The following is a 121,896-nucleotide window of genomic DNA, read 5'->3' on the forward strand; positions in this document are numbered from 1 at the left end:
ACTGTCTCCGTCTGGGCTATGATAGCACAAACAAACCTCAGCCAGATATGCCTCATTTTCAGTACACATTTCACACTGTCAGTGATTTCCTACATTTGTTAATGGAATACTGTCAGCAAGAATACCAGAGATTAGGACAACTGAAACATCAGCCTCTTGAAATAAATTATTATGCTTCTAGGGTTAGATGGCGTTCTTTGTGATTCTGATCAATTGATATGTGTTTTCCAAGCACTGTGCTTCCTTCAGGGATTATGTTCTCCATGCGCTTTTTGGATAAAGCAGTTTTTATGACAACAGCATGAAACAGCATTACCTTCGACAGGGGAACATTATGGACTTCCATTACACAAGATGTGGTTTTATTCTGCAAGTTTAGGAGACTATTCACAATCAGAATGACCACTCAACCACTCAATTCCATTAAAGAAGAATGTCATCGTCAAAGCTGATTTTTTTTAACAACAGGGTTCTTTATAATGGAAAATTAATTCTGAAAGCAATGTTATAAACAGCCCATTAGGCCTGGCAGAATTTAAAGTCTACATTGATTAAACATTCTCCTTTGGAGCTAATGGTTCTTAAGTAATATATGCATTTTACATATGGTTAAAGAATGTTTAAATTATGCTAATACAATGACTTCAGTGGTCCAGTTCCAATGTCACAAATCTCTAAATCAGTTTGGGGATCAGAACATGCCATGGCATGCACCTCCCTTCTTTACACTTTTTCCCTTCATGCATTAGATTTCCTGCTCCCTTCAGTGCCATTGCTAGAAAAGTACAGGGGCACAGGCCAAAGATACATATTTGCATGTGCTGATGTATAGATGGCACTGGAAAATTAAGGTGGTGGGTGGATGGAGTCTTTCCAGCACTGTGCTTTGCAGCACACTCAGACACCTTATATAAACTTAAGAATGGCCTGTGATCCCGGCCCCACGTCTGAAGATCTGGGGATTGGGCACCATGGTCCACCCCCAACAGTGCCTTAGCTCCCTTCCATAGTCCTTTATTAATTGCCCCATTTGGCTGATACATCTGCATCAGAGCTATGGCCAGCACTAACATTGACTCCAAACTATGATTTGAAACCATGGTTCGGAGTAAACTTGCAAGCCATCATGGGTATTGGACAACCCCGATTAGTACTAACCACAGTTTGCTCTTGATTCAGACGTAACAGCTGAGTATACTACAGTTAAAGCAAACTATGAAAAGAAAGGAGGATCCATGAGAGAAAGCACAGGGAAAGACAGTACAAGCCCCCAGAGTTCCCAAATAATGGACTGGAGTAGGGATGGAAAGATCTGTCAATTTCGGTTCTCTCTGTTTCTCATTTTTCCAATCTTAAATTCAGTTCTCTGCATTTCTGCAGCAATTTGTGAATTTTAAAAAAAATCCTCATGAAAATTCATCATTTTAGTGTGAATGTCTCCTAATAAACACAATTTTGTAGACAGCTTTGACAAATGTACACATTTTTGTAAGCAATTTCTCATCATATAATGCATTTCTGTATGATATCTACACTCATATATTCAATTGTACACACTTTCCTCTAACATACTCATTTTTGTAAATATTGTTTGGTTGGTGAACTGCATTGCAAAATTCAAACAAGTGTGAATTTCAAAGGATGGCTGTGTTTTGGTTCTCATATTGTTTAGGAAAGTGGGAATTTGATAGATTTGGCTAGAAATGTGAACTGAATTGAATTTCTCCCTCATCAAGTTTGAAGGCTTGGGGATGTGGCATCTGAACTTAGTCAAGGCAAAAAAGGAGAAGGGGGAAGAAGAGGAGGAGGAGGAGGTATATCAGCATGATGTGATGTTCCTGGGAGCTTTTGAGGAGTGTTCTAGCCCTCTCGTACCCAAATAACCAAGGGATTACTAGTAAATGAGGATTAGAACATGATGTCTAGTTGTATCAGTTTTGGAGAGATGATGTTGGGAAAGGTTCACATAAGATGAGAATTCAGTGTGCAGAACCTTTATGTAGTATGGAAATGGATTGCACTCTGCCTGAGTAATTCACCCACACAAACCAGCTCTAGCAGATAGCCACACACTGGATTTGCCAAGAACCTACATGTAAAGTCCAATGTTTGTAGGCCTGAGTATCCTGCTTGTATCCTAGATTTTTTTTTATTTGATTTTTAGGGTTTCCCCCCCATTATTCCAAGCCTGGCCACACACACGCCTTACCAAATTCAAAATCAGAGGCGGCAGGCAAAAGATAAACATTTATTTTTGTTATTCTTTATCAGTATTACATTTATATCCATCCCACCATTACTCCAAGGAGCTCAAGGTGGCATTCAAGGGTCTCCTTTTCATGTTATCCTCACAACAACCCTGTGAAGTAGGTTAGGCTGAGAGACAGTGACTGGCCCAAGATCAGACAGTGAGCTTCATGGCTAAGTGGTGATTTTAACCCTGGTCTCCCAAGAACTAGTCCACTTAATATCCCTCCACCTTATTCCTCCTTCTGGAAGGACGACGTAGAAGTGAATAAGCTAGTGGGAGGGGAATCGTTCTTTTCCATAGGCCTGGAAATTAATGGCCTCCTTGTTAACAGTCCCCTGTGGCACCTTTAAGACTAACCAATTTAGGCTGCAATCCCATGCATACTTCTCAGGGATTCAGTGCAAATTACTTTTTAGCAATGTACTGTTGTTTTGGCTCCAGGGGCCAGATTTTTATCTGACCCCACATTACAATGGGTGTTGCCAGCCCTATGCTTTGGAAGCCTCCCTGCACTTCTCCTTTCCATCTCCGATGTCTGAGGTGGAGAGGAGCCACACAGGGCAGCGTCAAAAAGCAGTGCTGGGAGAGAGAAGCAGTTTCCAATGAATGGAAACCACTTTCCCCTCCTTGAGCTGATGGGTATTTGGGAATGAGATTTGCCCTAACAAAGGGACAGTTGGAAGTCCACTTTACAAATTGGAAGCCCCTTTGTTCGACTCCTTTTGAAGGCCTACTCATATATGATTCACATACATGACATCAGGAGTGGGGTGGTTGGGTATGACTTTCCAGAAATTTTATTTTATCAAGTTGCTTTGAGACTTTTAAAAATTGTATAATAAATTGTACGTAAGTGACTGATAACAGCAGCAACAACAACAATGATTTGTGGCCCAAATGGGGAGGCCTGGCAGGCCAATTTTGGCCTGCAGGCTGGATGTACACACTGATCAAGAAGCAATCCCCATGTAATTGTGGGGTTTACTTCTGAGTAATGTACAATTATTGTAACATATACCCACACTAGAAAATTGTGACAGCAGGCACACCTGAATGAAGGTTGTTGTTGTTATGTGCCTTCAAGTCGATTACGACTTATGGCGACCCTATGAATCAGCGACCTCCAATAGCAGCTGTCATGAATCACCCTGTTCAGATCTTGTAAGTTCAGGTCTGTGGCTGCCTTTATGGAATCAATCTATCTCTTGTTTGGCCTTCCTCTTTTTCTACTCCCTTCTGTTTTTCCCAGAATTATTGTCTTTTCTAGTGAATCATGTCTTCTCATGATGTGTCCAAAATATGATAACCTCAGTTTCATCATTTTAGCTTCTAGTGACAGTTCTGGTTTAATTTGTTCTAACACCAAATTATTTGTCTTTTTTGCAGTCCATGGTATGTGTAAAGCTCTCCTGCAACACCACATTTCAAATGAGTTGATTTTTCTCTTATCTGCTTTTTTCTCTGTCCAACTTTCACATCTATATGTAGAGATCGGGAATACTATGGTCTGAATGATCCTGACTTTAGTGTTCAGTGATACATCTTTGCACCTTTTCTAGTTCTCTTATAGCTGCCCTCCCCAGTCCTAGCCTTCTTCTGATTTCTTGACTATTGTCTCTGTTTTGGTTAATGACTGTGCCAAGGTATTGATAGTCCTTGACAAGTTCAAGGTAGTTAGGTACTAAAATTAGCACGTAATTTAGCCAGGTGCCAAATATTTGTACAATGGCAATGTTTATGTATCCACTCTTTCTTTGCGCAGGTAGACGATAAGGAGAGAATCAAAACAGACAACTTTTATCTCATCAATTAAGCGACTATGACATCAGGGACCCTTCTGAAGGTAACATGCTTTTCAGTTTAGTTAGGTACTAAGTATTTGTACAACAGCAGTTCTTAAATGTCCACAATATCTTTGCTAGGAAGGAGAATGGGGAGAAAGCCGGGTTATACCTCTATGTCTTTTTTGGCCATGTCTCCGTGAACTCTTTGGCTGCCAAGCAGCCCCAGGTCCGGTGTTCATCAGCTGCCACTGCACCCCTATTACTGTCAAACCTTGTATTGAACTTGGGGCCTTCTGCATGCAAAAAATATTATGTGATACTTATAATGTCAAAGGCAGGGGATGGGAAACATCCCATGGGGATATTAAGCTTCATAATGCATATAATGTGTAGCCTAGCTCTAAGTGCATGGACAAAAGCTCCAAGAACTCCAAGGTGTTTTGCTGATGCCCCATTATCTGTTTCTGCCCACTTTCATCCAAGCCCAAGCCATTTTATTCAGATGTCATTAAGGAATTTCAGATAATGTGGCCCGCTGTTTTCAGCACTACATCCTAACTCTCTTTTAGACACTGCTCCACCACAAAGGACTTAAGCCATTTGAAGCATCTCATATGCAACAATAAGCTCCAATCTATATTTTTACCATACTGGTTGGTAGTGGCCACATGCTATACTAATCAAAGAGTTGGTTGTTATTTCTTAAAAGAATGTACGTTGTCGGATTTTTACTGTTGACATAACAACTGCACTTAGTTCAAGAGACTGGAGAAGAAAGTTTGAACAATACTGTATAAACACAGTCTAATCCAGGCTTCAGGGGGTAAAATCAGGATACAAGGCAGTTTGTTAAGCCAGCCCATATCCATAACTATTGTCATCATTGTAGGAAACTTAAATCCAGTTTCACATTAACTCTCCTCACCCTTTATTTCTATTGGAAGCAATTAGTGAGCTGATATAGATAGAAAGATACCTAATGTGGAAGGTAAGGTCATGAATACTTAAAGTATCTGATGAAAGGCAATTCAGAATGTCTAGAAAAAGCTGTCTGCTTACATCCTCAAAGATGATAAAATCTAAAATAGCATCATGAATAAGGACACAGTTATTTCTACTTTGGATTTAAGCACTAAAATAATTATAAATAGCGAATCTAATATATAGGCCAGTGGTTCCTAACCTTTATGAGTATGGGACCCCCTTCATAAGCTCAAAAAGTCGTGATCCCCCCTGCCTAATTGTAATTTTAGCTTCTGTTAAATGAAAAAATGGTGCGTGGCAAAATCACATCTCATCCCTTTCCATAGAAAGTCTCTGCAGACAGGGAGGTGTTACTTTCTTTTCTTAATGCAAAGGTTCATCAAATTGGTATCTCCCTCCCGCCACATAATCTGAAGATGTACAGTCCTGTCTGCCAACACCAGTGGCTTACAGTGTTGGACTAAGATCCAGGTTCAAATCCCCACCCAGCCATGAAGCCCACTGGGTGACCTTGGACTAGACACAGTCTCTCAGCCTGACCTATCTCACAGGGTTGGTGTAAGGATAAAATGGAAAGAGGGGGACCATGTGCACCACCTTGAGCAACTTGGAGGAAATTTGGGATACAAATGTAATAATAATAATAAAATAAATACATTTCAGCTGCAATATATGGACCTAGCCTCAGCCTGAACTTTTTATTATAAGCATTATGTATTAGCATAATAATAATAATAATAATAATAAAGCAACAATGTGGTAGTGGTAGGGATGCTAAAGGATGAAGACAAAAGGGTGGATAGATTGAGTAAGGGTGTTAGTGCTTTTAGGCCTTGGGGTGATCATCAGAACTGATGACTTGGTTAGCGTGCACTTAGAGCAGAAGACAGATCAGCGTGCACAAACACACACACCTGCCCCTCCTTCAAGCATCCGCAGGTGTGCATGTATTTGGGCATGGGGGAGGGGAAAACAGCATCTTGGAGAGATTGCGGGGGTGGATTGTAGGTGGAAGAAAGGTGGAAGAAAGGTGGAAGAAAGCAACCTTTCCTTGCTTCTCTTCGCTTCATGAAAAATCCTCTCCTCTCGTTCAGACTAAGGGTGTCATCTGCAGGGGCAGTGCAAAGAGATGGGAGTCAGCGATAGTAATTGCCTCTTCTTCCTGGTAGCTCCACCCTCAGCCTCCTTTGGCGTCTGCCACGTGTTTCATAGGCAGATGCCTGCCCTTGGCGCCTGAAAGATGCTCTGGCACTTCAGCAAAAGGCCTCCCCTCTGGTTTGGAGCAAGGGGGAGGTGTCATGTGCAGTTGCAGTGGGGAGCAGACAACGTCCAGGGAGTGAAGACTTTAATTTTTTTTTTAACAAATTCATTTCTTTACTGTTCCTGGCCCCCTCTGGATTACATCCCGGGGCCCCGTTTGGGAACCACTGATATAGGCCATAAATCAGGAGTGGGTAATCTCAGACTCTCAGGTGCTGAATGTTGCCCTCCAAGCCTCTCTGTCTGGCCCCAGGAATTAGGTCACATTCCACTTAGGCCATATTCCTCAGTAGTTTACTCCAGTAGTTTATTATTATTATTTAGGAGTGCTTTTTCCTACCTGGACTGTGTCCTTAAGCTATGAAAATGCATTTGTGTGGCTAGAATGTAGCATACTGTACAAGGTAAGATCACATTCGTTGCTCCACCCACTTTTGCCTCTGACCCCACCCACCACTGTCATGTGGCCCCTGGAAGGTTCCCTACAAAGGATGCAACCCTTAGTCTGAAAAATGTATCCTACCCCTGCTACAGATCACACTTCAACCTACAGCAAATAAATAAATAACATGAAGGAGTGTTCTAAGACTGAAAAAGAAAATCCATCATGTACAAACTACATCAGAACTGGTAAGAGGTTATGAAGAATAGAGAATCCCTATGTAGGTTTTGCTTCCAAGCCAGTCATTGGCTAATGGGCTGGATGTGGGTGAACAAGCTGAAATTAAATCCAGACAAGACAAAGGTATTGTTGGAGAGTAGAAATGCTAACCAAGAGTGGGGTTGTTGGCCCACTCTGGATGAGGTTGCACTCCCCATGAAGGTGCGGGTCCACAGTCTGTGAGTCCTCCTGGATCCAGCAGTGCTACCAGAAGTTCAGGGAGAGTGGTGGCCAGGGGGACATGCGCTCAGCTATGGCTGTTGCACCAGCTATGGCTTTGTCTTGGACACTAGATCTGACCACCCTCGCCCATGCCCTAGTCACCTCACATTTGGATTACTGTAATGCGCTCTGCTTGGAGATGCCTTTGAAGACTACTTGGAAGCTTCAGCTGGTTCAAAATGTATTTGCCAGGATGTTAACTAGAAAAAGCCACTTTGAGCACATGATGCCTGTGCTGAAAGTGTTACATAGGCTTCCAGTTTACTTCCGAGTACAATTCAAGGTGCTGGTTTTGACCTTTAAAAACCTAAATAGTTTGGGACCTAGGTATCTGTCTGCCTGCCTTCCTCTCATTAGTCATGCCCATCACACGAGAGTCAGGGAAGAGGGCCTGTTGCGAGTGCCTACTATATCTGAAGCCTGATTGATGAATATTTGCCACAGAGCCTTCTCTGTTGTGGCCCCTAAACTATGGAATGCCCTTCCCTGTAAAGTAAGATCAGCCCCCTCTCTTCCTGTATTTAGACAGCTGCTGAAGACCCATCTTTTTATGCAAGCATTTGGTTTAATTTTTACCCTTTATGCCATTGTACTGATGTTTATATATATATATATATATATATATATATATATATATATAGTATGTTTTTGTATGTTTTTGTATTTTTAAATCTCTGTATGGTTTTATGTATTCTTTGTATTTTTAAATCTGTGTAATCCACCTCACATTTCGGGTGAGAGGTGGACCACAAAATTTATTGTTGTTGTTGTTGTTAAGTGTGTGTCCAAAACAGGCAGAATTTCACTGATAGATTTCCTTAGTAGGGACCTTAGGGTTACTGATCCTGGACCCTAAGATTTCCTTAGAGACCTTTACCCAAAGAAAGAGCAAGCTGCACATACAGTTTTCTAGCAATCCAAGCTGAAATACATTACCCATTAAAGCCTATCTCCTAACTAAGCACCTAGTTGCCACACTCCCTCCAAATTAGGCGGCCATCAGTCCTGACCACCTAAAAGTGGTTTCATTCCTTATAGGTGAGTCTGATAACAGTTTCTTTGGGTTTTTAAATTATTCCCCAAGTATTAAAATAAGAAAGTCAAGAAATGAGAGCAGTCCACTTTTTAAAAAAATCTATTTGGGGGGAGGTTTGTCCCTTTCTTTAATTACACTTTTGCTGCACCCTGTTCACATCTTGCTCTTCTGGGTCCCAATGATAAGATCTTTATAACTTCCCCCAAAGAGGAAGAACTTCTCTATAGTGCATGTCTGTATTATTTTGACTTGCATTTTCAAAAAAATCAGTTCAGTCTCTCCATTCTATTATAACAGCTGTTAGGGTCCGGGATCAGTAACTCTTGTCATATACAAAATCCCGTGGGAAATGAAGGAGGTGGTGGGTAGAAATAAGAAGACAGTCAAGGTTAAGACTTTGTTTTTAGAATGTTGCTTTTCTTACCGAATTCTGTGTTTTAAAGTTGTCTGTATAATTGGTCTACCCAAGAAAAAAAGTATACCAGCTTATCAAATCATATGTTCTTGAAGCCTCTCTTGGCAAGAGAAATGTTTAAAACTAAAAGCAAAGCAATTTTTTTAAAAAAAATACAGTCAGAGTCTCTCATTCAAAGGAGATGTAAAACGACGTGCTAGTACAAGACCCTTAATGGAGCAGGGGATTAGAGATTCTTATTAGACTAATTAGATGCATCACATAGGATTGTTTATTCCTCCCACATCCCGCCAAAAAAAACAAACCCTTTAGAATTCTCTGTGGTTTTGCAGGGCCAGCAAACCATATTTTTGCTTTAAAAAAAATTTACACAAATGCAGAGATCCACTAGACATTAATTTCTATTTGCCGTAGGATTTTTATTTTAAACAAGATAAGCCTGTGGGACCAAGGCTGTTGCAGAAAGCACAAAAAAGTCAAGGGAGTTTTAAAGTACCATCTGGATTGGCAATCATGACCAAGGCTGCAATATATTGTCATAATAGCTTTCTTCCAAAGACAAAACAAGCCAGAACAAGCACACCATAACAGTGGTTCAATGAATGCTGCCAGCAGACGTTCAGACATTGTTTCAACTGTATTCAGAAGAGGCAACTGTTTTTTAACCAGTGCCCAAGTCTGCTCTTCTTTCAAAAAGTGAAAATGCTCAGGAAAAAAATGAGGAGCATAAGTTTAACTCCTCAGATGTCTAAGCCTTTAGTGATGTTTGTGAAAACAAAGCTATTCAAAATACATGACAATGACAACAAGCACTCTATACCTCTGTGTGTGTGTGTCTGGGTATCCAATGACTCTCCCTCCCACAAGGCAATCCTCACAGAGCTTGGAAGATTACTTTTAAAAAGTAATAAATTACAGTTACATGGCCCAAAAAAGTAGTAATTACCGTTACAATTGCAATTGCTCTGAAAGTAACTGATTACTTTACTTTTCCTCCAAAGTAATCATTACAATTACATTTCAGTTACTTTAAGAAAAACCCGCCTACAAGGTGCTGGCCTTGGCTGCTGCACATCTAAGTAGCCTAAAACAACATTAAAAATAAACACACACATACAGATGTAGTAGAATAATTATTTTTATTCATAAGATAGCAATGGTGGTCTCCCCGCTGGTAAGGGTGGTGGGGAGGGAGGCTGAGGCCACTACTCAGATCTTTGCACATCAAACCAAGTACAATCCCCCCACTCAGCCAGCCAGCATAATCTCTCTCACTTAATCACCTCCCAGACCCTGCCCTGCCACCAACTAAGGGACACGCACTCAAGCAAACATTTTCCCCTGAGATGCAAAAAAGTTAAAATACTGCAAATGCAGCACAGTAGCCAGAGAGGGTGGTGGAGGCCACTTTGTGTGCCAAGTGCAAACACAGTATTCTCTCTCTCTCTCTCTCTCTCTCTCTCTTACACACACACACACACACACACACACACACACACACACACACACACACACACACACACACACACACACACGTTGTCATCTTTCACCTCCACAGTTCTTTATCTCCATTCTGCTGCTGCCTCCTTCTCCTCCTTTATCCATGTTCTTGACATCTGGATCCTTTTTCCCTCCTCTCCATTCTTCACCATCACTATCCATTTTTTAAAATGTTTTCTCCACTCTACTCCGTCTCACTCTCCGCCTCCTCCCCATCCACAGAGCATGAGGAAAGAGCGACACTGCACAGAAGCCCAGTTTGAGGCACATGATTTTCATCCACAAATCAGAGGAGCAGACTTCCCCTTCTCCCCCCCCCAAAAAAAAGTAATGCCCAAAAATAATGCTGGAAATGTTACAATTACTCCACAAAAGTAGTGAAATTACTCCTAGTTCTATTACAATCAAAATGTAAAGGAATTACCCACTCGTTACTCAAAAAAGTAATGAATTACAAGTAATTCGTTACTTGTAACTAGTTACTTCCAAGCTCTGAATCCTCAAGCAGAAAAGTCTGAGCTCAGAGATTAGAGAAATCTTCTATCTAGATGTATCATCGTAATGAGAAACCAGCCACAAATTGACCTCAAAGGGGTGCCTGGGAGTTCTCAGCTCTCCCAAGATTCCTCTTCAATCAATATCACCCTGCCAAATGTTTTTGGTCTATCTTGTTTCCTTGGCTTCATAGCATGGCTGAGCACAGGGGTTTACTGTTGTGGACAATATTACAAATCTAGATAGAAGATTTCTCACATCTCAGAGGTCCAACATTTGAGCTGAGCATTGCTTGATTTTATTTGGTGAAATCTTTAAATTGCTTCAAGGAGGCTTTTTCATTGAGGGCCAGACCGGTTGGTGTGCTGTGATGATACTTTCAGACACAGTTGTTTTATGCAGCTTTGTTTGAATAAAGTCCCTGTTAAGAATATAATCTTGGCTATTTTCTGGTATCACCGCATTTATGATAACATTGACCACTTCACATGACCTGTCCAGAAAGGGCTTCCCATCTTCTCGAATAATTTCCTTTATTGTTTTGGAAACACTGATGAACACTCTATGGAGCAGGCGTAGTTGACACAGTGCCCTCCAGATGTTGTTGGACTCTACCACCCATCAGTTCTGGCCAGCATGGTGAATGATGATGGAAGTTGTAGTCCAACAACATCAGGAGGGCACCCATTGTGGACCATAACAGTGGAGTCTGTGGGCAGTGCCTTTGGCACAGGGAGGAGAAGTGGGTGTGCTGGATCAGGGTCTGGGATTCTAGAAGAGCCTGGACTATTTTCTTTGTTTTTCATGTTGTTGTCAGTCACTTTTTACAGCTGCTTTTGCATGACTTGAATTTTTTTCATGTGCACCAATGTTCTTCTGGAGTTACACATCTTTTTCCTGGAATTGCGCTCACAGATGTAGGCTGCTTCTAGGCAGGTCGCTCCTAGTGCATGCATATCACTGCTCTTCAGGTGGGATTGCAATTGACTGTCCACACTGTCAGGAGTATTGCACTTCCCACTGTTCTGTCCACACCAGTTGGCGTGACATAGCTGTGGTGAATTCAGTTTGCATTGAAAGCCAAATTCAGTTCAGTTTGCATTTAAAGCCGAATTTATCAGATTCAGATATCAGATATTTTCTGAAACAATATAAGAACTGAAATGCAGCAATCCTTCAAAATTCGCACTTATCTAAATTTTGTGATGCAGTTCTCCAACTGAGCAATGTTTACAAAAAGCATATATTCCAGCAAAGTGTGCTCAAAATAAATATATTGGTAAAAATAACATACAAGAATGCATTATATTATGGCAAATTGTTTGCAAAACTGCATATAAAAATGTATTTATTAGGAGAAATTTGCACTAAAATGCTGAAGAATTTTCATGAGGATTTTTTTTAAAAAAATCACAAATTGCTGCAGAAATGTGGAAAACTGAATTTAAGATTGCAAAAACAAGAAATTAAGAGAACTGAAATTAACAGATCCTTCCAACCCAGCGGATGAGGCTATTTGAATCTAGTCACACATTCACTATAACTGTACTGTTGTATGACCCTGGTTACTAAATTTTCATCAATTTTTAAATTATTTCTGAAATACTTTCCCAGCTATTTTATTTTAATGAAGGAGTTACAGTGCCATAACATCATGCTGCTAAAATGCTAATTTATTATGGAACTATAGTGCTATAATCCTATGTGACTATAATGCTATAACATTATGGTGTTATAGCACTATTCCTGTCTTTAAAAAATCAGAGCTTGGAAATGTTACTTTTTTGAACTACAACTCCCATCAGCCCAATCCAGTGGCCATGCTGGCTGGGGCTGATGGGAGTTATAGCTCAAAAAAGAAACTTTTCCAACCTCTGCAAAAAATATATAGTTGGAAAATAATTTTAGCAATAATTAAAAGATAGATCAGAAAAACACACAAGATCATAAAATGGCACCAACTACAAATGTTATAATGAATGTCTGCTGGGTTGTGATAAGTTCCCTTTCTGTATATGGCATCATCCATGTCAAAATCAGACATTTTTAAAAGATGGAAGAGTAACCTGAAAGGCATCTACATCTGTGGAGATTGTGCTACTCTTCTGTTTTCCAGAGAAAAAAGTCAGACTTCTTGCAATCTGAAAAAAGATGGAAGAACCACAGGGAAAATACAGGATCACACTGATTTCATGATGGTATCATGTGGATGCCCCATTAAAAGTGAGTGAACAAAGTTTGGCAATTCCACACTAAGGGAGCAACCCAGCTGCTATTTACCCTGGGATGAGGGAGCTGGATATGCCGGAGGTTCGCCAGGAAAGTTCAGCCTGGTGTAAGGGCAGCTGGCAGAATCCAGCAGAAGGCCTGTAAAAGGGGCATTCCGGGGGCATGTTGAAGGAGGGGTCGAGGAGGGGCTTGTGCAATATCCAGGGCCTGTTTGGCTCCCTCCTGTGGCCCTCCTTGCAGCAGGTGATACACTGGGAAAAGGGGTGGCGGAAGGAAACATTTATTTTCTCTCCTTCCGCTGCACCCTGCTGGTCCAGCCAGCATTCTCCCCTCCACAAGGCCTCCCAACAGCTGCTGGATGCAGCAGCCCGTTCCGCCAGCTTCAATCCCTCTGGCCTCCAACAGGTTAGATTGCTCTGTAGATGTCTAGTATAGAAAGAACCATAACTAATTCTTAGGTTGCTGTGGAAATGCCAATAATTGGCTCTGTTCTTGATCGATCTTGCCCAGAATTCACTGAGTTGCACACTTGTTTCTTGATTATATACACAAATGCATACGTACATCTGCAAGCATATGTGTTTGTGTCTAAATGTATATACATACAGTGATCACAATCTCTCAGCCTAATCTACCTCACAGAGCTGTTATGAGGACAAAATGGAGGTGGGCAGAACTATGCACTTGAGATTGTTGGAGGAAATGAGGGGGGGTATAAATGTAGCCTAAATAAAGCCTTCATGGTACTCTTACGTGAGAAAAGAACCCTTTTCTTCAACCAAACCATAATTTGAACCAAGGCTTCATCCTCTGAGTACACCAGACCATAATTAACCACCTCCCCTTCCTTTATGCCCGTGTGGGATGGATGTGGTTGGGATTCCAGGTCAAGAATCTTCATGAGCTCCTGGCAGGCCTGGAACCTTTCTGTTTCAAATAGGCCTACACAAGCTGCTTCAGATCAAACTGAATGGAATCCAAATAGTAAAATGTGATGGCCCACCATGGGCTCATAATCTTCCTGTTTTGGCTGCATGACTATGAATGCAAAATTGCTAAAGGAGATAACTGAGTTGCCAATTCATGGCTATCCATGGCTCGGTAGGTCACAAACTGTGTAGGCTTCTTTGGGAAATAAGTCTTGCCTGAACCCCCTACTCCAGGAGTGGGGAACCTTTTTGGCTCCACAGGCCAGAACCTTATCGGGATCAGCCTCGTGGACCAAATGCAATGGGTGGGTGGGGCTGCCCAACTGTCAATCACATGGTGTCATTATGATGTCACATGACTGACAGGTGGAAGGGACTGCCTACCTGTCAAAAACCCTTCTATTTAGCTTTTAAGTCTCCAAGATCAGGGACTTAAAGGAAAAAGGAAAGTCTTGCAAAAGCTTCTTCCAAGTCACAGACTTAAAAGGAAATTGCAAGGAGCTTTGGAAGAGGCTTTTGCAAGCCTCTCCCCACCTTCCTCTTTAAGACCCAATCTCAGGAGACTTACAAGGAAGCCTGGGAAACTTGGAAAAGGCTTTAAGACACCCCCATACTCTCATTTGAGCAAATGGGAATGCGGGAACTGTCTTAAAGGCTTTCCAAAAGCCTCTTTGAAGCAGCTTGCACACTTTTGCATAGAACTTTAATACCTACTTAGCTTTAAACCCTGTTGCCTTGGCTGCACTATCTTGTTCATTGCTGGAAACAGGATCTCACAATCAATACAGGATTAAACCCAGTCCTTCTACCCATCAGCTGACATCAGCTGATGGCCAGGTGGATGTGGTTTGAGGAAAATAGCTTGGGAGCCAGATGCCAGATTGCCCTAAAGGGCAATGAGTGGCCCAGATGCCAGAGGTGACAACAACCTTATTTCTTATTACTTATAAGTAAGCTGGCCAATTAAAAAGCATTAGCAATGACCATCAGCTAATGTATCATCGCATTAGGTGAACTCCAAGCAAATTACTTTTTCATTCCTAAAACAGAAATGATTTTGTGTTGATTCTTCAGGCTGAATGTTATACATCTTCTGCAAAATGAAATGTAAATGAGAAGGGGGAGGGGGAGAGTTTTACAGTGTAATCTCACTCTGATATGATGGCTTCCTGTTAATATGTCAATAAATAAAGCTTCTCATTCCCCCTGCACACACTTAATTGCTTGCATGTTCGGACTCTGTCAGGGCTCAGTTACTGTTGGTTAATGATATGCAGTAATTAAATCCTGATTTTAAGGACTGGTTTATGCAGATTGCAAACATCCTAAAAAGTTGAAATTTGGAAAAACAAAAACCATGGAGACACACCAATATCATTTACCTTTTTGAGAGGTTGTTTAAGTTAAAATCCTTTTCTACTTTCCATATTACAATTTGTACTAGGGTTTGAGGTATCCAGTTTTTGCACAGAGACTCCATTTACCTTTTTGAGAGGTTGTTTAAGTTAAAATCCTTTTCTACTTTCCATATTACAATTTGTACTAGGGTTTGAGGTATCCAGTTTTTGCACAGAGACTCCAGTTCTGGGAGGTCCTCTCTGGGTCTCCAGGTGAGTCACCCTCAATCTCCGGACTCTTAGCTTTCATTAAAGAAAAAAAAAGTTTCTAGGTGGTCTGGTTCAAGAGATATACACCAAAATGTCAGCCCCCCCCCCGCAACTTCTGTTAGTACCAGCTACTCAAACCCCCACCCTTTCAGGTTTTTAGCCAATAAGTGAAGTCAGGGGTGTGATTGACAAGGGATTAGCTAAACCCCATTGCAAGTTCTAAAAGCAGTTTCCTTTTCCTGCTTGTCTTCACATCATGAATTCCGTAAATTTATAGCTTTCAGCAGCATCAAGAGTACTTTCCTTGTGCAGGAGATCTTAATACATTGGGACTTGCTTCTGAGTAAACATGCATAGGATTGCAAAATAGCTTATAGTGGCGTGATTCTGAATTTTGGACTGGGAGAGTGAAGTTCCTTATCACTGAATTGCAGTCCTGGCCATGCTTCCCTATTTGACTAAGCCCCATATCGGGACTTGCTTCTGAGTAAACAAACATAGCATTGCACTATAAATATCTTTACATGTTGTGTAAATGATAAACATCTTTGACAGTCATACTTATATAAATATTTCTTCATACTATGTCTCAATATGTATCTGATTTCACACTATGGTTGTATATTATTACTTCCTCTACATGCCCTTCTTCCTTGGGGTAGTCATGGTTCCCCTCTGTTGTTTTCATCCTGAGGGGCAGATTAGGCTGAGAGATGGTGAGTCGCCCATGGTCACCCAGTAAATTTATAGCTCATTTCCCAGGGGGTTTGCAAAGTAATCAGGGGGAGTACAAACAGTAAAGAAATGCATTGTATATTAATTTTTTAAAAAAGTCTTCCCTCCCTGGACGCTGTGTGCTCCCCACTGCCACTGCAGACAACACCTCCCCCTTTCTCCAAACAAGAGGGGAGGACTTTTGCTGAAGTGGCAGAGCGTCTTTCAGGCCCACAGAGGGCAGGTGTCTGCCTATAAAACACATGGCAGATGCCAAAGGAGGCTGAGGGCAGAGCAGCCAGGAATAAGAGGGGATTAATGAAGCCCCACTTACCTGCGCAGCATGGATAAGCGGGGCATAGTTGCGAGGAGGGAGCGATGCTGCCGCCGCCATCTTCGTTAAGGGCAACGTCGTGTGTCGCAGCATTATGTGTGCGTGATGTGCGGCAGGGAGGGGAGAGGCCAGGGGCCTATTTAAGGCCAGGTTGCCCCTCCTACCTCCTCTTTCAGCGAGCGACGAGAGGATGATGAGGGACATAGCAGAGAAAGCTGCAGGACAGTCGGCGTTGGTTGGGCCTATTAGGCCTAATTGGTTAACCCCAGAGAGGGTTTTGGGAGCCCCAACAGCTGTGGGTGGTAGCGTTGCGGCGTGGCTGCGACTGGGGCAGGCCTCGTAGTGGGGCCTAGCAGCGGCACGTCCGATACCCCCCCACCTAGCAGTTGTGGAGGGGTTGATTGAGGCTTTTTATTGAGCAGCGCGACGTTAGTGCTGCTGCTGGTTAAAAGAAAGACACAGGAAGTTTAAAAATAAATGAGACTATACTGGATATACAAACAAAATTAAATATAGTTATGCTAATACACTGGTTAAAGACAGACTCATGCACATAAAGGGAAATTAAAAATAAATCAGAATTTATTTATTTATTTATTAGATTTTTATACCGCCCGACTAGCATAGCTGTCTGGGCGGTGTACAGCAAAAATACAAATACAAATACATACAATAAAAACCCATAATAATACAACAAGAACACATATAAGAAAATGAAAAATCTAAAATCTGTTATAGCAAATTTAAAACTAGATTAGAATTAAAATTAAATTAAAATGCCTTAGAAAAGAGGAAGGTTTTAACTTGGCACCGAAAAGATAGCAAAGTTGGCACCAAGCGCACCTCATCAGGGAGACTATTCCACAGTTCAGGGGCCACCACCGAGAAGGCCCTAGTTCTTGTTATCATCCTCCGAGCCTCTCTCTGAGTCGGGACTCGGAGGAGGGCCTTCGATGTAGAACGTAGTGTACGGGCAGGTTCATATCAGGAGAGGCGTTCCAGCAGATATTGTGGTCCCGTGCCGTGTAAGGCTTTATAAGTCAAAACCAACACTTTGAATCTGGCCCAGAAGCATATTGGCAGCCAGTGCAAGCGAGCCAGAACAGGTGTTATGTATTCAGACCGCTTGGTCTTCGTTATCAATCTGGCTGCCGCATTTTGCACGAGCTGCAGCTTCCGAACTTTCTTCAGAGGTAGCCCTACGTAGAGCGCATTGCAGTAATCCAATCACGAGGTTACCAGAGCATGTACTACTGATGTTAGATCCTCCCTGGTCAGATAGGGACGTAGCTGGGCCACCAACCGAAGTTGGTAGAACGCATTCCGTGCCACCGAGGCTACTTGAGCCTCAAGTGACAGGGAAGGATCTAAAACAGCTCCCAGACTACGAACCTGTTCCTTTAGGGGGAGTGTAACCCCGTCCAGGACAGGGTGAATAAAAGGGACGAACAAAAGAAATTGTGTCTAATCCTTCTAGTTTAAGTTCCCTCTGAGCACTCTCCCCCCAACAGGTTCAGCTTAGCCCCCCCTGATGATATACACAGGTTGGTTCTTTATTATATTATTATAGGGATGTGGATGTGATGGCAGAGCCCTTTCATGAGGCTTATGACTTCTTGCTAGGTCCAGGCATAGGTACAACTTCTTGCTAGGCCCGGGCATGTATGAGGTTTGAAGTACTTAATTATATGATTATTATACTACATACTAGTATATTGGTGGGGCCTAGTGAGCCTTTTTAGCCTTTGGGCCTTTCATAGTTATATGATAATAAGGGCGGAGATAACAATTTGCTAGAAAATGTCTAAAACACTGTCTCTTAAGTGAGCGATCCTTTTGCATTCCAAGTGTTAATTTCAGGCTATTTGTTCACTCTGAGACAGAAGAGGCATTTACCTGAATCTAGTTAGGAATGGAAAGTTTAGCAGATGGTAATCATATTGATTGGGGAATAGGAATAAAGAGGAAAGCCCAGTTTGCCTAATAGAGATCCCTCATATTACAGGATCTTAGACTCTTATTGACATGGGCTGCCTTTTAAGGTCCAGGCAGACTCTTCCCCCCTCCTTTACTGAGGATTGTGGCACCAACAACGAAACATCATTACCTGAAATTACATTTTAGTTAGGACTTCTGATATCATTACCTGGAATTACATATAGTGTGCAACTGTTGCATTGGCTCATCTATTTTGATATGTGTTGGAAAACCTGCTATAGTGCAGCCACATATTGGTGACAGCAACACATCCTCAGCATCTGCTGCTGTTGGATTTATATCATCATTTACTAGAAAGGGATATAGGATGTTAATTTTGCATTTTGGACATCTATTATGATGCCTACAAGGGGGAGGCCGCTGCAGTGGGCCAAATATGGGTGGCAGCGCCATATCCCCAATATCTGTGCTTTGGGGAACTGGGTTAGCTGCACTAAAATGGTGGCTGGGAAAGTGTGCTCACTCATAAATGATTTCCTTTCTTTATGTGAAACAGGGAAATATGAGGCCAGTGGCCCTCACAGCAGTGAGGAGAAGCACCCAGCAGTAGCTGCTCAAGGAAAGCGTCCCTCCCCTGTTAAGAAGCTCGAGGTACTGGGACCTTGCTTGCAGACTGCCCAGTTCCTGGGGAGGTTTGTTTTGTTATGAGGTTTTCTTTCAGTTTCTGGATCCCATATTGTAGTCTCAGGGCTTGCCTTAAGGGACTGCACTCTTAAATTTGTCTTGGGCATAGACAGAGCTTGGAAGTAACTCGTTACAATTTTAAATAACGAGTGGGTAATTCCATTACATTTGGCAAGTAACGGAACGACTAGTAATTTCCCTACTTTTCAGCTGCAACTTTGTTTCCACGTTAGGTTGCACGTTACTTGGGGGCGGGAACAAGGGGAAGACAGATCCTGGCTGTGATTGGTTAACACAAGACATGTGCCTCACACTGATTGGACCTCTGCGCACTCTCTCTCTTCCCTCGTGATTTGTGTTAGGATGCACGAGGGAAGAGGTGAATAGGCAGGGCCTGCTAGCGTCTGAGAGGACAAAATGGACGCCGAAGAAAAAAGCCAGGGCAGGGACAACGGAGGAGAAGGCAGCAGCAGAATGGCAAAGAGCTGTGGAGGTGAGTGACGATGATTTGTCTGTGTGTGTGTGCCCCCCGCGGCACCGTTCTGCCCCCCCACTGCCTCTCTTTGCCTCTGCCGCCCCCTCCATCAATCACAAGGCACTTCCGAAACTTTGGCCTACTCAGAGCTTGGAAAAGTTACTTTTTTGAACTACAACTCCCATCACCCTAGGCAACATGGCCACTGGATTAGGCTGATGGGAGCTGTAGTTCAAAAAAGTAACTTTTCCAAGCTCTGGCCTACTTCTCTTCCTTCCCCCCCCCTTTTTGAACTCTCCCCCTTGTTCCCATGCATCCCTGTGTGCTGTATTTATCCAGACAGAGCACTCCTGCCTTTTAAAATGCCGGCTAGCTTTTTATTGTATATTTATTTGAACTCCATCTTTCTTTTTATTTGTATTTTTGTCCTGTTTAATCACAAGACTGAATTGTATGTGGGACAAAAACTGTCTCAGTAATAATAATAATAATAATAAAAATAAAAAAATCATTAGGCGTATAATAAATGGCTTAAGGCTGATTTTTTTGTTCTTGGCAGAGATGAGGTGAGAAGCAGGGTCCTTGCAGCTCCTCCTCTCAGTCCCCCAGCTCTCAAACTCATGTTCTGTGAGAGAGAGATTCCCAGTCCCAGAGAGAGATAGACTGTTGACAATCTCTGCTAATATCTATACAAATGTACATAACATGCATCACCTGAACTCACATGATCTAGAGTTACCTTAGATCTTGCAAGATTTGCAAATGAGAAGCAATAGGGTTTTATATTAGTTCTGATTGTCTATTGGGCTATCATAGGTTATATTTGTTTTCATTTTCTATGGCAAAAACTCCAACTTCAGTGGAATTTATGTGATGTGTTCTAATCATTTGAATTTGGCTAATGAATGCTTTATTCTTTCATCAGAACTTTAGCAGTAGTACTAAAATATTAATAAAAAAGAAAAGGGAAAGAAAAAATACTTTACATACATCATTCAGCTGTATTGCTAATTATAGATATAGATATAAAAGATAAACGGCATTTTGTCAAGAGTATTTTTGTCTACATTTTATACCTCATCCTTGGTTTTCCAAGCTTGGCATGGAATGCTTCTCATACAGAATTAATTTGAAATGCTGCATATTTATTATCATAACCATCATATTCAAAATAAAAAATATATGTACCGCCTTCAAGTTGATTCCAACTTATGGTGACCCTATGAATAGGGTTTTCATGAGGCTAAGAGGCAGTGACTGGCCCAAGGTCACCAGTGAGCTTCATGGCTATGTGGGGATTTGAACCCTAGTCTCATTTTGTTCTCACAACAACCCTGTGAGATAGTAGGTTAGACTGGCCCAGGCAGGGTTATTCAGTGAGCAAAAATGATGCAAATAGGATCTCTTTTAATTGTGCTATCGACCTGCTTACTTCCACTGTGACTGGGGCATCTTGCAGCATGGGGAAGAGATGGGGGCACATCACAGCTGAAGTTCACCCATATAGGAGCGTTATCTCTTGTTTATTACAGAGACGCCTGTTGCAGGTTTTGCTGCTGAGAGCAGCAGTCAGTTAGTGCAGCCACTTGAGTCACAGCTTGTTGATCCTGAGGAGGCAAAACTAGAAAGTGAGGTTCAGAAAGGAGGCCCTGTGCACGAGGAGGAGGAGGGCATGAAGCAGTGCCAGTTGCCCACAGCCACATCTGCAGAACAGCAAGTACCATGGTTTGGCTTTGAGAAAGCTTGTACATTTGTGAGCCAGAGTGGGAAAAATGTTGTTGTACGATGCAATTACTGCCTTCCAAGGATCAAAAATCTGAGATCAGCTGTTTCCTCCTCATCCAATGTGAAGAAACATTTTGAGGTAAGCCTTTGTCATGCTGGTCCTCCAAGAGTGTCCATTGTCTATTTATGTTTAAATTGTGAAGTTCCTCTTCCATTTTTTCTTGGATTCATGCTTTGTTCTTCTTCCTCAGAGGGCACACCCTGAGAAGCTGAGAGCAATTGAAGAAGCAATAAAGGCAAGGAGACGTGGCCTTCCTGAACCAATGCATGACACCCCTCCTCCCAAAATGCTGAAGCAGCAGCAGACAACCCTTGAGAGGTGGGGATCTGGCAGGGAGCCTGTCACCCAGAGCAATCTCGACAGGGGAATCATTGATTTCATTGTAGAGGAGACATTACCACTTCAGACTGTGGACAAACCATCATTCATTAATCTGGTTCGCATTGGACTCCCCAAAGATCTCACCATCATATGTGCCAAGACTCTGAGAGACAGAATTGAGAAGAGAGCATGCCACATGAGAGAAACTCTTGCAAACCGAATGGGTGCTGTGGCATATATAGCAACCACTGCAGATTGTTGGACCAATGGCAAGAAGAGTTACTTTGGGGTAACAGACCACTGGATCAACCCAACTACCCTGAAACGTGAGGTCGGGGCCTTGGCTTGTAAGCGTCTGAAGGGGCGCCATACATACGATGTCCTTTCAAAAGCACTGCATGATGTACATGTGCAGTACAGGATCCACAACAAAGTTATGTGCACAGACAATGGCTCCAACTTTGTGAAAGCATTCAGAGTTTTCATGGCCAAAGAACCAGTGGAAGCTGCAGGCACCAGTGACGATGATGGTGATAACCAGGAGGAGAAGGAGGCTGAGGTGGAGTTTGTGCCTATCTGTGAGATCCTGGACACAGGACCTGAAGCAGAGGAAGAAGCTGCAGACTCAGGAGAGGATTTTGTTTTACCACCACACCAGAGATGTGCTAGCCACACCCTCAACCTTGTGGCAACACAAGACATAGAGGCCATGCTTTCTGACTCCTCCAAAAGTAGTCTTCTTGGTCCTTTCAAGAAACAGTTTCGTTCCTTGATGGGAAAGTGCAGCAAGTTGTGGTCCAAGCAGAACCAGTCAGACCAGATTGCTGAGTATATCCATGCGCAATGTGGTGTGTATCTGAAGGTACCGAATAAGACCAGGTGGAATTCCACCTTTGATGCGTTGAAGCAACTACATGAGCTCCTGTCAACTGTGCCACTAAAAATGCATGCCATAATGGACCGCTGCTTCTTGTCCAGGATCACAGCTGCTGAGATTGAAGTGGTACAGGAATACACAGAGATTATGGAGCCACTAGCCCCGTCTCTAGATATCCTGCAACGGGAGAACGGCATGTTCATGGGGTATTTGCTACCAGCGCTCTGCAATCTGGACCGCAAGTTAGAAGGACTGGAAAACAAACCTGAGAGGTATACATACTGTTTTCAGCTGCTGAGAGGTGTGCGCGAAGCCCTAAGAAAGCGGTTTGCAGCTATCTGGGAGGACAAGAGGCTTCTTCTGGCAGCCTGCCTACACCCTCGCTTCAAACTAGATTGGCTGGAATCGTGTCAGGCCACCACCCATACCAACAAGTAAGAACATTAGGGAAGCCCTTTGGGTGGATTACTCCAAGGGAAATGCTGTCTCAAGGGAGGCATCAGAGGGCTTAAGGTGGTAGGCAGGGGCTGGGCCTTTTCTTCCTGGGGCTCCTCATCACAACCTTGGGTTGCTGCAGGTAATCCTTAAGGGTCTGCTGTGCTGCCCCATGAGTGTGGTGACTTGGTCACCTTCCTACCTTCCATGTCATCATCCACAGGCTCAGGCTGGACCCTGAACCAGGGGACATGACAAGCATCAGAAAATGAAGAGCAGATGATGGTTTCCTAACATATATGTGTTAACATATCCTCTCTCTTTCTTAGATATACAATGGAAGCCTTGCTGAAAGCTGAAATAAAGATGGGTGTACTTAATGAGGACAGTGATCAGTCTTCAGATAAAGACCAGGAAGGAGATGACTTAGGAGATGACTTCTTTAACTTTCTGCCCCAGGGCAAGAAGTCAGCAGTGGAGACTGATGAGGAGGAACTGGTGAGGTACCTGAGGTCTCCCAGCAGGGAAGTGTCATCACTCCATGGCTTTCCACGTGTGCTGCGGTGTTTTTTGCAGCACAACACAGGCATGCCTTCAAGCGCCGCAGTAGAACGCCTGTTCAGTACTGGTGGCAACGTAACGACTGTAAAAAGACATTCCTTGTCTGACATGCTCTTTGAGCATCTTGTTCTTTTGAGACATAACAGAAACATATTATAAAAGCATTTCAAGTGTAAAATTTGATTTCAAGAGTTGGGGTATCTTCATTGCTTGGGGGGATGTGAGATTCTGTTATGCCATTATGTTAATCTTATGGATAATTTTTTTTATTCTACTACCCCCTGTGTGTGTGTGTTTATTTTTAATATTGTTTTAGGCTTCTTAGATGTGCAGCAGCCAAGGCCAGCACCTTGTAGGAGTTTTTTAAAAAAAGTAACTGAAATGTAATTGTAGTGATTACTTTTGAGAAAAGGTAAAGTAATCAGTTACTTTCAGAGCAATTGTAACTGTAACGGTAATTACTACTTTTTGGGCCAAGTAATTGTAACTGTAATTTATTACTTTTTAAAAGTAATCTTCCAAGCTCTGGGCATAGACGCAATGGCAATCAGTAATGGCTTCCTACCAGTTAGTTAATGCACTGCCTATGGGAAAGTATGACATCTAATCTGTTTTTTCATCTACTGTGGGGATACAAGGGGATTTATAGCTGCTGGGTTATGAGGTAGAGCATTACATATGGGCTGCTCTATTCTCGCACGTAGCGCTTCAGCTCCTTCCTTGAAAGGGCTGTCGGGACGAGAGGGTAAAAAATTTGGATGCATGTTAACACCTGATGTCACAGATTATGGAATGGCTATGTAACTGGTTCTCTTAATGGCTGTGTCAATGGACCATCCTGCCCAGTGTTAACCTTCCTGGGCATACCACCTAATTCACCACCAATCATACTCATGTGGTCAGTCGTAAAGGCTTCATGTCAGTTAGGCCAAGAAAGTGTTTCTTGTCTGCCCTCCAGGTATTAGAGGTCTTTTCCGGTGGTTTATGAGGTCGTAGCAGGGCTTCCACAGCCTTACTACAGGTTCAGGTTTGTGGCTGTATAATAATTTAATGCTTGTTGTGATCAAATATTGATCAAGAAATTAGAGCCAAACTGCAGGTTACATTTTATATTCTTGCCCAAATCATTTGGTCTAGTTTTCCCACACTCCTGGGGAAGAACTAACTAACTTGCTGTAGAATTACGTGACATAGCTCAGGGCTAGAGCCTCTGAACTGCAGGCTGAAGGTGCATAGCATCTCTAGGCAGGGTTGGGAGGTAGAACTGGAAGTCCGTGGATGCATTGGGGGTTTTGTGCTGGCTGCAGGCTTGGACTTATAGGCAGTGAGGCTTGGGAACTCTCCCGTCCATTTTAGGTAGGGTTATGGCTCTTGTCTGTTCCTTTGTTCTCTAGTGCCCAGATTTTAATGTTTTCTTTTGGGGCATGGTAAGGTAGAGTATTGACACTGTTTTATTGCTGTCATGGACTCAGGTGGAGCGGTTCAGCTGTGCTGTGCAACTGCACATTGGGAGATTGAGGAGCAGAGTCAAAGATGGCCATAAGCCGGTCTATCGCCCCAGCATGCTCAACAGCTATCAGAATGCAGGAGGGGTTTTTCCCAGGACTTCTGGGCCGGCAAGGGCTATGCACCAGAGTGGCCTATTCAGTGAGTCACCTGCTGGGATTGCCTAGTGAATGGCTGGAGACTGGGCCTCTCAGTCCAAGCACTTCGAGGTAAAGGCTGATGATTTTCCCACTTATTCCAGGGACTTCAGAGTCCGCCGTATGTTAGCTGGGTGTGCTAGAGAACACCCTGCCACCCTCGATCCCCGTTGCCCTTTCTCACGGGACATTTTATTGAGTATGGTGGGCCAGTGAAAAACAGTATGCTCCTCAAGCTATGAAACTAGACAATTCCAGGCGGCAGCCCTTATGCTGGTTTTTGGAGCTTTTAGGATAGGTGAGGTGGTGGCCTGATCCAAGGGAGATTTGTCTCGACGGGCCCTCCAGCAATCAGATGTCTCCATGGAAGGGAGTTGTACCTGTATAACATTGATGGACCGGCAATGTAGCTGGACAGGGACGGAGCAGCTGCGCACCCTATCCTGGGCTTACAGTTAGGCCTCAGTCAATGGGCTGCAGTGTGGTGGCTTGGCTGGCGAGGAATACTTTGGGACGGGCTCCTACCCACTTTGTTCCAGCTTGGTTCAGTGCGGACATCTCCGCATGTGGTGGTCATTCCCAACTCAGTATTTGAGGCAAGGCCCTCAGGTGGCGGGAATGTGCAGACATGCAGTTCGGGACGCAACAATGGCCTCGGTTACCTAAGGGCATGGCCCTCAGTTTGGCAGGCATGGGCAGACATGCAGTTCAGCAGGCAACAATGGCCTCGGTCACTTAAGGGCATGGCCCTCAGTTTGGCAGGCATGTGCGGACATGCAGTTGGCGAGGCAACGGAAGGGCATGGCCCTCAGTTTGGCAGGCATGTGCGGACATGCAGTTCAGGAGGCAACGGAAGGGCATGGCCCTCAGTTTGGCAGGCATGTGCAGACATGCAGTTCAGGAGGCAACGATGGCCTCGGTTACCTAAGAGCATGGCCCTCAGTTTGGCAGGCATATGCGGACATGCAGTTCAGGAGGCAACGATGGCCTCGGTTACCTAAGGGGATGGCCCTCAGTTTGGCAGGCATGTGTGGACATGCAGTTCAGGAGGCAACGATGGCCTCGGTTACCTAAGGGCATGGCCCTCAGTTTGGCAGGCATATGCGGACATGCAGTTCAGGAGGCAACGGAAGGGCATAGCCCTCAATTTGGCAGGCATGGACAGACATGCAGTTCAGGAGGCAACGGAAGGGCATGGCCCTCAGTTTGTCAGGCATGTGCGGACATGCAGTTCAGGAGGCAACGATGGCCTCGGTTACTTAAGGGCCTGGCCCTCAGTTGGGCAGGCATGTGCGGACATGCAGTTCAGGAGGCAACGATGGCCTCGGTTACTTAAGGGCATGGCCCTCAGTTTGGCAGGCATGTGTGGACATTCGGTTGGCGAGGCAACGGAAGGGCATGGCCCTCAGTTTGGCAGGCATGTGCGGACATGCAGTTCAGGAGGCAACGGAAGGGCATGGCCCTCAGTTTGGCAGGCATGTGCGGACATGCAGTTCAGGAGGCAACGATGGCCTCGGTTACCTAAGGGCATGGCCCTCAGTTTGGCAGGCATATGCGGACATGCAGTTCAGGAGGCAACGATGGCCTCGGTTACCTAAGGGCATGGCCCTCAGTTTGGCAGGCATATGCGGACATGCAGTTCAGGAGGCAACGGAAGGGCATGGCCCTCAGTTTGGCAGGCATGGGCAGACATGCAGTTCAGGAGGCAACGGAAGGGCATGGCCCTCAGTTTGTCAGGCATGTGCGGACATGCAGTTCAGGAGGCAACGATGGCCTCGGTTGCTTAAGGGCATGGCCCTCAGTTTGGCAGGCATGTGCGGACATGCAGTTCAGGAGGCAACGATGGCCTCGGTTACTTAAGGGCATGGCCCTCAGTTTGGCAGGCATGTGCGGACATGCAGTTGGCGAGGCAACGGAAGGGCATGGCCCTCAGTTTGGCAGGCATGTGCGGACATGCAGTTCAGGAGGCAACGGAAGGGCATGGCCCTCAGTTTGGCAGGCATGTGTGGACATGCAGTTCAGGAGGCAACGATGGCCTCGGTTACCTAAGGACATGGCCCTCAGTTGCAACGAAAGGGCATGGCCCTCAGTTTGGCAGGCATGCATGGCATGCAGTTAATAAGGCAATGTTGGCCTTGGGTACGTCTGCTTTGGTCAGACATACTCCCGCGAAGGGTTTGGCGTGGTGTCTGGAGCCCGATAGGGATGGACCAAGTGCGAAAGAAGGTCAACTGGCAAATTTGGTTGGCTATTCTGGGGCAGGGGGGGTTGGCTATTTCACACCCTGCGTTCAGCATTGGATGGGTGAACTGTACAGGGCCGATGGTGTTCACCTGTCTGACGCAGGTAACGTCTTTTTGGCAGACCTGCAGAGGTGTCTGCGAGAGGTGCTTCTCGGCTGTGGGTAAAAGGGGACTAAATAGAGATTTGTCCCCTTTTTGTGGCGGGAAGGTGCGGAAAGGGAAATAGGTAAGGACAGCTCAGTGGCCCCCATAGGCACCTTTGGAGGTGATTGGCGGTTCCAGAGGCCTGTCTGTCAGAGCTTTGCGGCTTGAGGGCTGGATATGGGCTGCTTTTGGGGCCAACTTAACTCATCCACCCGAGTGTTGTGCGGCCCTGGGGTGTGGTGACCTGAGAAGGCCCCCCTACTCACCTACTGGGTGTGGCTGGCGGAAGGGGTAAGCAGATGGGGCTTGCCCTTGTCCCAAGCAAGGGCTGGTCGCCCGTGAGCTGTATGGAAAGATGCTTGCTTATAGATAGTTCCGCACCTAGGTTTCCCTCTGCAGGTCACTTTAAAAGGTGTTTTTGTATAGTTTAATAAAGTGGCCCTTGTTCAACCCAAGCTGATGTGTCCTTGTCTTATTTCACCCCTTCACTCGCAACTATTGGCGACTCCCGTCTCCTCACATTGCCATTGCTGACAAGAAGAGAGGGCTTTTCATGAAGCAAAAAGAAGCAAGGCTGCAAAGAATGGCTGCTTCCCCCTCCCTTCCTGCCTGCCTGCCTTTCTTGGCTCCTGCTTTGCTGCCACCTCCTTATAAAAATTATTTGTGAGGCCACCCAGATCTCGCCTTCGGCCCAGACAGAGCCAAGAAGCAGTGAGGAAGCGCAGGATTTGCTCACCCTCCATTTCTGATGCTAAGTGTGTGTGCCAGAGGCCCTCCTTTCTTCCACCTACACTCCATTCCCCTCAATCTCTCTCTCCAAGACGCTTCAGCACTTGAGGGCTTCCCCCCTCCCATGTGCCCAAATCCATGCATGCCTGCAGATGCTTGCAGGAGGGGCAGGTGTGTTTGTGTGCGTGTGCTGATCTATCTTCTGCTCCACTCTCATTCCCCAAGTGCATGCTAACCAAGTCATGAGTTCTGATGATCATCCCAGGGCCTAAAAGCACTAACCCCCCTCCTCAATCTGTGCACTGTGTTGTCTGCAGTGCACAATCTAGCATCCCCATCGCTAACACATTGCTGCTTCTTGATTATTATTTAAGAGAAAAAGAAAAAAAGCTCAGCAAGTTGGCTGAGGCTGGAGTCCTGGCATTGCAGCAGAAAGGTATTTATTTAATTATTATTGCATTTATATGCCACCTTTCCTCCAAATTGCTCAAGGTGATGCACATAGTCCCGCCCTTTCCATTTTATCCTTATACCAACCCTGTGAGACAGGTCAGGCTGACAGACTGTGTCTGGTCCAAGGTCACCCAGTGGGCTTCATGGCTGGGTGGGGATTCGAACCTGGTTCTTAGTCCAACATTGTAACCCACTGGTGTTGGGAGACACGACTGTACATCTTCAGACTACTGGGGGGGAAGGATATACCAATTTGATTGGACCTTTGCATTAAGAAAAGAAAGTAACACCTCCCCGTCTGCAGGGAGCTTTAATGGAAAGGGATATTTGGAGATAAGATTTTGCCATGCACCATTTTTTCAATTAACAGAGACTAAAATTACAATTAGCATGTGGGGGGTCCACAAAATATTTTGAGCTTACAAAGGGGGTCCCATACTCATAAAGGCTGGGAACCACTGCTCTACAGTTTAAATGCGCCCTTCTTCCTTGGGGTGGTTATGGTTCTCCTCTGTAACAACTTTAAAAGATACTTTTTTAAGCAGGGGAAGGGATGTAGCTTAGTGGAAGAGCACATGCTTTTCATGCAAAGGTCCAAAATTCAATCTCTTCAAAGACTATTGCCTGGAATCCTGGAGAGCCAATGCTACTTCATGTCATCAGTACTGAGCTAGATGGAACCAAATAGCCTGAGTTGGTATAAGGCAGATTCCTTTGTTCCTAACACTGGAAAGACACCCAAGGGCCACAGTGACTCGAAAATTTATTTATTTTATTTACAACATTTATATACTGCTTTATTGTAAAAACCTCAAAGCGATTTATAGAAGGAATTAAAACAATAAAATTATTGGCAAAAACAGTTAAAGACAGGTATTTAAAAACATTCAAAATAATAAAACCAACAATGAGTTAAAAACAGATTTAAAAACAAAATAGCTTCTACATGCCTGGGTAGACTTGGCTAAACAAAAAATGTTTTTAGCAGGTTGCGGAAAGAGTACAATGAAGGAGCCTGCCTAATGTCAGTAAGCAGGGAGTTAGTGTAGGTGCTGCCACACCAAATGATTGATTTCTTACAAGAGCAGAACAAGTACTACGTGGCACCCCTAACATGGAAGGCACACCTTGAACTTGGCCTGGTAGCAAATCAGCAACCAGTGCAGGTTTCAGAACAGAGGTACTATGTGCTGATAGAGTCTCACTCATGTCAGCAATTGTGCTGTAGCATTCTATACTAACTGCAGCCCGCGGGTCAGCTTGTGCTGCATGGGGATTTCAGTGACCTTGGCTGACTGGCTGCCAGGTTTTTTCAGTTTTGGTTTTTGGTTAGGAACCCTGACTGGTTGCGGAATGCTAAGCTTTCTGCCGTACTCATAGGAATCTTGTAGTGGTACTGAAATTTAGGAATAGTATTGAATTTACAAAATTCAATGTATTGAATTTAGGAAATCATCACTGTCTTTTGTTTGTTATTATTTGCATTTCATATACCTCTGACTTACTCCCTTACATCCATAGAAGCAACCTCCTTAAACTCACTGATGATGCACCTTGTTGGTTGCATGATGGTTTGTTTCTTGCCCAATTGTGTTACCAAATTCTTCCAAGCTACACAGGAAGTGGATTGGACTGTGAAAAACCAACCCAAATTGTGTTTGCATTTTGACAAATTTGTAGGGCATTCCAATATCTCAGAGAGGAGGTCAGGTCTCCTGCTTCCCTGGTGCATTCACTATAGCTGCTCAATTTCCCTGCTTTTTAAAGTTGGATAGAAATATCTGTGGGCTAGAGGTATTTTCTTAAACAGCAAGGTTTTTTGCCTATTAGTGAATTTCTCTGCTTTTTAATCTGGGAGGTAAGAAATGGGATCCCATGCAAGTTCGCTGAGAATGGATTGATCATTTGCATGCTTATTGAGTTCAGTGGGATTTACTCCCCTGCAATCATGCTTAGGAAAGGTGAAACTGACCACAGGGGATGGGAAGGGGAGGAGGGGGATGGGAAGGGGAGGAGGGGGAGGGCAGGTTTGATCATTTGCATGTTTATTGAGTTCAGTGGGATTTACTCCCATGCAATCATGCTTAGGATAGGTAAAACTGACCATGGGGAGGGAGCCCTGGAGTGGGCAGGGGAGGAGGAAGAAAGAAGAGGGGAGGGGAGGAAGAAGGGGGGAGGAAGGGAGAGGAGAGGGGAAGGAGGGGGAAGGCAGGTCTGATCATTTGCATGCTTATTGAGGTCAGTGGGATTTACTCCCATGCTATCATGGCTAGGATAGGTAAAACTGACCATGGGGGAGGAGGAGGGGGAGGGGATAGTAGAAGGAAGGAGGAAGGGGGAGAGGGGAGCAGAAGGGGGGAGGGAGAAGGAGGGGTGAAGAAAGGAAGGGGGAGGGAACGGGCAAAAGTAGGTGATGGGAGAGCAGGTTTGATAATTTGCAGGGCAGGAAGGGGAGAGGGAGGGGAGGAGATTGGATTGGTGGGCACTGGGCAGAGGGGAAGCCCCTTTCCTTTCCAAAAGGAAAACATTGTAAACAGTATAATTCTTTTTCAGGGTTTCCCCCACATTTTTATTCTACAGTAGGCCATGTAGCCTCCCACCTAAATTTAAACCAAAGCTGTCCCTGGCCACATCCACACCAGTCTGTTATTTCACTTTAGGCAGTCATGGCGTCTCCCAAAGAATCCTGGGTAGTTAATAAAGGGTGCTGAGAGTTGCTAGGAGATGCCCTGTTCCCCTCACAGAGCTTCAACTAGAGCGGCTGACTGTTAAACCACTCTGGCTACTGGAGCTCTGTCAGGGGAATAGGAGTCTCCTCTCAGCACGCTTCACAAACTACACTTCCCAGGATTCTCTGGGGGAAGCCATGACTGTCTCATGTGAAATCAAAGTCTGGTGTGGGTGTGGCCCCCTGATTAGGCAAGCCAAGCAGGTGTGAGTCTGGCTTTTAGAACACTGACAGTTGGTTCTTACTGAGCATGCCCCACATTATCATTGAGTTCAAACCAAAATTTCTTAATTAATCAAAAATCAGCCAGGCCTTTTTTTAACTTTTAAACTGCAAAAGATGAAGTTCAGAGTATGGGGCAAGGTCAGTAAAAGGATTACAGGTGAACATGCCTGATTTTTAATTAATTTCAACAGATTAATTTCTGACAGAAAAAAGTCCAAAAGGGGTCTGGTTTCTCTCTCTCTCTCTTTTTACACCTTGAACTCTTGATTCTCTCTGACTGTTTTGTGTATCAACAGGAAAATTTACAGGGTTGTTAAGCAATGTTTCTGAGTTCAGGACTCTTATGTTTTGCAAGGTTTTATTTTGAAATGAGTTTATGGGAAGCGTCAGAATGGCATGGGGGGGTATTTTCAATTTAACATTGCGGAATGTGAAAAATCCATGCTGACTATAGTATACAGCCACTCTTGTGGCTGTATAATTAGTCTGAACGGGTTTATTCTTGATAAATCCATATTGGTTTTTAGTAATCACTGCATTGTTTTCAAGGTGCTTATAGACTGACCACTTTATAATCTGTTTCAGAATTCTCCCAGGGTTTGATATCAGCTGACTTGTCTGTAGTTCCCAGTTTCCCCCTTTTTGAAGATAGGGACAGCATTAGCCCTCCTCCAGTAATCTGGCACTTCTACGATTTTGCAAAGATAATAGACAGTGGTTCCAAGAGTTCTTCAGCCAGTGCCTTCAATACTCTTCATTGGGCCCTGCAGATTTGAACTCACTTGAAGTGATTAGGTATTCCTTTACCGTTTGTCTATCAATCTGAAGCTGCAATCCTGCCCCTTCAACTTCACATTTGCCAGGAGGATCATAGACTCTCTTTTGGAAGAAGTCTGAGCCAAAGTAGGAACTGAGCACTTCTGCCTTTTCTTTGTCATCGGTTATCATTTTGCCATCCTCATTGAGTAGCCGTACCCCCATTTTTTCCTCTGTCTTTTATTATGCATGTACCTGAAGAAGGCCTTTTAAATGTTTTTAGCATCCCTCACTAACCTCAGCTCATTCTCAGCTTTAGCCTTCGTGACGCCACCCCGCAATTCCATGCTACCTGTCTGTACTCTTTGTGTCTTGGCTCCTTCCCAAACCATCCTTTTTCTTTTCAGATCATCTCTAAGCTTTTTGTGAAGCTGCATTGGCTTCTTCTGCTGTCTTCACGTTGCAAAGTTAGTAATCTTGGCTTTTGAAAGTAACATATTTGAAGGAATTTCAAGTGAACAGTTCCTCTGCAAGTTTGCAGAGAAGTCATGATGTATTAGACTTTATTAATAGTTCAGCTCATTATGATAAGCTGACTTGCACAATATACATTTACTTCCTAGTCACTGTTATTTAGTTTACATAACTATTTTGCGTGTGGAAAATGTATTTTAATTTGATTTACTTTTTTGTAAACTTCACAAATCATAGTTCCTAATTAAAATATATACGGTCTGCCTAGTAAACGTCGCAAGACGTCACCCTAAGAGTCGGAAATGACTCGCACTACAAGTGCGGGGACACCTTTACCTTTTTTTGTCATTACCTAAGAAAACTTTTTTCCCTCAGAAACCTCTTTTGTAGTGACCAATGGTTCAACCCTTCTTCCCCTCACAATTTTTATCTCTGCTCACCCAATGAAAATTATCTCGCTACACTCCTGGTATTGCCCAGGTCATGTTGTACTGTCAAAGGGCAAGGCTCTTTGCAAATTTGGATACAATAACAACACAGATAGGGCAAAAAGTCACAGGTTTCTTAACTACTAAGCAAAGTATAGAGATACAGAAAGTGACACAGTCAATCTTGCATTTCTTCTGTTGTCTGGGAACCAAACAACAACAAACAGATCCCTATCACAGCTTTGGTACACAGCACACCATCCTAAGGTGTTGGCAGAGCTTGGAAAAGTTACTTTTTTGAACTACAACTCCCACTGGATTGGGCTGATGGGAGTTGTAGTTCAAAAAAGTAACTTTTCCAAGCTCTGGTGTTGGGTCTATGCTGGATTCTGATATAGACCAGTTTTGCAGGGATTTTTATACTCTTAGATGCTAATGAGCCACACCTGCAGTTTTTAGGTTATTGTGACAATGTTTATTTTTTCTACAAGGCTTAGACAGCACTTAGTAGACAGCTGTGACAGATAACTCATGGACGTGGCTAAGATCTGTAGCTGACTAGTGAGTTTCCCCAATTGTAAGCAACAGGTGCAGAGCATGAGATAATGAGCTTATCTCATGTAAAAGAATCTAGTGGTCTACATCAAAGGGAGATGTTCCCTAGTTTTTTTGTACAGTTTCATGCTTTCACACTGCTCAAGTCATAACTTGGCTGTTAAGCCACCTGCGACCCAACATAACTTCTCACACCAATTGCTGATCTTGCAGTTCACAGCCTAGCACCGTGAGAACTACAAGAAAGCTATTTTAGCTCCTGAAGGAAGGCATTCTACTTACTAGCTTTGGTTAGCAATATAGGGCTCATATGATGGCTTCTAATAAGCATGGGTTCAAGTCCCTGAATATGCTATAAACTAGGCATACTATAGGGAACATTGCCTGTATCACTTACATGGCAATACAACCAGCCAGAGAATATTAAGCATTAACCAGTTATATGTGTTCTGGTCCAAAAAGAATCTAGGCATTGAAAGGAGCAAGTGTTGCGCACCAACTTAAACCTCCTTGAAATACAATCGTCTTGCAGATTTATGGCACTACACTAGGTGGTAGAGTTCAAATGATACACATGTTTCACCAATTGTGTCTCAACCTAATAACCTAAGAGTCATTTGATGGAATACTAATTGTTCAATTGCAGAGATTGTCATATTGCTGTTTGTTTACTGCGTCCATAACCTTTTGTATTTTATGTGATGTTTATCTTATTGTACACTGTTCTGATAGCTTTTAGCTAAAATGGTTTATAAATCTTTAAATAAATAAAATAAATAATTTTGCAGAAGTTCCAACATTAATAAATGTTACACATGCTCCCTCTTCTCTGAGCAGTGAGAAGTTATGGAGTGGAGGTGGGGGTGGTTACCTGGATTTGGTTTCCTTTGAAAGGATGGATCACTTGTGACTTAAGACACGCCATATTTCAGTTTATTTACAAATATGTGTCTAGGTGGAGGCAGACAGTTACAGGGATAGCAAATTTGGTGCTCTCCAGATGTTGTTGGACTACAACTCCCATCATCTCTGACTGTTGGCTAACATCTGGAGGACACCACATTGAGTACCCTTGGGTGAATGCTTCAAAAAGTCCACTGCTGTCCCCTCAACTCAACATCTAGAGAGAGTCACCCCTGCATTCCCAGATTCCCTTTGCTTGCAGGGCTCAAAAGGTTAACTAGCCCTTTCTGTTTCTTTCTTTACCTGTCCCTCTCCCAGTCTATTACTAAATTATAATTTTCCTTTATTCCTTTTAGGGATGGAATACTCTGGCCACATTCACAACATACATTTATTCCACTATCATTCAACTTTACACAGTCATGGCTTCCTCCAAAGAATCCTGGGAAGTGTAGTTTGTTTAGGGTGCTGAGAATTGTTAGGAGACCCCTATTACTCTCATAAAGGTACAGTTTCCAGAGTGGTTTAACAGCCTGTCCCTCTTCGCAGAGAACTCCAGGAATTATAGTTCTATGAGGGGAATGGGGGTCTCCTAACAACTCTCGGCATCCTTCAGGAACTACACTTTCCAGGATTCTTCAGGGGAAACCATGACTGGTTAAAATGGAATAATAGTGGACTAAATGTATGGTGTGAATGTGATCTCTGTTAATTTTGGTTCTCTCATTTCTCATTTTTCCAATCTTAAATTCAGTTCTCCACATTTCTGTAGTAATTGGTCAATTTCTGTTACGTGCAGTTTTGACTAATATGATGTATTTGTGTATATTATTTTCACTAATATATGCATTTTATGTACATTCCCCCTAATATATGCATTTTGTTTGGCTGGAAAACTTCACTGAAAAATTTGGAGAAGTGTGAATTTTGAAGGATTGCTATGTTTTGGTTCTCATACTTTTGCAGAAAGTGCAAATTTGATAGATTTGGCTTTAAATGTGAACTGAACCAAATTTCTCCCCCACCCCTAATTCCTTTTCACAAAGACGATATCATCCTTAGCTGGGCCTGAGTGGGGTGGGAAAGGTATGTCACCATTCACATCATTTCAGAAAAGTCTTCGCATCAATATACCATCTTCTAACAATTAGCTCCCATAAGGAGACATTCACTGGCCACTAAGGAACACCAGCCAGTTCTTGGGGCCTTACAGTCCTCTTTTGTTCAAACCCAAACTGTGACCCAGCATTACTTCAACACAAAGCTAAGGGGATAGCCGATTCATAGTCATCAGATAGCAATCTCACAACAATATTCAACAGAAAGATACAACCAACTGGGGACCTGTTCAATATGCATGCTTGCAAATGTATGTTTACCACGTGCTGATTGGTTTCAGAGAATCTTGCAAACCCTTATTTGCTAATCCTGAGGCTACTTTGCTATAGCAACATCCCCAAGTCCCCAAATGCCTTTGCATATATTGATTTCTGACATGATTGATGAAATAAAGCTGTCCCAATTATAATGCTTCTTTCCAGCCTCCTTTGGGCAATTCAAGCCTCTCTTTCCCCACCCACCAACCCACCCTTCACTGCATTAAACAGCTTTTCTCCTTGACAGGTGTTACATGCTGTTACCCAGCTGTTGAGCCATTTAAATTGCATTCCGGAAAGGTTATTGGTTTGTGGACTGAGGCCTCTCTTGGGTTGGAGCTGGCGTTGACATGATGCTGACCAGATTGCCCATCACATCTTACTCACAGACCCTGACCTTTGGGTGCTTCCAGATGGGTGTTTATTGTGGGGTACATGCTCTTCTTGCATACCAATTTCCCTAGCATTCACATGGCATCATTGCCATCAAAATGCCAGCCTGCATTCCCCCTTTTCTGTGGGAAGTCAATACATTTTTTTGGGGGGGGGAGCAGTCACAAACAATCCATTTCCAATATCTGAAGGACCCTTTACTTTAAAGTTTATAGTATTCATCCCCTATCGGGAAGCATACTAGGGCCACAGCCACACTATACATTAAACAGTAGCACCTGGTGGGGCAGTGCGGGTGGGCTGTGATGCCGGTCACATGAGCGGCTGCAGCTAGTGAAAAACTCCAGTGATTTTCCGGGTTCCCAAGCTTGCAAACGGATTGTTTCTGGTATCATTTATCCCAAAAATTAGCTCTAAACTTCCACTATATTCCACTAGAATTCCAGAACTAGCTTGTACATCATGTGAAAGATCAAATACAATGCACAAATTAGCAGATAAGAAATCGTCAGAATAATGGAATAAAGTGCAGTGTGAAAGCAGCTCAAGACAGCACACCTCCAGGGCCAAAGGCATGAATTAAAATGAAGGTCTTTGCCTGGCACATAAAGCTGGTGCCAGACATGCATCTCTGAGGAGAGCATTCCACATCCGGGGGGGCACCATTGAAAAGGCCCATTCTCATGCCATCCTCTGAGCCCCCTGTGCAAGGGGCACACAAAGAAGGTCCTCTGATTATGAGTGCAAGATTGGGGTTGGTTCATACAGGGAAAGGCAGTCCTTGAGATGTCCTGAGCCATATAAGGCTTTATAGGTCAAACCCAGCACTTTGAATTTTGCCTGGAAATTAATTGATAGCCAGTTCAGCCATCCCCAGAATTGGTGTTACATGAACCAACCAACTTACCCTGGTCAGCAGTCTGGCTGCCAAATTCTGCACTGGCAGGAATTTCTGAACCATCTTCAAAGGTAGCCCCACATATAACACATTGCAGCAGTGTAACCGGAGGTTACCAGACCAGAGACAACTGAAGTTAGGCTGTCCCTGTCCGGATAGGACCTCAGCTGGGCCACCAGTCGAAGCTGATGGAAGGCACTCTGTGCCACTGAGGCCACTTGAGCCTCAAGTGACAGTAATGAATCCAGAAATACCCCTAAGTTATGTACCTGCTCCTTCAGAGGGAGTGTAACCCCATCGTGAGCAAGCCAAAACCCATCCATCTGGTCTGGAGAATCACCCGCTATTCCCTTGATACACCTTATTTTACTTTGATTAATCACCCTCCAGTGTTGGATGTACGTATGTGTGTATGTGCATCAATAATGTCAATAATGTAGATTTGAGCTCACATGGCACCTGTAAGCATGCACTAAAATCTTGTTTTTGTGCACATGCACATGCATACCCATTCAAGCATCAGTGGGGCCTTCTACCGCTACTGCCCTGATTAGCAATACAGTAAGGTGGCAGTACAGTTTTATCTCCTTTTTGCTGTGTCTTAATGCCAACAAGTTCCTGATGTGGTCCAGGGGTCTGATGCTGAGATGAACACATCCATTGACAAATGCCAGCAGTGACAAGATGAACAACAGTGGGTGTTGTAAACACATTTTGAGCGGGGAAGAAGAGACACGGATCTGATTTCTTTCTAATCTAGCTCGCTTTTTTAACAGCACTACAACTGCCAAGAGCCCTTTCTATTCCAGCCCTGTTACTTAATCCCCCCCTTTTTTTTCATGGACTGTAAAACAGTTATTAGTGTTACAAGAGCTCCACCTGTGTTTGGTGTCAGGGAAAACTAGAAGCTTGATGAAGCAGACATGACTTTCCACAGTTAAATTCATACATCTGTTCAAGAATGCATGGCTTCGGATGATGATTAGGAAGGCAGGAAAGCACCTTACACCACATCAGACTAGTTGCCCAGGGGGCTTGGTTCTCTCTATTCTGACCAGAATTTGTTCTCCAAGGTCCTCAGCAGGGCTCTTTCCCCTCACCTGCTAAGAGGAGAGACCAGAGATGGAAGCTGCGATGTTCTGCATGTGTAGGAACATAAGAATAGCTCTGCTGGATTTAGTTCAGCATTCTCTTCTCAGGATTACAGGAACGTCTTGATGGGGTAACAACTGATCGCCTGCATACCACTTCAGTTGTAGCTTTTCTGATTTGTCATGGCATCTTTGCTGATAATTTGTTTCTTTGGGACCCTCTGTCAGAGGCAGTAGGCTGGGAATCACCAGTGGGGAGAGTGCTGTTGCACTCAGGCCCTGCTTAGGGGCTTCCCATGGGCATCTGGTTGGCCACTGTGGGAACCAGAAGTGCCAGGTGGCCAAATCAGAAGTGCAGGGACCCTTCATTATAGTCACACCATGCCCCCCAGGATTCACTACCTCTCCTGCAGTTCCAAAGTTATAAAGCTGTTGTATGCATAAGCTCCCTATCCCCTCACGTTTCTCTCTCTGGGGTCTGAATGTTGCCGGAAACCTTTTGATTTTAAGGATTCTGAAATGAAGCCAAGGGTGGGACTAGGATTTGGGAGACCAAGGTACTTTGCCATGAAGCTCACTTCTAACGTACCCTAGGAGACAATCAGAATAAAAGGAGAGGCATGTGTTAGCTACTGAGAAGAGTCTTCTCAGTGACCGACTCACCTCCTTTCACTCTTGTTGGCTTCAGTTAGCACAAAAGGACCAAGAAGCATGTAGTCAGCCAAGTGAGAAAACTCTCCTCAATGGCTAACAAGCTCCCTTGTCATGCTCATTGGCTTATACATAGGGACCCTGCTGGGATCCTGCTCCCCAAAGAGTAAGGGATCTACAACCCCCTGTGACCATGGACATCTACACCCCTGGTGGAACAGGATGGTAGACCATTGGCCTGATCCAGCAGGCTTTTATGATGGATTTTGGATAAATGATAATGTAAACAGGGCATCTGTTAAACTACAATCACAAGAGTATCGATACTTCATTGTGGTGGCAGCACCTACTCTTTAGAACCCCCTGCCTGTTAATATTAGGCAGACACCTTCACTATATTGGTTTAGGCACCAGCTAAAAATATTTTTGTTTCATCAAGCCTACCAAAGTATCCAATTTTAACATGCAATTTTAACATGTAGTTATATTGTGTATAAATTGTTTTTAAATTGCTGGTTTTATATTTTGGTAAAATGTTCTGTTCATAGGGTTTTCATGGTAAGAGGTATTCAGAGGTAGTTTACCATTTGCCTTCCTCTGAGTTTGGATGCATCTTAGTCTGATGTCTCAGCTTTGACCATTCCGCCTTGGGTGCCCCTGCTAGGAGTCCAGCCTCTTGGTCTAGACTTCTGACAGCACATGTGAAGCGAGAAATGCCAGACGTCCAAGCTGGATTTAGAAAGGGAAGAGGCACCAGAGATCATATCGCAAACATACATTGGATAATAGAATGGAGCAAGGAATTTCAGAAGAAAATCACCCTGTGCTTTATAGATTATAGCAAAGCCTTTGACTGTGGAGATCATGAAAAACTATGGAATGCTTTAAAAGAAATGAGGGTGCCACAGCATCTGATTGTCCTGATGCGCAACCTATACTCTGCACAAGAGGCTACTGTAAGAACAGAATATGGAGAAACCAATTGGTTCCCCATCGGAAAGGGTGTGAGACAGGGGTGTATTTTATCACCCTATTTGTTTGATCTGTACGCAGAACATATCATATAAAAAGTGGGATTGGACCAAAATGAAGGAGGTGTGAAAATTGGAAGGAGAAATATCAATAATTTAAGATATGCAGACGATACCATACTACTAGCAGAAACCAATAATGATTTGAAACGAATGCTGATGAAAGTTAAAGAGGAAAGCACAAAAGCAGGACTACAGCTGAATGTCAAAAAGACTAAAGTAATGGCAACAGAAGATTTATGTAACTATAAAGTTGACAATGAAAACATTTAACTTGTCAAGGATTATCAATACCTCGGCACAGTCTTTAATCAAAACAGAGACAATAGTCAAGAAATCAGAAGAAGGCTAGGATTTGGGAGGGCAGCTATGAGAGAACTAGAAAAGGTCCTCAAATGCAAAGATGTATCACTGAACACTAAAGTCAGGCTCATTCAGACCATGGTGTTCCCGATCTCTACGTATAGATGTGAAAGTTGGACAGTGAAAAAAGCGGATAAGAGAAAAATCAACTCATTTGAAATGTGATGTTGGAGGAGAGCTTTGCGCATACCATGGACTGCGAAAAAGACAAATAATTTGGTGTTAGAACAAATTAAACCAGAACTGTCACTAGAAGCTAAAATGATGAAACTGAAGTTATCATAATTTGGACACATCATGAGAAGACATGATTCACTAGAAAAGACAATAATGCTGTGAAAAACAGAAAGGCGTAGGAAAAGAGGAAGGCCAAACAAGAGATGGATTGATTCCATAAAGGAAGCCACAGACCTGGACTTACAAGATCTGAACAGGGTGGTTCACGACAGATGCTCTTGGAGGTCGCTGATTCATAGGGTTGCCATAAGTTGCAATCAACTTGAAGGCACATAGCAACAACAACAAAATGTTCTGTCAACTTGTTTTTCATGTTGGCTTCTATCAGTATTTTTAATGAATATTTAGGTTGTTCTTTGTAAACCACTTAGGAGTTTTCTGTTGAGTTAGAGGTATATATATTTTGTTAAAGAAAGAAAGAAAGAAAGAAAGAAAGAAAGAAAACAAAGGAAGTGTAAAATAAGGAGGGGAGGGGGAAAGCTGTGCCTGAGTTCAGCAAAACTCAGTGTGATAATTGTGAATAGGCTTCTTTGCAATGAAAAGGAAGATGCAAGTGAGTTCTTGGTTTGCCCAAATTTCCAGACTGTCAAAATGGTAGTGCTGTAATTTATAAAGCTCAGAAGCTTACACATTCATTAATATATAATTCATTCGTTAAAACACAGGATGTTGTACATTAAATAGTCCTGTCCTAACTTATTTTCTGGGAACAATACAACAAACTACTCACTGCAATATCCAACCACCTTTAGGCTGCAGTCCTATGCATTACCCATTGAACTGATGGGGCTCACATTTGAGTAGACATGGATAAGTTTGCACTGTTAATGGGTGTGATTTTTTAAAAAAGAGGCCAAATTTATAAGTTGTTGTTAGAAATTGAATATCATCATCATCATCATCATCTATTTAATAGAAATTTAGCTGTTGGCCTTTACAAAACTTCCTAAAACTCAACTCTGTACAGAGATGCTGCTGAATTTTTGTGTAATCTTTGAAATGCTAAAGTGGAGTCATGCCTTTCCTAAAATGTGCATGTATATATGGGGAGCCAAGCACTGCTTAAGCTAATTGTTATAACCCAGGGATAGGGAACCTTTGGCCCTCTAGAAGTTGTTGGACTCCAGCTCCCATGAATCCCAGCTAGCATGGCCAAAGTTCAGGGATTATAGAAATTGTAGTCCAACAACATCTGGAGGGCCAAAGGTTCCCCATCCCTGCTCCAAGTTGTGGGATTAATGTAGAAAATTGCTGAATCAGGCCAAAGGCACATCTAGGCCAGCATCCTGTTCTCACAGTGATCAACCAGATGCCTATGAGGAAGCCCATAATCCTGTGGTGGCTGGTGCCCATTGGGGCTTGTAGGACAGAAGGCAGGGAGGCAAACAGTAGGTGGATCCAGAGCCAATGACAGGCAGAGTCAGCTAATTCTAGTTTGTTCCCCATTCTCCTCCCTGTTAAGAACTATGAGGGCAACACTGAGGCTGTAAACACACTAGTAGTCGCTTACAGCAAAGTGTTTCCATTGGACACACCTGGAAGGGAAATGGGTTAGTCTGCCAATCAGTTGCAAAATATATTGGAAGCTGATTTTTTTTAAAAAAAATGCACTGAAGCGGCTCCAACCAGGTTTTAAGGTAAAAAGGGGGGGATTTGATGAATGTTGTGTGCCCTCATTTTCAGAAAAGAGAGGTGGAGATGCACTGGTATGGGTAGAACATTGAGTGTGTTTCTACCCTGGGAAGAGCAATTCAGGATTCTAAGCCTTGGGTTTTTATTATTATTGTATTATTATTCCTACAAACAGTAGGCTTGCTCAGATGGCAGCTGCCCAAATGACTGGTCAGGCGCTGTGGTGCATTTTTGGAGTGAAGGCTGGTGCAGTATCTCATGTTTACAGAGCAAATGGCTATTTATTCAGAAGTAAGCCCTAATGTGTTCAGTTTCAACTGTGTGTGCAGAGGATTTTAGCCTCAGTAGCCAAACTAGACAATTGATTGCTCAATCCCTGCTTATAGTCCTACAGACATGCAACTGAAACATCCAGCAACATTTTAAGAAAATTGGAAAGGCAGATGTGGAAGGGAAGTTATTCCACTTTAGGCCTGACCCAAGATGTTTTGTTGCCTGAGGCGAAGGACAAGATGCTGTCCCTCCTCCCTGTGCGGCCTACAGAAGCCAAACAGACTGACAGTTGAATCTTGTATCAATGCTGGCAAATGAGACAGTGTCCTCCATCACATCTAAATCAATCAATCAATCAAAGGGCAGCACACTCCCTTAGGAGGTATAGGGCAGACTGCCTGGCATACACAGCTATACTCACCCAAAAAACATGCCACCACTCAGGATCTTCCATCAGAAGCAGCCGCCTCACTCTGCCCAATAACAAGGATAAGCCTTCTTCAAAATATCTCCTGAAGACCAAATAGGACTAGTGCTTTGCCAAGAACAAGTGCCAAGAAATTAGGGTGGTCGGTCCCTAATACATAGGAATAGCCAGAGAGTATGTGATTGTAGAAAACTATGTCATAGAACCCCTTCTTTTTCTACAATTTTCAGTTCCTCCATTTCTGACTATGAAAAAGAAAACACTGCCATCTTCAAAAAGTACCTATTTTCCATACTGGGTGTGCAGACCTGATGATATTGGACAATGTAGGGACACCTGCATACATGCTACAACAGTGCAAAGTAGTGTGACACCTGGCACGTCATAATACGGAAGGGTGAGGGGGTTCAAGCATACTAGAACAAGAAAGTCCTTAGAGCACCTAAGGACGTCGGAGGGTGTGGAGTGGTGCAGTTGTTCTTTTGCTTTCTCAGACACTTTTATCTGGAGCTTCTGCTATCTGCCATTTATGGAGAACTGGAAGGATTGTAGTTCTTTACTGACTCATACCAGCCGTCCTTGTGTTGAAGTGTCAGACATACCGTGAGATGGCTCTGGGCTCATGGAATATCTCACCCAGGAGGTGACAGTATCCTTCCTTGATATCTGACACTAAATGCAGTTCCATTCCCTTAAGCTGACGTCATGCCATTCCATTGTCTTGTCTGTCTGGTCGGATATTTCATTTGCCCCCAAATTCCTGCTGCCAGTGCTAGTTTATTTGGGAGGCTAGACAGTAAATATATTGAAAGCTATCCGAGCATTCTCTCAGAATGCCAGTCCAGTGCTATTGGCAGAAGTCCTCCGAGATCATCTTCCACCAACAGCTTGTTTACAACTTGTTGGGTAATGTCCTGCTGGCCTGGCATGGGATGCAGGAAGATTGTGCTCTTTACATCAGGAATAGGTTGAAAAGTTTTATCTAAGAAAAACATGGACTTCTTGGTTGCAGTACAGCTCACACAGTTCGGCTAACAAGATGTCACATTATTCAGTGAACACACAGCTAAAGCACAAGACGCTTCAAGTTGTATAGATTGTACATATGATTAAGAATACCTGTTTTCTTTCTTTTTCTTTTTGCACTAATGTAAAAAAAAAGCCTACGGTACATAATCAACTGTAGGATTCAGTATAATCAGTGGTTTTTCATTTAAAACTGGGATGGCTAGTGGCCACTCATACGTTGTTGGAGTTCATCTCCCATCACCCCCAGCTAACTTAGCCAGTGGTCAGGGATTATGGGAGTTGTAGTCCAGCACCAGACTTAAAAGAAAGGCAAGTAAGGAGGGAAATGATAGAGGTGCTGTATAGAATTATGTATGGTGTGGAAAAAGTGGGCACAGAAAAGTTTTTCTCCCTCTTTGGTGATAATATGAAGGAGGTATGTGTCATCCAGTGAAGCTGAAGGGTGGGAGATCCAGGACAGACAAAAGAAAATACTTCTTCACAAAGTGCAAAATTAAGCTATGAAACACGTTATCACAAGATGTGATGATGGTAACCAGTTAGGCAGCTTTAAAAGGGGGTTCGACAAATTAGCAGAGGATAAGGTTATCAATGGCTACTAGACATGATGCCTATATGCTACCAGCAGGATCAGAGACACCATGCCCCTGAATACCAGATGCTTCGAATACCAATACTCAACAACATCTGGAGGTCTGCACGTTCTCCACCCCGGCTCCGTACTGGCAGCAATCGCCAGGATTTGAGGTTGGAATCTTTCCCAGCCCAGCCTGGAGATGCTGAGCATTGAACCTGGGACATACAGCATGCAAATGATGTGCTCTGCCACTGAGCTATGGACCTTTTAACTGAGTCTCTCACCTGGTGTATGCACCAAAGGGCCTCCGGGAGAGCTCTGTAGTGCCCGAACCCCTAGGAAGGCCTACACTTGGAGAAAACCTAGTCAATGAAACAGTGAGCATGAGAACTGAAGGCCTTACAGCACAAATGTAGAGTGGCAGAGGCCTGCTGCAACAGCTGCTCGTGAATGGGAAGGACCATGTTACTTCCAAGGGAACAAGCATTTGAAACTCGCCCACATGAGCTCAACAGAGGAATTGCTCAGCATGAATTAAAAGCAGCAGGTGCCTAGACTAGATGCTTTTAGAAACGTTTACAGCCTGTGCTATCTCCACCAGCTGTAAGGAATTCTCCTGTGAAGAATAATTTTTTAAAAAATAGCTTGAGCAGAGGTCTGGAACCTGTGTGGCCCTCCATATGCTGTTGGACTACAACAGCCCCAGTCGGCATTCCCAATGGTCAGAGACAATGGGAGTTGTTGTCTAACGATATCTAGAGGGCACCAGATTGGCTGTCCCTGCTGTGTTTGTTTCTACTTAGGTCTGTAGCATTGATGCTTCAACAAGTTTTATGGCAAATCTGTGCTCATTAGAAATGTCTTTTGCAAAACCTCATTTGGGAGAGGTGCATCCTTCTTACCAGACATTACTCTGACCTTGATTATAGATATGATCAAATCTGAGGGTGTTGTCTCTGACCAGGTAAACATGGCCTGTGTTAGGACACACTTCACTGACTATGAGATACATTATCTTACGTCCAGACATTGCAACAGCCTCTTGAACACAGAAAACCGGACAATTATATAAGACCCCTAGTTGATAAACAAGCTAACAAAGCAGGATTTGCATTCAACTGAGACTGAAAAGTGTGTTAGAGCATGCCAGCAAACGTGGGAAGGTAGCATTTTCTAACACCAGAATATTCCAAGGATCATAATTAGTTTTGCCACAGTGACCCAGAGGAGCCGACTTCTCATTGTTAGCACTGCTCTGTTTACAAAGTGTCTGGTCACATATTGTAAATCATGGCTTTGGGGTAAATATTTCATCATGCTAAATTATTGTTGTACGCTACATTTATTATCAGGATTTTACATCTTTGCTCAAAACACTCCAGTGTTTGGATTGCTGTCTTTAGTATTCTTTCAGTCATGGATCTGTTGCTCTAGATCAGCGGCTTTCAACTTTGGAAGATCCAAGGCTCACCTTTACCTAAACTTGCAACAAGAATTGTTTAGCATGTGTTTTTAAATTGCTTTTTTAAAAATGTGTTTTTAAATTTGTATATTTGTTTTTAATGTTGTAAACCACCCAGAGAGCTTCGACTATGGGATGGTATACAAATGCAATAAATAAATAAATAAATTGGTTTTATTTGCGGCTGGGCCTGGCAACCAAGAGGTCTTTTGTATCTTTAAAAGTTGTGCAGGGGGAAGGGAAAATTCCACCTTGTGGTTTTTCCTATTACAGGGTTATAAGAACACCTGCACTTGGCTGACTTTCTCTTCTCCTAAAGATACAGGATCAGTCTCAGGCCTTGAACCTGGCAACCCTACTCTCCACTGATAAAGGAGGTGGGGTGGGAGGCAGAGGCCACTACTCAGATCTTTGCATGTCAAACCAAGTGCAACGCCCCCACTCAGCCAGCCAGCATAATCTCTCTCACTTAACCACCTCCCAGACCCTGCCCTGCCACCAACTAAGGGACACTCACCCAAGTAAACATTTTCCCGAGATGCAAAAAAGTTCAAATACTGCAAGTGCAGCACAGTAACCAGAGAGGGTGGTGGAGGCCACTTTGTGTGCCAAGGGCAAGCACACACATGTTGTCATCTTTCACCTCCACAGTTCTTTATCACCATTCTGCTGCTGCCTCCTTCTCCCCCCTTTATCCATCTTCTTGCCCTCCAGCTCCTTTCCCCCTCCACTCCATTCTTCTCCGCCCCTGTCCATTTTTTTAAACAATTGTTTTCTCCACTCCACCCCGTCTCACTCTCCACCTCCTCCCTCATCGCCTCCTAAACACCCACAGAGCACGAGGGAAGAGCGATGCTGCAAAGAAGTCCAGTTTGAGGCACATGATTTTCATCCACAAATCAGGAGCAGACTTCCCCTGCTCCCCCCCGAGTAATGCCCAAAAGTAATGCTGGAAACATTACAATTACTCCACAAAAGTAATAAAATTACTCCTAGTTCTATTATAATCAAAATGTAAAGGAATTACCCACACGTTCCTCAAAAAAGTAATGAATGACAAGTAATTCACACTTGTAATGAATTACTTCCAAGCTCTGGTCCATTTCCTCATGGACAGGACTCCTGCAATGATGCAACCAGCTCCTTGGTCTCTGGACCCCTGTCCATCCTGGCTGGTGAAAGCCAGCTAGGTGGGTCCAGGGTGTGGTGAATGTGTCTTTATGGGACAGAGTCGTGCCTGATACCTTTAAACAAGCAGTAGTGCATCCACTCCTCAAGAAAATATCAAATAAATAAATCATTTCTAGTAAGCCTTTTCTGCTGCTTGGGAATGAATTGATGGCCTTATTTCTTTAGTCCTCAATGATACACCAGTGCCTGCTACTATGGGCAGAGCTTGGAAGATTACTTTTAAAGAGTAATAAATTACAATTACTGTTACATGGACCCCCAAAGCAATAAATTACCATTACAATTACAATTGCTCTGAAAGTAACTGATTACTTTACCGTTACTCAAAAGTAATCACTGCAATTACACTTATGTTACTTTTTAAAAAAATGAAATGCCTACAAGGTGCTGGCCTTGGCTGCTGCACATCTAAGTAGCCTAAAACAACATTAAAAATAAACACACACACAGAGGGTAGCAGAATATATTATTTATCTGTAAGATTAACAGAATGGCATAACAGAATCTCAAATCCACCCCCACCACATCAATGGTGACACCCCAACGCATGTATACTTTTTCACTCAAAATCAAATTTTACACTTGAAATGCTGCTTTTCCAATCCATTTCTGTTATGTCTCATCTTTGCTCAAAGAGCAGGTCAGACAAGGAATGTCTTTTTACAGTCATTACATTGCCACTGGTACTGAACAGCTGTTCTACTGTGGCACTTGAAGGGATGCCTGTGTTGTGCTGCAAAAAACACTGCAGTACCCCTTTCAACTAAAACACATTTTTATCAACATGGCAATCCCCTATCATCAAAGAAAAATGCAGACTTTAGTACTTTACTAGTTGCCTTTGTAATTTTTTTTGGTCAACAGTATAACTTAGAGGTAACTTAATCCTGTACATACTTACTTGGGAGTAAGTCCCATTGAACTCATTGGACAGACATGTATGCATGATTGAACTGTCAGAGGCAGAACTTATGAGACATCATGTAGGTAAACAGATACTGCACATATCAAAAGTAATCCACCAGAATAAATGTTATCCCTTTTCCTGCAATTAAAAATGTAGTGAAACAATGGAATTTGCTACCACAAGAAGCAGTGATGGGCACCAACTTGGATGGCTTTAAAAAAGAGAATTAGACAAATTCATGGAGGATACAGCTATCAGCGGCACCTAGCAATGATGGCTATGTTCTACTGCCACGGTCAGGGACAGTATGTTTCTGAATATCAGTTGCTGGAGTACAAGTGAGGAGAGTGCTGCTCGTGCACTCAGGTGCTGCTTGTGGGCTTCCTTTTAGGGCATCTGATTGGCCGCTGTGAGAACAGGATGCTAGGCTAGATGGGCCACTGGGTGGATCCAGCAGGCTCTTCTTATATTCTTGCATGTATTACAATAAACAACAAAAGTTACTTGTGGAGTTTCACAGACCAGAGATAGCCAATGTGGTGCCCTACAGATGTTGCAGGACTACAGTTTCCATCATCTCAGATTGGTTATGTTATCTGAGACTGATGGGAGTTGTAGTACAACAACATCTAGAGGACACTATGTTGAAGACCCAATTAGATTAACACAACTCCCTTCCCACTTGTTTCAAACACGTCCAGAAAAGTATGTCTCTTAAATTCTATGTCTGACAGTGCAGTCATTTCAGAGGTAAAAATTAATCTGCAATCCTATATACTTATCCATTTAACTCAATGAGGCTTAATTTAGAGTAGACATATATAGGACTGGACTCCGTCAGAATACATTTCAGCGTTTCAGGGGCTATACTTTATTAATGCTGTAACAACTACAACTACCAACTGCTGCTTGTGTACATATATTGTCTCAGCCTAAGCTACCTCACAGGGTTGTTGCAGAGATAAATGGGGGGAGAAAATGGCAATAGTCATAGCATTCATAAATCAAAAGTAAATCTGGGGAGGGGGGGACACACAAGTAATAAGATGTCTGACAAACAGAATGTTAACATGTGATCCCCATAATTGTATTGCCATAGTAGAAAAAGCTTACTCCATTTAATTTCTACCTGTCCCACAGCTGTTAAATGCACAAGAGCCTGATCTCTTGCAATGCCAACCCTAAACCATGCAAAGAACTCAAGTAAAAACAAAAAATAACCACCACAGAATCTGGGCATTTTTTTTTTAAAAAAAGAACATCTGTACCAGTATCTGTAACAGGGGGAGTGCGACCCTGTTATTCTTACTCAATCTCTCGGCAGCTTTTGATACCATTGACCGTGGTATCCTTCTGGGCTGACTTGGTGAGATGGGTATCGGAGGCACTGTTTTACAGTGGTTTCAACCCTATCTCCAGGGTAGCTCTCAGAGAATAACATTGGGTGACTGTCTTTCGGCCCCCTGGCAGTTGTGCTGTGGGGTGCCGCAGGGTACCATCTTGTCCCCCATGCTGTTTAACATCTATATGAAGCCCTTGGGAGCAGTCATCAGGAGATTTGGGGCAAGGTGTCAGCAGTTTGCTGATGATACCCAGCTCTTTTTCTCCATAACTTCTGAATCGGGAGAGGCCGTGCAAGCCCTGACCTGGTGCCTGGACGCTGTGGTGGGTTGGTTGAAGGCCAATAAACTGACTCTCAGTCCTAACAAGATGGAGATGCTGGGGGTTGATGGTTCCCAAGTTTGGATAATTGGTCAGTTGCCTGCTTTGGTTGGGGTTGTACTTCCTCTGAAAGAGCAGGTCCATAGTCTCGGAGTGCTCCTGGATCCATCTTTGTTGCTCGAGGCCCAGGTAACCTCCATGGCTAGGAGTGTCTTTCACCAGCTTTGGATGGTAAGATAGCTGCGGCTGTTTCTGGAAAGGGATAGCCTGACCACTGTTGTCCATGCACTGGTAACCTCCAGGCTGGACTACTGTAATGTACTCTGTGTGGAGCTACCCTTGATGTTGGTCCGGAAGCTGCAGCTGGTGCAAAATGTGGCAGCAAGACTGCTCACTGGAGCAGGTTATCACCAACATGTCACTCTGCCAGAAAGAACTGCACTGCCTATCTATTAGCTACTGGGCTAAATTCAAGTTTTGGTATACAAAGCCCTATACAGCTTGGGAACAGGACACATTAAAGACTGTCTTATCCCTTATATACCCAGTTGATCACTGCACTCTGCAGCCTCCTGCAGATACCATCTTATCAGGAGGTCTGTTCCGCACAACATACGAAATGGACCTTTAGTGTAGTGGCACCAACCCTCTGGAATTCCCTCCCCTTCAATATTAGCAAGGCACCATATCTGTCATCTTTACAGTGCCTACTGAAGACCTTCCTCTTTCAACAAGCCTTTTAAGTAGAGACCTTATCCCAGTCTGCATCTGTGCTGGAATTGCTTCTTAAAATGTTTTTAAACCTTCTTTTTAAAATGTTTTTAAAGCTTTTTAAAAATGTTTTTAAAGACGATTTGTTTAATATGTTTTTAATGGTTGTTGTGTTTTAATATATTTTAAAGCCTGTTTTTATTATATAAATGATTCAGTTTTTCTTTCCTGGCTTTCAAGGACCGGCGCTGTGTTTCCTCACTGAAATTTAGGAGCAATGTACTTTCAAAATTGCTCTTGAGCAGAACAATCCTTATGTTTTGTTGTGAAATCCACTGCTCACTTTCAAATCCTGCAATTAGCATTGCCAGTGTGCAACCCAGAGATTTCCACAATCCAATTGATTTCAGTGTGGTTGTATCCAGACTATATAAGTTATCATGATTAAGTGCTAAGTCAGAGCTTATGTCCCATTGAAATCTATGGGAAACATCACTATTTAACTAACAGTGCAATCCTAATTATGTCTGCTCAGAAGTAAGTCCTACTGCATTCAGTGGGGCTTTCTCCCAGGTAAATGGGGTTAGATTGCAGCCTTAATTGCCATTGAAAGCCATGGGACTTCTGAGCAGAGTTCTGAGCAGACATGCATAAGCCTGCACCTAAATTCCAAGTTGGAATGTGTCTTCTGTCTATGCCTTTCAAAGTTTTGAGGCAGCAGAGAGGATGCAGCCACTGCACTTTCCACAAGTTATTTCTACACCATCCTCTATGCTGGGTATGAAGCAAAACTGGAGCCCTGCTTTGCTACAGTGCCATGAGCTGTCAATTTCTAGCCCCTGTTCTGTATTACAATGAAATGTAACCTCCTATTAAAGGCAACCAGTGCAGAAGCTCAGCCTGGCATGGGGTCACCAGTCCAAATGATCATCTCCTTGTTATGCATCTGTCACTTTTGTCATCACCTTTATATTGCTGCTCTCCTGGAATGCTAAACCAGGTTTCTCTGTGTAGTATTCACCCAAGTCACACTCAGAGTAAACCCATTGAAATCAATGGACTTGTTAACCAGCCCGTTTTGCTTCCTTCATTGACCTTTCCTCTTGGGAGTTACACACAATGTCCCCATGACCATAAACATGTAGGTGGGCAAGATTATCTTTGGTTTTGCTCAAATGTAATACAAAACGTTTGGCTCCTGGTGGAATGTCCCCATGCACAGTAACATGCTGCCTAGAGACAACAGGTACACATTGGGGCAAACAAGTCCAGAAAGCCCCATGCAGCTATTTTCCAAGCTATTTGTACCAGCTGATCACTCAGTTTGGGTCCTTGTGCTAATGGATGTGGGCAGCCCACCCTCACTGTTTTCTACCTCAGCTCCTCTCTTCCTTTTGCTTGCATCTTGCCTCACCCACTGGGAGTCAGCAGCTGAGGTGAATGATGGGAGGACTCTGGCTGAGCATTTGTGACTTTTCCGTTTGTGGAGCTGAAGCTTTCCCCTCTGTCTGAGTTCATACAGAAGGGAGTCAGTGTAAAGGGCAAACCAGCAGCACTCTTACTAACATACATATATTTGTTATGGAAATAGTAACCATATGGAGGCCAGAATGCCAGCCTTGGGACCATGGAGAGTGGGAGGGGACATTTAACTCTTTTTCTCCCTCCATGGCCCCCTCAAAAAATAAACACCCTCTCCAAAACTGCAACTTACATTTCAAGTGAAGGTCCCATTGGTGCCAACAGAGATTTCCCTGAAATGAAAAGAGTTCAGTGATTTTTGTTGGGGTTGTGGCAGGGACAGAAATAATTAACACCCCCTCCCCACTCCTCATGTTCCAGAAGCTGATTAGAATTCTTTATATAACAAAAAACCAGTATCTATTTTATTACATTTATACTTTGCCTTTCTTCCAAGATACTTAAGGCAGTGTACATGGTGCTGTCCCCCATTTTATCCTCACAAGAACCCTGTGAGGTAGATCAGGCCGAGAGGGTGTGATTGGCTTAAGGTCACCAGTGAGCTTCATGCATGTTAATTGCATTTACACAATTACACAGTTGTTTGGCCAACTGGCCCTTCACCTCTTGCTCAAATCAAAATATGTCCCTCTGGTTAAAAATTAAGTGCTGATCAGGGACCTAAGCAGTATTCTTCTGGCAAAGGAAGTTCTTGTAGTAGCCTATAAAGGTACTATATAGTTAACAGCAAGCATATTTCTATGACCCACCCTGGTGAGTTACACTTGCACTACCATAATCCAGACCATCAAATATCTCTAAAAATAACCCAGTGTTTTAGCACTTTGATCAAAATCAAACACAGCAAGAAGGAAAGATTCTGAGATAACAGAATATATTACATTTATTTTAAAAATAGTTACCTGAGCAGTATTAAATGCTGAAACGTGAAACACTGAACTGTAATATGGGAGGATATTGTGATTAATATATTCATATGTAAATGAGAATGTGCAACTTTACAGAAGAGAAACAAAATGGAATTTATAGAACTAAGCAAAAACTGTATGACAGCTATCCATGAAAAAAGTCACAGATCTCTCTCCTAGGGTCCTGGACATAATAATGACCTCACCATCCAGGATGTTTGTAAAGGCAAAGCAAATACAGTTTGGAAAGTAGTTTGCAATAAGAAATGGCTATATTGCTGGTAGCAAAGGAAGAGAAGAAGCCTCTAGGTGTGCAAAAGTATATGCTCTTAGGCCCAACGCAATTTGAATTAAATCTTCTTTAGGGCACTACACAATACATACAAATATTACAAACCATTTGTGGAAATTATAGTAATAAATGAAAGCTCAAGAATATCAGTTACATATGTCAATAGCAATGAAGCAAACTGTAGACCTAATTATACTTGGCTTTTTGCTATGAAATATATTAAAATATTTAAGAACGTAAGAAGAGCCCTGCTAGATCATACCAATAGACCATCCCATCCATCATCCTGTTCTCATAATGGCCAACTCAATGCCTATGGGAAGGCTGCAAGCAGCACATGACTGCAAGAATGTTCTCCCCACTTGTGATTCAACAGTCGACATATTTATTTATTCGCACAATTTCTAGCCTGCTTTTCAATCAAAGAGATTCTCAAAGCAAGGAGAAAAATGTAGTGTTGGATCTAGAGATGCACTAGTAGAAGAAGTTCTGGAAGAGGCAGTCTTCTGCAAACTGTGCCAAGAACTAGCAAACTAGCAAAAGGCATTGTGTGATGTTGTGCAAAAGAGAACTCTCGTGTAATGCCTGGTTACAGCATGCATCTTAACATGCTGTGCAAGAGATTGCACAACACAATGCACAGGAAGAAGCACACTCTGGATTTCAGTTCTTCAGCAGAACGGCACTTTTGGATCCAAACCATGTTATTAAAAAGCATTTAAATAATTACAGTATTCAAGCATACATTAAAAAACAGCCACCAAGAATATTGCTTGTTTTGCAAGTATGTCCCAACAAGACAATACCACTCTAGTGCTCATATAGATTGGATTTAACATTTTGTGACATACTCGTGCTATAGCCATTGCAGATTACTTTGGGATCTTTCTTGAATCCACACACTGCAGCTTCACACACTGCAGCCTTCCTTGGTCTGGGTTTGCCTCTATCCTTCTGAGCTGGGGTTGGTAGCAGCATAGGGAAGGAGTAAAGGCCTGCTTCTATGCCCTAGGCCCACAGGGTCATTATTTGCCTGTCTAGTTACTTTACAAACCCAGGCTGGCTGTGCTGGCTATGCTGCAGACTGGCCACCTATGGACTACGTATGAAAAAGAAGCTGTTCATTGCAATTTAGATGTTTTTCAGCATTATTTTAACCACCTGTGTTCACAGGAGTATTACTACTTACACTAACGCATCTATTTAGCCTTTTAAGTAAAGACCTTATCCCAGTCTGCATCTGTGTTGGAATTGCTTTTTAAGATGTTTGTAAAGTTTTTTTTTTAAAAAATATGTTTTTAAAGATGTTTTAATATATTTTAATGTCTGTTTTTATGATGTTTTATAGTGTTTTTGTTTGCCTCCCTGGGCTCCTACTGGGAGGAGGGGCTGGATATAAATTTAATAAATAAATAATAATAATAATAATATTTAGTGGCAATGACATGTACTGGACTGCATAAAACATACCATTTCTATATTAATGATTTTTTTTAAAAAATCACACTGCACTGTGTATGAGGAGGAAAGATGACACTAAACAAGTTTAATAAACCAAGTCGAAATTACAGTGTTCCGTTCCTCTTATAATATCATATAATGGCATGTAATTTTATCCACGAGGCTACTGGTCATTCATTCTCCAGAGGAGAATATTTAATTTTTATAGTGCTTAATAATTCTACTTTGTTCAAAACAGAATGATAAACATTATAAAAACAGCTAGTTTAAAGTGCTTTCAATACTTTCCCCTCTATTCATTCAGGTCTATATTCAAAAGGCAATTGGGGTAAGCTGACTGGCTTGGCAAATATTTTGATACGGCTTCATTTCTCCTCAAGAGATTGATTTTGTGGGACTCAGTCACCCAAGAAGGAATGGGGAAGGTTCATATATATATATATATATATATAGAGAGAGAGAGAGAGAGAGAGAGAGAGGTTCTAATGAGGTTCTGCTTAATGTTTAGTACACAAAGCCCTTTCTTGTAATTTGAACCTTTTGTATTGGTCCTATTTCTGTTCCTTTTCCAAACCTCTCTCACAAATGACATAAGCATCTACATCAAGGGCTTGACATCTATAAAAGTGCAGCTTTTAAACAAACTCATAAATTGCTCATGAGCATGGGCCAAGATGGATATATGTGGCTTTCAGCTAACACTGTCCAATGTACAACTTAAATCTCCTCAAATGACAGCTAGAGATATGAGAATTTTAGCATCTAAAAAGAAGCACACATCTTAACACTAAACATGAGGCTATCTCCAGGTTGTGAAAAGACTGAAAACAAATGCACGTGAGCCATGATTAAAAAAACCCCATATTCCCCTGCCTTTCCCTGCTCCACGTCAAGCTGCCCCTGAAACTCTGGGGACTATGAGTATAAACTACGGTCTGGAAAAAAATGCAGACACCCAGTACTGTCCATGAAGAAGCACTTGGACACCCCCAAGTAGTAGCACAATTTATATTCTGGGTACCATAATCTTTAGAGGGGAGATACAGGTCTGGAAAAATGCTGCAATGTGTCTTGCATTCTTAGCCAATTAGCCTGGGGTGGGGGAGGGATTTTACGACATGTTTCCTAGCAAGTTCTTTCAAGGTGAAACAAGAGGAAGAAATTAAAACTATTTCTAGTAAAGAAAAAGGATTTTATATTACTAACCCACCCATATTACTTAGCTTGCTTCCTTTATTCCCTCTTGCCTCTCAAGTCAGATAATCAACTTGCCCACAACTGTGCTGTCTGAATGTACTACTACAGTTTGAGCTGCAAAAACAAGATAGCACTCTCACATTCCACTCAATTCTAGCCTGGCTCTTTAAAAAATAAGGCATCCTTGATCAGACCACACACACAGTTCATTAGTTTCCTGCCAACAGAATCCCAAGTCGGGTAGCCAAATCTGCTCACTTTGCCATAATGAACCACCAGGCAAATTGGCAACCAAGAACACTGGGCCAAGGCATGCCCTGTCCCATCCAGATGCAAAAGGCTGGTGGAGGTTCTTCCTAAAGAAAGGTCTGGCATGGTCTGCACTTCAGAACAGGCTTGGTTCTTCGCTGCTGATGGATTCATTTTCTTGAATGTACTGGAGAATGTCCACCTCGCCCATGGTTTGAACCTTCACTTCCGTCAGCTTCACTCTTTGGACTGAGGATAATGGCAGTTTCGGATCAGTTACTGCTGGCTTCTTAGGTACTGTGGGCTTAGGTGGCACCTTGGGCTTGGGCTGAGAGCTCAGGGTCCACATCTTCTCAAAATCCTCTTCCACTCTGAGAAGGAAGGAAAAGTTCAAAGAGGTGAAGCGAAAGTCTAACATTTAGGGCCAAACGACACATGATGGCGATGGCAGTCCCATGTCTCCAGTCATGAGCCGGCCCCGATTACATGTCTGGAGGAAAGGGCATTGTTCTGGGGTACAGTACGTGCTCTGGATGCAGAGAATCCCAGTTTCAACCCCTGGCATCTCCAGCATGGAAGGGAAAGACCCCTGTAAGAACCACTGCCCACCAGTGTGGACAGTATCAAGCTACATCAAGAGGAGCCAACTTGGCACCCTACAGACATTCCTGGACTATAACTCCCACCAACCCTGACCATTGGCTATGGTGGCTGAGGTAAGAGAGTCCAGCAGCATCTGGAGGGTCACAGGTTCTGGGGGGCACCATACTGGCAGCCTCCTACCTAGATAGACCAATGCTCTGAGACAATATAAGGCAGCTTCCTAGGACAGCACTACTTAAAGTACAAAAGGTCCATATGAGTGGACAGCACTGAACTGTCTCTCTACCCCCCCTTTCCATCTGCCTTAGGCAGACTCAACGACAGTGATCCAGACATGGAGCTAAAAAACTGAGGAGGGGGTTCAGTGACTCTTGACTGTGTACACAACTTGCACTTTAAATGGTACTCCCGTTTTATACATAGTTAGATCAGCCTTGCATTTAAAGGCACATCATGCCTGCCAAGCATCACGGGGCCAGACTACACAGATCAAAGGCATGCAGGTCACCACCGCTTTAGAAGCAATTTCACAAGCTCATGTGCTACGAGCAAGCACCTTAGACCTACAAACAAACACCAAAAAAGCAACAAACCCAAAATAAGGAACCTACGATTTCCTCTAAATTAATACCAGTGCTTATGGGATACTTTTGAAATATTGGACTATGGGTAGTTAAAGGTATTCAAAATTGCAATGGGGCCAAGGTTGCCATGGCATTGTTCCCATGGGGCATTTTGTCCCTAATTACCAAGGAATGCTGGCAGGCTGTTGATAGCAACCAGGTTGCTATCTGAAGCAGTGGCAAAGCTTTGGGGGTGGGGAGGAAACAAGAAGAGCAACCCGCAGACACCTTCAAGGGGCAGGTCCACACCATACATTTAAAGCACATCCAACACACATGTAAAGTACACAAATCACACCAAAGAATCCGGAGAAATGTGGTTTTCCGTCACAGAGCTACAAATTTCCAGCACCCTTAAACTACAGTTCCCATTATTCTTTGAGGAAATCACGTGCCTTCAATGTGTGTTTGGTGTGCTTTAAATGTATGATGTGGTCCTGGCTCCTTGTCTTCATAATAAACCTCTTCCAAAAGTTCTTCAGTTTGCCCCCTGCAAAGATTAATCCAATCTTCAGGACGTTTTCATTCCCGCCCTACCTGGGGATGCCAGGGATTGAAACTGGGACCCTTTGCATGCAAAGCATGTGCTTTATCTCTGAACTACAGCCTTTCTCTCTAAAAAACTCCTTGTTGGCTTGAATATCTAAAATCCCAGCATGGATATTAAACTTGCTAGTTTATTTAATTCAGAACAGCTAGGAAGCTAGCACTGACATTCTGTATACAAACTATCATTGGTGGGGTAGATTAAGATGTTTCAGTTCCAGTGTCATAAAGATGTGGGATAGCTGATTGTAGATGCTTGGTTATGTAGGGGGGAGTGTGATGATCCTGTATTAGTGTAAATAGGGTAAGTGCTGTTTGTATAGGAGATACATGGTAAGTGGAATGAAAGAGGAGGGGGAGTGAATGGGCAGTAGAATGCTGGATGATTGGCTGAGTGTTTAAAATGGCTGAGCGTATAAAAGGAAGAGTGACAGTGGAATCTGGGTGGATGTGATGTGATGAAAGTGAGTGGGTTGTTTTGGTGGGTTTTAGAGAGTTGTTTGCCAGGAGAGCGTGGAGAAGGAGGGGGGTGGAGTTCGTATTAGTATTAGATAAAACCATATGCTTATGTGCCTTATGAAGAAATCTTGTTATCTTTGTTATCTTTGTTATATTTAATAAATACTTAATTTGGTTTACCAAAGGCCTGATCCTTGGCTGGGGTTTCACAGACCAGAAGGGAGGGTAAGGTAATGACCAAGGCTGAAGGGAAACTGTAACAAATGGTGGCAGCGGTGAAGAGAATAATAATACAAGTATTCAGAGTCTCTGGGAATACTGGTATTAGGACGTGACTGGTGGTGCTGCCTAGCAGGGGGATCTGTTGAGATCTGTGCTAGAGCGGGGAGAGAAACCATAAAAAAGGACAGTCCGGACTGGTGGAGTCCCTGGTGGTGCCTAGTGACAGGCAGTAACCACGAGCTGGTAGGAACCTGACAGGGAGAGCCAGGGAAGGGCGTCACAGGGAGCAACAGATTTTTCTCTCTACACAACCCTGTATGAAAATATGCAACCAAATGGAGAAAAAAAGAATGTGAGCCAAAATAGGGGTCATATCCACACCATACATTTAAAGGAGATTTAAAGCTCATGGCATCTCCTGAAGAATCCTGGGAACTGTAGTTTACTACTCACAGAGCTATAGTTCTCAGCACCCATAACAAACTACAGTTCCCTGGATTATTATTTTTTGGGGGGGAGCCATGTGCTTTCAATGTATGGTGTGGATGTGACCAGGGAGTATGCTACAGCTATTTCCATGATTGCAGCTGACTGCTTGTGATGCCCAGCAGTGCCCACCCTGATCCTCTCCAGAGGTTTTGGTCTACATTCCCACCAGCCCCAGCATTCATGGCCAACTATCATGGTATGATGGTAGTCCAAAACATCTGGAGGGTATCAGCTGAAAAAGGCTAGTCCAGCCAGTGCAGTTGCTTGGAAATGTATTTTTCACAGTGAACAATTATGTTTCTTCACATGGACCACTTTCACATGATACATTTATTCCATTTTAAATAGCCATGGCTTCCCCCAAAGAATCCTGGGAACTGTGGTTTGTTAAGGCTGCTGAGAGTAGTTAGGAGACCACTATTCCCCTCTCAGAGCTACAGTTCCCAGAGTTCCCTGGGAAGAGGGATTGATTGTTACACCACTCTGGACATTGTAGCTCTGTGAAGGAAACAGAAGTCTCCCAACAGCCATAATAAACTTCAGTTTCCAGGGTTCTTTGGGGGAAGCCATAATGATTTAAAGTGGTATAATAGTGGAATAAATGTATGGTGTGAATGTGACCACGGTCTCCTACCCACAGATATGATTGTGCTAGGCTGGGGTGCAGAAGCCATGGCCAAGATGAGGTCCAAAGGGCTTCCACATCCAGCCCACCCTCTCTGCTCTACGTCTTGCTCATCACGCAGCAATTAGGCTTGGGAAAAGAGCCTTCTGTTTGCTTCACACAGGGGGGCATTTTGGTAGTGGTGGGGTCACAGTTGAGAAAGGAAAAAGGCTGCTGGGAGTTGGATGGAAAGCAGCCTATTGGCATGCCTCACCTGGCCCTGAAAGAGCACAGTGCATGTGAAATATGTGCCATTTAAAAGTTGGTGTTTTTAGAATGCTGCATCTACTTGTTACATAAACCCTGAAGAATCATTCCCCTTATTAAAACAACCACCACCAAGAAGATCTGGCATAATCCAGGCCAATACAGAACCAAGGACTTTATTTCTGACATTCCATGGACAAGAGGACATCATCTTATCTGAAATGATTAAGGTACATCACTCCCTGGAAACAAAAGTGTAACGCTCTGTTTATAAAGTTATAAAGAGGTTTATAAGAAGCACGAGAATCTACCATCTATTTTTAATTTAAAAGGTTTATAAGGAGCGCAGAAATCTACATTCTGTTTTTAAATCACGTTCAGTTTAAAAAGGAAACAATCTGTTTGAACTGCTTGTCATAATACTGTAATGATTTAACTGCAGCCTGGCTTTAATGGAAAATATCAGAACCTTCTAAATCGGTCAAATAAACTAGAAACAATAGATGGTTGCCATGCCAGTTCCAAACAATAGGAAGCTCCACACCTCCATCACATCCTACGCAGGATTGCTCCCTAAATAACTACAACTAACATCAAACTGATAAGAACTAGAGCACAAACTTCGCAAAGCAGGTGGCTTTTCAAACAGAGAGCAGCAAACAATTATATTTGTGGTAACCAAACAGCAAAGAGTCACCTCAGTGATCAGCAAAAGAAAGTGTGGTGCTACTCAGCAGCAGTTAGATCAAAGGAACCTACTCTGCATAAAAAGAAACTCCTATTTATTGGAACAGGCAGAGCAATCCTAACTCTTGATCTGTACTGCTGGCAGGGTTAGAATGCAGTGGAGGTGTCCCAATGCTAGGTTCAAGGAGGGGGGCTCTCCTTGAAATGGGTCATTTTAGGGATGGAGCAGGACTGCTGCTGGATCCATTGGATCCCAAGCTTGCCAGTTAGCTGGTGAAGGGCCTAATTTGTTTCTGCTGTGCCAGTCTGAGAGTTGGTGCAACAAAAGAAAAAGAAACCACATGTGCATGCACGTGCGCAGACATACACACACTTTCCACCCTGGCTTGGAACTAGCAGGGATGTAGATGCAGAGGGAATCCATCATTCCGCACGCATACATTGGGCTTGTTAGACTTGCTCCCTTAATTATTACAACTATCGTCAAATTAGTTGGAACTACAACATAGATTTCACAAAGCAATTTGTTTTTTTAAGAGCGGTAAACAATTACACTTGTGGTAACAAACAGCAAAGGGAGTTGTTGAAGACAGTTGTGGAAGATGGATGAGGACACAATCTGTCAGCCTTAGTTCTGTCAATGGGCCCATTCACATCGCTTTGCCCATAAGATTGTACTGAAGCCGAGCAAGATTACAAGCAGGCAGTAGGATCCCTACTCCTTGCACCACTCATCCCACAATGCATTTGAATGAGGGATCATCCTCACCACACAAGCTGGAGCTCACATTTCTAGAGGGTCCTATATCATAGGATCAGATAGGCAATCAAATAATTGTGGTCTCTCTCTGCTCAGCTGTGGTGAGGGGAGTGAGTGAAGGGCTGAGAACACTCCTTGTTCCATAATATATTCTAATCTTGTTTAGCAATTGAAGGATCACCCCTTTCTTCAAACATTTGAGAAGTCTCCATGCCCTGTGTGCATGTGTGTGTGTGTGTGTGAGTGAGTGAGTGAGTGAGTGAGTGAGAGAGAGAGAGAGAGAGAGAGAGAGACTAGATACAACACAGCTAGCTTCTATGGAAGGGATTATGAACTTGTTGGACTTCCATCTCCCACCAGACCCATCTAGCATAATCAATGGTCAGGGATGATAAGAGTTGTAATCCAATAACATCTGAAGGGGCATGGGTTCTCCACTCCTGTTCTATTAAGTCTCAAGAGTTGCTTTAAACATTACTAAAGAACCTGACCTATTTGCAAATCACAAACTCAATAGTAGAAAAGCTAAGTGGAAACACCAAGTTATAGAACACATGCTTCTGGTCGTGGCCAGAAACTTTCATACAAAACCACAAAGAGAAAAGTGTAACACTGAAATGTGGGATATCTGTAACTCAGGGACGGAGAACTAGATCCAGCCAGTGGGCTGGATCCTTATCTCCCCCAACCCCCATAGGGCAATTTTGACAGGTGGGTGGAGCCCACAATGACATCAGAGACCCATCTTTTGCATAGTACTGTGCACAGAAGCCCTGATGATCAGCTGATCATTGAGGCTTCTGTACACAGCACTATGCAAGCCCCAGCAATCAGCTGACTGATGACATTTACAAAGCACTGGACATGGGGCCTTGCTGATGCTGCTAATCAGGTAACTGGTGGTGCCTGAAAGCCCCCTTTCAGCCTAGCCACATCTTTACCTGCTCTATACCAGATGCCATATTTGGCATCAAGCATAGTGTATGGCAGGTGGGCATGGCTTGGTCAAAACAGCCTGGCAGGCCAAAAAGGGAAGCCTGAAGGTCTTAACTGAAATCTTAATTCTTTCAACTTTTGGTAACCATTGCCTTTTCCTTCCCTGCAAAAACATGGGCATTTTTTAAAACCACATTTTGATTAAAATTGGAAAGCCTGAACAGAAGTCAGATAGCATGACTTTCTCAGGGAGACCTAACCTTTCCTTCCAGGCCTCAAGTTTGCATTTGCAAGTAGTTGAGTAAGAAGGATTTCAGCGGGTGTGGTTTGCTCCCCAGCCCTGTAGAACAGTGACATGACAAGTACAGGGGCTGTTGCTCAGTGGCAGAGCACCTGATTTGTATGCAGAGGGTCTCCAGCATCTCCAGCAGACCTGGTAAGGACCCTTGTCTGAAACCCTGGAAAGCCACTGTCAGTCAGCGTAAACCAGGCATTGCTAACCTGTGGCCCTCCAGATGTTGTTGGACTCAAACTCCAATCGGCTGCAGCCAGCATGGTCAAGGGTCAGGGATGATGGGAGCTGTAGTTCAACATCTAAAGGTGCCATGTAAGCCACCCCTGGTCTTGGAAGGGTAATCGCTCAGTGGCAGAACATATGCTTTACATGACAAAGATCCCAGGATCAATCACTGACATCTCCAAAGAGGGCTGGGAATGTCCCCTGTCTGTAACCCGAGAGAGCGGCTGCCAGTCACTGTTGCCAATACTGAGCCAGATGGACCAATGGTCTGACTCAGTGTACGGCAGTTTCCTTCTACGTTTCTGTACCCTCGACCAGGCAACTCTTAAAGGTACCACTGCTGTGCCGTCTACATTGCAGCCATCTCCTTGTCCACTTTCAGCAGAGACAAAAAGAGGAGGTCTCTGACAGTGCAATCCTATATGTGTCTACTCAGAAGGAAGCCCCAATGAGTTCAGTGAAGCTTACTTCCAGGTAAATGTGTATACACTGCAGCCTGAAGAGCTTGTCCAGATAGAACTGTGGGGCAGTGGGGTTGCTCACGTGGCCTGCTGAGATGAATGAGAGCTCCTTCAGTGGCCTGTGACTAAGCCACCAGAGGTCAGCCTGACCAATCGGCAATTGATGATTTCAGCTACAGTGCTTGAAAAACACGTTGCTGGATTTGATGGAGAGATTGATTTTTATTTTGTCTTGCCAATTATGTTTAAACAAGGCCTCTTCCTGCCCCCAGCCTCCCTGCTTTGTTGCAGCTAGATGCCATAGTAACAAGCCGGGCAGACAGCTTAGATAGCGTCAAAGAGGTCATAATGGAAAATGCTCCTTCCAAGTCTGTGGCTTGGACTCTCATCCTGCTAATTTTTTAAAAAAAGCAAATGTAGATTAAAGCAAAACAGAAATAACTACAGTTGTTAAGGCGAACTTTGAAAAAGCCGACATCAGTAAGAGAATGGCTAGGTTTAGCTATTGTGAGAAAGAACTGAAGCAATCCTGGATCTCAAGTGATCCCCCTTCCCCTCTTCCTCCACGCCCATGAGGAAAAGTTTTCCATTTTAAATTAACTGTAGTTTTCTGTTATGTCCAACTCAGGGAAACTGTGGTTTGTTTAAAACTATGGCTTCAGAACAAGCCAGCATATGAATCCATTGATTTTTTTCCTTGCTAACCATAGTTTAAATTCACTTATAGGCAAAAAACCTTGCGGTTTAAGAATGTACCTATAGCCAAACAGATATTTCTGTCATACTTTAAAAAGCAGATAAATTGGGCAGCTATAGTGAATGCACCAGGGGAGCAGGAGACCTGACCTCCTCTCTGAGATATTGGACTGCCCTCCAAATTTGTCAAAATGCAAACACAATTTGGGTTGGTCTTTCTAACCTAGAACATTATATTTCTCTCAATATTCATCGTAGAAATATGTGTCAAATTTATTTTTATTAATTTCAAAGACTTTTTATTGGTCGATGTCATATGATGGTGAAGATAGCCCTTTTTGTTTCAAACGGGAGGTTATGCTCCATTTCTATTTTGGGTACAGTAACAGTTGAATCTGAAACTGCAGTTTGACATAAAGTCAGACGGATTACAATATGTTGCTACTTAAGCAGTGACTCTAGCTGTTGGAAAAAAACAAACTTGGCCTGCCCAAGACACATGTTTTCAGCTCGCTATGCTGAAATTTTGCTAGAATATATTTCACCTCCCACTGTTTTATCTTGTGCAAACTGAGACACTCCTCATGTGCCTTGGAAACTATTCTGCAGAACAGTCAGTGCCATTATTTGACAATGGTTTTTGGAGCATTCTTTTAGTGTTGCAAAGTGTTGCTCTAGTTCACATAGTCACAGAAACAGAAGCAAAAGAAAATGATTTACTATAGGAAACTTCACTAAAATTGCAAAGTAAATCAGATATATTTAAAGTGACCATCTGAACTATATCAACTGTCTTAATAACGTTGCTTCCTCCCGGCTAAAACAAGATCAGCACAGCACATGTCTTCTTTCTGTTATTTGGGCTGATTGCAGGTGTTGCCACCACTCACCATATGCTCAGAGGCACATGTTACCAAATTCTTCCAAGCTACACAGAAAGTGGATTGGATTGTGAAAGACCAACCCAAATTGTGTTTGCATTTTGACAAATTTGTAGGGAAGTCCAGTATCTCAGAGAGGAGGTCAGGTTTCCTGCTCCCTTGGTGCATTCACTAGAGCTGCTCAATTTCCCTGCTTTGTAAAGGTTCATGGAAATATCTGTGGGCTATAGATACATTCTTAAACTGCAAGGGTTTTTGCCTATTAGTGAATTTCCCTGCTTTTTAGTCTGGGAGGTAAAAAATGGGATCCTGTGCAAGTTTGCTGAGAATGGATTGATTATTTGCATGCTTGTTGAGTTCAGTGGGATTTACTCCCCTGCAATCATGCTTAGGATAGGCGAAACTGACCACGGAGAGGGAAGCCTGGAATGGGCAGAGGAGGAGGAAGAAGGAAGTGGGGAGGTCAGGAAGAAGGAAGGGAGAGGAGAGGAGAGAGGAAGGAGGGGATAGGCAGGTCTGATCATCTGCATGCTTATTGAATTCAATGGGATTTACTCCTGTGCAATCATGGCTAGGATACATAAAACTGACCATGGAGGGGGAGGGCAGAGTAGAGGGAAGGAAGAAAGGGGAGAGGGGAGCAGAAGGAGTGGGAGGCATAAGGAGGAGATTGGAAGGGGAAGGGGTGAAGGAAGGGAAGGGAAGGGGCAAAAGGGAGGTGATGGGAGGGAGGAGGAGGAGGGGACGGCAGATTCGGTCACGTGCATGCTTATTGAGTTCAATGGGATTTACTCCCATTCAATCATGCTTGAAAATGAAATGGACTGCCTTCAAGTCAATCCTGACTCACGTTGACGCTATGAATAGGGTTTTCATGGTAAGCAGTATTCAGAGGTGGTTTACCATTGTCTTCCTCTGAAGCTGAGAGGCAGTGACTGGCCCAAGGTCACCCAGTGAGCTTCATGGCTGTGTGGGGATTTGAATCCTGGTCTCCCAGGTCGTAGTCCTAGGATAGGTAAAACTGACCATGGGGGAGGAGGGGGAGGAGGAAGGAGGGGAGGGGAATGGGGGGAGGGGAATGGGGAGGGGCAGGGAGAGGGAAGGGGCGAGAGGGAAGGGATAGGAGGGAGGAGGAGGAGGGGGCAGGTTTGATCATTTGCATGCTTTTTGAGTTCAGTGGGATTTACTCCTGTGCAATCATGCTTAGGCGAAACTGACCTGGGGGAGGGGTGGGGGGGGAGGAGGAGGTTAGGAAGGGGGTGGGGGAGGGAAGGAGATTGGGTGGGTGGGCACTGGGCAGAGGGGAAGCCCCTTTCCTTTTCAAAAGGAAAACATTGTAAAAAGTATCATTCTTTTTCAGGGTTTCCCCCACCTTTTTATTCTACAGCAGGCACATGTAGCCTCCCACCCAAATTTAAACCAAAGCTGTCCCTGGCCACATCCACACCAGACTGTTATTTCACTTTAGACAGTAATGGTTTATCCCAAAGAATCCTGGGAAGTGTAGTTAGTGAAGGGTGCTGAGAGTTGCTGGGAGAGGCCCTGTTCCACTCACAGAGCTTCAATAGGAGTGGCTGACTGTTGAACAACTGTGGTCACTGGAGCTCTGTCAGGGGAATAGGAGTCTCCTCTCAGCACCCTTCACAAACTACACTTCCCAGGATTCTCTGGGGGAAGCCATGACTGTCTCACATGAAATCAAAGTCTGGTGTGGGTGTGGCCCCCTGATTAGGCAAGCCAAGCAGCTGCGAGTCTGGGTTTTAGAACACTGACAGTTGATTCTTACTTAGCATGCCCCACATTATCACTGAGTTAAAGCCAAAATTTCTTAAATTAATTAAAAATCAGCCAGGCATTTTTTAAACTTTTAAACTGCAGAAGATGAAGGTGAAAGTATGGGGCAAGGTCAGGAAGAGGATTACAAGTACTCTGTGAACATGGCTGATTTTTAATTAATTTCAACAGATTATGAGAACTCTGACAGAAAAAAAGTCCCAAAGGGTTCTGGTTTTTTTCTTTCTCTTTTTACACTTTGAACTCTTGATTCTCTCTGACTGTTTTGTGTATCACCATGAAAATTTACAGGGTTGTTAAGCAAGCGTTTCTGAGTTCAGGACTATACATTTTGTAAGAGTTTGTTTTGAAATGAGCTTATGGGAAGGATCAGAATGTCTTGGGGGGTATTGTCAATTTAACATTGCAGAATGTGAAAAATCCATGCTGACTATATTATACAGCCACTCTTGTGGCTGTAGAATAATCCAAAGTTCCCCACGTTTGGACATCACAAAGAACTGTAGTCAGTTTAAACTAGGAAGTGCAAGCTTTTGATCTTCTTGTGGGTAAGAAAGAGACTTGTTTTAACCTAAAGTAATGTAAAACCTCTTTGATTGCAATCACAAAATAGATATCCCTCTCAGGAATAGAGATTATATTCAATTCTAACAGCATTAAAAATGACAGTATATTTCTCAATACACTTTCCAATAAAAGCTTTCTTCCTTAGTAAATGGAAATCCAAAACTGATTCGGAAAGGTGAGATATCAAGCCATTACCTGACTAGGTTTTTCCAACTTTTCTATAAATTTGAGAGTTAACATTCCCATCTGACAGAGCAGCTATTTTTGTTATATATGTTGTAGTTTCAGGGCTGTAATCTTAAAAATCACATGAATAAATCAGTTCAAATAATCATATTCACACCAGGAAAGGGGGGAACTCCCTGTTTACAAGACCTGTGCATATGGATTTGCCTAAGACTTTGAGCTTTGTACTGAAGATGTTCATCTAAAGAAGTAGGTTCAGTTACTGAGAAACATGGTTGGTTTGTTACAATCTACCAAGTCTATACAAGTATCCAGCAACCAACAACATAAGCTCCACGTAGGCAACACTGAACTCCATGAAGAAAGTTGCTAACCTTGAGGGGGGTACTTTTGCTCTACAGTTGTCTTGAAACAGGCTCCCTGTTTCACTCATTTTATGCCGGAACCTCTATGTTTCCTAGAAATTTGATTAGCAACTAAATGTAGTTACTAATCAGGCTGAATGCAGGCTCTCCATTGCTCTTCATTCCAATAAGGATTCCATTTTTAGTGCAATATCTTAGGCCCCATCTGCACTATACAATTAAAGCAGTATCATATCACTTTCAACAGTTATGGCTTCCCCCAAATCATCCTGGGAACTGTAGTTTGTTAATGGAGTTGAGAGTTATTAGGAGACCCCCATTCCCCTCACAGAGCTACAATTCCCAGAGTTCCCTGGGAAGAGGGATGGGTTGTTAAGCCACTCTGGGAATTGTAGCGCAGTGAAGGAAACAGGGGTTCTCCTAACATCTCTCAGCACCTTTAACAAACCATAGCTCACAGGATTCAACAACAATGATGTGAACTAATACCAATGGTAGTTGCTTGACTGTTTGCCATCCCTGACCACAGACAAACACATGAACTGCAGCAATTTCCACTTGCTTTTTTGTCTGTAGGAATTCTCTCACATTCCTAGTTCTCAGTCTCCTTTCTGTTTGGGGAAGCGACTAGCTATTCCTCACACCCAAAGCTGCATGAAAACATAAGTGGCAGACCCTTGAGGCCTTTTTTTACTTTACTGAGCAGGAAGAATTGTGTAATATGAAGTATATTTATCTGACAGATGAGTAAGTTGTTTCCAGTGGTTTATGTTTACTTCAAAGGCTTCAAAAATGGTGTTTTGCCCATACAGACAAAATGTCGCATCTCTGATTACTGGGGTGAAGTGAAGCAGAGGAAGCAAAAGATGTTGGCTTGTGACTATGTGTGTGTTCTTCTTCCTTCTCAAATATACTGTTCCAGTAAAATCAAGTTATGCCCAGCAAGCATCATGTCTTAAAAGATCAGATGTGCTGCCAATGTGTAAGAGACAATGTATAACTAAAACTTTGCCTCTGAGTAAATTAAGATAGGTGTCGCTGATGGAACATGTTAATAAAGTACATTTTGTATAAACAATGGAAGGCACAGGATCATGTATTCCAAGGGACCTCACAAGTGGAGTTTTTCTCTTCCATTAAGGTTTCATTATTAAAACTTTTGGAAAGTTGCTAAAAGCATGACTTTTGGCCTGAACATCTTGCATGAAAGCACATTCCTGTCGTTAATGAAATGTGAGCCTGTAGAATCTCTTAGATCTGTAATAAAACATGCAGCATATTCCAGACTGAAATTCTAAATCTGGCTATAATAGGTCTTTAACCTGCAAATAATCCCTTTTGGTCAGTTTGGACCAAGCAATTACGTTATAGACGAGTAAGGTTGTTGCTCACATTGGACAAAAGTAGTCACCGTATGCTATGAATCCTAATGCCTACAGGTTATAGCCAGTGAAGTTATTCCATTTCACACAAGGACTTCCGCTTGTGCAACCTAACTTCTCCTACTGCTCCCCTCCCCGAGCACCCCCCAGAGCTGTTCTGGGGGTTCCCACATCCCTCCAGAGCAGATTTGCAGGGCATACAGAGAGAGAAGGAGGAAGGGGAGCTGTACAGCAAGCAGAGGTCCTTGCATGAACAGGTTCTAAGTAACATTACATCTGATCCTACACTGCAATGCTCATGATTCCTATACCAAAATACAAGTTTCTTTGGGTTGTGTTCAGAAGTACAAATTCTTACTAAAGGCTTTACAAATATTTAAGATCAAGGTTGCAGGTTACTGTTAAGTCTATTTACATCTCAGAAATCTAATCACTCCAGCATAACAGTGACTATATGTTTGTTGCTCTGTAAGGCTATGGAATGCTAAACATTCTGCTATTTGAGATTAATACCTCAATAGCTCCTCAGTGTCCTCTTCAAGGCTAGCGCTTAATGCATGTTCTCTGCTTGCACAGGCAGTTGGCAACAGTAGTGAGTCACCTATAGTAACCACTCCACCAAGGTCTGGATCTTCAAATAATTTCAGATCTAATGTTGGAGCAAACAGAAAGAGTTAGATTTGAACTATATGCAGCAGCAGCAGCAACAGCCTGAACTGGGGGGGGGGGAGCTCTAATCTTTTGACATATTATCCAGTTCCATGTAGATCCCACCAACACGGAACAGCGAAAATAAAAAATCTCTGCAAGGTGGGGAAATTAAGTATATGAATCCATGTAATATAGCAGCGGATCCAGCACAAACTCTTTTTGAATAATGGTGCTTTGTGCCATTTATTTATGCCTCAGCGTAAGTAAAAACTTACATTTTGTAGGTTTTCATCAACTACAAAATTATTTCAAAATGTAGCAACTTTGAAAGACTAAGATTTCACAACACAAAAGTTGCTTTGGTTAAGGAAACTACAGTCAGTTCCCTTGCAGATCATTATGTGTAATGAATACAGACAAGAAAATACACAAGTTGCATATGTGGGCTGGGAAGTCACAATATAATGGTTGCAGTATTGTTTACACCAGAGGTGAACAGCCTGTATCTCTAGGGCTGTCCTTGGCCTAATTTTATGTGGGTGACAACGGAGGGGGGGATAGGGGAAAGGGGTGGCAGAAAGCAACAGAGGGGGAGAAAGAGAGAGAAAAGGAGATGGCAGATTGCGAGAGACAGGTGTGGCCCCATTCACTTTGGCTCTGGTTTCTCTTGACTGCAGCACCACTGACTGCTGGTAGTATGCAGCCCCTGAGGAAATGGAATCCTCATAGAAAAAAGGATGCCCATTCTGGTTTGCACAGCAAAGAGATTTTACTCTGGGCAGGGGTGGTAGTGGTGAGTTCCTTGCTTTTAACTCATCCGTATGAACTATTACACGTACTTACAGAAGCACATTGAGGAGCTTGCCACCTTCAAATAAACAACTGCATGCACAAACTGGCATAGAACAATCAGGAGTTTTACAACCCAGCCTTGTGAAACCTTTACACATATTTTCCAGAGTACACAAGAAGAAACAGAATATAAATGCGCTTACTTTCTTTGGCTGCCAATATCCTCTTGTTGCCATCGAATGAAGAATCTTTAGCTGAGCCAAATAGTCCTTCATCTGGATCTGCTTCTTCATCAAAAATGGTTAACTTGGGCTTGTCGTCTTTGACTGGAGGAGGGGTGGGCTTCTTGGTCCTTTTAGATCTAAAGGTTTAAATGACGGAAGAGAAATCCAGCAGATCCGGTTACAGCAATTAAGAAAACCTCTTCCAGAGGGGTAGCCACACTGTGGACTTAACAAATGATGGCTTTTCAAGGGGTTGGAGATTTAGATTGGGGTTATGGCATGGAGAAGGTGGTGTTTAACATTTCCCCACTTGTGTTCCTGATCAAATGTTGCTATTAGCCATAGAGAGGAAAACATGCTGGCACAATTCCAAATTGCCCCAGTTGGCAGCTGCTTTTTTAAAAAAAGGACATCAGGAGTTCTAGCCATGGAACTCCCATGCCACACCTAGTTTGGCCCTTGGTCACTGATGTTCTCCTAGAGAAAGCCACTCCATAACTATGGAGCACCCTGCATAGAGAACTCTCTTGATGCCATCCGTTTTGAATTTGGCATCTTAAATGGCACAAAGGAGGATACTTCTAGTTTACCACAAGAGATCGTTAGAAATAAAATGTACACAGCCGGCAAGATCTTAAAGCGGGGATTGGAACTTTTGGCTTTCCAGTTGTTGGTCTCCAACTCCTGTCATGCCTGATCATTGATTATGGTAGCTAAGGCTGATGGAACTTGGAGTCCAACAACATCTGGAGGGTCATATCTTCCCTACTCATGTTTTAAAGCCTTCTCAGGATAATATTGGCAACTTAAAAGAGGCAAGCTCTGGTGTTACAAAGCTTGCCTCCTTTTTCAACCATTATTCTGTGCTTCTCCCCCTTTTTGTTCCTGTGACAACTTTTATTGTGCCTTGAAAATAAGATGACAGCAATGCATAGCCCAGATCTGTGTTGTAATGTGCTCCCAAAGCTGTGAAAGGAACTGTAACTCTAAGTTGTAACAGAAGGCCACCCGAAGAAGAGAGCCTTCTCCATGTCTTCTGGAGAGGTAATGTGGCAGTCACAGGCAGTTAAAGACAATGAATGTTTTTTGCTAATAATCCATCTTTATATTCTTTGGGGGAAGTCACATGCTTTAGATGTGTGTTGGATGTGCTTTAAATGTATGGTATGTGGACTTGCCCATGTTTCTTCCTGCTCATCTCCCTTCTATGGAAGGGAACCTCTCATGAACTGCTTGATGACCAACATTTTACCAGTAATGCAGTTTTCCCAAGGTCACTTCAAAACAAGGAGACATTGTTCCGATAAATCTGTACTTAGCAAGTGCCTGCTATCACAAGCCATTACACAAAGATCTGTCAGTAGCATGAAATGTACCAATGGACATTATACCGTATTATGGGCAACTTAAAATGTGAAGCCAGCAACAGTTGAAAGGGGCTCCTACTCCAAATAAGGACAACTGCTTATTCAAAATCCAGTAAGGACGATTAAGTTAAGGATGTGAAAGCAGGGCCAGAGGATTGATCAGAATACACCACAGAATACACAGAGTGACATCACCAGAAAGAGCTGAGAGCTCATAATTTTCCGTGGGAACAGACAGAAGCATTCTCAGCCCTCACAATTCACTCAGACACAGATTTATTATTAGCACCGTTTGCAACTACTCTGAAGCATCCCTCACTTTCTATAAAATTGGGTTTGACAAGCTTACTGCAAGAGGCTTGTTGCTGATTGACAGAAGGCACCTTCTGGTTTGACTCTTAAATGCCTGCTGAAAACTTTTCTGTGGCTGCCAGGCTTATGCAGGCAATTGAGAAGATATCTTTTTGCAATGGTCAGTTGATTTTTTTTTTTTGGATGATTTCTGATTTTAAATTTTTATATGGTTTTACTGTATGCGTATATATGTATGTGATTGTTGTAAACTGTTTTGATATCTTTTATGAATAGCAGTATATACAGTGTCTTGCAAAAGTAATCAGACCCCTGACCAACGCTCTCATATTACTGAATTACAAATGGTACATTGTAATTTCATTCTGTATGATATTTTATTTCGAAACACAAACTCAAAATCAATTATTGTAAGGTGACATTGGTTTTATGTTGGGAAATCTTTGTAAAAACTGAAAACATATTGCTTGCATAGGTATTCAACCCCCAAGCATTAATATTTGGTAGAGCCACATTTCGCTGCAATAACCCCTTTAAGTCTTTTGGGGTAGGTATGTACCAGCTTTGCACACAGTGTCGGAAGGATTTTGGCCCATTCTTCTTGGCAGATTCGCTGCAGGTCATTCAGGTTGGTTGGACATCTCTTGTGGACTGCAGTTTTCAAAGAGTGCCACAGATTCTCAATGGGATTGAATCAGGACTTTGACTGGGCCACTGTAGGACATTCACCTTTTTGTTCTTCAGCCACTCCAATGTTGCTCTCCTTGGGATCATTGTTCTGCTGAAAAGTGAATTTCCTCCCAAGCTTGCTGTTTAGTGGACTGAAGCAGGTTCTCTTGCAGTATTTCCTTGTATTTTGCTCCATCCATTCTTCCTTTGATTTTAGCAAGACGACCAGTCCCTGGTGATGAGAAGCATCCCCACAACATGATGCTGCCACCACCATACCTCACTGTAACGATGGGGTGTCTTGAGGCATCAACAGTGTTCGGTTTGTGCCACACATAGTGCTTTTGAGTTTTGGCCAAAAAGCTCTATCTTGGTTTCATCTGACCACAAAACCTTTTCCCACATCGCAGCTGGGACTCTCTCATGCTTTCTGGCAAACTCCAGATGTGCTTTCAGATGATACGTTTTGAGTAACGGCTTCTTTCTTGCCGTCCTCCCAGTATCATGCAGAGCTCTGGATATGGTTGACTGGTGCACTATTACTCCACTCTCAGCCACTGAACTCTGTAGCTCCTTCAAAGTGATTGTTGGCCTCTCTGTGGCTTCTCTCTCTTCTTGTTCCACATCCTGATTATTGATCCAACTGTGCTCACTGGGATATACAAACACTTGGATATTAGTTTGTATCCTTTTCCTAATCTATGCATTTGTATTACATTATACAGCCACGAGTGGCTGTATACTATAGCCAGCATGAATTTTTCACATTCCGCAATGTTCAATTGAAAATACCCCCATGCCATTCTGATGCTTCCCATAAGCTCATTTCAAAACAAAACCTTACATAACTTATAGTCCTGAACTCAGAAACGCTTGCTTAACAACCCTCTCAATTTTCATGGCAATACACAAAACAGAGAGAATCAAGAGTTCAAAGTCTAAAGAGGGAGAAAAAAACCCCACAGCCCTTTTGGACTTTTTTCTCCGAGAGTTCTCATAATCTGTTGAAATTCATTAACAATCAGCCATGTTCATAGAGGACCTGTAATCTTGTTACTGACCTTGCCGCATACTCTGACCTTCATCTTCTGCAGTTTAAAAGTTAAAAAAAATGCTTGGCTGATTTTTAATTAATTTAATAAATTTTGCATTGAACTAAATGATAACGTTGGGCATGCTCAGTAAGAACCAACAGTCAGTGTTCTAAAAGCCAGACTTCCAGCTGCTTGGCTTGGCTAGTCAGGGGGCCACACACACACCAGACTTTGATTTCACTTTAGACAGTCATGGCTTCCCTCAGAGAATCCTGTGAAGTGTAGTTTGTGAAGGGTGCTGAGAGGAAACTGCTATTCTCCTGACAGAGGTCCAGTGGCCAGACTGGTTTAACAGTCAGCCGCTCTGATTGAAGCACTGTGAGGGAACAAGGCATCTCCCAGCAACTCTCAGCACCTTTCGCTAACTACACTTCCCAGGATTCTTTGGGAGAAGCCATGAATCTAGTGATTTTTGTTGATTTATTGTATTATTGTATGTTGTACACCGCCCAGGGAGCCATTGGCTATGGGCGGTTTATAAATGAAATTAAATAAATAAATGACTCTCCAAAGTGAAATAAAGGCCTGGTGTGGGTGTGGCCAGGGACAGCTTTGGTTTAAATTTGGATAGGAGGATACATGTGCCTGCTGTAGAATAAAAAGGTGGGGGGAACCCCGAAAAAGAACAATACTGTTCACAATGTTTTCCTTTTGGAAAGGAAAGGGACTTCCCCTCTGCCCAGTGCCCACCCACCCAATCTCCTCCCCTCCCCCTCCTTGTACCCTCCCTGCCCCTCCCCCGGGTCAGTGTTGGACTATGACCTGGGAGACCAGGGTTTGAATCCCCACACAGCCATGAAGCTCACTGGGTGACTTTGGGCCAGTGACTGCCTCTCAGCCTCAGAGGAAAGCAATGGTAAATCACCTCTGAATACCTCTTACCATGAAAACCCTATTCATAGGGTCGCCATAAGTCAGGATCAACTTGAAGGCAGTCCATTTCCATTTTCAAACATTATTGCACAAAAATAAATCCCACTGAACTCAAACAGTATGCAAATGATTAAATCGACCCTCCCTTCTCCTCCCTCCTATCCCCTCCCTCTTGCCCCTTCTCTCCCCCTCCAATCCCCTCCCCCTCCACATGTTACCAAATTCTTCCAAGCTACACAGCAAGTGGATTGGACTTTGAAAAACGAACCCAAATTGTGTTTGTATTTTGACAAATTTGTAGGGCAGTACAATATCTCAGAGAGGTCAGGTTTCCTGCTCCCCTGGTGCATTCACTATAGCTGCCCAATTTCCCTGCTTTTTAAAGTTTGATAGAAATATCTGTGGGCTATAGGTACATTCTTAAACCGCAAGGGTTTTTTTGCCTATTAGTGAATTATCTTTCACTTCTGTTGAATGCTCTTTGGTCTTCATTTTCCTTCATATCCACAGCCTGACCAATGATCCTTCACAATGGGGTTTTTATCCTGACAATGTGACAGCAACTTTAATGGTTCACAGATGGAGGCCAATGGTAAGGTGATTGTGTCCTCGACAGGGCAGTTTCTTTCATCTGTGTAAACTGGGAGCTTCTACAGCACAAAGGTTGAATACTTATGCAAGCAACATGTTTCAGTTTTTTATGTTTCTTACAAACATTTCCCAACATAAAACCAATGTCACCTTACAATAATTGATTCTGAGTTTCAGTGTTTCAAAATACAATATCATACAAAATGTAATTACAATGTACCATTCGTAATTCAGTAATATGAGAGCATTGGTCAAGGGTCTGATTACTTTTGCAAGGCACAGTAAATATTTTTATAAATAAAAAAGAAATAAGAAAAGCCGTGTCTGCCAATATCCCAACATAATTTCTGCCATTACTGTGGCTCACTGCTGTTACTTTTGGTAAGCAAAATACCACTTTGTTTATTCAGTCGAAGAATTTGGTTGAATTTATTCCACAGCAGAGATGGGGAACCTGCGGCCCTCCAGAAGTTGTTGGATACCAACTCCCATCAGCCCCAGCCACCAGGAAGATTGCAAAGCTTACTGAAATATATGTCCCAAATGCGCTTACATCAGTTTAGTTTTAGGGTTGAATATATTGGGGGATGGGCCCTCCAGATGTTGTTGGGATGGCAACTCTCGTCGTCCTCTTGCAAAGGACAGAATTTCCTTTGGTGCAGTAGGATTTATTTATTTCTTTGCTTTACTTTTTAAGTCTTTGAACCGCAGATCTCCATGTCAAATCACAGATTACTTTTTACACTCCCGTTGCTGTGCATTTGGGGGAGAAAACAAAACCAACTGCTCAAGAAAAATAAGCCTAACGTTCCAGGGTCAGGGTGGCCAGTTACTCATTGCCAGTAAAGGGGACTTAGATTTGCATAAAATCTGTATATGCGAAGTTATATAGACACAAATCCAGACATTATTACAACTACTACAATTTAAATGCTCACCACAGCAAAGGAATAAGACGGTGATCAGGTGACTTGTGTGTGCCTGCCTACTTGCTCTGCTGTCTGGCTTCTACAATAACTGTGGATGGGCAACTTCAAGTCTCCTGCAGCTCTCCATTCTGATGGTTCTTGATCTTTAAACCAGACTTGGACTGAACTCCCCTTCAAATAAGGGACACTTTCAAATAGACAACTGTCCTCCATAAACTAATTATAGAACTAGTTTCACCATTCTTTGAACACTACACAATGCTTGTAAAATTCTTGCAGTTTGATGTAGTCGTTAAGAGTGTCAGACTGTGACCTGAGAGACCAGGGTTCAAATCCCCACTTGGCCATGAAGCCACTGGATGACCTTGGCCCAGTCACTGTCTCTCAGCCTAACCTACCTCACAGGGTTGTTGGGAGGATAAAACTGGGAGGAGGAGAACCATGTCTGTATGCCACCTTGAACTCCTTGGAGGAAAGGTGGGATATAAATGTAGTAACAAATAAAAGGAAAGGAAAACACACTTAGTAGTAGAGAGCGAGTCACACAGAGTTCAGTGCAACCTATTCCCCAGTAAATGCGCATAGGATCAGGCAGCAAGCGTAATAATTATTTTTTTAAAAGAGCCCACAGCTGTTTCAACCTTGCACATTAAAAGCATGGACAGAGAACAGCTGACCTCTGTGCGTGCAGCAAGAGGCCACAAAGGGAGCTATATTTGCATGAAGGTCTTTCACACAGTTAAGAAACTCTGATTGCACAGGACTCAACTGTGTGCAGAGCCCATATGAACCCACATGTGCATGCACAGAGGCCCCTTTTAGATCATCTGCTGAATAAGCATTAAAAGGGCAAAGCTAGTGGGCACAATCCTGCTTTGTGGAGGAGAAGGCCTGAGCAGGGCTTAAGATTGCAATCCTAGTCACACTTACTTGGGAGTAAACCAAGATGAGCTGAGTGGGACTAACTTCCAAGTCAACATGCAGATAATTGCACTAGAAGTGGGCTTACCAGAAAGTAAGAGACACTTTATAAGAGAATAAGGCTGCAAAGATTATTTGGAAGCTTCTCTCTCTTTTTGGTCTTTTTTCAAAACTTGAAATCCATGTGTTTCTCTCTCTCTAGCAATGGTGCACATAATGCCCCGAAGAAGCAGAAGACGACGACGACAACCCCCGCCCTCCAGTCCATTCCCATTCATTGGTGGGGACAAAAATTCTCTAGCACTATTGTTTAATACTAAACATGTATTGCCCAATAGGGTTGCCAGGTCAGAAGCATACCAAAACCTGACATTTCAGGGGCAGGCCCGAGTGATGTCATTAAGCATGATACATTAAGCATCAACCACAGTTACTTGGAGCATACAATTCAAACAAAAAAAAATGATCTGATTGGAAATTAAGATAGAAATCTTAGCTAAAAGATGGAGCCTGGGTAGGAAACGTTTAATCTAGCCCAATTGCTTCTGGCAAGAAGGGTTTAAGTGCCGCCAGGCCAGCCCAGTCACCAGAAGGCCACTGTAGAAAGAAAGGAGCCTGGTGTTGTAGAGATGTTAGATGGGAGCACTCAGGAGTAAAGAGGGATGCCTCTGAAGGCTGCAATTCTAAACACACTTACCAAGCCTCACAGAGCTCAATAGGACGTACTTCTGAGTAGATATGGTTTGGATTGTGCTGTTGGTAAACCTTGACTAGGGATTCTCTGCAAAGATATCCATATCCAAGCAGGGTTGGCAACTGCCTGCCTGCAATGCCCTGCCCAAACCTTTCAACATGGCTGCTCCAAACGTCTTTACAGATTTGACCCTTCGCTTCAGAAAAAGGTCTGAGAAATGAGTAAAAGTAAGAAGATTCTCTACCCTTTTCTGTCTACCCTGCAGGCTGCTATAAACTCACTTTGACAGCCAACCCAATTCCAGTGACTAATAGTTGACAGAGAGAAAGCACACATGGTTTGGTCTACCTTCACAGGCAATAGCTTGGGAACAATTGCAGTTGAAGCCACACTTCCCAGTATGTGAATTCTCTTTTACCACTATTGGGCAAGAAATAAACCATCATGCAAATAACAAGGTGCATCATCTGTGGGTTTAAGGGGGTTGAGCTGACTGCATGGAACCACTGTGGTTGCTTTTATGGATGTAAGGTAGTAAAGGTCAGAGGTAAATGAAATACAAATAGAAAAAAGACAGCAATGATTTCCTAAACGTAATACCATACCAACTACAACAAGATTCCTATGGGTAAGACAGAAAAATCAGCATTCCACAACCAGTCAGGATTCCTAACCAAAACGAAAAAAATCTTGGCAGCCGGTCAGCCAAAGTCACAGAAATCCCCATGTAGCACAACCTGACCTGGGGCTGCAGTTAGTGCAGAATGCTGTGGCACAATTGCTGACATGAGTGAGACCCAATCAGCAGATAATACCTCTGCTCTGAAATCTGCATTGGTTGCTGATTTGCTACCAGGCCAAGTTCAAGGTGTGTTTTCCATGTTATGGGTGCCACATTGTACTTGTTCTGCTCTTGTAAGAAATCAGTCCTTTTGTGTGGCAGGCCATTTGGTGCCATCTAGCTCAGTACTGATGACATGGACTAGCATTGGCTCTCCAGAATTCCAGGCAATAGCCTTTTCCAGAAATTGAATTTTTGGACCTTTGCATGCAAAGCATATGCCCTACCACTGAGCTACAACCCTTCCCGTTTAAAAAAGTATCTTTTAAAATTGTTCTTTTCAATTCACTAATGAACAGACAGCATACTTGGGCAGATCCACACCATTCATTTAAAGCACATTCAACATACATTTGAAGCACATGAATCACACCACAGAATCATGTGGACTTTAGTTTGTTAAGGGTGATAGGAACAATAACTGTGAGGGGCAGCTACACTTCCCAGGATTCTTTAGGGGATGTCATGTGCTTTAAATGCACGTTGGATGTGCTTTAAATGTATTGTGTGGATCTACTTAATAAACTTTGCCTGCATGTAAACTAATTAAGTTTCTTAAAATGGAAATGAGCTATAAAGTTTACTGGGTCACCATGGACTACTCACCATCTCTCAGCCTAATCTGCCCCTCAGGATGAAAACAACAGAGCGGAACCATGACAACTCCAAGGAAGAAGGGCACACTTAAAATGTAGAGGAAATAATACTGTACAACCATAGTGTGAATTCAGATACTTATCAGGACATTGTATGAAGAAATATTTAAATAAACATGACTGTCAAAGATGTTTATTATTTACACAACCTGTAAAGATATTTGTAGTGCAATCCTATGATTGTTTACTCAGAAGGAAGTCCCAATGTATTCAATGGGGCTTACTCAAACAGGGAAGCATGGATGATAAGGAACTTCACTCACCTAACCCAACATTTAGAATCATGCCACGTGAAGCTATTTTGCAATTGTTTATACTTGTTTTTATGGTTATTGGTTTTTAAAGGGATTTATTACTTATTGTGATCTGCCTTGGTTTCCAGTTTGCAATCTTACCTCACAGGGTTGTTGGAAAGACTCCATACATACACCCACACACACTGGAGAGGTAAAAATACATACACCCCATATAATAGTGTATTGTCAAAACTGGTTGGTCATTGCAGAACATTTTTTTCAAAAAAATAAAATCAGTATTAGTTTCCTACATAATAAAAGCAGTGATACCTAAGTAAGCCCTGCCTAACTGCTTCAAAAAATAGGATTGAAGGCGGACAGAAAGATTTACAACACAAACACAATTCTTAGCTATGTTCACTCAAAAGTCCCATTAATTTACAGCACAATCCTAACCGTGTCTACTTAAAAGTAAGTCCTATTGAATTTAATGGGGTTGATCCTGGTATATGAGATTAGCATTGCAGCTTTACTCCAGGAAAAGAGAGTATTGGATTAAAAGCTTCATATTGGGAAGGTTTTCAAAACACTGCCCTAAGAGAGAAAAAGACTGAAAGATATTTATATATGGGATTTTCAGATAAGCAAAAAACCCCCAAGTTTTCTGGCCTTGCAATGGGGTCTAGCTACTGCCTGGAGGTCAACAAATCTCTTGTCAATCACAACCCTGACATTACTTATTGGCTACAAACCTGAAAGGGCAGGGTTAGAGTAGCCTGCTATGAGCTCATTTAACAGAAGCTGGGGGGGGGGGGAGGCTGACATTTTGATGTATATCTCATGAACCAGACCACCTAGAAACTTTTTTTTAATGAAAGCTGAGAGTCTGGAGATTAAGGTGACTCACCCAGAAAGGACCCTGAAAATCTGGAGTCTTCGGGCAAAAACTGGAGGCCTGGCAACCCTAGACTCAACCCTCTCCTTCAAACCCTAGAAAGTGATTTATTATATGCAACATTGATTTGTGAAACATGAGGGGCCGAACTAGCTAGCTGGAAATTCTACAAATACACTTGGGCAATATTTCAAGCATTCCCCTAAAATTGTTTGAAAGTATTTACAGATAAACCATTGCTCACCATAAAAAAAAGGGTGGGGGAGAGAGAGGACAAGGGTGCCTTCCCCAAGCTGCTGGTCTCCAGCATCATCCCTGACCATACTGGCCGGGTTTGATGGAAGTGTAAAGCAGCTTTCCCCAACTTGGTACCCTCCAGATGTTGTACATAACATCTGGAATGCACTACGTTGGGCAAGCGTGCCTTGTATTGCTGATACATGGGAGCCCTGTATGTCAAACTCATGTCTTGCCTGTATTGGCAGGGGGCTGGACTAGATGACCTTTGAGATCCCTTCCAACTCTTCTCAGGTTACAATATTATAAGTGACCAAGAACAGGCATGCAAATAATCCCCTGCCCAGTAGCCTTGATAACTAGATAATCCCTTTCCAAGCCATCAGTACAAATGACTAATGTGGACTAGTGACTTTTATGGACTTATTTGTGAGAGCATTTGCAGGACACTGAAGAGCATGTGGACACAGGGAATAAGATGATAAATGCCCATACTTGCTGGGTTTAGTATTTCCTAATACCAACAGTAGGGGTGAATGCAAATAGCCGTGACCAGGCTTCTGCTAACGTACATACACTTTCGCTGCCATGAATAAGCCTTTTCAAACACGAAGGATCAGAAAAACAGGCAACTGAAATCCACTCCCTATTAACACTTTCTATTGTCAACAAAACAGCTCTGTGAATCAAGTGATTCAACATTTCCTGTTCCTTGGGCAGAGGCTGGGGAAGCTGATCAATGAGGCAATGCTCATTCTGAATTCTAATTGAGAGTTGAGTCATCCTTTTATTGTAAAGCCCTTAACACAAAAGGTGCTTAAATCTGCCCTGTCAGCTCAGTTCCAATGCTGGAGAAAGAAGAAGCCTTCAGTTTTATTTAGTTGCAGCGTTATCCTTTACAGCATTTAAAAGGCTCTTTTCCCATTTCTTACAAATGACAGATTAGCAGCAAACTTGTATCTGGGTTCTCCTCAGGGCTGTGGAGTCGGTATGTCAAACCTTCGACTCCAACTCCGACTCTATTTTTCTACTGTCCGACTCCAACTCCTTCATAAATGGCAAATGTATATTAATTTTTCTACTGTCTGACTCTGATTCTGACTCCTTCATAAATGGCAAATGTATATTAATGTATTAATAAATTAATATTAATATTAAAATATTAATTTTATTTTGAAGTCGGAGTCAATACATTTCTACCGACTCCGACTCCACCCAAAATTGCTTCCGACTCCGACTCCACCCACAATTGCTTCCGACTCCGACTCCACAGCCCTGGTTCTCCCCCTTCAGACTGCCACTGGGGGCTCATGTAGCAGAAAGCCCCCCCCATTTTTTTCATTTAATTAATTCTATATACATTCATATATTGTTGTTATTGTTATTTCAATTTATATCCTCTTTTCCTTCCAAAGGAGCCCAGGGCAGCAAACATATCAACAATGAAAAACATTTTTAAAAAGCATTCTCTCAACCAACAATCTCAAGGTTGCTAGCCACAGTATCTTTAAGCCATCAAAGACCTAGGTAAACAGGACTGTTTCTAACTTCCTCCTAAAAGTCAATAATGAAGCAGACAGATGCACGTTACCAGGGAGGGTATTCCACAAATGGCGAACTACCACTAAAAGGGCCCTATCATGTGTCGACGCCAACCGGGCAGCCCACAGTGGTGGCGGCACCACCAAAAAGGCCTCATCTCTTCCATCTGTACACATTCTCCTAAATATCTAAAATATTGTATAAGAATGTATAGATACAACATACACAATATATAATGGGAAATAATAAATAGGATATAAATACGTAAGAACACATCATGTCTTACACATATTTTCTTATCTTTGCTTGTATTATTATAACATAGTGTCTACCATAATCCCAAATTCTCTTTTCATATATTGCACAACTGGCATCCATTCATCCACCTTTCTTTACAATTTCTGGGTTTTAGGTTTACTGTTAATTTAACTACTTCCACCTGCTCCCATAACCACGGAGTCAGTTCTTCCCATGCCTTCATGGGATGTTCCCCCATTTCCAAACAAATAAACAAAAACACCCTCCACATATAAAAACCCTCCATTTTTCTGTAGGCTTGAAGCCTGCCCTTCTTCCAGACCTAATAGTACTCTATGTGTAGGAATGATTTTTCATAAGGGGAGCATTCCATCATGGGAAGTCTGCTCCCCAACTCGCAGCCTGAAGTGCTACAGGTTTACCACCTCATTTGCTGTTTGCAAAAAAAACCCCAGGCCTTGGCAATTCTCTTTATTTTCACTGTCTCATTCAGTGCACAGCTTACCCAAGCTGCTTGCAAGGTCATTTGCTCAGGCTTGATCTAACCTTCACACCATTACGTCATCTGGTTTCACACAGCTGCAAAGGGCGGCACTTACAAAATATATGATTGCTGCTAAATATACTATGACGGGGGGCATGGGGGGGAGAGAGAGGAAACAAAGACAGCTGAAGACCCTAAGCTACTAGCAAGCACTACTTCTGCTGACTTACTCTACATAAACAGATGATGCAGGAAAACTGGCCAAGGATGGTGCCACTAGAGCAGAGGTGAGGCGCCTGTGGCTCAAGGGTGACATTTACGCACCCCCAGGGGAGGGGAGAGGTTAGAGCTGTGGGGTGGGCACAAACGGAGCAATAGAAGGAGTGGTCAGTTCGGACCTTTAGCCAGACCATCTGACTTTATCCTGGTAGCCTGCTGCAGGGGGAGGAAGGGAGGGAGGTGGTAGAAAAGGGATCGCCATGCTAGCTTTGGATTCTGGCCCTGCCCACCGCTGCCATGTGGTCCTCAACAGATGACCCACAAAGGAATGTGGCCTGGGATTGAAAAAAGGCTCCTATCCTTGTAGTGCAGGCTGCAGATAGGTAGTTGCAGGACTGAGTTCCTCCTGCCCCCCCAAAAAAATCCCTCCTTGCACATTCAAAACTAGATGTCAAGGAAAAGGTTTCTGTTAGACTAGCTCTCTCCCAAACATACTATTTTTTCAGTGTGAAACAACATCTACATATTATTGGGGAGGGGGAGAAAGCATGATCAGATTATACAGTCTGAAGTGGTACAGTCCAGGAACAGTTTTATACACGCATCTGCTCTTTGTGTAGACCAGCCTTCACCCTGGTGAACTCCAGAGGTTTTGTACTACAACTCTCATCAGCCTAGCCAACATGGCCAACAATCATGCTCAATCCTCATTGTCCTGTTTTTGATTTTCCAGCACAGACTCCCCTCCCCCCACACAAGATTTTTTTGTACTTCTGCAAACCTTGGGGTTCCTCAAGCCTGCTGATACCTGCCTTCTTTTCACAGAAGGTGCCATTTTGACTACATAAGGATAGGCACTTGGAGAGTGAGTTTCCTATTAGTGTATACAAATGGGACCTGCAACAAAATGTTGCAGTAAGGACTGCTCCTGTTCAGGTTTCCAGCCACTCCATTCCATTCTGCACCCCCTGTCCCCCCCCAACTGCCAGCCAGCAGTCTGCAGCCACTAAGCATGTTCAGTCCTCACTGAAGCATTCATGGATTCCATACTCTTCTTCATTTTTTCCTCTTTTTTTAATTTCTGAAAAACTTGCAGTGCCATCAAGCTTACTGACACCTCCCTTGTGTGTGTGAAAGGTATTGTTTTGGCTACATAAGGACTGACACTTTGCTAGTAGTATTGATGATGATTCCTTGAATAGTTTTGCAGTTGAAAAACAGTTTGCCCCCTGATAAATGTTGGCTATATAGAAGTAACTCTAGATACAGACACACTGTTGATGATGGCACACATATCTGTTTGTAATATGCATTCATATGCAGACACTCAATGCACAAAACGGAAGAAATCTCTCCTGATCACAGATTCACCTTAAAAATAACTCTCCAGCCTCCCCCTCAAACACCCAAAACATCCCATGTGTGAGGACTGGACAGGTTGTTCAGCTGTCTACCAAAACAGAAGGAAACACATTAAGTGGGATGCAAATGTACAACTACTCAACAACTACCTTACCTTTCATCTCAGAAGAGTCTTAAAGAACACATTTAAATTATACTAGAGATGGGTCCTTTGGGAACGTGTCTACAAAAGGAAGTTGCATGTCTGTTTGCTTAAAAAAAAACCCTTTGGCTGCCAGCTAAAAGTATATGGCTATGCCAACATGCTTGGAGGGGAGCAAGGAAGCTGGGATGCTACTCTAACACAAAAGGGTTGACCAGAGTTGTTGTCTGAAAACTTGACAAGCAGCTGAGACTGGAAGCAATACAAACAGTTGTGTCACTTGGCTCACGTTAGGTGGCCAAGCCTGTCTTAAGGCTTTAGCCTGTAGCCCAACAATTGTCAAAAGCAACCCCCCCCCCCAAGGCTTTGCAGCTTTGGAGAAGACAAACCCTTCTGAACAGGTGGTCACAGAAGGTACTTCCTTCAAATTTGGCACTGAGCTGGAGAAAACGTTTATTTTTATTATTTAGGGCACAATTCTGGCTATGTTAGTTTAATTATTTATTTAAAATGTTTATATCCGCTGCTCCTCCAACAGGGTGAGGCTAAAGCACTAATGGCATCATCAGCCTAAGCCCACTTGCAACTGAAAAACAAACCAACCAGACGCACATCAATAGCAAATTATCACTTACTTAACTTCAGTTATTACTTTAATGTTTTAAAACAGAAGTAAAAAAAAATTAAAAAAAAAGTTTATGGAGGATATTGGGAGGGGGTTGCCACTAAAAGCAGTATCTTGTCAAATATGAAGGGCCAACCCAATACGCATCACAGAGTCCTGGGTAGGTCCAACCTAACTCAGCTGTGCCTGCCCACTCACTGCAACACCAGACCAGACTGGAGGATGGGGGGAAAAGGGCATAACCACTGTCCACAGAAGTTCCATCTCCTTCATCAGAAAACCTCTTGACCTTGGTGTGGGCTTCTACAGCCTGCATCTGCTGTCTGGCCAGAGAGACAGACTGGGATGTTGCTGGTGCTCAGTGGCTTTCCTGACTGAGCAGGTCTTTAGTGTGGTGTTGGTGGACCCCAGAACAATAATCCTGATTTTTAACATCCAAATGGAGGCTGCTAGTGGGTTGGCTCAAGGCTTTGTGGCTTCCATGGCAACCATGGGGCTGTTTCAAATGGGCATCGGTCCAACACACCAAGCAGGGCACACCTTTGATGTGGAACTTACTTCTGAGTAGGCATGCCCAGGATTGTACAGTTACTCTGTTAAGATCTTTTGTCACTGATTTAGGTTTCAGTGCAATCCTAGACATTCAGTGTGATGTCTGCTCAGAAGTATGCTCTCCCAGTTGAGTGCTAGGAACGTAAGAAGCTGCCTTATGCTGAGTTGGACCACTGGCCTACTATCTAGCTCTATATTGTCTACACTGACTGGCAGTGACTCTCCAGGTTGCAGGCAGCAGTCTCTCCCAGCCCTATCTGAAAATCCTAGGGATTGAACCTAGGACATTCTGCACACAAGGCAGATGATGTACCACTGAGCAACGACTCTTCCCAAATAACTAAAGTTTTTTTTAAAAAAGATTGCAAACACCCATGGTGGCCAGCAATGTGTTCACCCCAAAGAATCATCGCCTTCCATCCCCATACTGAACGTGCTACATGGACGAGGTTCCATAGACCTTGATGGCCCGCACTTAGACACAAGGAATTTAGGACTGGAATGTAGTTCTCAAAGAGGGTTGTAGATATATGGAAGTGCTTGCGTGTGAGCAGCATGGTTCCCTTGCTTATTTTTCCAAGCCACAATTCCTTGCGATGCATCAGAGGTTGTTTATAAAAGTTCATCCAAGTTACAGGAGTGGCCTGTTGGGTGAGCAAGTATAACAGAGATTGCACTGGGATGACGGCCCCCTGCTGTGGGTATGAAGTTGTCCTATGGTCCTCTGGACCCTGTCCAAAAGACTTGTAAGAACACAGATCTAGCAAAAGCCGTGAAGCAAGCTTATTGTTTGTTTTGGCACTAGGAGGTTTTGTGGGTTTGTTTGTTTTTAACTACTTATATTTAGTGTCAGTAGAATATCCAGGAAAACAAGAATGCCCAATTCAAAAGATCATTTTCCTATCCAAAAAAGGGCAGTCTCTTTTGCATATGCTGACAGCCAAGGACCACTTCATGGAAAAACAATGTTTTATCTAGCTTCTCAGCATAAATAGCAATCTAGCTTGTCGTGTGTGTGTCTTAAATCCAGGCATTCTGGAATTTAAGATATCTAGAGGAACAGTTTCAAGAGAAATATCTCTTAAGATGTTGAAGAGGAACAGTTTCCATTTTGAGCAATATAGGAAGATGTTAAATGAATAATGCTTAGAATACATAATGTGTAGGCTGAGAAAATGATAACTACTTAGGGCCAAACTACACATGGAAAATTTGTGATCAGATCTCTCAGTAGAGGTGTTCACATATTACATTCAAGAAGTGTACAATCTGTGCACAGAAATAGTTAACAATAACAATAATAATAAATAAAATTTATATCCCACCTTTCCTTCCAAAGGAAGCCCAGGGCAGCAAACAAATGATAAAGCATTAAAACATCTTTAAAACAATACATCTTAAAAATATATTTTAAAGACTCTTAAAAAACAGTTCTAATACAGACACTGACTGGGACAAGGTATCTATTTAAATGGCTTGTTGAAAGAGGAAGGTCTTCAGTAGATGCCGAAAAGATAACAAGAGATGGTGCCTGTCTAATATTTAAGGGGAGGGAATTCCAAAGGGTAGGTGCCACAACACTAAAAGTCCTCTTCCTATGTTGGGTGGAATGAACCTCCCAGTAAGATAGTATCTGCAGGAGGGCCTCACTTGCAGAGCCCAGCGATCGACTGGGTATATAAGGAGTAAGACAATCTTTCAGGTGTCCTGGTCTCAAGCTGTATAGGGCTTCGTACACCAAAACTAGAATCTTGAACTTAGGTAGTTGAGTTGTACACTCTTACTGTTATTCACATATAATGTTCAATGGATGTATAAACTGTGTACACAACATTTGAACTGTCCAGACACCACAAGCATACACTCTTTCACACAAACACATATGCCTGTGTAGTGGCAGGTTGTATCTGTGTTCAGTATAACCTGTGAACAAGCATAATGTCTTTTCATTTTCCAGAAAGTACCCAGAGGAAGAGAGTTGAGTTAGCACTGCAGTGCTAAGGGAGGGACAGTTTAGCCCTTTCCCCTGGTAGAACGCAAACTCCTGAAACTGTATTAGTCAAGGAGGGGAAACGAGAAAAATACCACACAACTATCTCCGAGTTTTCCCTCTCCACAGCCAATAATATTTGTGGGAGAGAGGGGAGGAGGCTGGCACCGAGGTGGAGGGGAATGTTAAACCCTTCCTCCATCCGCACTATGGTCCTGATCCAAATCACCCTCTTGCTGCTGTTTTTTGGGAAATGAAAATGTTTGGTTTTATTCTGTAGTAGTTCCTTGATTCACAAGGACTTCCCTTCCGAAATAAGGACTTGATGGCTTTCCACCTGACTTCAGCATTATCCAGTTCTAATCTCCTTGATGAATCTCCTTGATGAGAGGCCCTATCAGTATTGGCATTCCTCTGGCTCTTGAAGACACACCTGTCTAAACAAGCATTCCTCTGATCTTCTGACTTGAACTTCCTGCTTTAATTGCTTTAGTCATGGTTTTCACTCTTAATTGTTATGCTGTTTTAATGGGCTTGTTTTTATTGTACATTTTAATTGTGAATGTTTATTTTCATGTTTTGCTGAAATTGTTGTATTGTGTACTTTATGTGTGTTTACATTTTTTAATTTTTTTTTACTTGTAAATCACTTATTTCTTTATTAAATTGATATCCTGCTCTTCCTCCCAAAGGAGCCCAGGGTGGCATCTTGGCAATTAAGCGGTATATAAATTAATATATAATTACAATAATGATGATGATAATAAAAGTAACATTTGTTACCTGAAGCCTTAAAATTAGAAATTATGCTCAGTTTTAACCACCTACCTGAAAATGGCAAGTACAGGAATTAAAAATGCTTTCAGAATCTTAAAACCATTCATAGGGTCGCCATAAGTCGTAATCGACTTGAAGACACATAAATAATATATGGAAATATATCTTTAAGGGATATTTTTTCTATAGTCCCTATAGCCATTCTTAATTACAAAGTAAGATTTTGGCATTTTTCTGGGTTGTCAAAAATAAAATCAGTACTTCTTCCATTCTTGTGTTTTACATTTTGCAATGGAGCCTTGTAGACAATGCCTTTTATTTGGACCAACATTGCTGGATGCAGATTTTGGAGTTAACAAAGAGCTCTTTGTCAGTGATGCACAGATAAAACAACTAAAAGCGGAGGAATAGAGGCACAATCTAACAAAAAATGTTCAAGTGCTACTTAAACATGATTAACTTTGCCTGGAATTTGCCCTAGCTATGACCCTCATGCCTGGTCATGATGTTTCCATATAATGAGTCCTATTTGTGGGCTTCCCATTGGCATCTGTTGGCCACTGAGAGAAACAAGATTCTGGACAAGATGAGCCTTTGGCCTGATCTAGCAGGGCTCTTATTATGTTCTTGTGAAACTGCCTCATTTCCATATCAAACCATTCATCTAGCTCAGTCACTACTGTCTTCTTTGATTGGCCTTGGCTTTGAAGACAGGCAAATAAATCTCTCTTGGCCTTTGGACTGGAGATCCCTTAACTGGAGGGACCTTCTTCATGCAAAGTATGTGCTTTGCTACTGAGCTATGGTGTCTTACATGCCCTGCATTTCTTCTTGAGTGGGCATCAACACAGCCAAGTGGCAGGAGGAGGTAGACTAAATTAACTTTGCACTAAGGGTAGACATTAAAAAGCCATACTTGATAACACCAAGTGGATCTACATCATCTTCTTCCTCCTCCTCCTCTTTTTCTTTTTCCACTTCAACATCTTGCTTTTTCAGCGATTGGAACTGGGGAATGAGGTCAGACATCCTTTCTTCTTTGAAGAAATCGAAGGCTTCATTTTCATCTGAGCCTTCCTCATCAGGCAGGTTTTTACCTTTGACCTCAATGATGCTAGTGGATCTGGTTCCTGTAAAAACACACATGGAAAACTGAATGCAGCGATTTCAAAAGAGCCAGCAATTTCTGATAGTTTGGCAAACAAAATGGAGGAATGTTTCATTACATATGGAAAACAGGGAGTCTGAGCACCCTACAGCCAGTCTGGTCTAATTGTCAGTTGCTATTCATTTGCATCCACTCCGTTATAGGATTTCAAAGAATGCCATGGACACAACACAATTAAGTCACCAAGAGAACTCAGAAAAATGACAATCCTTCTATACAGAAACCTAGAGATAGGCTTTATCTTTGTAACACAAACTGCTTAGAAACTAATGTGTTAAGCTGTATATAAATTGCTGAAATAAATACTTTTTTGCAATTCAGATACAATGACTAAGTTAGCCATGCCCATTATTTCTCTGGGTCTACTCTGATGTTACTGGATACAACCCATAGAGACCAAAACAAGCCATGTTATAAATGCTGCTGTGCAGAGGGTTAACTACCACTGAGTTTCAACCCCGATTAGAGCCTTTAGTTTCTGCTACGGTCAAAAGTAAGCAGACACCTAGTCCTTGTTGCCTTGAGCTGTGGCCACACTGTATTTAAAACGGGTTGGCAACCTGTGGCTCTCCAGCTGTTGCTGGACTACAATTCCCATCATACCTGATCATTGTTCATGCTGACTCGGGCTGATGGGCCACAGGTTAGCCATCCCTGATTTAAAACTATGTGTACCTACCATGAAGAGCTGAGTAAATCCATTGCTGGCAATCTCACCACATCAAGAGCTGTGCGTAGTCTGCAATCTCACCATCATCTCGTGCAACTATAGTGGTTGTATTCCATGAAAAACTCAGCATTTTAAGAATGCCAGCTTTTTTAAAAAAAAGGTTTCTAGCCCATTGTGTGGGTAATGCCAAGAGAAATCTCAGAGGCAAGATTTTGAGTAATTCGAACAGGGGATTTATATTCTACATCACTCTCTGCCCTGCATACCATGACAAAGTTTGGAATGAATTATGTAAAATAAGGGGGAAAATATAAATGTTGCAGATTCCAGCTCTTCTTGGAACAGTATTTGGGCTACTGATCTTTCCCCCCCCTTTTTTTAACTACACAGCATACATTGTCCAGACCATCTCTTATATTTATTTATTTATTTATCTATTTATTTATTTATTTATTTATTTGGTTGCATTTATATACCGCCCTTAGCAAATAGCTCTCAGGGCGGTAAACAGCATAGGGTAAAATACATATATGGCAATAATAAAATCACAAAAACATATATGACATAAAAACAAATACAGTTACACAGAAAATAAAAATAAAAACTTAGTATACAAGATTAAAAAGCTAAAAAGATTAGAGTGATTAAAATGCCTGGGAGCATATTAATAACTAAGATCAGACTTTTCATTCTTAAACCACACTACATGTCCAAGTCACAGGGGTGCTTTTACAACCAAATCTCACAATTAAGTAACAGAGTACTATGGATTTGTAGACCAATTTTTGTACAGGGTTTGTTAAGAAAGCAAATCAAAGGTATTACCCATGAGGTTTTCAGAGAGGTTTGGGCATGACACTTTAATATCTTTAAAAAATAGGCCTTAAAAAATTAAAGTGGAAAACATAGCTCATTTTGCAAACTTTCTCTGGTATCCAAGCCTGAGCAGTTGGATGCTGAACAAATTGCATGTGGTTTAAAGAGCACACTTTGGAATTACCTAGGAATTCCATTAACTCAGGGCATGTTGCTAGATCTGTGTCTTTGGAAATGCATCTCATGATCTCATTGAATGCAGCTCTCCGTTCTCGAATATCAAACTCCCCAACAAACAGTACTTTCCTTGGCAGAGGTGGCAGAGACGTTTGTGGATAATGTGTGACCAGCTTTTGATAGAACTCCTCAATCTCACTGTACTTCTTTGAGACCTGTGAGCAGAACGGGCAAAATTTATTATTTTATTAAATGGCAAATAGGGAGAAGAATGCAACAGCACAGGCTGTTACTCATGATTCTTAAGTAAAATACATAGGGTTTTATATCCTACTCAGAGTAGAGTTAAATTAATGGACCTAAGTTAGTCACGTCAATTAATTTCAATGGGTCTAGTCTGAGTAGAACTAGCATCGAATACCACCCATAAGGTTGTATCCAACTAATCTATACTCAGGTAGATCCACTGAAATTAATGGACCTAATTTCAATGGATCTAATCTGTATGATTAACCTTAGATACAACCCATAGGATGGTATTCAACTAAATAAAAGTGCTAGCACAAGGGATTTCTCTCCTCTTCTCCCCCTCTTACTTCATTGTCCCCAAATCTGCTTTGGAGGGTTGGAGAAAACCCAAAACAGATTCAGGGGATGTGCAAGGCACGGAGAGGAGAATGTTCTGCCATGCATGGAGAATTCCTTGTGCTGATAGGATATTCTCCCTAGGGCTACATTGAATGCAACCTGTAGTGTGTAGATGTTTTGCCTTGTCATCTCATCTCATCGTGGTGCAAGGAAAATGCAGGGTATGGCCTCTCAGCATTGCTTCTGCCTTGTTTCCAGAATGGCATAAGTTTGTGACTACCTGCTGCCAAAGGCCCTGGGAATGCTCACGAAGTATTTTCTGTATAAAGAGCAAAAAGCTTTCTGTGACATTGCACTGACCACTCTGCCAGTCTGTTTTCACAGGCTGATTTTAGGACAAAGCTATTTCTCAGCTAAGAGAACAGCTACAAAACAATATTCTGAGCAAGACACGGGGGTATTTATGCAGAGGCTGGGCGGCCCTCTGTGAGGGATGCTAGAATTGCATTGTAGATCCTGCACTGAGCAAGGGGTTTGACTAGATGACCTCCAAGGTCCCTTCCAACTCTCTATTGTTTCTAAGACTGAAACCGAAACCAAAGCAACATGGAAACAAGATTTAAAACAAAACAAAAAATCTGAAAGAGAATATACATTTGTAAATCTCATGAAGCTGTTTTCAAGGAGAAGTCTATTTACTAGGAGGCTGTGGTGTGCTTAGAGGTGGCACGTAGCAGTAAAAGACCTATTGCTGACTGGGAGGTGAATATCAGCTTTAGCCTCCCCACCCTTCTGTAGTGCACCTGCCTGAGAAACCACAAGGTTGAGTCAGCCAGCTCTTCCCTGGAGAGCAACTGTAAGAACTTTGCCACAGCTGTAGCTGTTCCCAGGGAGAAGCCTATGGTGTGGGTAATTGTTTCGTGGACAGCAATTGTGACTGTGGTCAGAGCACAAATGCAACTCATGAATGTGTATTGTGATTCATGGTGTGCCTGGGTTTCTGCTATTTTATCTTTTTATTGATTTATTTTAATGAACTTTTATATCTGTATTTACAGCCATTTTATTTTGCATTAATCTGTTCACTACTTTGGGGGCCTTGGCAAAAATGTGGTATAGAAATAAACCAATTATGATCATCACCTTTTATTTTAGGATGTCACTTAAGAAGCACACCCATCACCAAACAAGCAAGTGTGAATCTGGTTTGAACCACCAACAACTTTTGGTTTCTAATGTTTGATAACAGCCAGTTTGCATTTAACCTTAAAGGATGCTTCCAGACGGGCAGTTTATTCACACAAAATTCAGTTGCCTTTCTGCACTTTTCTAGTGCAGTTATCACAGCACTTTCCTAACTGCAAAAAGCACAGTAAGAAAAATAATGGAAAACTGCACTGAAAAGAGTGAGATTGCTGCCACTAGCTGCCACTATCATATAACCTCCACACAAAAATATCAAGATGAATGCCTAACAGGTGGTGTTTTATAAACTCTTTGCAAGTTTTGTGTGAACATATATCAGCATGCATGTTCAATGAAGAGCCAGTCTGGAAGCTCCCCTTCTTTCAAATTCACAGAATAAAAATGCTCCACAATATTATAATCCTCTCCTTCATCGCCCCATTAAAGAATAAAGTAACTAACGTTACATAATGGAGTAGGAGACCCCCAGATTTCAAATGTGAACATACAGCATAAACGCTAAATGCATCCCAGCTCTTACATCTCCAGCATAAATGCATTCTTTCAGATCACTCCATGCCTACACAATGTGCAGTTAAATGGTGCTTGAGTGCCCTCTACTGGAACTAGCCATCACATATCACTCAAGAGATTACACTCTTCTACACTTTCAAATTTTTCTATCGAAATAATATCATTGAAATTAATACACAGACCTGGAACATGGTGCCTATTCATGGTTGATCCATCCATATACTCTACAATAGATCTTGCCGCTGTGTCAGTTTCTCAGGAAAGTTCCTATAAATATGCTCCTCCCAACCCTAAAGTATAGTGTAGGAAGAGTAATAGCTTATGTTCTATTTAAGTAATTATTTTTTAAAAATATGTATATTCTTTATATATAAATAAATAAAATATTGAGATTCTTTGCCAACCAGCTTTTAGTGATATGTTTTATGATTTCATTGTAATACTGTGGTTTTAATCTGTATACCGCCTTGCGATATTTTATATGAAAGTACAGTTTATAAATATTTAAATAAATAAATGTATATAAGAATCATGTTCTAAAAGAGCTGGGACAAAATTTTCATCAAGTTTAGTAACTTAGGCAGCAATCCAGGGGAAGGTCTGTAGCTCAGGGGTACAGCATCTGCTTTACATGCAGAAGGTCCCAGGTTTAATCCTCCAGATAGGATGGGCAATGCCCCGTCTGAAAACTTGGAGAGCTGCTGCCAGTCAGTGTAGACAATACTGAGCTAGATGAACCAATGCCCTGACTCCGTACATCTTAACCTTATATCTACTTACCTGGCAGTAACTCCCACTGAACAAAATGAGACTTACTTTTGGGGAGGCTTGTGATGTTAGCAGGAATGTTGTCACAGGGTGGCCTAGGGGGCTTGAGCCCCAGATCTTTTATACTACGCCCCATATCACCTGTCCTTCCTCACCTTTGTTTGCTTGTTTGTTTTCCAGGGTGGTTGCTGGCATCGCACGCTGTAGTGCCGGTGAGACCCCAGCCACATACCCCATCTTGAGTTGCCTCTTTTAAAGTATCTAGCAGCCCCTTGGATGTTAGCCTGCAATCCTATACTCACTTGCCTAGGAGTAAGGCCCATGGAACTCAGATTTACTTCTGCATAGAAGTGTATGCGATTGTGCTGTTTGTATGTAGGGTTTTTTTTACAGTGGTATCAGAATCAGATAAAAATGCCATCTAAAAGTGTTAAGACTGACAAAAAAGAAAAGATTGGGGAAAGGAAAGCCCCAAATTACATCTGCCTGATCATAGAATCGTGGAGTTGGAAGGGGCCTATAAGGCCATTGAGGCCAATGCAGGAATCCAACTTAAGCATACCAGACAGGTGGCTGTCCAGCTGCCTCTTGAAGGCCTCCAGTGTTGGAGACCCACCACCTCCCTAGGTCATTGGTGCCATTGTCGTACTGTTCTAACAGTTAGGAAGTTTTTCCTGATGTTCAGCCAAAATCTGGCTTCCTGTAACTTGAGCCCATTGTTCCGTGTCCTGCACTCTGGGACGATCGAGAAGAGATCCCGGCCCTCCTCAGAGTGACAAACATGCATATAAAAACATAATTCATGTATACACATGTGAGAATCAAAAGGGGATATGAAAAAGCACAAACACATGAGAAAGAAAGGACACAATTGTTCACGTGTGTATTTGAGAGACAGAGAGAGAATATGCCAGGGAGGAGGGAGAATAGAAAGGAAAAAATCTTTCTTTGCACTCTGTGATTTCTTTGCAGCCTTACCTTGGACTTTAATAGTGACATTTTCTGATCTCCCACATAGGAATTTGCCTTATACTGATTCAGACCATTGGTCCATCTAGCTCAGTATTGTCTACACTGACTGGCAGCGGCTCTCCAGGATTTCACCCAGCCCTACCAGGAGATGCAAAGGCCTGAACCAGGGATGTTCTACATGCAACGTATGAGCCCTACCTCTTGGCCTTGGCCTTCTCCAGTGCTTGGTAGACCTCAAATTCATTATGTTCCTATGCTTCTTTTTTACTGGGGAAATTGTTGCTTAGGTTTGAAATGGAAAAAATGTTAGAAGGGATCTTACTAACTGTGCTGTTGTATACGTTACAAATACGCACAATACTTCAGAGGCTGGTGGCCGGCAAGATGGATCTGCTAAGATCAGATTTAAATAGCTTTGGAGAATAAAACAGGTAATGGTGAAAGCAAATAGGGTTTTGCTGTGCAACTCCTTTGGCTGAAGGAGAAAAAAGAATGTGACATATCTCATGAGGGGGTAAATACCACATCCCCCTCCACACCTACAAGAAACTCTAAACCCAAACTTTAGCAGTTAGGATTAGCTGCACATAGCCAAACTATTTAAGGTATTTGACCATGTCAGTGCTTGGGTGACCCAAAAATATTTCACGGGATAAAAATGCCATTCCTACAGGGTACTGGAATGTTTAAATTCATTATCACCTTTGAAAGGGATGGAGGTCAGAGCAGCCTAATAAGCTGCTAACAAGGAACCCTGACCAATACCACTCTCATGCAGCGTGGCTTAATGCAGGGATGTGGAGCCTTTGGCCCTCCAGGAGTTGTCAGCACTGTACCTTCCATCATCTCTGGCCACTGGCCACGCTGGCAGGGCTGAGAGTCCAACAACATCTGGAGGACCACAGGTTTCCCCTTAAAAGCTAAAGCTGGGGGAGAAAACCACTTTTAAAACCTCAGGCATTTCTCAGCAGAGACAGAGGGATGGTTCACAGGAATTTTCCCCACTTGATGGCATCAAGTGGTGATTTGTATGTGTGAATGAGCCACAACAGATCCTTCTTCTCACATTATCTCACAAACACAATGCTTTTCAGTGGTGCCACTTCACACATTCCATTTAAAGTTATCAAGCAATGAAAAATCAAGATGCATTTGACTTTGCTACACTTGTTGACTTAATGTGTGAACTGGCTCCATGGAAAAGCATCCCTTTTATTCACTTTTTAAATTTAAACAACTATACCACCTATATATATAGGGACCAACTCACAACTATCTATTAATATAAACCTCCAAGTAAGGTGGTACTTTCCACATTTTGCATGCATCTTAGTTTGTCTTTGTACAAGAAGAATGCACCCCATTTTCAAAGTCAACTAGTGCAAAGTCAGAATAGAAACTTTATGGCTTGGATCCTGAAAGAAGTTAACAAGGAAATTTATGGAAGGAAAGTGTCCTCCCTCCTCCAGCTACCTGTGCCCCTGAAAAGCCTCCTGGGAGGGTTTTTTCGGGGGGAGGGGGCATCTGAACAATGTGAGATGCAGCACAGGGGCTGCTGAGGAAGGGGCAAACCACAAATAATTGGGCTGGGATCCTAAGATATCTTAAGGACGTTCAGAGTCCCTTCCTCGACAAAGCAGCCTCCCTGCCTATCCCATAATGTTGAGGGGAGGATCCCAAGCCTCCAGCTCTCCAGACAGGCTCTTTTCATGAGTCGCAGATGGCTACAGAGAGGAAGAGGAAGAGATGTGACATTTTCCTTCTGTGAGTTTCCTTAAGGTAGCTTATCTTGGAATCCAAGCCAATGTCTTTCAAGCTGGCTGTTGGGTGTTTGAGAAGAGATGCGCAAGGGACTTCGACAGGTGGGTGGGACAACCCACTTGTCAATCATCTGACATCATAATGCCATCAGGGGATTGACAAGTGGGTTGTCCCTCCCACTGACAAAGTTGGTCCGCAGGGGAGGAAACAGATAACAATCTGGCCCACAGAGCCAAAGCGATTCCCCACCCCTGAACTAGGCTTTAGATCCGATGCCTCCCATATGCAACACAGCAGAAGACATGTAGTTTTCAATAGCCTGTCCATTTTCACCCTGAACACTTGATCCACATGCGTGCATTCTTTGACCTTAGTAGCTGTGCTGCTATGCACAAACTGCATAGCTGTGGGCTGGCATATGGGGAAAATAGTTGGAGAGTCATCATAGGTAAAGGCTTTTTGATGCCCTTACTGCATCCTTTCCCAACCTTGGGTCCCCAGATGTTGCTGGACTACAATTCCCATCATTCCTGACCACTGGCCATGCTGACTGGGGCTGATGAGACTTGCAGTCCAACAACAGCTGGGGACCAAAAGGTAGGGAAAGGCTGCCTGACTGCATGCATAGGTGTGCAAATGTTTTTAATTCACTTCCAGCATATCATGGCATAACCTCTACCATGCCACTAGCTATGTGATATAAAATCACTAACATCCTAGATTCACAGAGATTACTCAGGCAGTCCTATATGTGCTCTCCCTCTTTCCCCATCACATAACAGTTAAACAACAACAAAAACAGTTTAACAATGGATTACCATAAACTGAATTATGTCTTCTGGCTTGTGCTTTGCTAATTTGAAGGCAGCCATCTGCGTAACGACAACAATATTATATTCCACATGGCCAGACATCATCTTTCCCCGGATTTCCTGGTACTCTGGAACTGATAAATCTATCCCCGTGTGGGCATTTTGAAGAGGTCTGCAAATGTAAACATGGAGAGCGTTCAATCAAAGAGCCACCATGTTTCCGTACCAACAGACTCCCAACACTGACAACACTTTTTGACCCACAGGTTTGCATGGTTGGGCAAAAGGTTCAAATATGGACAGCTAGGAGTGAGTATCAGCATCTAGGAAGCAAAGGACAATGGTGCTAAACTGGGTGGGTATGACAATAACCTAACTTAGCACACATGAAAGGAGGGGAAGAGAAGAAAGTTCAGAGATGCTCACATATGAGGATAACCAACAATAACAGAAATGGCCAAATCCCTACAGCAACATACCCGTTTCATGTTAACTAGCCTTTTCCACCTATGTTGATGTGCCCATGTACACGAATTTACAGAAAAACCTGTTTGCATCTGTGCTTTGAAGGCAGATTGGCAAAGATACCACTGGCGGATACTAGCCCCGGGTAAAAGTCCGAGATACCTTAAAGGACCATCTGAGCCCTTATATCCCAGCTCGGTCACTGGAGCAGTGCTATTAGTTGTCCTTCATGTTACAGAGGCCCAAATGGCCTCAACTAGAAGTCAGGCATTTAGTGTTGCTGGTCCCATGCTGCGGAACACTCTCTCAGCAGAGATTTGAAAGACTTCCTCACTTTTTACTTCAGACGTCTCTTTAAGACTTTTCTGTGCTGACAAGCCTTTGCAGCTGTTTATCAGCCAGACGCTTTAATTATTATTTGTATTATTTTGATTGTGTTTTATGTATACTACCCTAATATTTTATGATATGGGGGTAAAGAAATACTTTCATAAATAAAAAATAATGGTAGCTGTAGATATTTCCCATGAATTTAGCTAAATCTGTGACAGTTTTGCTGAGTGAAGAAGTAATATCTTTTGTCTGTCCTGAAACTTCTAATATTCAGTTTCATTGAATGACCCTGGCCTCTAATATTATGAGATGATGCAAAACATTTTCTCCACACCCTGCATAATTTTATATACCTCCATCATGTTCCCTCCCCTTACTTGTCCCCTCCTGGACTAAAAAGCTGCAAACGTTGTAACCTTTCCTCATAAGGGAGTCATTGTTGGAATAGGCACACTTGCATGTTCACTTTCAGGGATATTTGGGGAAATATACCATGTACCTGTTTACCATGATGTAACTTTCTAATGGGTGGGATTAGTCACCTAGCTTCCTCCTCCTTTGTCCTGGAGATTCCTGCATAAATCTCCATTGCCGATCTTTTTACCTCTGGGAGAGGCCGCATGGCAGATGCTCTCCTCTGAGAGCATCACTACCAAAGACTAAGATGGACTAAGACTTCTACTTTTTCTTTCATCTAAGCTAAAGCCTATGTTTCTGAACATATGAAAGGTCGTGAGTAAATATTCTTTATCTTTTACCTAAGAAGATTGTGTCTGTTGTTATTTGTGCCTAGGGAAGGTGTGGACTGGTTTTATCTCACTCTGCTGCTTGCATTTTTATATCTCTGCTAAGAAATAGGACCTATTTCATTTTATATTTTTAAAATACCAAACAGTCGCTCCATCCCTTTGTTCATCTTCGTTGCTCTTTTCTGAACCTTTTCCAACTTTACAATACCCTGTTTGAGGTGAGGCGACTGGGACTGTAGACAGTATTCCAAAAAGTGGTCATACCATAGATTTGTGTAAAGGCATTATGATATCGGCAGTTTTGTCTTCAATACCTTTTCTAATGATTTCTAGCATGGAATTCACCTTTTTCACAGCTGCCGCCCACTGGGTCAACATCTTCATCAAGCTATCCTCCACTTGTGAGGATACAACCTCACACATAGTTTCAATAAAACTTTCTGGGTAAGCAGAAAAATGTGCTGTCAGGGAGCAGATAACCACAGGTTTCCAGTCAGTTTGTGACACTACATACTGTAAAATGAGCCTTGCCAACTTTTTTCTGAAAGGACCCTTGTGCTTTTGGACATCTACCTGGGGGGGGGGGGATGAAAGAGTCAAAGGTGTGGAGCCTGTGACCCTCGAAGTGCTGCTGGACTACAACTCCCATCATCCCTGACTACTGGCCACGTTGGCTGGGGCTGATGAGGGTTGGAGTCTAACAGCAACTATTAGGAGGCAACTATTAAAAACACAGGAACCATGCAAAGTCAACAGGAACAAAGTCAGCCCTATGCCGAGCAGACTGGACAATTGTATGCAGCAGATTCTTTCCAGGAAATGGGAATATAAAGAACTTTTGGGAAACAAGAGTGGGGAAAGGGCATGACATTATGGAGGCACAAAAAAATCCCAGGATGAGTGAAATCATATACATAGGGCAAGCTTAGGAGTACAGTTACTCATTGAGGATGGCAAAATGATAACAGATGTCAAAGAAAAGGCAGAAGTGCTCAATTCCTACTTTGGCTCAGTCTTCTCTCAAAAAAGGGTCTATGATCCTCCTGGGAAACATGAAGGTGATGGGTCAGGATTGTAGCTTGAGAATGATAGACAAATGGTCTAGGAATACCTAATCACTTTGAATGAGTTCACATCTGCGGGGCCCAGTGAACTGCATCCTAGAGTATTGAAGGAATTGGCTGAAGAACTCTCAGAAACACTAACATCTTTGCAAAATCATGGAGGATGGGTGAAGTGCTGGATGGCTGGAGGAGGGCTAATGTTGTCCCTATCTTCAAAAAAGGCAAGAAGGAGCAACCTGGGAACTACAGACCAGTCAGCCTGACATCAATCCCTGGGAGAATTCTGGAGTGGATTATAAAGCAGTCAGTCTGTAAGCACCTTGAAAACAATGCAGTGAGTACTAGAAACCAACATGGGTTTATCAAGAATAAATCCTGCCAGACTAATCTTACCTCATTTTTTGATCGGGTAACCTCCCTGGTAGATGGGGGAAAGCTGTGGACATAATATATCTCGACTTCAGCAAAGCATTTGACAAAGTGCCGCATGATATTCTGATTAACAAGCTAGCTAAATGTGGGCTGGATAGAACAACCATCAGGTGGATCCGCAGTTGGCTACAGAATCATACTCAAAGAGTGCTTATCAATGGCTCCTTCTCAAATTGGGGAAAGTAACAAGCAGGGTACTGCAGGGCTCGGTCCTGGGCCCAGTGCTCTTCAACATTTTTATTAATGACTTGGATGAGGAGGTGGAGGGAATGTTTATCGTATCTGCACATGATACAAAATTGGGAGGGATAGCTAATACCCTGCAAGACAGAAACAAAATTCAAGGGGATCTTGATAGGCTGGAGCATTGGGCTGAAAACAACAGAATGAAATTTAACAGGGATAAGTGCAAAGTTCTACACCTAGGAAAAAGAAACCAAATGCACACTTATAAAATCAGGAATACTTGAGTCAGCAATACTACATACGAAAAGGATCTTCGAATTGTTGTTGATCACAAGGTGAATATGAGCCAACAGTGTGATGTGGCTGCAAAAAATGCAAATGCTATTTTAGACTGCATTAACAGAAGTATAGTTTCCAAATCGCACAAAGTATTAGTTTCCCTCTATTCAGCACTGGTTAGGCCTCATCTTGAATACTGCATCCAGTTCTGGTCTCTGCACTTCAAGAAGGATGGAGACAAACTGGAACAGGTTCAGAGGAGGGCAACAAGGATATCAGGGGACTGGAAATCAAGCCCTATGAGGAGAGGCTGAAAGAACTGGGCATGTTTAGCCTTGAGAAGAGAAGACTGAGGGGAGATATGATAGCACTCTTTAAGTACATGAAAGGTTCCCACTTACAGAGGGCCAGGATGCCAGAATGAATGTCAGGAAACACTTCCTGTTAGAGCGGTACGACAATGGAACCAATGAACTTGGGAGGTGGTGGGCTCCCCGACACTGGAAACCTTCAAGAGGCAGTTGGACAGGCACCTGTCGGGTATGCTTAGATTCCTGCACTGAGCACGGGGTTTGATGGAATGGCCTTATAGGGCCCTTGCAACTCTACAATTCTACGATTCTATGAAAATATTGTGGGGGAGACACACAGCATTGCTGGAGAAGGAAAATGGGGCAAAGCTATGGCATATTCCTGGTGGTATCCTGGGAGGAAAAAGAATCTCCTAACGATATATAAAGAAGTTTCAGAAGGGGAAGGAAGTGGTGGAAGAAATCCCACAAGAGAGGGCAGGAGTCCTCAGGGCGCTAGAAAGGCAGCCCACTGGGGCTGAAGCAGGAGAGTCCTCCGGGGGCAATATCTACAGGGGCAGCTGCCCGTGAGGACTGGTGGGGAGGAAAGCAGGGAAGCCAAGGGTAGGTGGGGCCACAGGCAATGACAGGTAGAGCCATCCCTGATAAGACTGCGACCGAAGTAGAGGAAGCTGCCTGCCAGCCAGCCCCCCCCCCGACTGGTTGTAGGCAAGAAGGGAGGGAGGGGACCTGAGGTGGGGGGGGCACTTCCCCATTAGTCCTAATGGGCCAGCCTCCAGCGGGCTAATCCCTTGTAGCGAAAAGTCGCGGAGGGGAAGTTGGCAACAGAAGGCTCCCAGAAAAAGCGAAGAAAAGGCTCGTCCCCCTCAGCTCCATAGAGCTGCAGCTTGAGCAGGCGGCAGAACAGCAGCGCCCTCCGCAGGCGTCTCTGCGCCTCTTGCAAGCTGCTGCCAGGGGCGGCGCTAGGCCCGGGCAGTACTCCTGGGTGCCGGGAAAAAGAGGCCCCCGAGCGAGCAGGAGAAAGTCTCCTAAACTGGCCGCTGCTGGTCTGTCTACACGGAGGGGGGGGAATCCCCCTAGGGGACCGGCAGGTGGGAAGCGAGCTGCTGCATCCCTAGCCGCCTTACCTAATGGTGACCAACACAGTTGGCCCCGGGCTCTGTTGCATGGTGCCACCCTTTCCGAGAACCGCGGGGCCAGGGCCTTGGTTGCAGGGAGTTAAGCAGCTGCTGCCGCTGCAAAGAGGAGATCCGGGAACGAGTGTCACGAGATCCCTTCCGTGTTTCCCTTCCAAATAAGCGCTGAGCCCTGCCTCTGATGGCCCCTTCCTGGTTGCTCAGAGAGACCCGGCCTTCTTTACCGCCTCCTGGGATTTGTGCTCTCCAATTAAAAGTTTACAACCTTTTTTAAAAAACCATTTCGTAGTCGGCAGGATTCGAACCTGCGCGGGGAGACCCCAATGGATTTCTAGTCCATCGCCTTAACCACTCGGCCACGACTACTCCTAGTGGTTGAAAGTTTCTGAGCAAGTCTTTTTAAAGTCATCTCTTTTTTTCCTCCCAGTGGAGTTCTTCCACAACTGCCCGTAATATCAGGGTTGGTATTTTGGAGAAGGAAATGAAAGCTAAAATATATTTGTCCCAGTGAAATGTTTTAATCAATGCTATCCGTAAAAGGGAGCGCTAACAATCTGTTATTTTAAAAAGCGCCGGTATACATGTGTACAGCAAACTGTACAGGGCTATTTACTATTGTTATTATGCCATGGCCACCTTGTTCGAACCTTGGGGAAAGGTTCACAAATCCCAAACCCATTGCAATATCGTGCAGTTGTACCTCTTACTTGAAAACCAGTTCTTAGGATTGCTGCCTTTTGAGGAGTCGCTATAACCCACAAAGCCTTTTTATGCTGTTCGGTCCTGATAAATTTATTCATATGGGGTTGATACAGGGTCCGGAGGAAGTGGCTTGCGGATTGCAGACTGAGCAAAGTAATTCGGAGAGGTCAGCCACAAACGCATTGCCTCTGGCCTCGGAAGCTTATGGGGAAAACACTTCAATCGTGTGCACACGTACTAGGGAGTAAGTTCCATTGAATCCAACAGGACTTACTTTCGAGTAAACCAGCATCCGACTGGGCGGCATGATTGTCTATAGACTCTAGAGTGGGGTGGGGGGGTGGGGAAGGGTATAATTTTGTAAAATAAATACATTAATGTCCTTGCTGCCTCTGGATAACTAACCGCTGTATCTTCTGGAAAAATATGAGTTAAACTGCAATGCTTGGCGGCAGGCTACCTTCAGCAATTCAGCCTTCTTGTCCGGCCACAAAACGCACATCTACTGTAATGTTTCATAATATTGCGAACTAGTGACAAAGAATCTCTGGTGCTCCACATGTTGTTGGACTCCAGCTCCCATCGGCCTCAGTCAACCTAGCCAATGGTCAGGGATGATAGGCGTTGCAGTCTAGCAACTTCTGGAGGGCAACAAATTCTCCCCATATCTTAACACTTTTTTACAGCGCAACTCTATATATGTTTACTCTGAAGTAAGTCCCACTAAATCAGTAACTAAGGCTGAAATCCAATATATGTCTACTCAGAAGTAAGCTCCATTGGGTTCAATGGGACTTACTCAGAGGTAAGTATGCATTGGATTGCAACTAAGGCTGCCATCCTAACCCCACCTTCCTAGGAGTAAGCCCCACTGAATTCAGTACAACTTACTTCTGACTAGAGGCATTTTGAACTATGCTGTAATTCTTCTTCCAATGACACAACACTTTCTTTCAGTGGCTGCTTTGCTACTTGCTCATTTCCTGAACTGCCCAATATACTTTGGAAACAAAAATTTAAAAATTGCTGGCTATTTATCATCTATAGACAGGGGATAATATTTGGGGCAGTCTTTAATTATGTAATTAGCTCATTGCAATGTTGGTGGTCCTCAGACTTCAGATCCCCCTCTTGACATATCTTCCTCGGGAACAACCTGAGATCTTTCAAAACAAGTCACAGTATTTCTCCATTTACGCTCTAAAGTGGGGAACCCAGTTCAGTAGCCAGTGCCTGCAGAGAGCAGTCTGGGAGTCACCACCTGTCAGCTGATAGCCAGTAACTTCCAAACAGTTTGACTTGGATCTTCTTTTGTAGTGGGGCTTGCTGCACTCCAAAGGACAAATTGCTCACCTGACATAACAGTGATGTGATGTTTGACTGTTGGGTGGGGCTCCAACCACCTGTCAAAGTGGCCCACAGGGGTTGGGAGAAACCAGTATGCAGTCTGTTAGTCAGATCCAGCTTCCCACTCCTGATTTAGATTCATGAGCCATACAAGGCTGGCCACATTAATGTTGCCCTGAAATCTTGGTATTATGGAGGAGTAGAACAGAACTGGAGGAGCTTACACCAGAAAGAGTGTTAAAGGTACAAATTTAATCTGGTAGATCAGGAGACCCCTCTTAACAACATGGAAAGCTGCAAGTGAAATTTGAGGTAGTGGATTAACCACCAGCGCTGCCGGTTTACACACTTTATTTTGGCGACGTGACATCACTGTTGGTGAACTGATTCCTAGTGAATTAGTTGAACTTGATCAACAAATGGAGAAAATGCAGCCCTACCCCTGCCTAAACATTATCAGTTTGGCCATCCCACATTCTCAGAGTTAGGACCATTTTATATGGTGCCACTAGGGTTGCCAGGTTCAGGGCCTGAAACTGATCCTGTATCTTTAGGAGAAGAGAAAGTCAGCCAAGTGCCAATAGGAACTTCTGACAAGAGCGTCACAAGATTATTTTTAATAGCAAAGCTTTTGACCAGATGATACCAAATTAGAAAAGAGGAGTGCAGGGGCTTCCCATGAGAGGGGGGAAACATTCAAGGGGAGTGAAACAGGGAGCAATTTGACTCTAAGTCTTCTCACAGGCAAGTTATTTTTCTAAGTGCATTGGATTCTTCTTATTTCCCTCAGCCCCCAAATGGCAGCCTACCACTTGCAACCTGATTTGTTACAGTATAGGAACAACTTTATTACTTGTACAGCTAGCTCTTAGGCTTTGAGCACACTAGTTGCCTACAGCAAAACATTTCCATTGGCCACACTTGGAGGGGGAATGGATTAATCTGCCAATCAGTTGCGAGATCTCTTTGAAGCAATTTTTTAAAAACACACTCAAGCTGCTCCCACCAGATTTTACAGTAAAAAAGGGCAGGGTTTGACTAGTGTCATGTGCTCCCATTTTCAGTAGAGAGAGGTGGAGATACACTGGAACCGGCAGAACAGTGAATGTGTCTCTACCATTATACCAGTACAGTCTTAAGGGAGTGACCATTGGCATGGGTCTCTGCAAGAGTAAGGGTTTCTGGTAGCAACCTTGGTCCATCAAAAAGCAAAGGAGAGATCCACAACAGGAATTTTCAAACATTCCCACTAATGACATTTTCTGACATTCCCACTAATGGGAAACAAATGTTTACCAGGGTTTACATAATCAGATTGTGAAGGAATATGCAGTTTAATATTAATTAAAACTAGAAATGTTGTGAATTTTTTAAATAAAATGTTGAACGGAGAAATGGCCTATTTTGATCAGAAAGATTTCTGTTTGGATTTTTGAAAATATTTTTTCTTGAAGGTAGTAGTTATCGACCAAAAAGTGGTGTAGTTTAGGTGATGTAAGTCACCAGGGCATTTCCCACACTCCACAGTTAGAATTCTCCCAAAACAAATCTCCCAAGGATACAACAGTTTAATGCTCCAGAGATTACCAATTACCTTTTGATGAATTACAAAAGTGGTTGGAAAGTCATCCATAGAACTATAATTATTTTTTCACCCCAAGTGGGCTCCCTCACACATGTATACTCTTCAGTCACTAATGTCAAGTGATGACTTGCATGTGTGAATGTGTCATCACAGATCAATCACAACAGAAAGAAATTTTATATCACACATTGTCAACACAAACATAACACTTTCCAAAGACTCTCCATGCACACTCTTTGACTAAGAGCCATCATGATGCCAAATCAAGTCTATAGAGTAACTTTAAGTGGTATTATTACATGTAATAACTCTCCCCTTGGCCACTACACTCCAATAGATAAATATAAGATAATGCACGGGGGGGGGATTCTGCCACAAACTGTTCCTTTTCGCTCATTCCATGGGAGACATTGACTGCGTTTTTGCATGTAAATAGTGCAATGCTAACTCCTGATAGGGATTTCTTATCTGAAGACAACCATGCTGCAGCTACTGCGTGTTACAGCACTTTTCAAAGCTGTTTCCAAACTTGTCCACAATCTTTATTTCCCCGCATCTAGAATACACAAGAAAGTGTCATTGTGTTGGGAAAATATCAGATTTCAACCTGTGAATCCCCCCCCCAAAGGCCGATAGCAGTGATGAGGCTTAAATTGAACCACTACTAGTAGTTTGCAACTTGTGTAGAAAATAACAGAAAGCTAGTGCACAGTCTTGAGGAGAAGAGCTGGTCGCAAATGTTTTCCTTCACATGGAAAGCTTGTGTCCAGAATCCTTCCCTCATTTTGCTTCCATATCCTTTGCCTCCCCTATGCTGAATTTGAAATTGTAAGCCAGTCAGATAGGGCACTGTCTCCTCTGTAAACTATTCTCATAAGAATGGTACAACTACCGCATCATATTGCAGTTCATCCTCTCTGGCCTCTTTCCTCATTAAGGAGCATTATGGGATACAGATCTTTTCCCACACACACTTTATTTCCCCCCTAGAGTTGCATTTTAGTGTGGGGCCTGACACCAAAATGGTATGACTGGAAATAAAACATAATGATTAATAACAATATTTGTATTTTTTTAAATCAAAGAAGTATATAAGATTCAAAAGACAAATCAGGTGCAGTAAGTCTTTTCAAGAAACTGGTACAACATCATTTCTAGACAAACGCTGGAAATGTAAAACTCGCCTTTAAGGATCAAGAATGCCACTTTTGTTCTTGCAAAGAACATTAAAATACTTGGGTTTGGACAGAATTCCTACCAGCTGGAGAAATAAAGGGTCACTTCTTAAAGAAAACACCATCCACTACAGTATTTAGGAATATCAGATCAAATGCTCTCATTTTCCATGAAGTATCAGAACAACATGTTCTGGTATCATAACATAATCGGGACATCAGTCTGAGAACAGGATGATTGGAAAGTAAACACTTCTCATGTGACAGTGGATAATAGTTTGCTCAAATAGCCATAAACAGTAAAAAGAAACAAGAATTTAAACAATATGTACCCATGATGGACGTGGACCTGCTAGCTTTTCCAATCCAACTTGTACAATTATACTTTTTTCATTTATAGGAAACAGGTCCCTAGATAGACAGGTCCTGAGAAAGATAACACCCTCCACCAGGTGGTGCTGTTTTCCTGTGAATGACGAAAGTAAGGCTTCGTTTATGTCGCTTTGAGCAAATTTGAGCAAAATTTTAGTGGTGTGTGAAGAGCTTTTTTAATTCTGATGCTATCAATTCTTGGTGTAGATGTTTGAACAGGTATTCCAGTTAGATGTTACTTAAGAAGGATAGTTTTCCATGCTTCATACACAGAAGCTTATCCACTTTACTAGGTCAGTGTAGAAGTGAAATTAATAGACTGCAATCCTATACCCACTTACCTATTGAACTCAATGGAACTTACCTGAGTACACATGTATACTGTTGCACTGTTAACCTACAGCTCATCTTTAATGTGTATACTGAAAATCTCTGATGGTGCATAAATAATACTGTATACTTTTCATCTTGAATTAATTTGCCAAGAAAAATGACCATCCATAGCTCAGTGCACACAGGATCCCCTTACCGATTAGAATAATAAACAGTATAAACAAAATGTTCATTGAAGAGGTAACAACTGCAGGATCTGGCCATGAGCTTTTTTCTAAGAGCACTCAGTCAATTACCTTGAAAGCTGAAAATTCTGAGGTATTCTGTTCCTGCCTATGGAGGCTTCTTGTGAAATACTGTACTCACCAGCCAAGGGTCCATCTACCCATCATCTTCATTTGAATCTTTTCACCAGAGCAAGAGTGAAACCAAACGCAGCCAATCAGATGCAACCTTTGTCAGTGTGAGGAGCCAATAAGAGTGCCAGAGCCAATGAGGGGGCAGACTGAGCTTTTCTTTTACAGTATGCTGAGCTTTGTGCCACTCTATTGTCAGCCCCTCACAGACATTCTTTCCGCACCGTACCGCACCACACCGCACCGCACCGCACCGCACCGCACCACCCACCCACCCATTACAGGGCCTCAGGCTTCTGCCCTGACATCTGACTGTAACAGTGCCACAGAATATGATGGTTTCTGACCTGTTAAAAGCAGCTGTGAAGTGGGGAACAGCTTAGATTAGGAATATAGGAACATAGGAGGCTGCCTTATACTGACTCAGACCATTGGTCCATCGAACTCAGTATTGTCAACACTGACTGGCAGCAACTCTCCAGGGTTTCAGGCAGAAGTCTGTCCCAGTTGTACCTGGCATTGAACCTGGGACCTTCTGCATGCAAGGCAGATGCTCTGCCACTGAGCTACAGCCCTTCCCCATGTGGGATTGCCAAAGCCCTGAATTGTGGGGAATTTCAAGAAGCAGGACTATTCCTTGGAGCTGTCACGTGGATCACCATGTCATGACATCATAGTGTGCCTACTACCTTCTCTCCAGTGGGGTCTTCTGAGAAATGAAGCCATCTCTACTGGTAGGTAGGCTAGTTAAAATTTCTTGTCTAAAAGGTTTGAGTTACCTCTTCCATGTGTGAGTTTGGTAACTCATACTCATCCTCTTCTGAAAATCTTCATGGAGTTCCTCTTTGGACTTTAGGTCTAGCAAATTATGGGTCTGCGAGACTTCCTTGTCAGACGACCCTGCACAATAGAGCATTGTTGGAGAAGCCATAATCAGAGGGCTTTGAGGACCAGGGAGTGTCACTAAGACATGAGCTTCCACAGAGGACGTTGGCAAGCTACTGTATGCCTCAGAGAAGGACATACAGTGTGGCCCTGCAGTTCTTATTGTACTACAGCTCCCATCAACCCTGACTATTAGTTATGCCGGCTGGCGCTGGCGGGAACTGGAGTCCAACAACACCTGGCAGGGCCACAGGTCCCTATCCCTAGTATAACTTAACTGACAGGGTTGCTGGAAGTCTAATTGGTTGATAGTGTCACATCGTCAGTTATGAAAGAGTGTGCCATAAATCAGCAGGCGCCATTCACAGGTGTATGGTGTTTCTGACAATTTCTTCCACTAAAAAAAACACCAGACTGAGCCTGGGGAAACCAAGATTTTTGACGACTGTCACAGACCTGAATAGTCTTCTTTCCATGTGGATTTGGGAAAGAAATAGCTTGTTGCTCAGCTGCATTTATTTACTTATGATTGTAACTGTGCTTTTAGTATTTTAATTTTATTTTAACCATTTGTTAGCTGCTCCAAGAGCTTGTGCTCAAGAATAATGTACAGTTATTAGAGTAGCATTTAACTCCATAGTCCAGAGCAGTATGTTTCCGAATACCAGTTACTGGAAACCACAGGAGGGGAGACTGCTCTTTGAACCCGGGTCTTACTTACAGGCTTCCTATAGGCACCTGGTTGGCCACTGTGAGAACAGAATGCTGGACGAGGTGGGCCATTGGCTTGATCTAGCAGGCTGTTCTTATGTTCTTAACTACTACCATTGTAGTGGTCACAACATGGCATCATGTTATGGTGCTCCAGTTCACAGCTCCAAGGCAGAGCCCTGCTCCCTTGAAATCCCCCATAATTCAGGGCTTTGGCAATGCCACAGTTGTGTGGAGGAGGCCTTCAGGGACGTTATAGCTGTGTCCCACTCCAACAATGATAGCTCTCCTGCTATCATGGAGAACGATGGTCTCGGGGAAGGAGAGCATCCAGCTGAGGAAGAGGGAAACGATCCCTTAGAAGGGACCCATTCCTTGGGGGATGAGCAGCTATCCTCTCGTGCTGAGGGTATATCTCCAGGGGGTGGAGGGATCCTTGTAGTGGGTGATTCGATCATTAGGAACATAGACAGTGGGGTGTGTGATGGGCGTGTAGATCGCAAGGTGTTTTGCCTGCCTGGTGTGAAGGTTGCGGATATCGCCCGTCGTTTAGTTTGGTAGACAGTGCTGGGGAGGAGTCAGTGGTCATGGTGCACGTTGGCACCAATGACATGGGGAAATGCAGCCATGAGGTCCTGGAAGCAAAATTTAGGTTGCTAGGTAGGATGCTGAAAGCCAGGACCTCCAAGGTGGCTTTCTCTGAAATGCTACCGGTTCCACGTGCAGGACCAGCCAGACAGGCACAGCTTTGCAGTCTCAATGCGTGGATGAGACGATGGTGTCGGGTGGAAGGGTTTGGATTTGTTAGGCACTGGGGAACATTTTGGGACAAGCCAGGCCTGTACAAAAGGGACAGGCTCCACTTGAACCAGAATGGAACCAGACTGCTGGCACTTAAAATTAAAAAGGTAGCAGAGCAGCTTTTAAACTGACTGAGGGGTGAAACCCGACAGGAGCTGAGAAAGGTCCAGTTCGGAATAAACCTCCCCCCTGGGATAAAAACCAAAGAAATGATGAAATTTTAAAAGGGGTAGGCCTAGAAGTAGGCATTGTGAGAGCAGGGGCACAGAATATAAATTCAGAAGAGCAAAATTACCACAGGCCAAACCACAAGTGCCAAAGAAACTTGAAGAGAGACACTGCTTACAAGTGCCTGTACGGTAATGCTAGGAGCCTGCGAACCAAGATGGGAGAACTGGAGTGCTTGGTCTTAGAGAGAGCATTGATATAGTGAGCATAACAGAGACCTGGTGGAATGGAGAAAACCAGTGGGATACAGTTATCCCTGGATATAAACTATATTGGAAGGACAGGGAAGGATGTATTGGTGGCGGTGGCGCTCTATACGTGAAAGAAGGCATTGAATCCAGCAAGCTCGAAACCCCCAAAGAGGCAGACTCCTCCACAGAATCGTTGTGGGTGGTGATACCATGCTCCAGGAGGGACTTAATACTGGGAACGATCTATCGTCCCCCTGATCAAAATGCTCAGGGAGACCTTGAGATGAGATATGAAATTGAGGAAGCATCCAAACTAGGAAATGTGGTAGTAATGGGTGACTTCAACTACCCGGACATAGACTGGCCGCATATGTGTTCCAGTCATGACAAAGAAGCAAAGTTTCTAGATATTCTAAATGACTATTCCCTAGACCAGCTGGTCATGGAACCGACCAGAGGGACGGCAACCCTGGACTTAATCCTCAGTGGGGACCGGGACCTGGTGCGAGATGTAAGTGTTGTTGAACCGATTGGGAGCAGTGACCACAGTGCTATTAAATTAAACATACATGTAACTGGCCAATTGCCAAGAAAATCCAACACGGTCACATTTGACTTCAAAAGAGGAAACTTCACAAAAATGAGGGGATTGGTAAAAAGAAAGCTGAAAAACAAAGTCCAGAGGGTCACATCACTCGAAAATGCTTGGAAGTTGTTTAAAAACACTCTATTAGAAGCTCAACTGGAGTGCATACCGCAGATCAGAAAAGGTACCGCCAGGGCCAAGAAGATGCCAGCATGGTTAACGACCAAAGTCAAGGAAGCTCTTAGAGGCAAAAAGTCTTTCTTCAGAAAATGGAAGTCTTGTCCGAATGAAGAAAATAAAAAAGAACACAAACTCTGGCAAAAGAAATGCAAGAAGACAATAAGGGATGCTAAAAAAGAGTTTGCTGAAATTGTTCAGGGTTGTTAAAACAAAAAGGGATTGCGAAGAGCTCCAAAAAGACCTCTCCAAACTGAGTGAATGGGCGGAAAAATGGCAAATGCAATTCAATATAAACAAGTGTAAAATTATGCATATTGGAGCAAACAATCTGAATTTCACATATACGCTCATGGGGTCTGAACTGGCGGTGACCGACCAGGAGAGAGACCTCGGGGTTGTAGTGGACAGCACGATGAAAATGTCGACCCAGTGTGCGGCAGTTGTGAAAAAGGCAAATTCCATGCTAGGGATAATTAGGAAAGGTATTGAAAATAAAACAGCCGATATCATAATGCCGTTGTACAAATCTATGGTGCGGCCACATTTGGAATACTGTGTACAGTTCTGGTTGCCTCATCTCAAAAAGGATATTATAGAGTTGGAAAAGGTTCAGAAGAGGGCAACCAGAATGATCAAGGGGATGGAGTGACTCCCTTACAAGGAAAGGTTGCAGCATTTGGGGCTTTTTAGTTTAGAGAAAAGGCGGGTCAGAGGAGACATGATAGAAGTGTATAAAATTATGCATGGCATTGAGAAAATGGATAGAGAAAAGTTCTTCTCCCTCTCTCATAATACTAGAACTCGTGGACATTCAAAGAAGCTGAATGTTGGAAGATTCAGGACAGACAAAAGGAAGTACTTCTTTACTCAGCGCATAGTTAAACTATGGAATTTGCTCCCACAAGATGCAGTAATGGCCACCAGCTTGGATGGCTTTAAAAGAAGATTAGACAAATTCATGGAGGACAGGGCTATCAATGGCTACTAGCCATGATGGCTGTGCTGTGCCACCCTAGTCAGAGGCAGCGTGCTTCTGAAAACCAGTTGCCGGAAGCCTCAGGAGGGGAGAGTGTTCTTGCAGTCGGGTCCTGCTTGCGGGCTTCCCCCAGGCACCTGGTTGGCCACTGTGAGAACAGGATGCTGGACTAGATGGGCCACTGGCCTGATCCAGCAGGCTCTTCTTATGTTCTTATGTTCTTATGTTCTTATGTTCTTATGTTCCAGTCTAAACTGTCTGCCACTTAACACCTGCTATTAACCCTTCAAAAACCTTCCTATTCACTGTACCCAATTGGATCCCTTCACCGATGAAAGGATTATGAAGTAGAGGGTTCCATAAATGGAAGGGGGTGTGTGATTCTCACTGATTCCCCCTTCCCTTTACAGACTCTTGCTCTTTCCCCCAAAGCTGCTACACCCACAGAGTTGGGACTTGATCTGAAACATCACTTGACTTAACCAAAGAATGTCACACTGGAAGAGAACCAGGTGCTGAGGCTGCAACGCTAGGCCCACTTACTGGCTAAACCTGCTTATTCAGTGGGACTTGTCATGAACCGCTCCCAGTTCAGTCCCAGGACTCAATTCCCAAACCCAGGGTAATTGATCCTGACATGGCACAAACCCATGCCTGCTCTTACTATGGCTGAGTAAACCAACAACAACCCTGTAAGGTAAGTACACTGCCACCACCCCTTAATCTGGTCACCCACTTTGGGCAAAGGGGAAACCCAAAGTGCCAGAAATAAACCTGCCAAGGATTCTAATAGAGAAGAGCCAGACTACACTCCTTGACTTGGAGCCTTAGGCAAAATATCCAAATATACAGTAGTCATAGTTAACTAGCCAAGATACTGGATTCAGAGCCAAATCCCCTCTTGCAATGAGCACACATTGGTAAATAAGAAGTAGCTTTAGGGCAACGTAAAATATAGAGAGTTACAGTCACAAAACAAAGTAACAAAACTGTCTAGCCTAGTCTATGCTCACAAAGAGGTAAACAGCAAAATAGCTTCATGGTTTCACATCTCCCCAGAGCTGTATAGCCTGGATATCAGATGGAACCCCACCTAGGTAGCATCAGCAACCATAGGGTACAGTGGGGAACAAAGGCTACGGTCTGAATCCTATTCTTATAGGAAAATGCCCAACAACAGCCAGGAATTAATTAGCCAATCAGGGGGTTTTCTGATGATGAAACATGTCTGGAGTTTTTGCGCCTAACAGTCATGCACTCCCCATCCTTCCCAGGCCTGTGGCCTTGAAGTACCAGTCTCTACTGATAAGCAGGTGTTCTTGCTTGCAGCCTAGTTAACAAGCTTCAGCTGTGAAAACTGCAAACTCATGCCTCTCAGAGGCCCCATCTCAGACAAGATGTCTTCCCTCACAATTCTTTGCCTCAAAGCCATTTTAGAAAGCAAGCATTCCTGACAGGACTTACTTCTGAGTAGACATGTATAAGGTTTTCCAAGGGGCAACAGGAAAGAGAGGAGATATTTCTTGGTTGGAAAAATCCCCATTGGTTTCAATTATGTTTTAAAAGTGAGCAATAGGACAGTTAAATGATTTCTTGTCTGTTCTAGAGCGCTCTGGAGAATGTGTTAGTATGAAGGAGATGGGTATAGACTTTTGGCAGCCAATGAGGCCATAGGGAGGGATGTGTGCCTACGTCTGATTAAGGGCAGTTGTAGGAGATTAAGGCTAAGACTGGCAAGTCCCCGTGAATGGAAAGGGATGTCATCTTTAGCTGGAACAAGGATCTGATTGTTGGCAAGCTCAGATGAGTAAAAAGAGGGAAAAATAATACTTGGCTACATATTTCTCTTTCTCTGTGAACTGACTAATTGAGTTATAAAATAAAATAAAATAAACTACAGCTTTTCCTCTCCAATTTCTGTTATGGCAATTGTTAATAAGGTTTTTTTTAAAAGAAAAAGCCAGTAGGTTCAAGGAAGTGGTTTGCCTGTGCAACAGTGTGTGCAAACACCAAGAAAAACAAATGTTTGTGTTATTACTAAAAAGAAGTAATGTTGTTCTGTCCTAAGGAGGTGGGGGGGAGGGAAGAGAGAGGAGCCTCACTTGAGGAACTTCTGAGGCACTGCAGCGTTGGAAGTTCCTGCAGCTGGCCTAGACTGGGCAGGGTAGATGGAAATTTAAGAAAACCCAAAAGGGTTTCGATGAAGCTGCAATGCAGAACAGATGGGGGAAACACACTGCATTTCTGTTTCCTGATGGACACCATGGGACAAAGAGGACAGAATGTTCAATTACCATGTGCATCACTTAGAACTGATCTATGGAGGATGGAAGGGTGGTGGTAGTTGGCTGTCAGCATAAATCAGAAGAAATCTCACTGAAGTCCATGGGATGCAAACTGATGAACAACCAGCAAAATGACTAATCAAGCCACACATCCAGAACATGAATGTAGGGACACTGGGCTTCCTGGATAATCCAGCTGGAGAGGGTCCATAACTCAGTGGTAAAGTAGCACAGGCGTTCTGCATAGAAGATCCAAAGTTCATTGTTTGGCATCTCCAGATTTTTTTAAAAAAAGGATTTCGGACAGCAAAGCTGGGTAAAATCCCTGCCTGAGAACTTGGAGAGCTGTTACCAGCAAGAGCAGACATAATACCAGGCGTAACAGACCAATAGCTTGACTCAGTAATGTATAAGGTGACTTCATGTGTTCCCATAACAGAAACATTAATGGAAACAAGCTGTTCAGTAAACAGGAATGCTCTTGACCCACATAGTTCTGTACGTGTAGAACCATAGAAATGGGGTGGGGAAATTTAGGCCATCTAATCCAGCTTCCTGCTCAATGCAGGAAATTCAGAGCTGAGTCCAACAGACAGCTGACCAGCCTCTGCTTGAAGACCTCCAGTGACGTAGAACTCACTCTAGGCAGTTGGTTCCATTTCTGAACCATGGTTTCTCCTAATGGTCAACTAACATGTATGCTCCTACCCTATGGGAAGCAGGGAACAGGCCTTTGCCCTCATCTGAGTGACAGGTGGCCCTGCAGGTATTTGTATAGTTCTATCATGTTTTGTTGGATGCAATGAACACCATATTAAGGGGGAGAGAGAGGGAGAGATATACACACTGGTGTTTTTTTACTCCCCACCAAATGAACAGATTCTGAGGCTCCAGCCAGGATCAGTGCCATTACAGAAGTACACATGGAATCACAGAGACGACTCCCTGCCTGAGCCCGCAGATTATGCAGGAGAACTGCATGAACTCCTGTGTATTTCTTCATAAGAGTTAGAGGCAGGCTACTCATGGGTAGCTGCTGATTGGACAGCTGCTGCCCACTAATATTGTTACATGCACCCCACCCTCTAAACGATAAGAGATCTCAGGGGTCCCAGCACACAGTTTGGGTTTGACTACCTTGGAATGAAGGTCACTGGTGGGGATGCATGGGGATGGGGGTGGTAAAAAAAAGTGAGATGCCGGTGCTCATATCTTGACAAAAGTGTAGTGGAGGGCAACAAAATAGCTGCCATGGGCAGAAAAAGAAAGAGGTGCTGGTACTCCATACCAGTGAGTACCATCACAAAAAAAGCATGCTTATGTTTTCTGTTATATAAGGGTATATACTGGGCATAAAATGGGAAGTTCACAGTGTTGTGTGGTCTGTTTTGCCTCCACTGTCAGAGACAGGATGCTTTCAAGTACCAGTTGTTGGAAGCCTTGCACTCAGGTCCTGCTTGGAGGCTGGACTAGGTGGGCCACTGGCCTGATCCAGCAAGTGGCTCTTAGGTTCTTATCACTTGCACAGATTCTGTTTCTCCATTAGATTTCCGGGGGGCGGGGGGGGTGTCGCCAAAACCATACCTTTGGATTTTCACAGTGAACAAATGAGGTCTTTCTGTCTCTTTCCAGCCCATTTCAAAAATTGTCTATGCCTATCGACCGACACACACCCTGCTGGCACCGCCTCCAGTCAGGGGAAGAGGGAAAGACCTGCCTCCTTCTGCTCACTCTGGACTTAGTGTCTGTGGCAACCCTAGCCTACATTACAAAGCAGATACTTAAGATGTCGGAATTTCTCTATTGAGATGTGTAGCATAGTGCTGCGGAACGGAGAGTATTGAGAGAGCTTAGTGTGTGTGTGTGTGAATCTTTGCTAAGATTCTACCTTCCCTGCAAATTAGTCAGACAGAGACTTTAAGCTTTAAAATAAGAAACAACTACTTTATTCTGGAAGTACATGCTTGATAGGAAAGAGTTCTATATCTAGCTAACTGGCTATGCTGGAGCAACGAGCACTGGTCCCAGTACTCGCCCTCATCCTGGTTGAGAGGAGAGACAAAGAGAAGATGTCTACTCCCCTCTCGAGAGAAAAAGAAAACAGAGAAAGGCGGGAAGGAACTGGGATCAAACATCCTGTTGCTTATCAGTCTAGCAGGAAGGGAAGAGAAGGCAGGGTCAAAGGGATAGGTATAGCCTCAACCAGCAAGAGGTCTAGCTCTCTAGCTACCCTTATTAACCCTCTGCCTCAGTAGATGAGTGTGCTACAGTCTCTTCCTTTCGACTTGTCCAGCAGATAAGTGACTGCCCATAGTAGAACAAGTTTCCACTGGTTGACTTACGATCTTTGGTGTCTCCAGCCCAGTCAGCATCAGCATATCCTAGAAGCTTAGGATCTCGAGTAGCTGATAGCTTTAGTTTTAAGTTTGCAGTGCATTTCAGATATCTTGCCACTCTCTTGACTGCTTCCCAGTCTTTCTTGTTTGGCAAGCTGGTTTTTCTGCAAAGGTATCCCACTGCTACCGCCACATCTGGTCTGGGTATTGTGCCAGTGGCCAACACTACACCTTGGTCAGTGGATCCCGTAAGTTATTTTGTTTGTTGTGCGATGAAGTAACATTTGCAGCATTGCTTTGTGAGGCTTCCTGGATCTGACAATCTTTTTGTGTCTACTACATGGGAAGTTGGGGTGAGCGAGAGGAGCAATGTAGAACATGGCATACCATGGTATTAGAGTGGTCATTTTTGGAAGAGGAAATTCTTTGGATAAGGAATTGGTGCTTGGGGCTCAGACCCCATCTCAACTTTGTACTCAGCTTGCAACTTAGTCATATGTCCAGCCCTACCATTAGATAGAGTGAGGCGACCACCTCAGGTAGCAGATGCTGAGGGCAAGGAACACAGACTGCCCTGTGGCTCCTAAGCTATCCTGTTGCCTTCAGATGTAAGGGAAGCACACTGTCTCACCACCGGTGCTAAAATAAGTCCAGCTGGCTTGGGGGGGACGGGACAATTTTGCCCTTCACTTCAAACAGCAAAATTGCCTCAGGCAACCCTGCTTGGTTGAGTGACTCATCTCCATCAAGTCCAGTACATTTGACCCCATGCTTCCACCATGCAACCAGGAAGCCTACAAGCAGACCCTAGAGGTGACAGCCCTTCCCGATTTGTCCCCAGCTTCTAGTAATCTGATGTATGCTGCCTATGAACATGGGAGCTCCATTTAGCTATCATGGCTGTGTTGACAGTGTGGGAAATTGCAACTCCAGTTTGGGTGGTTCGCATTCCAGTGGGGAGATAGAGAGATAGTCCTCCAAGGTGGCTAGGCTGTCACTTCACCTGTGCTCATCTACCTGCCTTCCTTCCATGTAAACTGATACCCTTAGGGGAGCTGACCACTCTTTCCGAACTCTCCTTCCTCCTTTTTCTCCAACCACCAGAGACAGGAGACATCTTGCCTTTGTCTCACTCTCCTGTAGCATGGGGGTAATGACCAAGCCTGTCCATTGTGCCTCCAGATTAGTTAGTTGCCTTTCCTATCAACAATATATTTCTATAAATAAAGTAGCTTTTCTTATTTACTATCTAGTCTGAAGTCTCAGTGATTTAAAGCAGGGAACCAGCCTGCACCTTTAAGGTCTCTCTCTCTCTCTCTCTCTCTCTCTCTCTCTCTCTCTCTCTCTCTCTCTCTCACACACACACACACACACACACACACACACACACACACACACACACACACACACACCAATCCACTGCTGATACAGTACCACAGCTAATATTCTCACGAATATTCAGCAGGCAGCGATGTCTATATGTGGAACAGGCAGGGTAGAGCTATGCATGGGTGGAGACAAGCCTTCTCAGAGGCTCAGGGAGGCCCAGGCCACTTCCAGCGTTCCAGGCCCGTAGCCATGATAAAAATTAAAAATGACAACACATGAAAACAAAACAAAGCACCCTCCCCCCAAAAAAAGTGTGAGACATACTGTAATTTGAATATCTGTGTATTTAACAAATGTATTTCTAGCCTTTTTCTGTGCAAATGCACTAATTATTGAGAGAAAATCTTGCTTTTGGGCAATATCACAGTTGATATTAAGCATATGACAAAATCTATTTCAGTTAAAAAATATATGTATTTTACCAAAACACATCTCTTATTTGTTTAAATCTGCAGCTCTAGGCTAAGAAAGCATGTCACAATTTGACCCCATGCACATAAAAACCAGCTGCGAAACTGATCAAATGCCAAAACATTACCAATATCCCTCTTTGAGCATGAGACTCTGGGCAAATGGCCCTCTTACTGCCCCCCCCTCCGATTGGCCCTGGATGATAGATGTGACTTGAAAGCATGAATAGGGCTTATGACATGACCCACTCTCTGCAGGCACTGGCTTCACCTGCTATTGACAATAGTTTCCCCTGGCTTCAGGTCTATGGTAAAATCTGCTTAGCTAAGCTTTGTTGTGTGTGGCAGGCCTAATCAGGTATGAATGAGATAGTTGTGCTTGCCCTATTTGATCCCTGTGTTCATGCGTGTGCTGAAACCATGTGCTAGAGCAGGGGTAGTGAATCTATGGCCCTTTGAATTTCCTGGACTCCAGCTCCCATTAGTCCCAGCCAGCCTAATTAATGGTCAGGGACAGCAGGAGTTGTAGTCCAGAGCAACAGGTTCCCCACCTCTGTTCAAGAGATTTCTGGGGTACATATCCCACCAGCGACTGCTGCATTTATTAATGAGACTGGGGCCTCCTTGATCTTCATAGGCTTTTTGTCACTCTTGCTCCCATGGATATTTAAGCATGCTGCTCAGGGGAAAGATCAGAAACATTTTAGTTCTAAGCTCTATGGACAACTTTCAGCTAAGCCAAGGGTAGCCAAACATCTAGTTATTGGTGGACTGCAGTTCCCACCACCCCTGACCATTGGCCATGCTGGATCAGGCTGATGAGACTTGCAGTCCAACAACATGAAGAAAGCACACACCCCCGAGCTAAACTATATAACTACTTGGCTTGCTGAACAGTTGGAACAGTTAGTTTTGTCAGGAAGATGTAGTCTGAGCCTGCTAACCATCTTGCAGAGCCAGTGTGGTTAAAGTGGCAGACTAGGACCTGGGAGACCAGGGTGACCAGGGTTGAGATCCCCACTCAGCTTACTGGATGACCTTGGGCCAGACACAGTCTCTGTCTGACCAACCTCACAGCCTTGGTCTGAGGATAAAATGGAGGCAAACCATGTAAATAACAACAACAACAACAACAACAACAATAGGAGAAGGAGGAGGCAAATCAGGACAAAAAGCTCATGAATCCTCTCAAGGCGTTGTATATTGTATTGTATATAGGTGCTTGCCCCTCAAGCCCTAAACCTAGCCCTAAAGATATTCTTGAGAGCCTGTACTGCTGCCAAGAAGTCCTTTTTGCCCTTTAAATGCAAGGTCAAGAATTGGACAGCAGATGGACTGTTCCTCTACGGCCGGGATGGGGAACCCATAGTCCTCCAGATGTT

The 121,896-nt window shown here is 43.2% G+C and overlaps 1 protein-coding gene and 1 non-coding gene across 6 annotated transcripts; both read right to left on the bottom strand.

The window, feature by feature from the left end:
- Positions 1-54,248: 54,248 nt before the first annotated feature.
- On the bottom strand, positions 54,249-104,531 carry HS1BP3 (HCLS1 binding protein 3). Of its 5 annotated transcripts, XM_061622687.1 has the most exons (8): positions 103,658-103,940; positions 100,604-100,698; positions 98,718-98,883; positions 92,099-92,306; positions 90,177-90,390; positions 70,974-71,131; positions 69,841-69,976; positions 54,249-56,650 (listed from the first exon to the last, which is right to left on the bottom strand). In XM_061622687.1, the coding sequence occupies exons 3-8, from the start codon at positions 98,814-98,816 to the stop codon at positions 56,416-56,418; spliced, it is 1,050 nt and encodes a 349-aa protein (XP_061478671.1). In that variant the 5' UTR covers positions 98,817-98,883; positions 100,604-100,698; positions 103,658-103,940; the 3' UTR covers positions 54,249-56,415. The 5 variants fall into 5 exon arrangements, with proteins under 5 accessions (XP_061478671.1, XP_061478669.1, XP_061478667.1 ...); XM_061622685.1 differs by lacking the exons at positions 100,604-100,698; positions 103,658-103,940 and adding an exon at positions 104,367-104,531; XM_061622683.1 differs by lacking the exon at positions 100,604-100,698.
- On the bottom strand, positions 103,951-104,032 carry TRNAS-AGA (transfer RNA serine (anticodon AGA)). Its single transcript has one exon. It is a non-coding gene; the product is annotated as a tRNA-Ser (tRNA).
- Positions 104,532-121,896: the final 17,365 nt, after the last annotated feature.

This window comes from Rhineura floridana, chromosome 4 (assembly GCF_030035675.1).
Source record: "Rhineura floridana isolate rRhiFlo1 chromosome 4, rRhiFlo1.hap2, whole genome shotgun sequence".
NCBI classification, from domain to species: domain Eukaryota; kingdom Metazoa; phylum Chordata; class Lepidosauria; order Squamata; family Rhineuridae; genus Rhineura; species Rhineura floridana.

Bases quoted from the DNA above. Each gene is read 5' to 3' on its own strand.
- HS1BP3 (XM_061622683.1), bottom strand. From the start codon at position 103,698: ATGCAACAGAGCCCGGGGCCAACTGTGTTGGTCACCATTAG. The intron at 90,391-92,098 runs GTAATTCCAAAG...GTGTTTTTACAG, and splicing joins TGAGTTAATGGAATTCCTAG to GAACCAGATCCACTAGCATC. The intron at 56,651-69,840 runs GTATTAATCTCA...CTTCCTTCTCAG, and splicing joins GACACTGAGGAGCTATTGAG to AGTGGAAGAGGATTTTGAGA.